Here is a 144,179-nt window from a genome sequence, read left to right on the forward strand (position 1 = left end):
AAATGTAGTTTCAGCGAGCCCTCATCACCTAATGCTATTCTTTCAGAGCGGCTATTGCTTGAGGGTGACTAGAAGCAACTGTGAGATTTTGGAAAAAAATTCTGTCCACACATTTTTTATACTCAATCCAGTGAGGATTCATTGTCAGAAACAGTAATTTCTTGTTGTCTATTCTGAATTCTTCAAATACCTAATTCATATTTGTGACTGCAGAGATAGGAGGTTGAGAGAGAATATGGAAAACTTCCAATCTGTTTGGGATAATGCTTACCATCTTTTCCTCTAATAATAATTCAAACTTAAAATGGATTACTAACTAAAGTTTGAAAAATTAAGCATTTATGCTTAGTAACCTAGCCTGTAATTAGAATCTTTTCAACATCAGAATCAATTCCATAATAACACACTGAGGTTTTAGTTGGTGTTAACTCACAAAAAGTCCCCATATACATGCCCCAAATAATGTGAGAACCAAGGGCTGATCGTGCTAAAAAACATTATTCATAAGCCAAATATGGATGATTTAAAATTTTAGCTTCTATATTAAATAGTTAAGGAAATTTCACCCTTCTACAAGTAATGTTCCAAGCCTTCCTACAAACGTAAAAAAATATATATTTTTAAAAAAGAAATAATGCTAGCAAATCTTAAGTTTTTATTTTATTCATGAGGTTTCATAACTTTCTACTCCCATAAATATCCTTTCCCAGGGATATAAAATTCTTACTTTCTTTTTGTCCAACATAAACTTTTTTTCCCTTTATCCTTATCTAAACCTGGTTAAGAAAGCACAATTTCTGAGGTGGGGATTTAAATAAAACCTAGGGTAAAATAAGATAAAATAAATAAAAAAATAGCATAATATTGGTCATTTAAAAAAATAAAACAAATTTCTTGAATTAATAAGCGAGTGAAAAAAATTTTCTAAAATATACAAAGTAAAGAATTGTTGGTTTTAAAACCACCCAAACATTCCCTTTCTGTAGCCTATCTTATTGATGGATATCTGGCTACAAATGCCTATTTTCTATATACTATCAGCTCTCTTAATCATTCTAAGATTCACTGTCCCTTTTTACATCCTTGATTGATATTTTCAAATAGGTCATATGTTTATGAAAATACCTTCCACAGAAGAACTCAACTGACATATCGCTACATATACTGTTGTGTTTTCCTGTCATTTCATATTCTATCTGTTCTTCTATATCTGACTTACAGTGAACACCACTGACCTCATTGTTGTTACGCTTTTAGACATAATTCTGACATTTGTTTTCATCCTTTGTATAATCTTCCAATTGTGTACAAGAGTTGCTTTGTTTTCTCAGCACCTGTAAGTCTGGGGCTGCCAGCCTCTGCTTCTTTACTCGGGCAGGAGAGTAGAAACCTATCCTCACAGTTTTATCAGATTATACTTTCATTGCCAAAAGTATTCCTGAATAAAATTCTCTTTAGAGTTTGTTGAACCACAATCTTCTTGGATTTGAATGATGTTAATGCCAATTTTCAATGTTCTGCTAATTTCTTATTTGAAATGTGTTATTTAATTGTTATCTCAGTTCAAATTTCTTTGATTAATAGTGAGGTTGAATTACTGAGTGGTTATTTGTCACTTATAGTTTTCATTTTCTATAAATATTTGCTTACTTGACAGTTGGGGCTGTAATGTTTTAATATCTTTAAAAATATATATTAAGAATATACCAGTATATATATTTTTAAATTTACAATGGTGCATTTATTAAATTCATGCTGTGAATATTCTTCATAAAAAAAAGCAAAAAGAAAAAATAAGAAATTCAGTAGTTGTTTATCGTTAAAATTTTAGAAGTTGAGACCAAAATTAAGAGATTAGGAAAACATTATGACACTCTTGCATATAGGCAGATATGCCATAGATTAAAAGTGTTTGCTGTTCATAGTCAAAGGTTAAAAAAATGCCAGACCATATTTGATTTGTCCTTTAATTAGCATTAAATATTTGTCAATTCTCTATTTTTTATTCTTTCTTTCTTTAAGGTTAATGCTGGCCTCATAGAATGAGCTGGAAAGTGTTCCCTGCTCTTCAATTTTTTGAGCAATTGCAAGAGGATTGCTGTTATTTCTTCCTTAAATGTTTGGTAAAATTCTCCAGTGATGCTATTTGGTTCTAGACTTTTCTTTATTGGAAAGTTTTATATTACTGATTTGAACCCCTAACTAGTTATTGGTTTGTTCAGATTTTCTATTTCTTCATCATTCAGTCTTGGTAGGTTTTATCTGTCTAGGAATTTACTTATTTCTTCTAGGTTATGCCAGTTTATTATATGCCAGTCTATTATATGACAGTTTGTTGGCATATAATTGTTCACAATATTTTCTTATAATCCTTTTTATTTCTGTGGCATTGGTTATAATGTCCCCTCTTTCATTTCTGATTTAGTTTATTTAGCTAAGGGCTTGTTAATTTTGTTGATCTTTTCAAATAAGCAACTCTTAGTTTCATTGATTTTTTCGATTGCTTTCCTATTTTCTATTTCATTTGTCTCTGCTTTAATCTTTATTATTCTGTTCTCTCTGTCGACTTTGGCTTCAGTTTGTTCTTTGTTCTTTTTCTAGTTTATTGAGTGGAAAGTTAGATTTTTTATTTGAGATCTTTGTTCTTTTTTTTTATGTACATGTTCAAAGCTATAAACCATCTTAGCAGTACTGTTGCTGTATCCCATAAGTTTTTGGTATGTTGTGTTTTCATTTTTATTTGTCCCAATGTATTTCCAATTTCCCTTGTGATTTCTTTGACTTCCATTGGTTGTTGAAGACTGTGTTGTTTATCTTTTACATACTTGTAGATTTTCCAGTTATTTTTCTACTATTGAGCTCTAGTTTCATTGTGATTGGAAAGAATACTCTGCATAATTTCAGTCTTCTTGAATTTTTTAAGACTTGTTTTTTGGCCTAAATGTGGTCCATCCTAGAGAATGTTCCATATGTATTTGAGAAGAATGCATATTCTGCTGTGGTTGGGTGGAATATTCTGTAAGGTCTAATTGGTCCATAGTGTTCTTCAAGTCACATTTCGTATTGATATTCTGTCTGGTCATCCTGTTCATTATTTAAAATGGGGTTTTGAATTATCTTACTATTACTGCATTGCTGCTCATTTCTCTTTTTAATTCCATTTGCTTCATTTATGTAGGATCTGTGAGATTTGGTGCATACATATTTGTAGCTGTTACATCTTGTGTTAAAATTGAGTCTTTTGTCATTATGTAATGGTTTATTTGTTTATTGTAACAGTTTTTGACTTAAAGTCTATTTTGTCTATTAGTATAAACACCCCTGTTCTCCTTTGGTACCATTTGTGTGAAATATTTTTTTCCATCCTTTCACTTTCAGCCTTTGTGTACTCTTAGATCCAAACTGAGTCTCTTTATATATATCTCTTAGCATATAATTGAATTCTGTATTTTTAAAAAATCTACTTAGCCATCTATGTCTTTTGATTGGGTAATTTGCATTTAAAGTAGTTACTGATGGTAAAAAATTTACCATTGACATTTTGTTAGTTGTTTTCTGTTTCTCTTGTAGACTTTTTGTTACTCCTCTCCCTTTTATTGCCTTTCTTCATGTTTCATTGATTTTTTGTAGTGATAGCTTTGATTTTAATTTCCTTTTGTGTATATGCTATAGTTTTTTTGTAATTACCATTGCAATTGCATAAAATACATTAAATTTATATTTATTTTAAACTTAAATTTATTCTATTTTAAGCTATGAAAACTTAACTTCAATCACATACAAAACCTCTGCTCTTTTACATCTCTACTCGCCCCATTTTATGTTATTGATGTCACAAACTGCATCTTTATGTATTGTACACCCATTAACATAGATTTATAGGTTTCTTAATGTTTTTAAATCTATGCACTAAAATTACAACAATGTGAGCTACTGTATTTGTCTCTGATTTACCTTTACTGGAGAACTACATATTTTCATTTGAGTTTTTGTTCCTGTCTAGCATCCTTTCATTTCAATTTAAAAGACTCCTTTTAGAATTTCTGGTAGAGCGGATCTAGTGTAAATGGACCCCTTCAGCTGTAGTTTATATGGGAAAAATCTTAATTTTGCCTTCGTTTTTGAAGAACTTTTTTTCTGGATGCAGTATTCTTGGTTTACATTTTTCTTTTATTTCAGCACTTTGAATATATAATCCTACTCTCTGCTGGACTATAAGTTTTCTGCTGAGAAATCTCATGATAATCTATGGGAGTTCCCTTTGATGTGATGAGTCACTTTGCTCTTCTTGCTTTTAAGATTCTCTCTTTGAATTTGAGTTCAGACAGTTTGGTTGTAATGTATCATGGTGTATTTCTCTTTGGATTTTTCATAGTTACAATCCTTTGAGCCTCTTGAATTTGTAAGCCCATTTCTTTCCTCAGATTTGGGAAATTTTTTGCCATTTCTCCAAACAAGCTGTCTGACCTTCTCACTCTCTGCTCCTTCTGAGATTCTTATAATACATATATTGGTCACCTTGATAGTGTCCCCTAATTCCTTTAGGCACTTTTCACTTGTTTCATTTTTTTGTTCTTTTTGTTCTGCTGACTCAATGATTTCAAACGATCTGTCTTCGAGTTTGCTGACTTTTTTCTCTGCCTAATGAAGTCTGCTGTTAAACCCCTGTAGAGAATGTTTCAGTTCATTTATTATATTTTTTAGCTCCAGATTTTCTTTTTGGTTCCTTTTTATAGTGTCCATTTCTTTGTTGATGTTTGCGTTTTGTTCATGAATTGTTTTCCTAATTTCACTTAATTCTTTGTACTTTCTTTTAGCTTATTGAGCATGTTTTTTGCAGTAATTTAAAATTATTTTTAGGCAACTTATTGTTCAAGATTTCATTAGGGTCAGTTTCTGGAGTTTTATTTTGTTCCTTTGTTTGGACTATGTTTTCTTATTTCTTTTTGTAATATTGTAAATTTGTAAAATTTGTAAAATTTGTAAAATTTCTGCTTTGTAATATTTTGCTTGTATTTTGGCATTTGAAAAAACAACCTTCTCTCCCAGTTTTTGCATTCTGTCTTTGTGCAGTGGAAGATCTTCATCAATGAGCTTGACTAAAGTTTTGTTGGACTTCTGAAACATTTTCTGGTCTCTTGCTTCACCTGGTGTCTCTCTATAGTGCTGTAGCGCTTACCTCTGTTTTCAGTGGTTTCCAAACTCTGATACCAGTCTGTCAACACTAAGTCAGATGAGAAAGAATCCAGTCTCTTGGCTGTCCCCCAGATGAATTAGAACATTAGATGCATGAGTGCATAGTCTGCTCTTTTGTTTCCATTTTGAGGGAGGGGATACAGTATAGGATGTTTTCTCCTGGCTTTACATAATATGCTTTTTGGGAGAGGGGCGTGAATAGTATGCAAAATGCCTTAAATTTTCTCACTTCTTTCACTGGAGTATTTCCATGGATTGAATGTCCCTCCAAAACTTACTGAAGCTTGACTCCCATTGTAATAGTGTTAAGAGGGTGGGAAATCCAAGTATGGTATTTGAAAGGTAGGGCCTTTGACAGGTGATTATATTTTGAAGACTCTGCTCTCATGAATGGATTGATCCATTTATAGAATCGCAGGTGTGGTTCTGATGGCTTTATAAGGAGGGCAAGTCAGAAGGTTAGCTCTCTCTTACTGAGCCCATTCTTACCACATGATACCCTGAATTACTGTAAAGAATCACCCACTGGGAAGGCCCTCACTAAATGTGTTCCCTGGATTTTGGACTTCCCAGCCTCCAAAACTATAAGAAATAAATTTCATTTTCTTTATCCATTACCCAGTTTCAGGTATTCTGGTATAAGCAACAAAAATAGACTAATTCAGAAAAGCAGTACTGACAGTGGGGCATTGCTGAAAACGAATGCTTGAAAATGTGGAAGTGGCTTTGGAACTGGGTACTAGGCAGAGGCTGGAAGAATTTGGTGGAGAACGCTAGAAAAATCTCTAGATCCTGATGAGAGATTAGAAAACAAAAAGACCAGGAAAAGTTTGAGAATTCTTAGAGACTGGTTAAGTGGTGGTGACCAGAATACTGATAGAAATATAAATGGCAATGGCCATTCTGAGGAGGTCTCAAATGGAGATGAGAAAGAGCTTATTGGAAACTAGAGCAAAAGTAACACTTGTTATGGAGTTGCAAAGAACTTGGCTACATTCTGTTCATGCCCAAAAGTTTTATGCAATGTAGTGAACTGGGAATTAGCTGGTTAGTTCAGTTGATTAGAGTGCAGTGGTAATAACACTAGGGTCCAGGGTTTCATCCCTGTACTGGTCAGCCACCAAAAAAGAAAAAGAAAAAAAAGTGATGAACCAGGGTATTTGTTGGAAGAAATTTCTAAGCAGCAAAGCACTCAAGCAGCTGTATGGCTACTTGTAACAGACTATGCTTAGTTATGGTGACAAAGTCATGACATAAAGCCAAAATTTATAATTAAAAAGGAAACAGAGGGTAAAAAAAATGGGAAACTCTCAGCCTGGTCATATAAAGAGTGAAAAAGCACTTTCAGTAGAGAAAACAAAGGTTGTAGCTCAGCAACTATTTGCTAAGGAATTCAGGACAGAAGAAAGGGATCATTAAGAGAATGGAAGACAGACCCTGACAGCATTTCAGAGATCTTTGAGGCATCCTCTCCCATCACAGGCACAGAGGCCTAGGGAGACAAAATGGTTTTGGGGAAGAGTCTTGGGGAGCCCTCCATGGGCTCAATAACCAGGGCCATCTCAGGAGGCCTCCCTACAGTCCAGCTGCTCTGGGTGCTCCAGCCCTTGGGAAATTGGTCTCAGGTGCTGCTGAACTCATTGCTTTGGCAGATACAAGTTGGAAACTTTGACAAAGTCCACATGATGTTAAGTCTGCAGGCTCACAGAATGTAACAGCTATGGAATCCCAATTTCAAATGATGTATGGAAAATCCTGTGGGCCCAGGAAGAAATTTGTCACAGGGGTAGAGTCACTGCAGAGAGCCTTCACTAGAGCAATGCCAAGCAAAAATGGAGTGCTGGAGTTGCACCAGAGAAACCCCACCAGGGTCATGCTTAGTGGAGTTGTGGAAGTGGGACCACCACTGGGATCCAAGAATTGTAGAGCTACCAGCATGAGTGTTACTGAAAAGCTTGTAATACTTAATTCATCTGTCTTAATCTTGTGTATTTTGCTTATTATACCTGGTTGATTGTTGATATGTTTGAATATCTAGTAAGCAAAAATTCTCTCTATAGTCTATTTTGAATATTTTCTTAGTCATTCTTAAATATAATCCTATATTAAAGAGGAACAATATCTCTGTCAGTTCAGGATCTCTGAGAAATAAGCTTCGAGATGGAATTAAACATGCAAAAGATTTACTTGAGGATATGCCTGTGAATGATAAAGAGAAAAGGAGCAGGAGTCGGCAGAGACAGTCTTCAGATTGCAATGTAGGTTTGATATTTATGAAAGAAGAGAGAAATTGGGGAAGGACTGGGTAGGAAGAATCTGTCTTCAATGCATTTCTGAGAAAGACTTGGCCATGCCACTGGGGACATTCAGAACAAAGATTGTCCATTAGAAGAGGCCTATATTGGGCTGAAATGGTCTGGCTCTAGTACCCTCTCTGTGTTCACCCTTTTCTATAAGCAGTCCAGGCAGCAGGTGACTTCAGAGTAAATGATGTAATGGATTCTGAAGGGGCTGTGGCTGGAGGCTGTCAGCGGACTACACTCCTCACAGAAGTTCCTTCTTGAAAAAAGACCCAAGTGGTGCATTCCCATAGCTACAACATCATCCTTTTGAAATTCCTCCAACTTTCTATCATTATCCATAAGTGACTGCACCTGCATACACATTTTTGTTTCTTTCTTCTTAAACTTAAAGAGATGTTTCTTTTACTGTATAATGCCAATCCACTTACCTTCTGCATAAGTTCTGTGTGTATCACCATAGATGTGGCTCTAAGATATTAGCTACCCCCCACCCAGATTTTAATACCTCTCCTTCTACCAGCCACTTTCCATATGTACATAAATGTTCCAAGGCTCAAAAATTACAACAAAATAAAATAAAAACATCATCCTCTTTCAAAACCCTACTCCAACCGAATGTTGTTTTTTATATTCTATCTTTCTTTCACTTTTTCCTTATAGCCAAACTTCCTTATAAGAGTAAACTACATTCACTCTTTCACCTACCTCTACTTTTTACTTTACTTTGTCTTATTGTAGTCTTTTTTCTTCTCTGGCTATTCCCTTAATTTTTTTTTTTTTTTGTCCAAATCACCTATGACACTGAATTGTATTATCACCTTTTTCTCTGTTTCTTGATTTGTTAAATTTGATTCTTTGTACTTTCTAAATATCTATTGAATATATTCTATATAAGTAATAGAGTTTGGATGTTCTTGTCCCCCCCAAACTCATGTGGAAATCTGATCCCCAACTTAGCAATGTTGGGAATGATCTGAGTCATGGGGTCAGATCCCTCATGAATGGAATAATGCTCTCCCTGGGGAGTTGGGGTAGTGAGTGAGTTCTCAGTCTGTTAGTTCCCGTGAGAGCTGATTGTTTAAAAAATTCTGGCACCTTTCCTCTCTCCCTCTCTCTTGCTTCCTCTCACCATGCAATCTGCTTGTACCCCGGCTACTTGCCACTTTCTGCCATGAGTAGAAGCAGCCTGAGGCCTGTGCCAGATGCAGCTGTCCCAGAATCGTAAGCCAAATAAACCTCTCTTCTTTATAAATTACCCAGTCTCAGGTATTCTGTTACAGAAACACACAAATGGAGTAATATAATACATAACACATATTCATGTACACGTTTATATATGTGTTTGTATACATGCATAAATGTTCATACACATACATACGCACTTCCCTCCACTTCACTGCTATTACCTTTCTCCAAACTATCCTCCCACCTCGATTACTACAAAACTACTAACAGAAGAACCTTGAACAGGTACTAAACTTATTGAAAGGTGTAGTTGAGGTAATTGCATAAAAAAATGATAGAGATTAATACATAGTAAAATGTTCCTGAAGTTGGTGAAATTCTGGACTTGAGATGCATTATTAGCTTCAGAGAAAGGGAAGCAAATTTTTTTAGAACACAAGGCAACGATGTAGTGTTTATTGTTAGGAAGATTAAAGTGTACTAATTTGATGGCTTTTATTTGCTCTTTAAATTTTGAGCAGTGTTTTAGGATTGTTGGTCAGGTTTCAGATTGATGCTGAGAAATATATAAGAGAGTCCACATGGGGTTAGTGACCTAAAGTGTATTTGCATGCACTTGATTGTTAGTGTGTGACTTTTTCTAAGAAAATTGAGCTTCTTAGTGCAGACAAGAAGAAAACAAAGGCTGAGTTTTTTAAGTTGATTTTTTAACCTCTTCCTTGGGACATATATATTTCTGACCCTACTTATAATACTGGAAGACACGTTTCATCTGTGGATTATGTAAATAATCCTTTTTCTACTCATCTTCTGGCTTTTCTACTCATCTTCTTCTAATGCATCTACACAGTGAACACAGATTGTGCTGGATCTTGTAAACTAAATCATAGAAGAGATCATGGTCCTCTTTTGATTAAAAATCTTCAAATGACTTTGTGTTTTATGTAAAATAATCAGACTCTATACAAGACCCTACATGAGCTGATATCTGACATATTTTCAATATCACATCCACTATCTTCCCATTTTTAGTCCTACTACAATAAAGCAATACTTTCCTTCCTTTTCTTTCTTTTCAAAGTCTTCAAGTGCCCAGTTTTTTTTTATATTATTCCCTTCGAATATCATCTACTCAGTAAGGCCACCCCTGACCATCTCATTCTACTCATTCTCTATGATCTTGTCCTGTTTTATTATTTTACAGAGTTTATTATAAATAATTTCATATCATGTTCATGTTTAATTACTTCCCTGCTTCACTGTAATGAAAATTTTAAAACACAAGATTATATTCACCACTGTATTTCCAAAACGTAAATCAGAGAAGATGTTCAGTAAATATTTGGCAACTGTTGAGTAATGATGACAATAATATCAGGATCTCAAGTAGCACACCTGCAAATAAGAAGAAATGATGACCTACAAATATAATTTTTATGGCAGGAACATTATATATATGCAAGAAAGGTACTATTGCCTTCAGTTTTTAAATGAGAAGAAATGACATTCAGAGAAACTGTAAGTTCCTATTTGTCACACAGCTAGCAATATGCAGAGCAAGGATAGAACACTAAGTCTTCTAATCACAAAGTGAGCACTTTTGGAATCATACTGACTTGAACCCTGTGCACCCAATTATTGAATATGAAAATAACATTGTTTCTGTTACTGGATGGCAGAGCAGAAAGGGGGAAGAAGAATAATCATTACATGTTAGTCCAATTTCTCCAAGGAATGTAGAACACAAATTTAGTTTCTATTATTTACTCAACTCCTTAGAGCATAATAGTTAAAATGGCAACCTGATGTAAGGCTTATATTTGGCTGATCACACTTTCTACAAGACACAAGAGTAAAAAAGTAGCTTACTTTAACCAATTATTTTGTTTAATATAAAATGCTTTTCATTTTGTTTTTTTAATAATGTTTAATCCATATATTCTTTAAAGCAAGACACACACACACACATAGACACACACACACACCCCTTCCATAATTCCTTTCCGCAAAGCAGAAGAGATTTATATTTTGTTTTGTTTTAATTTCTTTAGTAATGGAGCTTTATAATTCTCAAATGTGCAAATATGTAAAGAATGGATTATTTCTACTATAATTCTGGTCCTCTGACATGCACATAATTCTATAACCTTAAAGTTATGTTCATAGTTAGCATTATAGAGTCATTAAGATTACTTGTTAACTAAAAATTGGAGCTAAATTTTGAGTCACTATAAGGGATGCTTTTTATACATAGTAATGAAAAGCTTGTGAAGACAATTCAGGGATGTTTTTTCTCTATAGACATTTAGTGTCAGGACAAACTTTCATCACAATATAATGGTTTGCTGAAGTGTAAATCTACAATTAAGTTCATGTTATTGGTCAATGAAGACTAATAGTTATTGCATTAACTCTTGTTTATTCTATTTATATGCCTGTAATTTGTGTCATTTAAGTCTTCCTTTGATTTAGATCTGTATCTCTAATTAGTTATAAAAGTAATCCATTAGCAAAAATACTCTAATTTTATAAATCTAAATTCTTGATGTAAAAGTACCCATTATCCCATCATAAATGTCTTCCTTTGAAAAAATTTGCATTGCTTCTCTTTCACACTAACTCTCATGTATACATGTGCAAATATGAAATATGCATAATTCTGGATAAAATTGTGATGCATGTGAAGTTTGTCATTAAAAACAAGAAGAACAATTTTTTTTTTTTTTAAATAGTAGAAATGGTTGTGGAACCCAGGGCAGAAATGATATTGTGTTTTAACAAGGAACTAGAATTCTATACTGAAAAATCAACAGATATCTCTCCCTGAATTTCAATGTTTTCTCCTTTCTGCACATTTGCTCAAATTTTTCCCTCTTTAGACCTGCATTTTCTACTCTTTAGTCCAAAGGCACTGGAAACTGGCACACTAATGGCTTTCTGGTTTATATCACCTTTACTAAACATGGCAGGCCATGGCTGGCTTAGTATTTTTCAACTTAAGTTTCTAGAGAAGAAATCAAAATGTTCCAGTTAAGGTGATATTTTCACCTATATTCAGTCACCTAAAGCCAAGGGAATAGAATCATAGAGAAGAAACACTGATACTAGTAACTAAACCAAAAAAGTGGAGCTGCACTGACACTCACATTGGTGCCCATTGCACTTTCCTACTATTTGCTGTTATATTATTAACTAACAAGTTGAGATTAGCTAAAGAGAGCTTGATTACCATCTCCTTAAACTGCCATATGTGTAATTTCTGGAGTACAGAAGTGGTATTTCCATGAATACTCAAAGCTACAAGATAAGCCCAGTATATAATATGTGAATATCAAATTTCCTTCATGGCACTTTATTTAATATGGTTCTGTATAAATTAAAAATGTAGTGGAGACAAAAAGTACTAATTAAGTTTAATAAATATTTTACCTTAGTATACAATATGCAAAGAAATGCAAATGAATCCTGAGTGTAAACCTTAATAAATTATCATGAAGTGAAACATCTCTTTAACTTACATGAATCAATACTATTCTCCAGTCTCCCAATAATCTCTTCTCTAAGATAGACACTACCCTTCTTTTTAAATAGATTAAGTTTCCGTCTTTTTCATTTTATTTAAATGGAATCAAAAAGTGCATTTATTTTTTTTTCTTTTTGACTGACCTCTTTCACTTAACATCGTATTTGTGAGATGCATAAAAGTCATTGAATACAAATATAGTTCATTATTTGTTTTGTTTTATAATAGGCCATTGTGTAAATATACCACATTTTGCCTATTTATCCATTTTACTGTGAATGGATATTAGAGTAGTGTTAAGCTTTTTGGTTGTTATGAATAATGATATTATCCACATTTCTAGACACATCTCTTGTTCTGAATTTCTCTTGGATATATACTAGCAGTGGAGTTACTAGGTGGTAAAGCATGCATGGTTTCAGCTTTAGTATACCACCAGCTTCCCAAGTGTTAGTACTATCTTAGTCTCCCACTGGCAACATATAAGAGTTCTGGTTACTTTACACCCTTGCTAACATTTGACTTGCTTGTCTATTTTTGCATTGTTAGGTATTAATGTGCATTTCCCAGATGAGTTGGAGCATACTTTAATTTGTTATTCTTTAAAATTTTTTTTCTTCGAAGTGCCTCTTTACATTGTTTTCTCATTTTTGTCTATAAAGTTTTAGTTTTCTTTTTGACTTACAGGGTTCTCTCTATATTTTTAGTATTTAAATATATTGTTGGATATATGCATCCTTCAAAAAAACAAAAACATTTTATCAATTGTTCAAAGATAAAATGAAATCAATCAAAGAAGCCTGAATTCAAATGTCTGTTTTGCTGATTATCAGCTGTGCATCCTTGGGCATCTACTTTTCTTATGAGAATGGTAATAATAGTATCAACCTCCTGGAGCTTTTCATGTTATTCATATCAAATTATATCCCAGCTGACTGAATTTCACACACGGTCATCAGTGAGACAGGAAGAAAATAAAACACAAATGTTTGTAACTGTGAATGAAATTTAAGTTGGGAAATACTTGCCTGTAGAGGAAAAGCCAAGTACTCTCATTTTAGTACTTTTGCCAATGTCAGCTTGGAATTACCTATGGGCTATATGCATAAAGAGGGTTCTTTAAATAAATAGAAAGTTCCGTAAGTTTACAAAGTATAAACTTCAAGAACTTTCTATGTATTTAAAGATCCCTTTCTATGCACATAACTCATATGGGAGAGGTTAGGGAAAAAATTGGTAAAGGGCCACAAAAAAATGTTTACATTGTGTAATGATAAAATAAAAGACAAAAAGTTTAATTCTTAGTTATAATTTTTAAAAATGCTGCAAGGTATAAAAGTAACGAGGGTAAAATGACAGGTTATGCATCTGCATCTTGGGCTAATGGGTTGCATTAAATCTGAATACAAAAGCAGTCAACTCTTCATCTACTTCTAGATTACATTACAGAAAGTAATGTCAGCATTTTGGGCTATCTTTTTTGACTGTGTTTTGATCCTAAGCCTTTACCTTAGAGATGCTCTTTGATCTTCACCAAAAGTTTACAAAAATCTGTTAACCATTTCACAGAGAATGTATGTTATTCAAAATAACCCTGATAAAACTTAAAATTGCAGTGGTAAACTTTTTAACAGAGTAAAAACTGACAGAAAAACCTCATCTAATTAGCAATATTGAAAAGTACAAAGCAATTATCTGGCAAAATACATTTGGTAAGTATAATCAATACAAAATTAAACAGACAACTCTTAAAAGAGTAAAAATTGTTATTGGTGACTAAAAATGGAAGGAAAAAAATCTTCATATTTTAACCTATTCAGTTTAGCCAAAGAAAATCTGACTTCAAAGACATAATGATCTAAAAATTGTGGAAGTAAAACTTGTTAAAATAATGAAATGGGTATAGATTGTTTAATCATATCTCCATTGTAAAATTTACATAGAAAATATTTGATCTCTGATTAAAATAATGTCAACTCACTAAGAATGAGAGAAGAAAATATTGGAAATTTTCAACTATTAAATACTTATTATCTGCAGAATATTATTGGTTTGACATCATTATGAATGTTTTAATTTTTTACCATTTTACATATAGAGAACCCGAAGTCTGATTTGATCTCAATCCCAGAGATAAAAAACTTAATAGAACCTGCAACTCACTCATAGTCAATATTTTAAAAAGCACTTATTTTTGCATATCAAATGTGTAAAATCCATTTAAAATGACAGTATTCTGTTCTACAAAAATAGAAGAATGAGAGGATATTAATGAATTTTTATCTTCTTTCATATGTTAATGGTTGACTTTCTTTGGGCAACCAAGGAAGGTATAATGAATATAATTACAAAAAATATGGTTGTGTAGAAAAATACTTCAACATAATTAGAATTTTGTGACAATGTTAAAGTAAAATATATAATTGTATCGTAGATTTTAATGAACTCTGAAATTGTTATCTTGCCAGCAGTGAGTATTATTACCAATTAAATATATCTCTTAACTTAATGAATAATGACTAGGAATGGATAAGTTAAAATTAAATCCTGCTCCCATCTCTTATAATTAACCCAAAGTGTTGAACCGTCAGCAGTAACTAAGTTATTCAAGTGTACAAATATCAACCTGTAAAAGAAGGACATTAACAAGTTCCCCTTAGCCTGCTGCCATTTAGGAATACATAATGATAATAGACATTCTTCTAGGCAATAACAGCAGCAAAAAGAAAGAAAAGGCAATTAATCAAAATGTGAATTTATTGAAAGAACTGGAAGCAAAACAACTTTATAGGCACCCTAATTACTAATTATTTCCATCATCTGCCTAATGAGTAAAAAAGTTCCAACTTTCAAGTAGTACAAGTAATCATTAGGTTGTATGATGTTTAATGCCATTTCCACATTTAAAAATTTCACACTAAAAACAAATGCAACATTTTAGTGTTTAAAACTGTCGGTATCATATAAGGCTGTAATGTCTCTTTCAAATGCCTTTAAAATCTATTACAAGAATATTAACGTTTCATCTTTATGCTGGGGATGTAAGGAAAATAAGATTGTACTCTGAAATTGTTAAACAGTTTCAGTGATTTTTTTCTTTGCATTTTTTTCTAAATTAAAATCTTAGTAAGTTTATATCAGCCTGACCCATTGTTCTGCCTCTATCCGTCCTCTTACTTAACATTTGATCTAAATTTTATTGGTTTCATAATTCAGCATGTACTGTGAGAGGTGAGAAATATTATTTCCATTCTGAATTTAAACTAAAAAGTGACAAATGGGCTATGTTTACTAACATCACTACCACCAAGAATTATAAATCTAAATAGTCAAATATTGAGCCCTGCAATCTCTTTAGTTTTCAGCAACCTTTTTCTGCCTGAATGTACAAGGAATAAAAGATGGATGGTATTATTTGTTTGGTGCCCTTAGGAGGAAATTAAATATTTATTCAAAGTATGTCTTTTACCTTGATAACAAATCCAATAAACAAGTGCTTTGATTAATGAATATTAGCATTTCTTATTGTAAGACATATAGATTACTTATAGCTTGAAGGCAATTTTAGGCACAGCTTTGTGGAGGAAGAAGTGGTATTTATTCTGGTCTCAAAGATTTTAAGAAAAGGTTTACAGCACCGGAGTGCAAAAGCTAGATTCTTGATCCAGCACTGACATCTTTTGGCTAAGTGACCTTGGACAAGTCATTTAACTGCTTTAAAGTTGGTTTCTTCATCTTAAAATTGGGATAATGTAGAAACACATAACACATCCTGGCACTGTAGTTTGTAGAGAAAAATATTCATATACTACATATAACGTGTCATTATTGTGCTTAAGATGCAAAATAAACAATGTTGGCTAAATGGTTTTGCTTATGAATTCTTCCATGGCTTTAGTAGTGTATATTTTCTCTCTGATCTTGGACTTTGTATTCTACTTATGGACATATCACTTAATATCTTCAGCATATATCTTAGAAATGTTTTAAATGTTTCAAATGTTTCAAATATAACTGACTGTTATATATTCATCAACATGGTACCAGATTGGGAGAAGACAGGAACCTTTATTTAATTATTATTATTGTAGTATTTATTACTGTTTACTCCTCAGTTTTGTAACAACATCAGACATTGTAAAGGAAATGCAATTTAAGTCCTGGCTTTACCATGCACTGTCAATATGAACAAGTTACTTTACCAACATTTTACTTCACTTACTCATTTTATTAAACAGGGATAACGCCAAACTTTTAGGGTTGGGTGCAAGGGTGAAATGAAAAGATTTGACATGCAAAATTCCCTTCACTATACCCTGAAATAATATGAGGGCTCCTTCCACTATACATATTTCATAAGTTTCTCACAAGTTCAGATAATAACTTGGAAATTTATGAAAAAGTTTATGAAAAAGGACATTCCTTTCAGTAAATCAGCTAGAAAACAAAAACTATTTGATTTTTTGGCCTGCTTATTTGAAGGAATATGGAGATAAACTGTGAGAGATTGAAATAATAATAAATTAACTATACAAGAGTACTTCAAAAAGTTCATGGAGAGATTTGTATTATTTTTTAATTCTATTTTACCACAAACTATTTGAAATATGCTAGTATTCATCCCCAGCCTGGCAGAGTGCATGCTGACCAGAGAGGTGCCTCCCAGGAGAGGCCCAAGATCTGCAGACACCACGTGCCCCATGGCGCCAGCTCACAGCAGAGAAGGTAGGCCTTGCGGCTGCTGGCCGCAATCCCCAGCCTGGCCGAGTGCACGCCAGTCAGAGAGGTGCCTCCCTGGAGAGGCCTGAGACCCATGGCAACCACACACCTGAGGTGCCAACGAGCGACCAAGCAGACACTGAGGCAGCCATGCCAAATTGTCCTCCCGGCAGGATGCTGGCCAGACAATAGTGTTGAACCAGTGGACCATGAAATCCCTTGCCACAATGACTAAACATCAAAGGAAAGATACCATAAATATGAAAAATCAAGGAAGTACACCACCAAAGGGTAATAACTCTCAAGATCTAGATCCTATAGAACAAGAAGCCCTTGAAATATCAGACAAGGAATTTTGAGGTGATAATTCCAAGGAAACTAAATGAGATACAAGAAAACTCAGCTAGACAACATGATGAAACAAGGAAAAGTATATAGGACCTGAAAGAAGAAATGTACAAGGAAATCAATGCCCTGAAAAAGAATGTAGCAGAGCCTGGGGAGCTGAAGAATTCATTCAACAAAATAAAAAAACACAACAGAGAGTTTAACCAGCAGGTTTGCAGAAGCAGAAGAGAGAACTTCTGATCTTGAAGATGGGCTATTTGAAATAACACAGGAAGACAAAACAAACAAACAAACAAACAAAACCAAAAAACACAAAGAAAGAATCAAAAACATTGAAGAAAATCTAAGAGAGATATCACACAACCTTAAGCACTCAAATATCCAAGTCATGGGTATTCCAGAAGGGGAGGAGAAAGGAGATTGCATTGAAAACATATTCAACAAAATAATGGCAGATTACTTCCCAGGAACATTAAAAGACACAGATCTTCAGATTCAGGAAGCTTGAAGATCCTCAAATGTATTCAACCCAAAAAGGTCTACTCCAAGACATGTTATAGTCAAATAGGCAAAATTCAAAGACAAAGAGAGAATCTTAAAAGCTGCAAGAGAGAAGCATCAAATCACCTATAAGGGAGCCCCAATCAGATGAGCATCAGACTATTCATCACAAACCCTAAAAGCCAGAAAGAAATGGGGTGATATATTCAAAATACTAAAAGACAGAGATTGCCAGCCAAGAATACTCTACCCTGCAAGGCTATCCTTCTGAAATGAAGGGCAAATAATATATTTCTCAGACAGACAAAAAGTGTGGGAGTTCACATGACCACCCTTACAAGAAATTCTCAAGGGAGTACTGGGTTTGATACCTAAAAAATAACTACCACAGCCATAAGAACTCAAGAAAAATCAAAACCCACTAACAAAATAAAAACGCCAACATTGAAGAGAAAAAAAATTTATCTACAACACAAGAAACCTACAAATACAGAAGACAAACAGTAAATCAGAAAGAAAGGAACAAAAGACACTTAAGACATCCCCCCAAAAATCAATAAAATGCTAGGAGTAAATCAACACTTTTCAATAACAACTCTTAATGTAAAAGATTAAATTCCCCAATCAAAAGACAGATTGACTGACTGGATTAAAAAGGAGGACCCAACTATATGCTGCCCACAAGAGACCCACCTCACGTATAAAGACTCACATAGACTAAGATTGAAAGGATGGAAAAAGAATAACCATTTAAATAGAAATGAAAAGCCAGCTTGGAGTAGCTATTCTTATATCTGATAAAATAGACTTTAAACTAAAAACCTTAAAAAGAGGTAATGAGGGCCACTACATAATGATAAAAGGATTCATCCACCAAGAAGATATAACAATCATAAATATATATGCACCCAGTTTTGGAGCAGCCAGATTTATAAAGCAAACTCTGTTAGACCTAAAGAAGGAAATAGATACTAATACTATAATAGTGGGGGACTTGAACACCCACTATCAATATTGTACAGATCATCTAGGCAAAGAATCAGCAGAGAAACACAAGGTCTAAACAACACTGTAGATCAATTGGACTTGGCAGATATCTACAGAACATTCCATCCAACAACCTCAGAATATTCATTCTTCTCATCAGCCCATGGATCATTCTCCAGGATAGATCACATGCTAGGTTACAAATCAAGTCTCAACAAATTCAAAAATTGGAATTATCCCATGTATTCTTTCAGATCACAATGGATTAAAATTAGAAATCAATAACAAACAAAATACTGTAAACTGTACAAACATATGGAAATTAAACAGTATTCTACCTAATGACATTTGGGTCTAAGAAGAAATCAAACAGGAAATCAAAAAATTTATTGAAATTAATGAAAACAGTAATATATCATACCAAAACCTGTGGAATACTGCAAAAGTGGTACTAAGAGGGAAATTTATCACATTAAATGCTTACTTCAGAAGAATGGAAAGATGGCAAGTGAACAACCTAATACTTCACCTTAAAGAACAAGAAAAACAAGAACAATCCAAACCCAAAGTTAGCAGATGGGAAGAAATCCTTAAGATTAGAACAGAAATTAATGAAATTGAAACCAAAATAATGATACAAAAGATCAATGAATCAAAAAGTCAGTTTTTTGAAAAGATAAATAAAATTGACAAACCATTAGCATGGCTAACTAAAAAAAGAAGAGAGAATACCTAAATAACAAAAATTAGAACAGAAAAAGTTGATATTACAACTGATACCTGTGAAATACAAGGAATCATAGAGCCTACTATAAACAACTATATGCCAACAAATTTGAAAATCTGGAGGAAATGGATAAATTTCTAGACACATACAAACTACCAAAATTGAGCCAAGATGGTGTAGAAAATCTGAACAGACCAATAGCGATAAAAGAGATTAAAGCTGTTATCAGAAGGCTCCCAACAAAGAAAAACCCTGGACCAGATGTGTTCACTACAGAATTCTACCAAACATTCAAAGAGGAATTGACAAAGTATTCCAATAGATTGATACAGAGGCCATTCTCCCAAACTCATTCTATGAAGCAAATATCACCCTGATACCAAAACCAGGTAAAGATACAACAAAACCAGAAAACTACAGGCTGATATCCATGATGAATATAGATGCAAAAACTCTCAATAAAATACTAGCTAACACAGTACTGCAACTCATATGCAAAATTATACACCATGATCAAGTGGTATTCATCTCAGGGATGCAAGGTTGGTTCAACATATGCAATTCAATAAATGTGAAACACCATATCAGTAAAATCAAACCCAAGGACCATATGATCATCTCCACAGATGCTGAAAAAGCATTTGATAAAATTCAGCACTCGTTCATGATAGACTCTCTACAAGTTATGTATAGATGGAAAGTATCTCAACATAATTAAAGCCATACATGATAAACCCACTGCCAGTGTCAGTTTTTCCCTTAAGAACAGGAAGTAGACAAGGATGCCCACTCTCACCACTCCTATTCAAAATAGTGTTGGAAGTACTAGCCATAGCAATCAGAGAAGAGAAGGATATAAAGGGCATCTGGATTGGAAAAGATTAAGTCAAAATGACCATGTTTGCAGATAACATGATCCTATGTATCAAACAGCCAAAAGCTTCTACAAAAAAACTCTTGGAGTTGATAAATGATTTCAGCAAAGTTGCAGGATACAAAATCAACACAAAAATAAGTAGCATTTCTATTCTCCAATAGTGAACATGCAAAAAGAGAAATCAAGAAAGCTTGCCCATTTACAATAGCCACCAAAAAATAAAATACTTAGGAATTGAGTTAACCAGGGTGTGAATAATCCTATAATGAGAACTAAAAACCACTGCTGAGAGTAAAGAGAGGATACAAGAAGATGGAAAGATATCCCATGCTCTTGAATTGGAAGAATCAACATTGTGAAAATGTCCGTACTACCCAAAGTGATATACAAATTCAATGCAATCCCCATCAAAATTCCAATGACATTTTTCTCAGAAATGGAAAGAACTATCCAGACATTTATATGGAGTAACAAAAGACCACGCATAGCCAAAGCAATGCTGAGCAAAACAAAAAAATAATAAAATAAAGCTGGAGGCATAACACTACCTGGCTTTAAACTATACTACAAAGCTATAATAACTAAAACAGCATGGTACTGGGATAAAAAAGACACACTGATCAATGGAATAGAATAGAGAATCTAGAAATCAACCCACACACCTACAGCCATCTGATCTTTGACAAATGCACCAAGCCTATACACTGGGGAAGAGACTGCCTCTTCAGCATCTGGTACTGGGATAACTATATATCCATATGCAGGAGAATGAAACTAGGCCCATACTTCTCACCACATACCAAAATCAACTTAAAATTGATTAAAGAATTAAATACACACTCTGAAACAATAAATATTCTTATAGAAAACAGGAGAAACAGTTCAGGAAGTAGGACGGGGCACAGACTTCATGAATATGACCCCAAAAGCATGGGAAACCAAAGGAAAAATAAACAAATGGGATTATATCAAACTAAAAAGCTTCTGCACGGCAAAAGAAACAATTAGCAGAGTTAAAAGACAATGAATAGAGTGGGAAAAAAATTTGCAAAATATACATCTGACAAAAGATTAGTATCCAGAATATACAAGTAACTGAAACAATTTTACAACAAAAAGCAAGAAACCCAATTAAAAAACGGGCAAAAGAGCTAAATAGGTATTTCTCAAAGGAAGATGTTCAAATGGCAAACATACACATGAAAAAATGCTCAACATCACTCAGCATTTGGGAAATGTAGATCAAAACCACACTGAGATACCATTTCACCCCAGCTTGGATGGCTAATAGCCAAAAGACTGTGAATGATAAATGCTGGTGAGGTTGTGGAGAAAAAGGTACTCTCATACATTGTTTATGGGACTGCAAAATGTTGCAGCCTCTTTGGAAAATGGTATGGAGGTTCCTCAAACAAACGCAGATAGATTTACCATATGACCCAGTTATCCCACTTCTGGGAATATACCCAGAGGAATGGAAATTATCAAATCAAAGGTGTACCTGTTCTCCAATGTTCATTGCAGCACTATTTAAAATAGCCGAGAGTTGGAACCAGCCCAAATGTCCATCATCAGATGAGTGGATACGGAAAATGTGGTATATCTGCACAATGGAATACTACTCTGCTATAAAAAAGAATGAAATACTGCCATTTGCAACAACATGGATGGACCTAGAGAGAATTAGATTAAGTGAAACGAGTCAGGCACAGAAAGAGAAATATCACATGTTCTCACTTATATTTCGGAGCTACAAATAAATGAATAAATACACAAATAAACTGGGGGAAGGAGGGAAGAAGACACAACAATTACAATTCCTTGAAGTCGATACAACAAGTGAACAGATATGAGGTTGTTGGGGGTGGGGGGGAGACGGAGGAGGGAGAGAGGTTTTGGTAATGGGCCACAATAATCAACCACAATGTATATTGACAAAATAAAATTTAAAAAATAAATAAGTAAATAAATAAATTTTATAAATAAAAGGGAAGTATGAAGAAAATTGGAATTAAAAAAAAAATAGATAGATAGATAGATATAAAAAAGAAATACCCTAGCATTGTCTCATACCTGGGAAGAGGTATAGATTTAAAAAAGGAGGTTCCTTTTCTTTTCCTTTTGGAAGATTTTTTGGAAATTGCTTGAAGTCTTTTTGTTTCTTTATTTTAAAATTTGGAGTCTAAATCCTTATGTCAATAAAATATTAGGACAATTGAATCTCAGAGTAGCTTCATGAAAGAAACACCTCTTACATGTTGTTTTCACTGTGAGTTCCTTACAGGGGCTACAGCTATGCTTTTCACAGTTCAAAGCTTTGTTAAGTGGTATAATTTGGGTCTAAAAAATGTACTCTACTTGTCTAAAATGCGCTAAGTAGAACAAATTCTGTAATGAATGTATAAAACTGGAGGCAGCTCAACTCTATCTAGGATCCTTGGCAGCCAGTGTCATTTTTAATACACTCTATGTATTTGCATCTGCGTATCATTTAGCTAAGTCTCAAATGCCAAATGCAATTTTTTCTCATAATTTATTAATATTAATTTGGCTTTGGTAAACTAATTATACTCATTCAATGAGCAAGGTTATTTTAGTGTGGGATAATTCTTGAAGAATATTATATAGATTGTAAAACCTACCATATTATATAAAGCATAGTTAGGTTTTGTTTTAGTCAGCTCATGCTGCCATCACAAAATGTCACAGACTGGGTGCCTTAAACAACAGAAATGTATTTTCTCATAGTTCTTAATGCTGGGGTCTCAGGTGAAGTTGCCTGCTGATTTGGTTCCTGGTGAGGGCTCTCTCTCATCCTGGCTTGTGGACAGCTGCCTTCCCACTGTGTCTTCCCTTGGTGGAGAAAAAGAGGGCTCCAGTGTCTCTTCCTCTTACTATAAGGACACCAGCCCTATGGAATTAGGGCTCCATCCTTACTATCTCAAATAACATTTATCACCTCCTCTCAGGCTCTACCTCCAAATACAGTCACATTGGGGGTTGGGGCTTCAACATATGCTTTTTAAGAGGACACAAACTATCAATTCATAACAGATTTCAACAATTCTTTGTAATCCTACACATTAGGAAAGTGTGTCAAAAGATTTCTATTTATTCAAATTTGAATACTTCTAATTTTATTTTTGTTTGATCAATTATTTATTAGTGCTGATTATCCTGGCTCCATCCTAGATGTGAGAGTATAGAGATGAGGAAAAAACTCCTATTTCAAGGAAATCCTGGTAGACACTTGGATTCATTTGTTTTCTGTTGCTTATAACAGAATACTTGAAACTGGGTGATTTATTAAGAAACAGAATTTGTTTTTTACAGTTGTTGAGGCTGGGAAGTCTAATGTCCAGGGAATATATCTGGCAAGGGCCCTATTCTGAGTGGGAGCTCTCAACAGCATCCTGAGGTGACAAAGGGTATCACATGGCAAGAGAAATGACAAGACCTCCTTCATGTGCTCCTTCTAAAGCCACCAGTTCACACCCATGATAACTCATTACTCCATGAATAGATAAATCATTTACAAGGACACAATCCTCATGACCCAGTCATCTCTCACAGTCCCCAACTTTCAAATATCATAACTGGATTTCCCACCCTCTTAACACTGTTACAGTGGGGAGCAAGTTTCCAACATATGAAATTTTGGGGGACACATTTAACCCATAGAAATATTGTCCTGCAAAATAGAAAGGTGAATGGTTTTTTGGGAACAAAGATTGACATATGCAGAATACATTGAGCAAAGAGTGGTCTTTAATTAACTGAAGAGAGCTGAAGAGGGAGGGGCAGGAAGAGGAAATAACATCTACAGAGATACAGAGAGCAACGGCACGATTAGGAAAATCTAATTTGTTATGGGTGTGAAAGAATGATGAAAAATATTGCTGATAAAATCAGGCAGAATCATATGATAAGAAGAGTTATATGTCAAATTAAAGGTTTTACATTTTCTCTTTTTAGGAGCAACTGTGGAAAATCATTTATCTTGGAATCTAGCAATAAGTGCGTCCAACAAAAGAATTGTTCTAATGCTATTTTAAATGGTCATTCATTCAAAAAGTTACCATTATAATAATTGAAAAATGATAATATATATTGTGCCTGTGATCTATCAGCTAAGAGTAAAACTGTTAATTAACCATCCATCATGATTTTCTGATGTTAAGGACATAGTAAGGTGATGACTAAGGTGGATACAAGGACAATTTTATTAATACTTGAGAAAATCTGAAATTTTTTGAGGTAAGTTTCTAAACGTGAGACACTGTGTTTAACGAAGTACACACGTTCTTGCATTCCAGGTTTGTCATAACTCTATAAAGGAGATATTGTTATCTTCATTTTACAGATGAGGAATGTAAGCCTTAGTGAGATTTTAGATTGTAACCAATGTTTCCCAACTAATAAATGGTATTTCAGTCACATCTATCTGACTTTAAAGTTCACTCACTTTCCTTTGCTTAGGTTATCTTAACTTGCTTCATGCAATTAATTGATGATTTTAGCTCTCCTATCATTAGTGGAGAGACTTATGTGGCACTAGTCTGGAATATTAGAAGCATATCAGTGGGAAGAGAGTTGGTAAAAAGAATGTTGACTGCAATGTTTCCTTTTTCTCTTGTGAGGTAATGAACGGCAATGAACCACTAATGATCTTTCATATTCTTTCTTATGCAATCACATACAAAGTCCTTTCTATGTGCCATTGAGTGTGGTAATCTCATCCCTTTACATATATTAATCATGAATCCTTACAATTTTATGAGCTAACTATTTTTTTTTATTATTTTTTTTTTTTTTTGTCGTTTTTTCGTGACCGGCACTCAGCCAGTGAGTGCACCAGTCAGTCCTATATAGGATCCGAACCCGCGGCGGGAGCGTCGCCGCGCTGCCAGCGCAGCACTCTACCAAGTGCGCCACGGGCTCGGCCCATTTTTTTTTTTTTATTATTTTTAAAGATAAACATGCAAGCATTAATCTAGTAAATTTTTTAAAAAATTATTCTTGTTTGGGATAAAACAAAAATGGAAGAAATAGCCTATGACTTCAAAAATTTTAAAACTTCAGCTGAAAATATTGTAGAGACAAACACATGTCTGCATTCATCTTCTCACCACCCCAAATTATAATTTAATATTGAAGTCTATGTTTAAGTACAGACTTAAAAGAAAATGTTCATTTGGCATGGCATGCTTGGGTGAACATCTCTGTATTTTGGAGCAGAGCCAGCCAAGAAGCCTGTTAAGGCAACAAGTGACAAACCCAACTCAGGCATGGGAGAAGAAACTTGAGGCTGGCAAACAGGTTCCTGTTTAGTTTCTGGCATGAACTTCTCAATTTAACTTAGTTTCTTGGAGACTCTGGTTGCAAATTCCCTGTTTTATAACTCTTAGCGATTGCTAAGATAAAATTGGCTTCAATTACATCAATGTACTAAGTCCCATACCTCCAAGGCAACACCATATGGCAGGCAGCACACTCTCCGGCCTTTCTGAGATGGTTAGAAATGGGATATGGGAGAAACAGGGTAGATAGAGCAACAAGACTAGTGTAGACACTATAAGTAAAGGTGGATAAAGTATCAGTAACATGTTAAATGTTCTTAGAAAAATCTTTGTTGGAAACAGTGGGAGTTGGTATGGCTATAGTATCTTCATCATTTACTTCGGTGTGTATTAAAATTACCTGTTTTAAAACTTACTGGAATAAGAAATAGCACACTTAAAGATGAAGGTGCAGTTTTAGTATATTAAACAACTTTATTACAGTGATAATAATCTCCTAGTTCTTTTTTAAATATCCTCAAACTACATGTTAGCAATAAGAATAAGTTGCTATGGAAGTTCTTCAGCAAAATAAGTGTAGACATGTTCACATTGGAGTCTTATGGTTTCCTCAAATAAATAAATATTAAAGGCTTTTAAAATACGATTATATGTACAAAAAATCCTGTAAGTCTCTCCATTATATGTTGGCAAATATTAATATTGATAAAAAGAATAACTACATTAGGCTTTGTTTGATAAAATCTATGCCTGTAATCATATTACACACAAAAAAATCAAAAGCTAAATATTATAATCTTAATCATAAATTTACAAAAGCTAAAATTAATAAAAGTAATTAATTACTAATAAATTAATAAATTAACAAATTATAAAATCTATTTGATAAATTAACAAGTTAATAAGTTTTTAGCTATCAGTATTATCTCTTTCCCTTCCTATAGAATAATGATCATTTATAAAACTAAATTGTTAGTGCATGAATTAAAATAATCTAGTTTTGCAGTGTTCCTGTTTAGAAGTCTACAAAGCCAGAAACAATGACTAAAAGCAATATTGATATAAAGAAATCTGAGTGCTTCTATATTGACTTAAAAGTTAATATGAAAGTCCAGATTCCATAAAGACCATTATAGAATGAAGATAGGCTAGAGTTTTAACAGTGATCTTAAATACGTCCTAGTGTAGAAAATAATTACAATAAAGATATAACAAACAGATTGAGTAGTTGTATTGCTGGTATTTGAGTGCTATGTGTATAGATCCCACATATCTAAAGCAATAGCAATTACTAAAGGGGGAAAAAAGGCACTGATGTGATGTTATTAATTAGTAGTTCTAATTAGTCATATTCCAAACAATACATTTAGCTCAATTAAAATAACTATACAATGGCTGCTTTTTGATTTCTTAGTACTCACTGACTGTCATCTTTATCTTTAAGATGTATAGCTTAACATCACTTAAAAACAAAATAAATTCAAGTTAAAGAAAACTTTGAATTGTAAATCTGTGGTATATGTATTAAGACAGGATTATAGTTCACTCTGTTTATGAAAGTGTTTTACAGTTGAAAAATTCTCAACTAATGCTTAAGTAGATTTAATTGCTTAATCAATACATTTTACCATAGAAGATTATTACATTGCTTTGTTATAGTCCACAGTGAAATCATGTTTGTAAGAAAACAGATTTAATGTATTTATATATATATATACAATAGTTTTTAGATATTGCAAAAATTTGTTATGCCATTTAATTTTTTTTCACAAAAACATACTTAGAAAAATGGTTAAAAATTTTATGGCATACATATGCTACATAATATCATGTTGCTGCTAAAAAGAATTAATTAAACCCTTATGGTGACACAGACAGATACTTAAGATCTCTTTTCAATTTGAAAAAACAAGTTGTCAAACAATATGCACAGTATCATCCTATTAGGATAAAATAGAATCTGCACATATATACATAAATGTACTTTGTGCAGGTAAAAAAGACTGGATGGATGTGGCAACTTTTATCTCCAGGTATAGAGTATAAACGGTGACAGACGAGGGGGCAGGTGGAAGACGAAATTGCATGGTAATATATTCTTTATTTGATAATTTTAAAAGACAATGTATGTTAATTTTATATCACTGGTAAGACACAAAGTGAAAATATCCTGCCCTCAAAGATGTATTTTATGTTTGTTATTATTTTAATCATAGATTGTAATGTTTTCTTGGTAAATTGTTCCAATGTACTTTTTTTGTCTTCAATTACATAACATACTCTGTTAACATTTCTGAAAAACCTTTATTTATTTGTCCCTTTTGAATATAAATACCATGGTATCCAATTTCCTGAAAAAATAACTCAATTTATGTGAGTGACTCTGTGGAAGATCTAGGAGAATAAATTAAATAACTTTAATATTACATTTGATGAATTATTGCATCACTGTTTACAACCAGGTTGTAGAAAATGTGATGCTACTTTGGAATTGATTGGCTATGCAAATTTTAATTTGTTTAATGTTTCCCTTCAACAAATATCCTCAGTCATCAACATGAGGAAGAAATGATTCTCTATCAAACGTTTTTATTTTCTTCCAGTTTATTTGTTATAATGCTCTGTCATGAACATGTTACCTAGTTGGAGCAACAGGGTTGACATTTTCTTCCTAATAGGCCAATTTGCACCAGACGTTTGTGTGAATGGAATATCAGAAGGACCCACAAAATTATATCCAGTGATAGTTGATATGAAGGCTGCAAAAATACACTGAAGCTAAGAAAACCTATATTTGTGCTAAGTAAATATTTTCTGTTAGTAAATAGCGCCACCCAGTGTTACAGAATTCTCCATGGAACATATTGCACACTAGGCTATTGTGCCAGGGTAGAAAGAAAAGCAAATGACACTGTGAGCTCCATATTAACATGCTCCTTCGAAGTTTGTTTAGGGATATTGCTTATGCTAGCTTATTGGAAAACATTAAATTGAAATCAAACAGCTATAAAAACAAAGTGTAATGGTCACTCCAATCTCCATGTACTGGTAATTCTTCTCTTTTTGTATCTTAGTTGCTTTTTAAAAAATCCAGGAAAATTGTCACAGTTTTACTAATTTACTGTATACTGCAAGGTACTGTAAGACATTCCAAAGAGATAATTCCAGAAACTGTGGTAGATTCAGACATAATTTATGTTTCTGTATGTCTAAAATGAAAACTTTTCTTTTGAATTAAATTATAAAAAAGACATTGCTTCACTTTGTTGAAGCTATAAAGAAAATGTAAAATTCCCTCTTTCCAAGTCCTCAGAACTTATGTAAATTTAATAAAATTAACTAAATCTTCTAAGGTAATAAATCACACTGTACATTTCTCATTTTGATCTCTTTCTAAGGTGTTCTTCAAGACTTGCTGCTCCTCCTTATTCTACTGCCTTTAAAATTTTGACTCTGTTGATGCCTGAAAATTCAGTCTTCAACAGACTCAGGGCTTCTCCCTTTGTGTGGTATGCAGTCGTATCAAACTTGGAATTTCTATGACCCGATAGTAATTTTCCTTATTAAAGTGGCTCTCTTTTCAAAAGGTTCTGACACTGACACTAGCATTGTTTTGGTTCCCTGTGCTTAATATATTTTAGTCAGCATTTAGCAAATGTAACCTGTTGTTACTGTTCTTACTGCTATTGCCCTTTTTATTATTATGTTTAACTATTTGTTTTTTATTTCTCAGGTGCTGTCCCCCAGTAAATTGATTCCTTTTTCGTTCGTATTTTGGCTCGCTCCTTTCATTCCCATGCCATCGTTATCACTTAGGCACTTGCTATTTCAGATTGTCATTAGAATTTTTTTTTCCTATCTAATCTCCCTGCTGCTCACATTGTCTTTCAATCTAACCTGCAAAGAACAGAGTTAATACATTGAAAACTTTTCTTATTGTTTTTCCAAATAGACTGCAAGCTCCTTAAAAATAAGATTTATGCCTTTCAATGAGTACTGCTATCAGCACTTGGCACTGTGCATCCTTATTTGACCTGCGTGATGTTGATCAAGAGTAACTAAACAGTTGTGTGGGGCAAACTACTGATTGTAAGTAAAATTCAACGGTGTTGGATGGGAAGATTCATTATGTATACATCATTTGCCATTGGAGGTCACTCTTTAGATTGAAGTGGCATTTTTTTTTCTTTTCTTTTCTTTTCTTTTTTTTTTTTTAACCAAAGTTAATTTAAAAAGTTTCACCTATCGAGGGCAGAGCAGAACCACAGACTCCAACAGAGAGAAACACACTTCCAGGGATCTGGTCAGAGACAAAGGTGGAGAGTATTATACTCATATAGCCATTTCAAGGCTTAAAAAGAAAAAGAATAGTAACTATTTGTGATAAATGTTGAAAGACCCAATGTAAGACATATGGCAAGGCAGTCAGGGATACACAACAAGACCACAAATGTACAAAATGGAGACTAGTCGGATTCCAAAGCATACTCTTAGTTCAACTAGTTTAGATCTATTCCCTGTTACTTGGTAAGCAGGAAATAGAAGTCATTAGACCACACTTTATCATTATTATTCATTTTATAGTTTTTATACAATGAATATTACAACTTTCAACAACTGTGTGTAAACTCTTTCCTTTTTAATAAACATTTTTTATTGTCCTTATGCATTTCCTGGCTAAGGATCTTTTACAGCATACAGATATCTGGGAAAGGAGAACAAGGCCTGATGTTCACAGTCAAGACTTTCATGTCTAGACTGAAGGGTGGGGAAAGGTAAGCAAGAGTGAGCTCTTAGGGGATTTCTGGTCAAGACAGCTTTGTGAATTCAACTGCACTTCCCTTTTCTTTCAAACAAAACTAAAATTTTTGACCAAACTAAAATTGGAAAAAATAAAAAGTGTGTTTTCATAGATTAGTCCTAATACCGTTAAGTATGCTGGTTTGAAGGATTCTGAATAAACAGATGCATTATCACATTTCAACTTTTATGGGGTAAAGGTATTGAATGGAAAATCACTGGGGCCAAGAACAAGAACCAGCCACTCTGCTAGAGTAAGACTTTCTATCTGTGAAAAAAAAAAGGAGACTGAAAAAGCTTTGACCGTTTCTAGTAGGTATAACTTCGATAAAGCTGTTCACTTAGAGAGGAAGGGGAAATTTCAGAAATCATGTTAGACAAGGTCTGGGATGAACTTTTTGTTAGCTCAGGGACTAGATTTCATTACAGTATGAAAGCCAATAGAATTCCTGATTCTGGATGGGGTCTGGGAGGCCACTGGAGGCAAAAGCAAAACCACTGGACAAAAAAGGGATGGGAATTGGGTGGAGAGATTTCTCATATGAGATTTGATCTGCAAAATAAACTGTTGAGAAATAAGAAGTCAATAAAATTTAAATTTTAGAGTAATTTCAAAATGATTTTAAAGTATGTTAAAGATCCTGAAAGAGAATTGAAAAAAAAATAGCATTTCTAGAAGGAGTAAGAAATTATAAAACAAAGACAATGATGTAAGAACTGATGGATAGTAAAATCAAATTATGGATCTTGAATATTAAAATCCAGTAACTGGTGTAAAAATAAAACTTCCTGAAGTACTATAATCTTTAGAGTAAATATGTCAGGGCTCAAAACACAATACCCAAAATTGTGGCACCTTGGCATGCGGAGCAGTTTGAACTGGAGGAAACTGAAAAGGCCTTGGAACCAAGGTCTTTCTGACTTTCTCCCATCCTCCTGTCTCCTGCCCCTCTTTCTCCCCCTATGTGAGTCATAGAAACCAGAATTTCTCTTCCCCAAGGCAGGTCATATAAACTAACATGTCTCTTCCCCAAAGCAAGACATAAAACCCAGCAAGACCATTCTCTCCCTGCCCCCTCTCCCTTGACGACCCTCAATCCAGAGGGAGCATAGAAATGCTAAACAGAGAGGCTGAGAAGACTCCGTCTGAGCAGACAGGCCTTGCAGGGTTTCCTCCTCAGTCTGTTACCAATAGATTATACCCTTTGTCTAATCGCATTTCTACATGGCTGTCTATTCTTCACCTAACCTAAGCATAAACATAGTTTTCCCTGGATCTCTATGTCTATTTTCAAAGGCTTCTGTGTTATGTAAAACTTTGATTAAATAAATTGTTATGCTTTCTTCTTGCTCACCTCTCTTTCATTATAGGGGTATTGGCTATAATCCTTATGATGGGGAGGAAAAGGATCCCACCTTTCTGCCCCTAAAAACACAAAGACAGATATATTAAGTGAAAAAAATTGTATTGAGACGTTCACCTAGAAGGCAGCATAGAATGATAGCAAAATTCAAAATAAGAGAAATTGAGAGATGTAGAGAATATACTTATGACTTAACCATAGCTGATACGAGAGAACAATAGGTGGAAAATTTTACCTAAAGTGAAAATGCATAACAATTTTCCAGAATTGAAGAGTTATCTTAGTCTTCAGATTGAAAGTACACACAAAATGCTAGAAAGGACAAATACACTAAATCCACCCTTTGTCCACTGCAGTGATACTGCAAAACATAGTAAAGAAAAGAACCATGCGAAAGCTACCAGAGAAGGAAAAGACAAATTGACTACAAAAGGAGTGACAGATAGTTTGAAAAAAGCTTCTCAGCAACAAAAATTGATGCCAGATGGTAGTGGGATACTGTATTCAAAGGACTGACAGAAAACGTACACAAACATACATACAGGCGCACGTACGATCATTTTTTGATGTGTCACCTGTTAGATTTATTAATATTTTATTTGGCCTTCCTTAAATAAAAGAAAACATAAACAAAGAAAATAACATTTTAGCAAAAATTAATCCATATGTATAGATAATATAGTATTTAAAAAATATAAAAGAGTTATAAAAGCCCAATTATTCAGCTGTAAAATCTAAATGCTATTTATGGTTTGGAAATTTCTATAGCCTTAAACAGCACTTTTAGAACCAGTATAATAACTTATTTTCTGCAATTAAAAAAATGTATGGAGTGATCTCTTTAAATTACATAAGGAAAACGATCATTAGGTTCCAGTTATTTATCACTGCATTAAAAAAGAGTCCAAATGAAGTGGCTTAAAAAAAATTTATTTTGCTCACAATTTAAGCAGAGGAATTTGGATGGTGCTTGGATGGATGATTTGTATTTGAATGTGGTGTCAGCTGGGGATACTAAGCTGGAAGATGTACTTTCAAGATAGGCTTTTACTTATATGTCAGATGCCTTGGAGCTACTTGAGTTTGATCTCTCTCCACATAGTTTCACCCTCCAGGGCCTCTACAAATTCTTTTTTTTTTTTTTTTTAATATAGCTTAAAAAAACCAGTTGGCATCTTCAACTCCCTGTCTGGATACTTTCTTCAGGTCTATCAGTTCATTAAAAACTTACTATTTTCCACATTACCACAGGCACCAGTTTCATTTCACTGTCTGTAGTCTGAATAGAATTTTCTCACTGTCTTTCCAGTCTTCACTTAGAGTCTCCTTGAGTCCCTTTCAGGTTCCTTTTACTGCCTTATTATGGCAGCTTCCCCCTTCCACTGAACATGCTCCGTATGAACAACTAATAGCAAAACATCCTTAAACATAATCACTTAAAAATCATTTTATTCTGTTCAAACGTTTATGACTCAGAGATTCAGCTAGGTTCATCTAGGTGATTCATCTAGGCGGTTTATTTCTTATCCATGGGTACTGATAAAGATGACTGCAGACTGAGGTTTCACTTTCCAGGTGGCATTGTTTAGTCAGATGTCTGGCACCCCGATGATTCTGATATCTCTGTTCCCACTGTAACTCTCTGTCTGTCTCACTGTTTTTCTCTGTCTCTCCATATGACAGCCCACCCTCCACAAACCTCTCCATGAGCCTAAACTTTGATCTTTTCACAGCATGGTGGTGTCAGGGTAACTGTACTTCATGAAGTTGAATAGCTTTCTTATGGCAGGCACAGAAGCTTGCAGCCTAGTTAATGTTGACCCCTGGAACTGGCACAGCATCACTGTTGTTGTATTCTATTGGTCATTGCAGTCACAAGACCTACCAGGTTAAAAGGGATAGAGAAATAGACTCTAACTCTTAATAAGGGAGTGACAACGTCACATGACAAATAAGTCTCTCCGACAGGAGATATTATTTTGACCTTACTTAGATAATACAGTTGGTCACAATTATCATCATTTAATGTAACTCAAGTATGCAAATAATAAAATTTTCATGTAGACAACTAAAATTAACACTTTAACTTGCTAATATAAATGTCCTAGGAAAATTAGAATTTTCTAAGCAAACTTTGTGAAAATTGGCAGATATTTAACAGTCTTTCATCTAAGTATAAATCCATCTGGAATATTATTATAAAGTCATATTTTAATATATAAATTAAACCACCTAAAATATAGACAAATCTATACACTGTAAATTAAAGAATATATAAAAAGATGTATTTGTTACAAAAATGATGCTTTAGAAAACAAAAAAGAATTAAATTATACTACTCTTTCTAGTTTTTTACATTAACTAAAATACTATTTTTTTGAATTGAATGATTCCACTGAACTTTTAAAAAGAATTAAAGATAAGTCAATGTAAAAAGTTTAAAAGCAGAATCCATAACCCATTTTCCATCATTATTGAAATAATAATTCTGTCAATAACATTTTATATGGTTATCAGAATATCAATTCATTAGGCTTACCTAATTGAAAAGGAAAATTTACTGCTTTCATATTGGCTAAATGTTCATTATTGCTTAAGATGTGGTCATAATGATTGATACAGAAATCATTTTCCTGCATTCAGAGTTAAGTTTTCTACATGTTTAACCTCTTTCTTTCAGTTTTGTTATTTCAGCATTACTGTTTGGTTTCTCTCTGTCATTGATCTTAGTCATAGTATTAGTCATCATATGTCATCATACCGCGAAGTCACAGCAGCTGATGAATTCTACAGGACTACTTACTTTCTTAGGTGCCCATTAAAACTCTTTCATTTTCAGTGTTTTATCGATGCAGTTATTCAATTGTAGTCCCATTGAAGATTTATTTAGCTTAGAAAAATATGTTATATGCCATTATTGGAAAAATCCACTTACATGTACTACAATAGCAGAGTAAGCAAACAATCATTAAAAATCAGTCCTTTAAAATCACTCTCAAAATGGTTCTAAGAAAACAGTAAAAACAAGATAAATTCAATTTTATTTTCTAGGCACTGCTGTGTTCCAGGTAACTCACTAAGGGAGTTTGGAGATTTAATTGTCTGGATAGCACAGCAAGAGATCCTCTGAAGTTAGACTGAAGTTGGCTCTTAGTATCTTGTTTCTCTTTCACTCAAACACACACTCTTTGGATACTCAGCATGATATTCAGTCAGCATAGATATGAGAGACTAACAAAGAAGAAATGCCATTATTTATTATTCAATACTCTCCTGGGGTATCTTGCCATTTGAAGTTAACATACTTCCATATGAAATATTTAACTCTCAAAGGCTCATTCCAGGTAAAACCAAATCAGACAATGCACATAAGTCAGGGAAAACAAAATTAAAAGCTTGAGCTTTTATCAATTTAAATCCTTTTATTAAAACATGGCTAGACAAACGCTTGTAATGCCTATGTACCTTGAAAAGATGTTAAAATTAATCTGCATAAATCTTTACTGTTAATTCTCAAATTTCCATAGGCCCACTGACCACATTGTCAAAGTATCTTTAGTAAAACAAATGTTCTTGATTGCTATTTAATTGTTTGCTTTGTTAGTATTTCTTCATTCTTTACTTAAGAAATGCTTAGCACAGATTCAAAGCAAGCAGAAAAAGAGAAAAAATATTCACTAACCCTATGTTTCACAAAGACGTGAGGGAGACAGTATTCTGTAAGTATGTGCCTGAGAGCACTGTAGTCCTCACATACAAGTTCTTTACTCTATTTGGGGGTGGCAGGAGTAAGGAGGGGAGGAGGGAGAGTTTGTATTTACATGTAGAATCTTTTGTTTTTATTCTGTCAACAGAAAAAATTAACACAAATTTAGCTGAAAGATCTAATTGGCTTTTATTTAAAATCAGTCAATACCTCACTCTGTAAAATAGATGTAAAATGGATGCTCTGATGAGCTGAGCAGAAGGTTGGTTTTAGATAGAAGAGCTGAAGAAAGCAGAAACAGGCAACAAAAAGCAGACTGGATGTTTCAAATTTGTTTTCCTTACAGGGTTAAACAAAGGGGACTTTGTTATTACTGACTCAAGTAGACTGGAATTGCCTGGCTTTTTTTGTGGGGGAAACTGGCCCATTTCGAAGTTCAATTTGATTGAGTGACTCCTTTCTGGTTTGATCTGTACAACAAATTCTCATTACTAATTGGAATAAAATAGATATTTTTATGTTAGTTCCTGAATTAATTTTCTATGGTGATATAACAAATTACCACAAAGTTAGTGGTAACACATTAATTATTGTGGGTCTGTCAGAAGTGACTCCATTTTGTTAAACCTTTGAATTTAAAAACCTGTTCTCTCCTATAACCCAAACTGCATAGCCTGCAGCTAGTTGCCAGAACACAACTCTTGCTGTACACAAATAATTAGAGAAAAATTATTAACCCAGGTGGCCATTCTTTACTGGCTTACCAACCTGATCTTATTTGAGAATAAAAAGAACTAAACTCATGGAGAATGAAGCACAATGCTGGTCAGCTCCCACCCTTGAGGATTATTTGAAACACTCAAGCATGTCTGCACATCCCTGTTTGGTCACCATGAATCAACTTTCCATCACAGACCCCTATAAAACCCTTTGGCAAACCTGGGAGAGGCGGAGATATTCATTGAGACATAAGTCCACCATTTCCCCAGACTGCTGGCTTCCTAATTAAAAGCTACCTTTCCTTACACCATCTCTTGTCTCTTGATTATTGGCTTTTGAGTGGCAAGCAAATGGACCTTTGGGGTCTTGGTAACAAGTCTGGAGTCCAGACATAGCTTAGCTGGGTCCTCTGCTAATGATTTCATGAGGCTGCAATAAAGGTGTCAGCCAGGCTGAATTCTCATCAGAGGTACAACTGGGGAAAAATAACTCCCAAGCTACCTCAGTTGTTGGCATACTTTATTTTCTTGTGGCCATAGAATTCATGGTTTCTTGCTGCTTTGAGGCCAGCAGGAAAGTGAGTCTCTGAACAAAATCAAATAATTTGAGACCTTAATTATATCTGTAAAATCCTTTCACCTTTGCCCTATTCTGGTTGTACTTCCACTGAAGGAGAAAGGACTACGCAAGGTTGTGAGTCATTGTAGATCACTTCAGGGAATGTTCCCTACAGCTACCTTAGGAGAAACGATTTCCTTGACAGAACGAAGCTTGACAGCAATTGTTCGTGAGAGTCATTTTCTTCTCTTGAAAAACTTTGGGTTTTGTTTCTACCAAATATTGTATGTCTAAGGTAAAAAAAATAGTCATGATGGGCAGTATGACAAATTTACCTTTGCTTATAATTAAACATTTAACAAATGTATGTGGAATTAATGAATTAAGGGCATTAACTGTACTTTGACCTGATTTCCTAAGAAATGAGAATATTATGGTAATACTTTTTGCATCAAGTCGTGGAGTACAAAGTAATAGCAACAATAATAATAATGACAACAAAAGCCAAGATTTTTAGCTTTACTACCTTGCATACTATTATTGAATATGATAAACATGAAACAACCTAGTTTTCTTTTTTTTCCTCCTACTAATTCCCACCATCCATATTTGCTACATGCCAATAATTGAACTCCTTTTTTTTTTTTTAACCTTCATTTGGCCATCTCTGTATCTTTGCTTTGCTGACAGTATTGCATCTAAATAGAATGCTCTACTCTCCTGCTTTGTGCATTCAACTCCTACCTCTTCAAGCATTTTTGTTTGTTTGTTTATTTTGTTTTGACAGGTTATCATTGGACACCATGTAGGAGAACCTCCTGATATCTCTCTCCCCTGAACTCTCACGTTTCTCTTTTGGCGTATCACTTTTATGCACTTATAACTTTACCTTTATGGTAGGTGTTTTTATTTGCATGTGAGAATGTACATAACACGCTTTATAGCATTCCTGAGATTTATTAAGCACTCAATAAGTGTAAACTATACTAAAAGATAGTAAACTAAAAGATATATGCTTGATGTAACTCAGAAAATGGTGGCATTAACATGCGAAAGAGATGGAATTTTAGGCCTTCTGACATGTCATTAGGTCATGCATCCAAGCAGGCACAGTGGAGGGGTGTTTGGCTGCATCTAATGTGGTAGGACCTGCTTGTGGCTGATGTGACCTGCTTCTAAGTTCTGCAAAACATTTTAAGACAGCTTGTGACCTGTATGTCAGTGATGTTATCTTTAGGGCACAAAGGGACAAACAGCCTCCTGTCCTGTTATTCTTGGCTCCAGGGCTCCTATTTAATTATTAGCTGCAAGTCACCTGGCTGGCATTAACAACATAAAAATCTGTAACCTACATCTAATTTAATATCTAGACCTAGTAAATTTTAGAATCAAATCTATTTCTATTTAACTGTCAGTTTCCTATATATGTGTGTGTTTGTGTGTGTGAGTGTGTGTTTCTTCCATACTACTGTGTATAATGTCTGGAGGCAGGAATTTTTCTATTCCATGGCATCTATTACATTGTCTTACACGACCATAAGTAAGACATAAAAAAGAAGATTGATTTGTTTATTTTTAATAGCAATGCACGGTAGTGCACAGTATTTTGTATTAGGATATTTTATTAATATTTATTATAAAATACATTTTGTAGTAAGGTGAACATAGAAGAACTGTTCTTCAAAATAATAGAGTAGAAGATATAATGGAACTTCAGAAATTAATCATAGGATAAGTCGATAATTATTTTCTGCCATCTCTGTTTTACATTGATTTATCATTGCTCCTTTATAGCCTGCAATGGCATTCAAATTTAATGGCTTTAAATGTATATATATATTTTTAAATTCAACTTGGGATTTAAAAAAAAATTACTTTCCTTAAGGAACACTGTTTTGTTTTCTTACTTACAGTATATATGTATCAAGAGTATAATGGCTCCTATCAAGAAATTTTGTATCACTTAATTGTAGGTTTTGCCCAATATTTCTTACCTTTATTTTCTTTTTATTAGCTTTTTACTTTATGTGAGGGGTCTTCTACATGGAAAGATTTGTATCATCTTTTAATTCCATTTGTCCACAAGCTTTTTGAAGTACCTTCATACCATTAGTGAGAAGAGTGCTTTCCAGTATTTTAGCCTGTTATGATCTGATACTCTTTTCATCATTACCTCCTGAATATTTGCCATGATTCAAAGTCCAGAATTGTGTAGGTTAAAAAAAAAAAAGGTAACTTTGTTTGTATGTGTGTGTGTGTGTATAATCTATTTTGACCTTCTATCTTTCATATCAGCCAATAGCATTTCCAGTCACAACCATTTATACATTCACGTTCTAAGAGGCAAAGATTTTTTTCCCCTATCTTCTATTAAATCTTTCCCAAAGCACATGATGTTAACTTAGATAGCACTTAAAAATTGTCACTTTTTGGTCATTTCTCTCTGCTGATAAATTTTTTGCCTATTTGACTGTTATATCACTCTTTTCAAAAGCCTAGATTTTAGATTTTTCTCTCTAATCTGGTATCTAAAGGAATTTTCTATTATAGTTTTTATTGCTGTTATTCTCAGAAAGAGGAAAGTGACAAATGTTATTTTTTTCCTGCCCGGCCAATCTTTACTCTCTGATTCAACTAGTTTCTTTCTAACACTAATGTCTTGATCTAAACATACTTTTGAACAAAAATTTATTCACCCATTTTAATAGTCACAACTTCTGGTTCACAATTATTCCATTCCTCTTAACCTTCAATTCTACTTAACAGCATTTTCATATCTCCCAGACCTTTCTCCTAATTTCACTTATACTTTTGTAGATCCCCATACATTATTTCAACCTTTTTCTTCAATGTTTCTGTGACTGTCTTTGCCTCTCATTCCCTATTTCCTCATATTCCTGTATTTTCTTTTGCTCACTTTGATACCTGGAATAGTCAGCCAATTAAAATATATCAAGCTGTCAAAGTTAGTTTCTTTTATCAAGCAAAATGTGCCAAGTTTCCTTCTATTCACAAATACTCACAATTTTATTATTTTTTTTTTGGCATGTATGGCATTTGCTTTGTGTTCAAATACAGGCTTCTCTGGATGAAGAACAGTCTATTGGAATCTTTACTCTGATAAACCCTGAGATGCTGTACTTCTGTGGTGCAGTAAGATGATCACCCCATGGAAAATATTTTTTTCAAAGGACCAGGGGCTTATTCACAACGAAGGTTTGCTTTTTAATGCAAGTCTGAATTCAGAAATGCTAACGATTGAATCGACATCTCCAACAAATAACAGAAGATATTGATTAAAAATAATTCCTTGTAACAACACTGCTATTAAAAAAAATACCACCACACAAAATTTATAAGCACTTGAAAATAAATGCATGATATTCACTGAATTTATGTTTGCCGTAGGCAAAATCATTTGGCATCATGAGAAAGTTATGTATCGTAAGCATTCACCCAGTTACTCATTGGCTGATTCAATAGGATTTCCCTGCTCTCTTGTAGTTTCCAGTTTTACATAGTTGATGAAAACAAATGAACAAAGTAATGACTACATAAATAACTAAAATGTGTAGTGAGTCAGATGGTCATAAGAAATATGAAGAAATATAAAGCAAGGGAAGTGAAATATGAACCTTTATCAGTGGTGGTCAGGGGCAATACTAATTCACAGTTTTAAGTATGGTGTTCATTGACGAAGTGAAGCTTCAGCAAAGACTTAGAGGAAATGAGGAAGAAGCCATGAGAATGTCTTTGGAAGTAATGTTCCAGGCAGAGAACAAACAAGTAAAAAGCCCAGAAGTAAGAAGTACTTTGAGCTCAAGTCAAATGAGACTTGAAGGCATTACAGGCTTTCAGTAGAGAAGGGACACAATTTAACTTTGTTTCAAAAATTTTACTGTGAAGGCAACACTAAGTGATTACATAGTATAATGTTGAATATACTAATTATCCTGGCTTGAGCATCACACATTGCACACAAGTGTGGATATTCAAAACTGAAACCCAAAGATATGTACAATCAATTATACGTCAATAAATAAAAATAAATAAATAAACAAACAGAAAAATAAAATTCAAAATTTTTACTGGGGAAGGTAATACACATACAAAAATGCGCAAAAAGGAAAAAAAATATACATGAGATGTAAATGCTATATTGTAGGACTAACAACTATGGGAACACCATAGACTTCTTCCAAACTCCCACAGTCATTGCTTGCCTTTCGAATCAACATCTATTTCATACTCCTAGAATAGTCATTATCTTGACATTTTTGGTAATCACTGCCTTCTTTATAGTTACACCAAATAAGTGTGTGTCTCTAAGCAATATAATTAATTTTACTTGTTTTGAAATTTATAAATAGAAATTAAACTCTCTTTATTGTTTTATGCTAATTTCTTTAACTCAACATTTTCTTTTTAAGTTGCCTTGCACACCTGCTGCCGTGAGGTAGTACATAGATGCAATTTGTTCATTTTTGTTGCACTATAAAATACATTTTATACTTATCTTTTCTACTTTTGATGTAAATTTCGGTGTGTCTAGCTTGGATTATTATGAACAATGCTGCTATACATTCTTGTACATGGATTGTGGATTACATAGCACGTTTCTTCCGGTTAATACCTAGGTGTAAAATGAAGGTTGTTACACTTCTTGCTGTGTGAAGGAGATGCAAAAAAGTATTACTCAAAGCAAGATGAATGCAATGAAAAGACTGAAGGGACTGCATCTCAGCAACTCCTCTGTTAGAAGGAGAAACGGGGTACAGCCCCAATTCAAAGTTAGCTTCTGTTTTTTATAGTAAAGACAAGGAAGTTTCATAAGAAAAAAATCAGTTGATTCAATCATTTCAAAAGGACACAAAGACATGGGCAATGTGACAAAAGTTATCTACGGCTAAGTATAGCTTAAACAATGGAAAGTAGTAACATCATTTTTTTAAATCTAGGTATAATTGTCTCTAAAGTTTCCATCAACAAACAGCTTGCCCATAGCAAACATTTTTTTCACATTTTTTCCGACAGTGATTCTTTAAAATCTCTTAACAAGATTGGTATGTCAAACACCTGTTAGCTTCTCTAAAATCATTAAAGTATACAATCCCATACTTAAACAGTGATCAGAGTTGATTAGATGGGCTGTTGCCTGAGTAGCTGTGGGCTTTTGCCCTTGACTGAGGACTTTTGCCCCATATACATATTACCTAAAAAACCTATACTAAAAATCAGATGGGAATCAACATATACTTGATGAAAATTGATTAGATAGTCTTTTGCCCACAGGCTATGGACTTTTGTCCCTTAATCAAGGACTTTTGACCCATACATGCATTATCTAAAACCCTATTCTAAAAATCAAATGAGAATCAAAATTTCTAACCTTCTCTACAAGGGCTTGTAGGATATGCATAGTTTCATCTTTATCAGATATTGACAAATTCTGTCTCAAAGTGATTTTTAATTACATTCTATTCAACATTAAATAAGAGATATCATTGTTCCACATCCTCAACAACACTTGGTATTATTAGTCTTTCTTTGTCTCTTTTTTTGTCTCTTTCTTTCTCCTTCCTTCCTTCCTCCCCTCTTTCTGTCTTCCCTCTTTCTCCTTTCTTATTTTTTGGCCACTTTGGAGAGGGGTGTTTGGTTTAATTTGCATATATTCTGTTTACTGATATATTGACTACTATTCCATCTATTTGCTTGTAGGGACCTGTGCAGGCCTGACTAGCTTGCGGGGTGCTAAAGAGGGCCTTGAAAGGGGTCTCTCTTGCATATCCTACAAGCAAATAGGGAGATCTGAAACAATGGTGTCCTTACTAAGGGTCATGCACCGGTCAGGGTATGCGTGCTTCTTGCCTAGAAATACACCTTGAGATTAGATCTGGTATTTGCCATAAACGTCATGTTCCTCAGATGTTTATGAGCCATTGACGTGAGAGCAGGGAACAAAGAAATACCAAGGCCACCTGTATTGTTTTTGAAAAAGCTTGTTTGTTACATTCCTTCACGTAGACCTCAGCTAGAAGGATATAAATAAGATTGTGACCAGAATAAACTTGCTAGTGAGCAGCATCCCTGCTCTTAGCCCCCTCGATCCCCGCTTTTCTCTGTCTTTATTTCCCAGCGGTCTTCTACTTTCAGGTTACCTTTGTTCTCGTCGGAGCCGGCCTCCGACATTTGCTTGTAAATTGGATTTGTTCTTTAGTAAAGTTCAAATTTTTTACCATATTTTCTATTGGGTGGTCTGAATTTTCTTGGAAATTTATAGGACTTCTCTATATATTATGTAATACTGTAGGTTTCAAATATATTCTCCCACTCTGAACCTTGCCTTTTCACACTTTTAATGGTGTATTTTGATAAATATATCATCAAGATACTCTCTCATATTATCTTCTAGATTCTTTACTGTTTTGCTTTTTATATTTAGAAATCTAAGTAATATTATTTTTCAAATGGCTATCCATTTATCTCAGTATCATATAATGAAAAGATTATTATCTCCTCATTGATTTTCAGAGACATCTTTACACATGTTTATATATGCCTATATATAAAACTCTCCATTTTGTTTTCTTATCTATCTAATTTTCTCCAATGCCACAATGTCTGTATTACTTTTCTATTGCTGCCATTACAGACAAGCACAAACTTAGTGGTTTCAAACAACACTAATCTATTACTTTACAGTTCTATGGGTCAGAAGTCTGATATGTGTCTTGCTGGGCTAAAGTTAATGTGTTGGCAAGGCTGTCTTCCTTTCTGGGGTCTCTAGAAGATTATATATTTTTTACTTAAGTTGTTAGCTGAATTCAGTCTCTCGTTGCTGTTGGGCTTAGGGCTATTCTCAGTTCCAGAGGCTTCCTGCATTCCTTGGCTCCATCTTCAGTGTCAGTAATGTTGAGTTGAGTCTCTCTCAGGCTTTTGAGGCTCTCCTGCCTTCTCTTCCACAATCACATCTCCCTCATCAATTCTTCTGTCTTCGTCTTTCACTTTTGTGGATTTATGCTTAGAAGAGGTAATCTGGGATAATCTTCCTCTTTTTAGTTTTCTAACTTAATTACATCTGCAAAACTCATTTTATCAGAAAAAGTAATATCTTCACAGTACCTGGGCATTGGAACATGGAGATCTCTAGGAGGCCATTACTCCACCTACCACATCATCTACATTACTACATAACTTGGTGGTAGGCCTAGAATCTGATTTAGTTCTTCCACTTATTAGAATAGTCTTCCCTGTTCTTAAATTTTAGGATAAGCTTGTTTAGTTCCACAACAAATTATGTGGTTAATTTGATGGGTATTGCAATGAATCTATAGATCAATTTTGGGAGAACTGGTATGTTACACTATAGAGACCTAGTCATAAATATTTTTTTCTTCATGATTATTCATATCCTATTTACATTTTAAAAGGTTTTCTTTAATATCTCTGAATAAAGTTTTCTAGCTGCTTGTAGAGAGATCACATTTTGCTACATTTATTCCTAAGGATTTCTTTTCTTTTTTTATTTTATTGTACAAGATATGGCTTTTTGTTTGTTTATTTTAATAAATTCTGGTTTTAACTCTCAGACTTCACACTGGAGATCTGTAATTGTCATTAAGAATCCCTATGCTTCCAATTGAAAAACTCTCCCTTCACAGTCTATTCACATACAACTTTACCTAACCTAACTTTGGTCATTTTATTGTTTTTTTAGCACTAGGTTCATGACTTTATGCCATTGCTTGCATAAGTATTTAACCAAATTTTATATCTAGTTTCCTGAAATGAAAGATACTGTACCTTCAGGATGACCTCAGGTTTATATACTAAAAGAATATCATTCAATGATTAGAATTCAGTAATTAAATTATAATTAAGGATATAAATAACAAAAAATGTGCATAAGTACAAGTATCTAGTAATGTAATATATCATTCACCTAAATTTTAGTTGATACTCCAGCTTCTAATCATTACACTTCTATCTATAACAACTAACTTATCTTTCTAAGTAAGGACACTGTTCAAATAGATTTGCATCTGGAGAGGGAGGGCTTGCTCTCTACCTCATAAGATGGCACCTTCCAACTGTGTCGTCATGTGGCAGAAGGTGCAAGGGAGCTCCCTCAAGCCGCTTTTATAAGGACAATAATCCCAATCATGAGGGAGCCCTCATGACTTAATCATTTCCCAAAGGTCCCACTGTCACATTATTGGGGATTAGGCTCCAACATGAATTTTGTGAGGATACCAACATGCTGAGCATCACACAGGCTTAGTCTATGTTATTTACTTTTTATCTTTTTCACCAAAATTACAAAGTTCTTCAATGCTTCTTCAAGTGGAACCTCCTTTACAAAGCCTTTACTCATCTCTTTAGTCAGAATTAAATAGTCCCTATAAGCCTAATTTTTGCTTTGGTTTGGTTTATTAAAAATAGTAGGCTTCCCTGGGATGAATCCCACTTGATCGTGATGAATAATTTTTCGTATGTGTTGCTGTATTCTGTTTGCTAGTATTTTAGTGAGGATTTTTGCATCTATATTCATCAAGGATATTGGCCTGTAGTTTTCTTTTTTGGTTATATCTTTACCTGGTTTTGGTATCAGGATGATGTTTGCTTCATAGAATGAGTTTGGGAGATTTGCGTCCGTTTCAATCTTTTGGAATAGTTTGTAAAGAATCGGTGTCAATTCCTCTTTGAATGTTTGGTAAAATTCTGCTGTGAATCCATCTGGTCCTGGGATTTTCTTTGTTGGGAGCCTTCTGATAACAGCTTCAATCTCCTTTATTGTTATTGGTATGTTCAAATTTTCTACGTCTTCACGGTTCAGTTTTGGGAGCTTGTGTGTGTCCAGAAATTTATCCATTTCCTCCAGATTTTCAAATTTGTTGGCGTATAGTTGTTTATAGTAGTCTCGAATGATTCCTTGTATTTCAGATGAATCAGTTGTAATATCGCCTTTTTCATTTCTAATTTTGGTTATTTGAGTCTTCTCTCTTCTTTTTTTTTGTTAGCCATGCTAATGGTTCGTCAATTTTATTTATCTTTTCAAAAAACCAACTTTTTGATTCGTTGATCTTTTGAATTGTTTTTTGGTTTTCAATTTCATTCAGTTCTGCTCTGATCTTAATGATTTCTTTCCATCTGCTAACTTTAGGATTGGATTGTTCTTGTTTTTCTAGTTCTTTAAGGTGAAGTGTTAGGTTGTTCCCTTGCCATCTTTCCATTCTTCTGAAGTGAGCATTTAATGCAATAAATTTTCCCCTCAATACTGCTTTTGCAGTATCCCACAGGTTTTGGTATGATGTATCATTGTTTTCATTAGTTTCAATAAACTTTTTGATTTCCTGCTTGATTTCTTCTTGGACCCATATGTCATTAAGTAGAATGCTGTTTAATTTCCATGTGTTTGTATAGTTTCCAGAGTTTTGTTTGTTATTAATCTCTAGTTTTAATCCATTGTGGTCTGAGAAGATACATGGGATAATTCCAATTTTTTTGAATTTATTGAGACTTGATTTGTGACCTAATATGTGATCTATCCTGGAGAATGATCCATGGGCTGATGAGAAGAATGAATATTCTGAGGTTGTTGGGTGGAATGTTCTGTAGATATCTGCCAATTCCAATTGGTCTAGAGTCTTGTTTAGATCTTGTGTTTCTCTACTGATTCTTTGCCTAGATGATCTGTCTAATATTGACAGTGGAGTGTTCAGGTCCCCTGCTATTATGGTATTAGTGTCTATTTCCTTCTTTAGGTCTAATAGAGTTTGTTTTATAAATCTGGCTGCTCCAACATTGGGTGCGTACATATTTATGATTGTTATGTCTTCTTGATGGATCAGTCCTTTTATCATTAAGTAGTGTCCCTCATTGTCTCTTTTTATGGTTTTTAGTTTAAAGTCTATTTTGTCAGATATAAGAATAGCCACTCCAGCTCGTTTTTCTTTTCTGTTTGCATGGTAAAGCTTTTTCCATCCTTTCACTCTTAGTCTGTGTGAATCTTTATGGGTGAGGTGGGTCTCTTGTAGGCAGCATATAGTTGGGTCCTGCTTTTTGATCCAGTCAGCCAGTCTGTGTCTTTTAATTGGGGAATTTAAGCCTTTAACATTAAGAGTTGTTATTGAAAGGTGTTGATTTATTCCTAGCATTTTATTGGTTGTTTGGTTGTCTTAGGTGTCTTTTGTTCCTTGCGTTCTGATTTACTGTTTGGTTTCTTTGTTTGTTGGTTCCTTAGGTTGTAGATAGTGCTTTTGTTAGCTTGTTTTCTCTTCATGAATGCCATTTTTATTGTACTAGCGGGTTTAGATTTTTCTTAGGTTTTTATGGCAGTGGTAGTTATTTTTCAGGAACCAAACCCAGTACTCCCTTGAGGATTTCTTGTAAGGGTGGTCTTGTGGTAGTGAACTCCCGCAGATTTGTTTGTCTGAGTAATATACTATTTGCCCCTCATTTCGGAAGGATAGCCTCGCAGGGTAGAGTATTCTTGGCTGGCAATCTTTGTCTTTTAGTATTTTGAAAATATCATCCCATTCCTTTCTAGCTTTTAGGGTTTGTGATGAAAAGTCTGATGTTAACCTGATTGGGGCTCCCTTATAGGTGATTTGATGCTTCTCTCTGGCAGCTTTTAAGATTCTCTCTTTGTCTCTGAGTTTTGCCAATTTGACTATGACATGTCTTGGAGAAGGCCTTTTTGGGTTGAATACGTTTGGAGATCGTTGAGCTTCCTGGATCTGAAGATCTGTGATTTTTCCTATACCTGGGAAGTTTTCTGCCACTATTTTGTTGAATATGTTTTCAATGGAATCTCCATTTTCCTCCCCTTCTGGAATACCCATGACTCGTATATTTGAGCACTAGGTTGGTTCAACATACGCAAATCAATAAATGTGATACACCATATTAATAAACTCAAACACAAGGACCATATGATCATCTCTATAGATGCTGAAAAAGCATTTGATAAAGTTCAGCACTCATTCATGACAAAGACCCTCTATAAGTTAGGTATAGAGGGAAAGTATCTCAACATAATTAAAGCCATATATGCCAAACCCACTGCCAATATCATCCTGAATGGGGAAAAGCTGAAAGCTTTTCCTTTAAGAACAGTCACTAGACAAGGATGCCCACTCTCACCACTCCTATTCAACATAGTGTTGGAAGTACTAGCCAAAGCAATCAGAGAAGAGAAGGAAATAAAGGGCATCCAGATTGGAAAAGATGAAGTCAAACTGTCCCTGTTTGCAGATGACATGATCCTATATATCGAACAGCCTAAAACCTCTACAAAAAAACTGTTGGAATTGATAAATGATTCCAGCACAGTAGCAGGATACAAAATCAACACACAAAAATCAGTAGCATTTCTTTTCTCCAATAGTGAACATGCAGAAGGAGAAATCAAGAAAGCCTGCCCATTTACAATAGCCACCAAAAAAATAAAATACTTAGGAATTGAGTTAACCAAGGAGGTGAAAAATCTCTATAATGAGAACTACAAACCACTGCTGAGAGAAATTAGAGAGGATACAAGAAGATGGAAAGATATCCCATGCTCTTGGATTGGAAGAATCAACATAGTGAAAATGTCCATACTACCCAAAGTGATATACAAATTCAATGCAATCCCCATCAAAATTCCAAAGACATTTTTCTCAGAAATGGAAAAAACTATTCAGACATTTATATGGAGCAATAAAAGACCACGAATAGCCAAAGCAATGCTCAGCAAAAAAAATAAAGCTGGAGGCATAACACTACCTGACTTTAAGCTATACTACAAAGCTATAATAACCAAAACAGTATGGTACTGGCATAAAAACAGACACACTGACCAATGGAATAGAATAGAGAATCCAGAAATCAACCCACACACTTACTGCCATCTGATCTATGACAAAGGCACCAAGCCTATTCACTGGGGAAGGGACTGCCTCTTCAGCAAGTGGTGCTGTGATAACTGGATATCGATATGCAGGAGAATGAAACTAGATCCATACCTCTCACCATATACTAAAATCAACTCAAAATGGATTAAGGATTTAAATATACACCCTGAGACAATAAAACTTCTTAAAGAAAACATAGGGGAAACACTTCAGGAAATAGGACTGGGCACAGACTTCATGAATACGACCCCAAAAGCACGGGCAACCAAAGGAAAAATAAACAAATGGGATTATATCAAACTAAAAAGCTTCTGCACAGCAAAAGAAACAATTAAAAGAGTTAAAAGACAACCAACAGAGTGGGAGAAAATATTTGCAAAATATACATCTGACAAAGGATTAATATCCAGAATATATAAGGAACTCAAACAACTTTACAAGAAGAAAACAAGCAACCCAATTAAAAAATGGGCAAAAGAGCTAAGTAGGCATTTCTCTAAGGAAGATATCCAAATGGCCAACAGACATATGAAAAAATGCTCAACATCACTCAGCATCCGGGAAATGCAAATCAAAACCACATTGAGATACCATCTAACCCCAGTTAGGATGGCTAAAATCCAAAAGACTATGAACGATAAATGCTGGCGAGGCTGCGGAGAAATAGGAACTCTCATACATTGTTGGTGGGACTGCAAAATGGTGCAGCCTCTATGGAAAATGGTATGGAGGTTCCTTAAACAATTGCAAATAGATCTACCATATGACCCAGCCATCCCACTGTTGGGAATATACCCAGAGGAATGGAAATCATCAAGTCGAAGGTATACCTCTTCCCCAATGTTCATCGCAGCACTCTTTACAATAGCCAAGAGTTGGAACCAGCCCAAATGCGCATCATCAGATGAGTGGATACGGAAAATGTGGTACATCTACACAATGGAATACTACTCAGCTATAAAAACGAATGAAATACTGCCATTTGCAACAACATGGATGGACCTTGAGAGAATTATATTAAGTGAAACAAGTCAGGCACAGAAAGAGAAATACCACATGTTCTCACTTATTGGAGGGAGCTAAAAATTAATATATAAATTCACACACACACATACACACACACACACACAAACCGGGGGGGGGGAAGAAGATATAACAACCACAATTATTTGAAGTTGACATGACAAGCAAACAGAAAGGACATTGTTGGGGGGTAGGGGGGGAGGGAGAAGGGAGGGAGGTTTTGGTGATGGGGAGCAATAATCAGCTACAATGTATATCGACAAAATAAAATTTAAAAAAATATCTTAAATGTGTATTTTGTTGGTGTTAATAATTTTCATTTGATTCATAGTAAAACTATTATTTAAACCACTGAAATTCTGTAGTTTGTATTTTTTATAATAATTACAGTATCAGGAATTAATGGTTTTACACTGCAAGCATCTCATGTTTTAACATTTCTATTGTGATTGTATTCTCAAGTTCTCTGCATTGTGACTTTTATTTTAATAAAAATTCTTACAACAACAACAACAACAAAAAAAAATAGTAGGCTTCTTGAAAACCATAATTGTTTTTTATTCAACTTCTTATTTTCTGGGAACTGTGGGAGTGCCTTGAATATAATAGTCATTCACTGCTAATTTTTAAATAAACCATATTTTATTATGTGTCAAATAAACTTGTTTGGTATATTTAACTAAACTCAAGAAAGTGAAATGGCTAAATGTTTTTTTCAGATTTTATTGATCATAATTATTATGTATAAGCTAGACACAAATCAACTTCTACGTTATTCTCATTAAGACAAACTGTGCCTTATATTCTTATTTCTTTGATCTTAAATTCTGTCAAATTTTAGAGAATAAAGAGACTCAGAATCTGCCAGTTCTGGGGCTTCTATGAAACATTTGTTTCTCTAAGAAATATGTCTATGACTTAGCTGAAGATAATTTTCCAGCAGGCCAAAAAATATACTGAGTCAGTTTGGAAGAGTCAGGGATAAGGAGAAGTGTAGCTATCTTAAATGCAATATTTGATGAGAAGGACTAAAAATAAATGTTTCCAGCAACTTAAAGTGTTCCTCTTTCCATACATCATGTAAATATGCGTGGCATATCCCAGTGTGGTATCTTTTAAAATGAAGAGACTGCATATCTGAGATACAGATGTTAAAAAGAAAATGTTAAAAGAAAAAAATAAATAAATAAAAAGAAAAAAATGTTAAAAAGAGAAAAATAAATTCCACAAAATCTAAGGAGAGTACCGGCCTTACATCTCATAGATCAGTTAGAAAGAGAGATGAATATGAATCTCTGAGTTTGAATATCTAAAACCTTTTATGACTTTATATCTTTTGCTCTCAAACACACAGTTCTTGTCATGAAAATACTTCTAATATTTTATTTAACAAAAAAGTACTCTGAACATCTATATAGATAAAAAGATTGACATATTAAATCGTATCATATCTCCAAGTAAAAGACATAGAGAAAAATAACTTTCAAAAACCAACCAGTGAGTTAGAAAAAAATGCCTGAAAAACTTAGTGATGTTGTGTAAGTGACTATTGTTAATTCTCTTGGAGGATAAGTAACAATTCTAGGTTAGATTAGAATGTACTTTTTTTCCTTTATGAGATTTTATCAGTCTGGTGTTTGCTTGTTCATAAATGTTTGAATAAAATCAATTGTTTCTCCTTTTTTTTTACATATATTCTGTTCAATATTTACAGCAAATCGTATATTTAATTTCTAAAATTGAGAAGCAGGGACTATCTAATTAATTATGCTCATTCAAATGCAAATATTTTTTAATGCATAGCATACATCAGGCTCTATTTTAAATGTTTAGGATGCATCAGTGAACAAAACTAAACAAAAATAAATCTGATTATTTGGGACCTAGAGTCTAGGGAGAAGTTGTAGATAGAAATTTAAAATACAACTAATAGGCAAAATATATTGTATGTTAAAAGGAGACAATTAGTAGTTCTTTTTTTTTTTTTTTTTTTTGTTGATTGGTGGGTACAGGGATGGAACCCTGGACCTTGGTGTTACCAGCACTACGCTGTAACCAACTGAACTAACTGGTAGAACTGTGGTTACTAGAGGCAAGAAAGGAGAGGGGATAGTGAGATTTTGGTTAATGAACACAAAATTACAGCTACAAAGGAAAAATAAATTCTATTGGTGGACAGTAGTGCTAGGCATCTGTAATTAACAATAATTTATTTTATGTTGTCAAATAGCTAGGAGAGGAGCTTAACTGTTCTCATCTCAAAGAATCAAAACATTTTTGCAATGATGAATTTGTTAGCTACCCTGATTTGATCAATCAATACACATTATATACACAGTATTGGAACATAACTCTGTACTGCATAAATATGTACAATTAATGTTTCAATTAAATGAAACATAAAAGACAACTGCTGTGGAAAAAAAAAGAAAAAAATAGTAGACCAAGTTTAGAGGGATGATGGATACTAAGTGTGGGAGTGGGTAGGTAAACTTCAGAATTCAGGATAGGCATTGATAAAGTAAGTTTGAGCAAAGACTTGAAGGGTGTGATGGAGTTGATCATGTGAGTTAATGTGAGAAGAGACTTCTACAGATAGGGAATATTATAGTATCACAAAACTTGATATTTATTAATTATTTGAAGGAAAATATATTGAATATTTAGAGCAAGACTCTCTTGTGAATCTAACATTTTTAATGCATTTTTGAGAGTTTATTAAGTACCAGGAAATTTGCTTGTGATGGAGTTTGGATGTATCACCCTCCCAGAACTCATGGAAATTTGATCCCCAGTGTGGCAGTTTGAGTTATGGAAGTGGATCCCTCATGAATGGATTAATGCTCTCCCTGGGGGAGGGAGGCCTGAGTGAGATCTCACTCTATTAGTTCCCATGAAAGCTGGAAGTACCTGGAACTTTCTCAATCTCTCTCTTGCTTCCTCTCGTCATGTGATCTGCTTGAACCCATCAGCTGCCTGCCGCTTTCCTCCATGAGTAGAAGCAGCCTGAGGCATGTGCCAGAAGCAACTGTCCCAGAATCGTAATCCTAATAAAGTTCTGTTCTTTATAAATTACTCAGTCTCAGGTATTCTGTTATTTCAATACAAAACAGACTAATACAGCTTGGTTCTATACCTTTATAATATCCAATTTGATAACTACCCATCAAGCTAGTTAATGGGATTTTATTCATCCTCTTGGATAGTTAGAGTTCAGAGCCATGTTTCTTCATCTCCTCTTCATCTGTATGAATTAAAATATACCATAATTTTTATTTTTTAAATTATTTTTAAAATTTTATTTCATTAATATTATTCTCTTTTATATTCTATGATGTTGCAGAGCAGTTGGGAGAGGGAGAGGTGAAGGGGAAGGAAATGGGAGGGAAGAAGGAGGAAGGAGAAGGGGAGGGATTGAGGCCTGTGGCAGCCCCAACTTTCCCTCAGAGGAGACTGGGGGGCTTCCAGTGGTGGCTTGGTCACTGCCGGGCTGGGTGCAGATGTCAGAGGCATGTGACAAAATCCCTCACCTCCCACCTCCCCAGCTTGGGAACCTGGGGCCCTACTTGCTGTAGCTTGGTGGTCATTGCTGGGCTGGCTGTGGGTGTGGGGGGCGTGACTGAGGCTTGGTGGTCATCGCTGGGCTGGTTGCTCATGTAGGGGAGGGTATGACCAAGGCCCTCGGCCTCCCACCGCTGCAGTTGGAAGAGCCCAAGTTACTTCCTGCGGTGGGTCGGTGGTCATCAATGGGCTGGTTGCTTGTGTTGGGGGCGTGACTGTGGCCTTCAGCTCCCTGCCACCCTGGCTCAGGAGAACCCAGGGTGCTTCTTATGGTGGCTCGGTGGTTGTTGCTGGGCTGGTTGCTTGTGTTGGGGTGGGCATGGCTGAGGTCCAAGGTCCCCAACCACCCTGGCTTGGGAGAGCCCAGGGCACTTCCTGACATGGCTTGGCAGTCATTGCTTGGTGGGTTGCACTTGTTGGGAGGTTGTGGCCGAGGCCCTTGACCCCCACCCTCAGGACTGGTTTCAAGTGTTGGGGCATGGCTGAGGTCCCTGGCCCTCCCCTCTTATTGGTTTGGTAGCCTAGGAGACTTCCAGTCCTTCTAGGTGCTATAGTTGTTCTTTGGTGAAATGAGACCTTTACTAGTTAATATCAGACTTTATCTCTGGTTATGAGTACTTTGTTTTTTTCTTTCAGTTCTGTGTTGGATTATTAGCGGTTCCCACCACCAAACTCTGTACTGGAACTAATTTGTTGTCCTTTGCCTACTTCTAAAATGGAGGAACTTCCTGTGAGGACCAGAACTTGAGCTCTGTGGTTGAGCTAAATTGCTGCTTTGCTGCTGATTCCCTAGGGAAGACTTTTTGTGCAGCTCAGGTTTTAGTGCTTGACTTCATAGGCACTTCCATTTCTAGTGAAATCTGGTGCACTTGGGTTGTGTAGAAACACTGGTCTGGGCCTGAGTCTTTTCAGCAAACTGCACTCCATGCAATTCTGTATTTCTGTCTGTTCTCCTCTGAGTGGTCCTATGCTGATTTGGGGACAGATCAGCTGTCCTGGCTGTGCCCCAGTGTTCCCCTGGAGAGCCCATCTCCCCCCACTGCCCATGTTTCAAATGCTTCCCATGGTATAGGCCATGCTTCAGTCCCTTGTGATGACTCACCAGCATCTGAATGGCTCTTTTTTTTTCAGTTGTTGTGGCTCCTTAGTCCTATGTGGGTCCACGAGAACCCTATTAGTGGTATTGTTGGCCTGGGGGCCACCAAGTCCCTCTTCTCCCCTGCCACCTCCAAGCAGCTTCATCTGAAAGGCACAGTTGTGGCTTTTTGCCAGCTCCTGCTCCATGCACTCAGCAGCTCCAGCCTGAAAATGGCTGGGATTCAAAGTGGTTGGAGGGGTTTTTTCTTTCTCTCATCATGGCTTCTCTCACCTTTATGAACTCTGTAGGTCTCTCCTCCTCTTCCCCTGAGCTCTAGTGGCCCCAGATTGGCTGTCTTTGCTTTCTTATAATGTAAATTGGTTGATTTGTGGGAGAGAGTGACACTAGGGACTGTCTATTCTGCTATCTTGACTGGAAATGTACCATAATTTTTAAACAAAAGTCCACATTTAGGTCCCTGTGAATTTGAACTTAGAACAATAGGAAACATTATCAATGCTTTTGATCATATTAATCATTTTGGCAGTAGAATTGAAGCTGATTACCATGTCCCTTTTCCAATTGGCTATATTTACAGAAAAATCAAGGTCTTTCCCATTTGCACAATTAATCAGTCATCTTTACACTGGACTGTAGGTCCTTCTAATTTAGGCCCTAGGCAGGCCACTCTCCTCCTTTTAACTTTTTCTTTATACACTGTATAATAGCATGATTTATGTGGTTATGTTTGATTCTATTTTGTCTTTCTAGCTTATCCCTACTACAATAGATAGCTAATGGTATCTTTTAATTAAAATTGATGTTAACAGTGAGGATTGCATTTTAACTTCCAAAAAGCTAACTAATGTTTTGTACTTTATTTGTTTAATCAACACAAATATTTAATTTTTACAATTCTGTATACACATAGTTGAACACAGATCCATCTAAGATAAATTGGGTCTTTTGTCATTCTGGAGTAGGGGAATGAAAAGGAAATTTGACCTGTTTAATTGGTTTCATTAAGAATTCAAAGACTAATACTTTTTCAATTTTTTGCTGGGTTTCTTAGACAGTGACATTTGTAGATGGCTACTTTACCATACTGTTCTCTAAGTATCAAATGGTGCAAATTTAAATCCTTTTTTTATGGTAAAGGAAAAAATATCCACTGTTCCCCTATTTATCATCCATTAATCCCCACTAATTCTAATTCTATTAAGTAAATCAGTAAAATATTGATTTATATTTTCTATATGCCTAGTTATATCTTTTCTGACAAGTACATTTTCAAAAAAGTATCCTGAAATACTGATTCCTCTTTACTGTACTCTATTTGGTGTTTTAAATAATAGATTTAGATGAAAATATGGCTTACTAAAAACTTAAAAGTATCTTTGGCACTTGAGGATTGAAAATTATTTAACAAAATTGTTTAATAAACTTCTTTTCTTATCTTCTATTTTTTTTCCCTGAAAAAAACTAAAAACTGGTTACTTGATTTTCAAATTTGCAGTTACTCCTATTAAAGCCAATCTCAGTGATTTCCTTCTCTCTCTGGTTCAGTCTTTCACTGGGTGTTTGTGATTTATCATCCCAATGCCCTTTAAACTCATAGTGATCAGATGTCATGAAACACCATTCCTCCACACTCCCCACGAGACTTGTACTTTATCATACATTACCTATTTTGTTGAATGATACTATCATCCATCATTTTTCTATAAATGTTTTGGAAATATTTCTAATATTAATTGATTATACATTCTGTATATGTGATTCCCATTTTTCGTTCTTGTTATCTATGTAATCTTCCTTCCTCTAGATTTTTAAAATAAACTCTATACTGTCTCCTTTTCTCCCTCCAATCTATTCCTTATACTACTGCCAGTGCGAACTTTCAAAACGTAAGTCTAATTATGTTACTATTATGCTTACATTTCTTTATTGTAAGGGGGAAAAAAAATCAAATTCTTGGGTTGGAATTCAAAGTTTTCTAAGATCTAAGCCCTGACTATGCATCAATCCTTATTTCCTGCCACTATGAGACACATCTCATGTAGTTGTATTTTCTTGAATAGGTTGTATTGTAGTTATTCATTTAAATACAATTTATCTCCTATTTGACCTTGAAGCTATTGAAGACTTGAATTCTATTTCACCAATCTTCGCGTGCAGTTCTCTCATTCAGTGCCTGACACATTCTTGTTTTGTCATATTAAATTTTCTGATTCTTTTAAACATTGTATTATATTTTGACTTAACCATTTTTAAGGGTCACTGTAGCTTAGCTGGTCACTTGATAAAGCAAAACGAGCAGTGATATGGGAATCAGAATTTCTGGATTATCATTTTTGAACTACCACCTACTAGCTATAGGACTGTCTAAAAACCAAACTCATTATCTGTAGAGTAGGAGGAATATCCACGCCCTGCCTACCTCCAGGTTGTTGTGAGGATCACAAGTGATGTCCTTTATAAAGATGTTTTGTGCATGGTAAAATTCAATAGAAAGGATCTACATTAAAACAAGGTAAAGATACTCAAATCTATTTTATCTTCTCAGTAAACAAATCATATTAATAATAAATTTGTTTGAATAACAGTGTTATATATATACATTCCTTCTATGAAAAAAGTTTCTGCTTGTGACACTTTTGAAAACTTATTCTTTGTTCTTATGAAGAAGGGTGTGTGTGTGTGTGTGTGTGTGTGTGTGTGTACACATATGGTTATTACTTACTATGATAGGGAACAGTTACAAATTTCTCCTGTGTTTTATTGAAGATTTAATAAAACTATGTTTGTTTGTTTCATGATTTGCACACATATAAAAAACCCAAGTATTTTTATGATTCCTTTATTACATCCTCTATATAAAAGAATTAATATTAAATAGTAAATTAAAGTTATATGGAGTGAAAATTTCAGGATCACAACACTGATTCATTTAAAACAATTTCAATGACAACAAAATTAGGGAAAAAAAATTAAAATATTGTTCTTTGAATTGCATCAGTAAGTTTCTAAATACCAGAGATACAAAAAGTCCTCCTTGCCTCTCAGATATTCACATTTATTTTTTTTTAGTTTTATTTTAAAGGAAGGAGAGAAATGGGGAGGGGAGTTGAGACATTGATGGATGTTTTAATTCAGAAAGCAGCTTTCCGAGTCTTGAATGTATCTTCCCAATTATCAACAGTAGCTTTACTTTCACCCTCAGTTCATTGCTTCAGTGTGAGAAGAGAGCCAACAAGTGATACCGGTGTTGCTTGCAGACACTGACATGACCCAGGAAGTGTTGTCTGTGGAAAAGTGACAGTGCTACCACCTGGAACAGGAATGATTAGCTGCCGTGAGGTAGGAATATTTATTAGAATCTTAAACTTTTGACATCAATTTTGGAGACAGGTGAAGAAGGCGCTGAATTATAATAATCACTCCTATCCTGGCCTGCACTGCATTCCATAATTTGCTACTTTTACAATTAACTGTTCAGTCCCATGAATTCATTTTTTATTCACCAATATAAAGCAAGAATGCTTATTCTGAATCTAAATACTTTGCAAATACCAGGGCTACTTAATCTTTCTAATTTCCTAATGTTCTTAATGTTCATATACTGCACACTATATAGATTTTAAAGTAATTTATTATGATTTGATTTAATGCCTATTTTCATTGTAGTCACAAGTTCCTAGAAAAATTACAGTATTTTTAGAATGACTGGCCAATTTTAGAGTAGATTTTTAGAGTAGAACTAGCCAGTCTTTTCTTTCTTCTCATCTCCTTATGATTCCCCTTCTTGAGCCTCAGTTTATAATTTAAGCATAAAACAAAATACTGTATATAAAACAAAAAATTCCTTGGTAAATATTGATTATTGAAGTCAAACCCATGTCTAAAGGTGTTTTGTTGGTGCATTTGCAGGTTGCTTTTAGAAAAGAAATCAATATTGATATTTATATTCTCTTCACTTATCATTCTGACTCACCTTTCAGCAATAGCAGTAATATTAACCTGTTATTGAGCCCTCACTATTACCTGAGTCTGCTCTAGAGGCTTTATATGCAATTTCATATCTAACTCTCATAACTGTGCTACGGATGACAACACTGAGGCCCAGACAGACTAATTTCCTCATATGCACAAGTTCACCTGACTGACTCTAAGACCACTGCTCCTTCTTTAACTAAACAGAGCTTCTCAGATTTTATCTTCTAAAATTCATTTTCTATGTCAGTACTCTATGTTGCACTTCGTGAGATTTTCAAATGACTTTCCTCTTCCATTTTTCTCCCAAGATACATATAGTAGAGAATGTTAGAGCAGATTAGGCAACCATGCAGGAGGAAGGGGTCTGGGGTTTCAGACTTAGGTTCCAATCATGGTTCAACTAATTTTTAACTAGAAGCCCTAAGTCCTAATTTTCATATGTATACATTGAAGGTGGTAATAAACTGGATCTTTCATGAGGATTCAACATGATAATAATAAAATATTGCTACAATGTATAACATGGTTCTTCACACACTGTCATACTTAATATAAATCTATTATTATGTGGCATTTGATTTAATGTTGGCTTTTTCATTTAAAAATATAATTTTGTATGTGACTTTCAAATCACTGATTTTTTTGTTCATTGATGTCACTTTTTTATGTGGAGATTTCTGGAAGTAATTTTGATATTACTACAATAAAAGATTCTCTGAGAAAAATAAAAACTTACTTCCAGTGTTGAGACTTAAATAACAGAGCTGTGGTGAGTACAGGTCCTTAGATAGAAAAGCATGACTGTAAATAACTTCAATAAATTCTGTTTGTGTTGGATGCAGTAATTTCTCTAAAGTCATTGGTTTACAGATCATGCGTTCAAGCCCTTTAAACTTCTAATTCGTGTATATTTTAGTTTAGCTAAGTGGCACATGCTTTTTATTGATTTCAACACATGAATTAATTTGGTATTGCATGTGCACCATTGTATGAGGCATTGGAAATATGTACTTTTTTTTTTTTGCTGGTATCATACTATCTTATCTACTTTCATTTTTGAAGATTTATTGAGATAGTGTATAGTCTTTGAATGATCAATACTGGATTATAGCTGGTGATGTGCCAGTAAATATTCAACAACCATTCTTCAGGATGAATGAAAAATACACAAACACAGAAAACTGTTTTATGTTGTTTGCTAATTTCCTTGGTGTAAACACTCCTACCACAACTCATTTCAAACTATCAATGTGATGTCACTAGACATGGAGCTGGGAAGAATTCTATCCCATCACTAGATACAGCTGTAGGCAAATATGCTTCACAAGCCAATCAATGCATTTGGTGTATGGCCTTTGTTGCTGAACCTATGCTCAGTATAATGGCAGAAAATTTGGAAGTAGAAACAAGTTGCTATAAGACAAATAGAAATTGCAATATCCTTTAGTTACCAGATTACCCATGTTATAGTATTTCTTATGGAAGAAGTAATAACTTGGACTCATATGTGCTAACTTGCTCTATGGTAATCTTTCCATGTTAGAAATGTAATACTCTGAGTTAGAATAATTTAGTCCAAAGGCACTGCTTTATCAAACAGGACCATTTTGAAATTTACCAACCTATTCTGCTTTATTTTCTATTAAGTTTAGGTGAACCATACAAAGAGAGGATTGTGGATTATAAGAAAAAATAATCAACTATAGAAAACAAACCATTAATGTTAACTTACTAGATGTAAGGGATTTCTAAAACTCTACAATGAAACAATTCATCAATGAAAGTGGCCCTAAAGTTAAAAACACACATAATTGAGAAAATTTTATTTTTATTCTGACTTGAATTTTTCCCCTTTTATTTCCCAAATGAGATAGCTATATGCCTTCTTTCTGAAGTATAAGCAAGTCCTGGTAATATATCTTTGACTTAATTGGTTCAAATATCCTTGCAACAGTTATTGTTTACATAATTAAAAATAAAAATAAAGTCAAACATTGTAGAGTAAGATGATATGGTTAGAATTGGTAAATAATTTTTATGTTGCTTACTATACGTGTGCCAAGGTTGAATACAACGTCTGGCCCTTTAAAGGATTTTCTCTTTACGTATTTTTTATGTCGATGGCAAGAATTCCAACAATTTTCACTTAAATGGACAACTTGGTCATTAACATTTACTTCTCTCTCTCTCACCAAATCTTGCCAAGTTTACCTCTACATATTTTAAAAATTAGCTTCTTCTAATCTTTCCTTACAAATATGTTATTGAGGTTTCTTCAAATCTTTGCTATATTTATAAATGGGAACAATAGTTATAACAATGTTATCACATTGTGATGATTGAGATCACATATATCAAGGACTTAATTAAACCAGAATCTGATACATAGTAAGTACTTAACAAATGTTAACAGTGATTGTTATTTTTGTCATCATCATCATTGTTATCATTAGTAATTGTTATTGAGTGTCTTTTATATGTCATGTACCATTTCAGGTTCTGGAAATAAAGTAGCAAATCAAACAAGATTCCTATTCTTTTGAAAAGTAAATTCTAGTGGGTGAACAAAGAAAATACAATAATGTAGATTATGGTAGTTAGCAATTAGTGCTATGTAGAAAAGAGAGTAAAGGGATAGAAAATGATGCACTATGGGGTGGTAGAGAGGGAGCTGCTACTTATATAGGCTGTCTAATAAGGTGGAATTTGTACAGTGCCCCTAATGATGTGCAGGATAATGCCTTGTGGTTGACTGAGGAAAGAGCATTCTAGGATGAAGAAATACAAAGTGCAAAAGCCTTGAGTACATATTGTGTTCATGAATGACCATTGAGGCCAGGGTGACTGGAACAGAATAAACTAGGAGGAGGAGGTGAAGAGGACATCACAAAAAGAAGGCAGGAGAAGTTCATATAAGGCCTTATTTTAATTTTTCTGTTTAAGTAGTTTTTCTGCTTTCTTTTTGCCCCATTCAAATTCACAGTTTGCAAAGCCACCAGGTGTCTTTCTATAAGGCAATTTAACCACACTACTCCTTTGCTTAAAAGCTTTTCCCATCACTTACAGGGCGCATTTCATAACATGCAAGGATGGCCCTGATCTGCTTCCTAGGCACATCTAGTCATGTGGTGCCTTGCATTTTGTGCTTCCAAGTCCTCAAATTGTTTTGGTTTCCTCCAGGCACACCATACTTGTTTTGTTAGCATTTACTGTCTCTTATTACTGGAATATCTTTTTCTCTTTTCTGTGTCTAATAATCTTTATTTACCTACCGAAATTCAGTCCAACTCTCCTTTTCTTTGGTTATCCATTTCTAATCAACTCAGTTTTGGAATAGCTGTCCCTTCCTCCTTTTCACAGAATCTGCACACATTTGTAATCACTGTGTCTATCTCTTCCATTAGGCTTGGTTCTTCTTAAAATTAGGTAATGGGTCTTCAGGACTAAGTCATATAATAGAAACTCAATATTTATTTAATAGTTAAATAAATGAATACGTAAAATATGACTAAGAGAGTTTTCTGTTTTCCACTATAAAAGAATGTCTACATACCTTTCCAAATGTTTCAAAAATTTTACAGGGAAATGGGAATGGTGTGTTCACCTTTGTCATATTAGACACTTTAATATTCTCTTCAGAATTGAAACTAACGGAAGCACTTGCCTGAGACTCTAAATTACTTTCAGTAACTTCACCACACATGTACCAAAAGTAGCTTTACAAAACCTTCTTACACACTTACTAATATTTCTAGAGCTATTCTTTTTCAGACGGGCGCATTCAGTATTGAGGGGTGAAGAATTTGTTTTTGCTAGAACCATCATTTTAGAACTCAGATCTTTTATTCTGAGCAGTGAATCTCCTAAACGTGTTCTAAATGCTCTCCAGTGATTCAAGAAACCACAAGACAACTGCTCATATTGAAAAAGATCACTCCTTCATGTTCAGATAAACATTTTGATAACCCTGACTAGAACTCAATTTTATAGTTGAGACAAAATAACCCATTTCTATTCATATGTTTTTACTTTTCAAAATGGTAGTTGCTGACCTCAGGAAGAAGAAGTCAGCAGGAAATGATACAGTCAATTAAAAAAGCACCATTTACTAAAGAATTACACTTGAGGACAGAAGAATTTTTTTTTTAAATATTACTTTTTTGATGTGTTCCTCTAGCAGTTCTCTGGGTTCAGTACTCACCTCAGTGAAGCATTTTGTAACAACTCAATTTAAAATCTACAGCAGAACTTTCCATGTCCACCCATAATCCAATGCACTTTCAATTAACAGATAACACAAGATTTTAATAAAAAAAATTTATTATAATCATAAAATTGTATATCAGAAAAATGCCCTCAAGCTCATCTTTACTTCTTTGTGCTATCTGGAATTGTATGCCATAACTCTGAAATATGGGGTTATCACATCAAATAAAAGCATAAACCATTTTCACTTCTCCAGTTTAATTGGAACAAGCTTTTTTCAAAAAAGAAATGTGGCCGAATGCTTATTAACTGGCTTTAAAAAATACATCATTATCTTCCAGAATTTGTAAGGTCTCTGGAATGTCAAGTTCAGAGTTTATTTATTTTTTGTGCTTGAATAACTAGAAAAATTGTGCACTGAACTTATCAATGATTAGTGGTTATTTATGGTGCAGCATGTTTCTCTCATTGTGTGTGTAAATGCAAGAGCATTTCTTTCTGCAATTAAGGGGTCTTATACATTTTTTCCTTTATGGTCTTAAATTATTACAAAAGTATTTGTAGTTTCTTAAGGGTAACTCATCAAGGAAAATAATAACAATCAAAATTTTAAATTATTTTGGCATATTAACATTTTATGAAAATAATTATTGAAATAAATAAAGAAACAATTTATAAAAGAGTCAACAAACGGGGAAAGACAAAATATTGTTCCTGAAGCTGGACTGGCAGAAAGCTTAGAAACTGACAAGTTATTATACTCATTTCTGATCTAGGGATACTAGGAAACTCTTTTTAACATATTTTTCTGGTATTACTAAGTGAAATTTCACATTAAAGAGCAAAATTTAAATTTAACAAATCTATCAAGCCCATAATATATTCATGCATGTGTGTTTAAAATAATATGCACGTGGGCAAGTCATGAGACTTCTCTATAATATAGTGTAGTGGTAGAGAAAGGGCATATTCCCATATTCATACAAAATGGAAGATAATACACACACTTGGTGAAATATGCACACACACACACACACACAATAGTCCCAATTCAGGGGAAGGGAAATGAAAAAAAGAGTCATGGATGAGGGGAATTTAAAAGAAGAAGGAGTTGTAGAGACAGCCATGTTGGTAAGAGAGGAGCAGGAGTTCATGAAATAGTAAAAGACCTGAGATAGGAAAACATAGGCCATACCCACTGGAAAGCAAGCTCTCAATATGATTGATGCATATAATTCACTTTTCTGGGGAAGATCATGTGGAAACGCCAATTTAGATATGGAAATAGTGAACTATGGTTGCCATGGTGAGTCATCTGCACATTATCTGTAGCCAAGGATGAGAAATAAAACTTTTTGAGTACGGGATTAATGAGATTTTCTTTGCTAATGCTATATAGACTGGATTATAACAGAGATCGAATAGTTATATACTGTTGGCAGACTATAGATATAGGTTGCCTACAGAGCAGCAGGCATAAATCTCACGGAGTTTATTAAGTGTTCTATAGAATACAGGGAGAAACATTAGAATGTATGTAAACTTTTATCTAAATCATGAGAGCATTTAGTTTTTACAACTTAATATATAGCTTGTCATTGGAACTCTTGCTCGTTTTATAGAGCATATGTTCTCAGGGAGGCTTGATTTCCACAGGATAGACATTGTGGTCCTCACTGTTGCATAAGCTTTCAGCTTATTTTGATGTACTATAATTGTGTACCACCATATCCTAAATACGGCCAGTGTTAAAATGTGTTTGAATTGTAAAATTATAGTTTTTATTGGGATAAGTCATTATTATGAAAATCTGGTAATATTTTACTGGCTATTTCCACGTAGCCCTTAAAAGAAGTGTCAAACTTAAAGCTCAGTTATGTATTTTTATTTTATAAATAATTGTGCTGTGAATGTGTTGACATTTTGTTGAATGACAAGTGACTGTCAGTAATAACCTATTGATGAGATATCATAAAATTGAAAAAAATAAATTTAAAATTCTGTCAACAGAAAGGTGATCTTTCTACAATGAGTAAGTTAATGCTTTGTAAAGTAAACTTGTGCTATCGGCAGTGTCATTTTAAAACAGGTGTTAGGAATTGTGGAAGTTATGTAATTTTATTGGCATAATAAGGTTAGTAAGTTACCTTTAAAGTCTCTTTTAACACACAAAAATAAAAAAAAGACTGTTGGAAATGATAGCATTTTCTTATCTCTTTAAAAGTCTTCTAAATGAAGAGGTTCAAGAGAGGTTTAAACAAATTTACTTTTAAAAAATTATTATTGAAACATAATTCGTTATATATATATCTGTGGGGTACAGATTTGAATATTAATACATGTGTATAAGTGTGGTGATCAAATCAGGATAATTAGTATTTTCATGTTTACAAAACATAATCAATCTTTGTGACCCTTACCTAATTTCTCTCTAACCTCCTCCTCCTTCTTTCTTCCCACCTCTAATAACCACAGTTCTGTTCTCTTTTTTTGTTTTGAAAGTTCAATGTATTATTGTGCTTTCTTTCTTTCTTTCTTTTAGCTCCCACTTATGAGTGAGGACATGTAGTATTTCTCTTTCTGTGCCTGGCTTATTTCACTTAAGGTAATTTTCTCTAAGTTCATCTGTGTTGCTGTGAATGACAGAATTTCATTCTTTTTTATGGCAGAGTAGTATTCCATTGAGTATATATATCATATTTTCCTTATCCAGTTGTCTATTGATGGACATTTATGTTGATTCCAACTCTTGCCTCCTGTAAATAGAGCTGCAATAAACATGGGAGTGCAGGTGTCCCTTTGATATGATGATTTCCATTCTTACGAGTATGCACCCAGTACTGAGATTGCTGGATTGTATGGTAATTCTATCTGTAGTTGTTTGAGAAACCTCCATACTATTTTCCGTAATGGCTGCACTAATTTACAGTCTCACAAACAGTGTAGGAGAGTTCCCCTTTCTCTGTATCCTTTATGGCATCTGTTATCTCTGTCTTTTTGATAATAGCCAGTCTAACCAGGGTGACGTGGTGATATCTCAAAGTGTTCTTCATTTGCATTTCCCTGATGATTAGTGATGTTGAGCATTTTTTCATGTACCTGTTGGCCATTTGTATGTCCTCCTTTGAGAAGTGTCCATTCAGCTCCTTTGCCCATTTTTTAAATAGGATTATTTGGGTTTCTTTGTTTCTTTTTGGTTTCTGTTTTGTTTTGTTTTTTACTGTAAAGTTGTTTGAGTTCCTTTTATATTCTGGATATTAATCCCTTGTCAGATGCATAGTTTTCAAATATTTTCTCCCATTCTGTAGGTTGTCTTTTCAATCTGTTGACTGTTTCCTTTACTGTGTAGAAGGTTTTAAGTTTGATATAATCACATTTGCTTATTTTTTTCTTTTGTTTTCTGTGCTTTGGGGTCTTATTCATAAAGTCTTTGCCCAGTCCTACATCTTAGAGTGCTTCCCCTATGTTTTCTTAAAGGAATTTTAAAGTTTCAGATCTTATATTTAACTTTTTAATACATTTTGAATTTATTTTGTTATACGGTGAGAGGTACAGATCTAGTTTCATTCTTCTACATATGGATATCCAGTTTTCCCAGCACCATCTGTTGAAGAGATTCTCCTTTCCCCACTGTATGTTCTTGGTGCCATGTTGAAGATCAGTTGGCTGTATATACATGGGTTGATTTCTGGGTTCTCTATTCTGTTTCATTGATCCATGTGTCTGTTTTTATGCCAGTATCATGCTATCTTGATTACTATAGCTTTGTAATATAGTTTGAAGTCCAGAAGTGCAATGCCTTCAGCTTTATTTTTTTATTTTTTTATTTTTTTGCTCAGAATTGTTTTGGCTATTTGGGGTCTTTTGTTGTTCTATATGAATGTTAGATTGTTTATTCTATTTCTGTGAAGAATGTCACTGGTATTTTGATGGGGATCATATTGAATCTCTAGATGGCTTTGAGTAGTATGGACATTGTTACTGTGTTGATTCTTCCAATCCATAAACAAGGAATGTGTTTCAATCTTTTGATGTCCTGTTTGATATCTTTCAGTAGTGATTTGTAATTGTCTTTCACCTCTGGTTAAGGGTATTCCTAGGTATTTTATTTATTTATTTATTTATTGGTGACTCCTTTAAATGGGTTTGCTTTCTTGATTCCTTTTTCTGCTAGTTTGTTGTTGGAATATTAAAACACTAGGATTTTCTAGTTTCAAGATGGCGGCGGCTGCGGCGGCTGGTGCGGAGTAGCTGAGGTGGAAAAGGTGGCCACTGGGCCTCAGGCAGCCGGGAAGCTTGTGGACCTTCCTCTGGCCATCTCTTAAGGGAGGACTGCTGCTGCTGGCCGGTCGTGGGGGCTCAATGCTACTTTGCCCCCGGCAGGAGAGGCTGCCTCATTTACAGGCAACAGCTTTGAAGTGTGGAGCAGGAAAAGAACTGATTCTTAGCTGCAAAAGCGAGTCTTGAAACAGGGAACACGGCGCCAGGGCTGCTGTGGATGCAGCCAGGATCCCGGAGGCTGGGGCCGCACTGAAGGCGGCCAGCTGCCCTATTCAGGATTCGAGGTTTCAGGCCGGCATTAAAGAAGATTCCTGGGAGCGCCCGAGCGGCGCCGCGACTGAACAGCCCGAGGCGGCAGCGCCGAGAACACGGAAGGCAACAAACCAGAGACAGAGCGAGCGCCCGACCTGGCACAGCACTGTGAGTGATCCCTGGCACAGCTCTGTTCGGGGGGTGGATGCCCACGCGGCTCCCGCCTGCACCACCAGGCCACTCACTGCCCCGGTGCTGCCTCCATTTTCCCAGGTGCGGGCAGCTCCGCCCTGCTCGGCCATCACTGAGCCCATTTGCTTGGCCTGGCGCGGGGCTTTCCGGACCCTGCGGGCCGGCCTCCTCTCCCACTCCCTCCGCGGTTCTCTGGCGGGGCTGGGGGTGTGGGGCGTCCCGACCAGTGTTGGGAGGGCTAGGAAGTACGGGCGGGCCGACTGTCACTCCACCACACCCTGGACTCCGGCCCCGGTAAACTTCCTGTTACTGGGAGGCAGATACCATCTCTGCGACCACCAGTTTGGAAAAAAGCCTAACGAATTTCTGGTTGGGAATAGTGTGGTAGGAGAGTTCCCAGGTCCGCTTGAACCTGCCGGAGAGCAGGCTGTAGGCGGGCACTAGTCTTGGTTTATACCGGGGGGATACAAAGGTGAACAAGACCCGAGAAAGATCTACACAGTGCTACAAAGGCACCCAGAGAGACCGGTCGTCTGTGCCTAGCAGAAACCTGGTAGACTTCCTAGGCGAGGCGGTGCTGAGCAGGGTCTTGAAGGCCCAGCTGATAGACGAGGGGTGCAGAAGACACACCCCAGCCCAGCACAGTGTGCACAGAGGGGGGAGACGTGCGGCCAGGGAGGCGGAGACTCGACAGAAACCACACACCCAGTGGGGTCGCCACTGCACGATCTAACAGCCTGGGCCAGAGCACATGGAACGGGGAGTAGTCCTGTACAGAAAGTGAAAGCTCAACAGAGATCACACACCCTGTGGTACGTGATCCACCAGCCCAGCAGAGTACAAGCTGACCAGAAAGGTGGATCCCCGGAGAAGCCCAAGACCGGAGGCAACCACACACACAAGACACTAGAGGCCAACTGAGCAGTCACGGCGGGAGCCATACCAAATTGGCAACCACAGCAACATCCTAGTTAGTCATTAGTCTCAAACCGGTGGACTATGAAACCCCCTGCCACAATGAATAAACACCAAAAAAAAGACACCAGAAATACAAAAAATCAAGAAAGTACACCACCAAAAGTTAATAAATCTCATACTCTAGATCCTATAGAACAAGAAGCCCTTGAAATAACTGACAAGGAATTTCGAGTGATAATTCTAAGGAAACTGAATGAGATACAAGAAAACTCAGCTAGACATCATGATGAAATGAGGAAAAGTATACAGGATCTGAAAGAGGAAATATACAAGGAAATCAATGTCCTGAAAAAAAATGTAGCAGAACTTGCTGAACTGAAGAAGTTATTCAGCGAAATAAAAAACACAACGGAGAGTTTAACCAGCAGGCTTGTCGAAGTTGAAGAGAGAACCTCTGAACTTGAAGATGGGCTGTTTGAAATAACACAAGCAGACAAAAAGAAAGAAAAAAGAATCAAGGGCATGGAAGAAAATCTGAGAGAGATATCAGACAACCTCAAGCGCTCAAATATCCGAGTCATGGGTATTCCAGAAGGGGAGGAAAATGGAGATTCCATTGAAAACATATTCAACAAAATAGTGGCAGAAAACTTCCCAGGTATAGGAAAAATCACAGATCTTCAGATCCAGGAAGCTCAATGATCTCCAAACGTATTCAACCCAAAAAGGCCTTCTCCAAGACATGTCATAGTCAAATTGGCAAAACTCAGAGACAAAGAGAGAATCTTAAAAGCTGCAAGAGAGAAGCGTCAAATCACCTATAAGGGAGCCCCAATCAGGTTAACATCAGACTTTTCATCACAAACCCTAAAAGCTAGAAAGGAATGGGATGATATTTTCAAAATACTAAAAGACAAAGATTGCCAGCCAAGAATACTCTACCCTGCAAGGCTATCCTTCCGAAATGAGGGGCAAATAGTATATTTCTCAGACAAACAAAAACTGCGGGAGTTCACTACCACAAGACCACCCTTACAAGAAATCCTCAAGGGAGTACTGGGTTTGGTTCCTGAAAAATAACTACCACTGCCATAAAAACCTAAGAAAAATCTAAACCCGCTAGTACAATAAAAATGGCATTCATGAAGAGAAAACAAGCTAACAAAAACACTATCTACAACCTAAGGAACCAACAAACAAAGAAACCAAACAGTAAATCAGAAAGCAAGGAACAAAAGACACCTAAGACAACCAAACAACCAATAAAATGCTAGGAATAAATCAACACGTTTCAATAACAACTCTTAATGTTAAAGGCTTAAATTCCCCAATTAAAAGACACAGACTGGCTGACTGGATCAAAAAGCAGGACCCAACTATATGCTGCCTACAAGAGACCCACCTCACCCATAAAGATTCACACAGACTAAGAGTGAAAGGATGGAAAAAGATTTACCATGCAAACAGAAAAGAAAAACGAGCTGGAGTGGCTATTCTTATATCTGACAAAATAGACTTTAAACTAAAAACCATAAAAAGAGACAATGAGGGACACTACTTAATGATAAAAGGACTGATCCATCAAGAAGACATAACAATCATAAATATGTACGCACCCAATGTTGGAGCAGCCAGATTTATAAAACAAACTCTATTAGACCTAAAGAAGGAAATAGACACTAATACCATAATAGCAGGGGACCTGAACACTCCACTGTCAATATTAGACAGATCATCTAGGCAAAGAATCAGTAGAGAAACACAAGATCTAAACAAGACTCTAGACCAATTGGAATTGGCAGATATCTACAGAACATTCCACCCAACAACCTCAGAATATTCATTCTTCTCATCAGCACATGGATCATTCTCCAGGATAGATCACATATTAGGTCACAAATCAAGTCTCAATAAATTCAAAAAAATTGGAATTATCCCATGTATCTTCTCAGACCACAATGGATTAAAAGTAGAAATTAATAACAAACAAAACTCTGGAAACTATACAAACACATGGAAATTAAACAGCATTCTACTTAATCACATATGGGTCCAAGAAGAAATCAAGCAGGAAATCAAAAAGTTTATTGAAACTAATGAAAACAATGATACATCATACCAAAACCTGTGGGATACTGCAAAAGCAGTATTGAGGGGAAAATTTATTGCATTAAATGCTCACTTCAGAAGAATGGAAAGATGGCAAGTGAACAACCTAACACTTCACCTTAAAGAACTAGAAAAACAAGAACAATCCAATCCTAAAGTTAGCAGACGGAAAGAAATCATTAAGATCAGAGCAGAACTGAATGAAATTGAAAACCAAAAAACAATTCAAAAGATCAACGAATCAAAAAGTTGGTTTTTTGAAAAGATAAATAAAATTGACAAACAATTAGCATGGCTAACAAAAAAAAGAAGAGAGAAGACTCAAATAACAAAAATTAGAAATGAAAAAGGCGATATTACAACTGATTCATCTGAAATACAAGGAATCATTCGAGACTACTATAAACAACTATACGCCAACAAATTTGAAAATCTGGAGGAAATGGATAAATTTCTGGACACGCACAAGCTCCCAAAACTGAACCATGAAGATGTAGAAAATTTGAACAGACCAATAACAATAAAGGAGATTGAAGCTGTTATCAGAAGGCTCCCAACAAAGAAAAGCCCAGGACCAGATGGATTCACAGCAGAATTTTACCAAACATTCAAACAGGAATTGACACCGATTCTTTACAAACTATTCCAAAAGATTGAAACGGACGCAAATCTCCCAAACTCATTCTATGAAGCAAACATCTTCCTGATACCAAAACCAGGTAAAGATATAACCAAAAAAGAAAACTACAGGCCAATATCCTTGATGAATATAGATGCAAAAATCCTCACAAAAATACTAGCAAACAGAATACAGCAACACATACGAAAAATGATTCATCACGATCAAGTGGGATTCATCCCAGGGATGCAAGGTTGGTTCAACATACGCAAATCAATAAATGTGATACACCATATTAATAAACTCAAACACAAGGACCATATGATCATCTCTATAGATGCTGAAAAAGCATTTGATAAAGTTCAGCACTCATTCATGACAAAGACCCTCTATAAGTTAGGTATAGAGGGAAAGTATCTCAACATAATTAAAGCCATATATGCCAAACCCACAGCCAATATCATCCTGAATGGGGAAAAGCTGAAAGCTTTTCCTTTAAGAACAGGCACTAGACAAGGATGCCCACTCTCACCACTCCTATTCAACATAGTGTTGGAAGTACTAGCCAGAGCAATCAGAGAAGAGAAGGAAATAAAGGGCATCCAGATTGGAAAAGATGAAGTCAAACTGTCCCTGTTTGCAGATGACATGATCCTATATATCGAACAGCCTAAAACCTCTACAAAAAAACTCTTGGAATTGATAGATGATTTCAGCACAGTAGCAGGATACAAAATCAACACACAAAAATCAGTAGCATTTCTTTTCTCCAATAGTGAACATGCAGAAGGAGAAATCAAGAAAGCCTGCCCATTTACAATAGCCACCAAAAAAATAAAATACTTAGGAATTGAGTTAACCAAGGAGGTGAAAAATCTCTATAATGAGAACTACAAACCACTGCTGAGAGAAATTAGAGAGGATACAAGAAGATGGAAAGATATTCCATGCTCTTGGATCGGAAGAATCAACATAGTGAAAATGTCCATACTACCCAAAGTGATATACAAATTCAATGCAATCCCCATCAAAATTCCAAAGACATTTTTCTCAGAAATGGAAAAAACTATTCAGACATTTATATGGAACAATAAAAGACCACGAATAGCCAAAGCAATGCTCAGCAAAAAAAATAAAGCTGGAGGCATAACACTACCTGACTTTAAGCTATACTACAAAGCTATAATAACCAAAACAGTATGGTACTGGCATAAAAACAGACACACTGACCAATGGAATAGAATAGAGAATCCAGAAATCAACCCACACACTTACTGCCATCTGATCTTTGACAAAGGCACCAAGCCTATTCACTGGGGAAGGGACTGCCTCTTCAGCAAGTGGTGCTGGGATAACTGGATATCGATATGCAGGAGAATGAAACTAGATCCATACCTCTCACCGTATACTAAAATCAACTCAAAATGGATTAAGGATTTAAATATACACCCTGAGACAATAAAACTTCTTCAAGAAAACATAGGAGAAACACTTCAGGAAATAGGACTGGGCACAGACTTCATGAATACGACCCCAAAAGCACGGGCAACCAAAGGAAAAATAAACAAATGGGATTATATCAAACTAAAAAGCTTCTGCACAGCAAAAGAAACAATTAAAAGAGTTAAAAGACAACCAACAGAGTGGGAGAAAATATTTGCAAAATATACATCTGACAAAGGATTAATATCCAGAATATATAAGGAACTCAAACAACTGTACAAGAAGAAAACAAGCAACCCAATTAAAAAATGGGCAAAAGAGCTAAGTAGGCATTTCTCTAAGGAAGATATCCAAATGGCCAACAGACATATGAAAAAATGCTCAACATCACTCAGCATCCGGGAAATGCAAATCAAAACCACATTGAGATACCATCTAACCCCAGTTAGGATGGCTAAAATCGAAAAGACTATGAACGATAAATGCTGGCGAGGCTGCGGAGAAAAAGGAACTCTCATACATTGTTGGTGGGACTGCAAAATGGTGCAGCCTCTATGGAAAATGGTATGGAGGTTCCTTAAACAATTGCAAATAGATCTACCATACGACCCAGCCATCCCACTGTTGGGAATATACCCAGAGGAATGGAAATCATCAAGTCGAAGGTATACCTGTTCCCCAATGTTCATCGCAGCACTCTTTACAATAGCCAAGAGTTGGAACCAGCCCAAATGCCCATCATCAGATGAGTGGATACGGAAAATGTGGTACATCTACACAATGGAATACTACTCAGCTATAAAAACGAATGAAATACTGCCATTTGCAACAACATGGATGGACCTTGAGAGAATTATATTAAGTGAAACAAGTCAGGCACAGAAAGAGAAATACCACATGTTCTCACTTATTGGAGGGAGCTAAAAATTAATATATAAATTCACACACACACATACACACACACACACACAAACCGGGGGGGGGGGGAGAAGATATAACAACCACAATTATTTGAAGTTGATACAACAAGCAAACAGAAAGGACATTGTTGGGGGGGAGGGGGGGAGGGAGAAGGGAGGGAGGTTTTGGTGATGGGGAGCAATAATCAGCTACAATGTATATCGACAAAATAAAATTAAAAAAAAATAAAAATAAATAAATAAATAAATTTAAAAAAAAATAAAATAAAATAAAACACTAGTGATTTTTGTATACTGATTTTGTATCCTGGAACCTTACTGAATTTGTGTATCAGCTCTAATAGTTTTTAGGTAGTGTCTCTTGGGTTTCCTATATATAAAATCATATCATCTGCAAATAGGGACAATTTAATTTCATCTTTTCCAGTCTTGATGCCCTTTATTTATTTCTCTTGACCAGCTAAGGTTTAGAGCACAGCTTTATAACAACACCAAGGTCATGGATTCATCTCCCCATACTGGCCAGCTGCAAAAAAAAAAAAAAAAAAAAAAGTTCTTGGAAAAGTGGAATTAAAGGATAAACTTACTTTTTCAAAAATTTTCTGTTTGTTTCCAAATACTTATTAGCAACATTTCAATAAAAACTTGTGAATAGCTGGTTGTTTGGGTTAGATATGCTAACTAACACAGTCATCACCAATAATAATGGCTTTCTTCCTTCTACATCTATACATTTCTCATGGTATATTTTTCAGGTGTGACAGTCCTTAAAACACAGTTGTAAAATCAACTTATATTAGAACAAAGTTTATAAATTGGTAATCCACAAATTTCTAGATAAAGATGATCAAAAATAGAGAAGCGTAATCAATCGCTTTTCTTTCAATAAATTATTATCAATATTATATTTTAGTTGCACTAAGAACTTTTTAAATAATTTAGAATTAAAACATACTATATGTGTATTTCTTTTAAATTCTCCATCTGCACACACACATCATAATGCATATAATATTTACAATGACATGACATTTATAACTAAACCCATATACATATTTGAAAAGGCCCATGGCCTAGCTTAGTAATTTCTATACTTTATAGCTATGTATGCTTTTTCTCAAATAAAATTTTCTTGAAGATCCAACCACATATGTTAATAAACACAAAATTATTTTATTGAAGATGGATTTGCTCTGGGCTTTGGGGCATATGTGAAAAATACCAATCATTCAGCACCCTTTTCTCCTGACTTCTTTCAACAGCTAAAAAGCCCTGGACCCTGGTAGCACAGTTTGAAAAGCATTAATCTAAATGACAATTAAATATTGCTTTTTTTTCAATTTAATTTAATTTTACTTCTCAAAATATGGTGCACTTGATTTTCATGCCCCTTTACCCATTCTCCCCACTACCCACATCGTATCTGTGCACTTGGCTTAAATAGTTCAAGAAATTTTTGTGGTTATTCTGTCTTCTTTCCCCTACCCCTTATTTGTTTGTGTGTTTATTTATTAATTTTTAGCTCCCACATAGAAGTGAGAACATGTGACATTTCTCTTTCTGTGCCTGACTTGTTTCACTTAATATAATTTTCTCTAAGTCCATCCATGTTGTTGCAAATGGTAGTATTTCATTCTTTTTTATAGCAGAGTAGTATTCCATTGTGTAGATGTACCACAGTTTCTTATCCCCTCATCAGATGATGGACATTTGGGCTGGTTCCAGCTCTTGGCTATTGTATATAGAGCTGCTTTCAATTGGGTGATGGCGTATATGAAATATTCCAACTTTTGTATTTTTTTACCTTTCATTTCTAGATCTGTTTTTTCACTCCTTTCTATTGTAGCAATCCAGTTTTTTCTTCCCAGAAACATCCTAGCAGCACAGAGCCCCATTTATGGGTTACCAACCACCAACAAAAACCTAATTTTTAACACTTACTATTATTTCTAAATTTAAGATCAATCAAAACTATCAAATTCTTAAAACAGAAACCCATGTATAGGGATTAAGAGAACAAATTCAGGCATTCCACATTTCATGTCCTGACCTCCCTTCATTTGGAAGATATTTCTGGAAATCCTCTAGTGTACAGATCCCCTTGATGTAGAAAGCAGTGAATGCAACATGAGGGATGATTGGACTGGACTCAAGAGCTTGATCCACCCTTGAACTCTATGGTTATCCATCTAGGGGAGGTATTGAGAATAATTCATACCTCAGGAAGTGTTTTTCTAACACTCATTTCAATGATCATTTCTCCTGAGCTTGATGTTGGTGCTGATAGATAATGGCTAACAGGGAATGATTTTCCAGTGACAGACTATTACAAGTGTGAGATAAAGAAACGTCAGTAGCTGGTACAGTCCTCCTAGACTCATGCTCAGGTGGACAAATGCACACCTTATACTCTGCCTTTGTGATTTAATTATTTGCACATATTTAACAATTTAATGGCATTTAAAAAAACATTACATAGAATCAGGAGATATATTTTCCTGGCATATATTCACAGCACAACAATTACGAGTTATTTAAAGTACAATAAGTACTTCTAAATTTTCTTATACTTAAACTATAATTCTACTTAATAGCAAGTATTAATTCAGAACACAAATAATTCAAACAGGAATACATGCACATAGTGAAAATTTCCTTAACTTATTGATAATTGTAATGCAATACCTTTATGCATATTCCTTTTAAAGTCAGTGGACATAAAATTGTATAGTAACTAATGTCTAATGCCCCCTTTTGAGAAATATCCCTCTTACACTTAATGGAGCTGTCAACCAAATTACATAGCACCATCTACCAGCCACAGGGTTGGTTCTGTGGCTCAGGTTGGCTAATCAGACACCTCTTTTCCCAAGGTACAATGTTAGTATAGATATTGTCTTATGACCAAGTGTGTTCATTCAAGGTATTCCATGTACATTGAAGCAAGTGAAAGCAAGAGGGATAGCTAGAAAGAGAGAGAGGTGGTGATATGGTTTGAACCTTATGCCTCTAGACTTTTATGTGTGCATATGCATATATGTTTTCAGAAGAAAAATATTAATGTTCACGTGTGTGTAGTGACTGTAACAAACCAATGGAGAGAGAGAGAGAGTTTAAATAGAAAGAATCCACAACTACATGATATTGCTAGCTTGCTATTGGGTCTCATCTGGGTAAAATCATTTCATTCACATCATGTACCAGTGATAAATTGTTAATAATTTATAACTGTTGTTATTCATATTACTCATTAAATGAAATATTGCATGCAACATACTTAACACAAAACTGCTGAGAAATGAATTGAAGGTTGAAATTTAGTTTATTAAGCAGCTGATGTGTGAATTAAATTTGATCATATATCCATATTTTAATAAGTAATAGTTAACATTATTTAGACCCTTTTTCACCTTCTTTCAACTCCAAAATAGCGAAAAGTTTAATTTATAAATTTTTAGTAGAATTACTTATTCAAATATTTTTTGTTTGCTTCTTAACTCATGTAAAATTGTCTGCACCTCATTTCATAGAGATTTGGAGCTGACATAGCTCTAATGCTAAAATATGAGACCAATGTATTTCTGAATTAACACTGCTTACAGCTAAAAAGCTATTTTTTCATCTATAGACATGTTTTTTTTGTAATTTTTTTCCTTTCCCCTCTTACCAAGAGATATCTCTAGTAGCCCAGACAGTTGGGAAATAATAATCATCAGTTGATATTAATATTATTTGTATATCTGGAAGAAGAAGGAAATTAGCAATATACCTAATAAATAGAATTAATGTTTTACAAACAATAGGAATAAAAATAGAAGAAATACTTTACTAATTTGCATGGAATAAAAAAAAATCATGTTTTCCCACATAACTCCGTTATGCTACTAAATTCACATTAACAACGTTAATCTCCACCTACCAGCCATGTTTAAAAAGAGACTTAGGTCTGAGACTTTGGTATCCATGGTATACACAGCTTTTTAATCTACAATTCTGGCTATTGTAACATTTTTAGAGGCTTTAAATATATATTCCTGAAAATTAATTTTAACTATTTAGACTTTTAAATAATATTTGAGTTCTCTGCTACAATAAACAATTAGTAGGTAGAGTGACTTAAGACTGTAGACTTTTGCCCTAAGCTGTATGGGTTCAAAACTCTGCTTTATGATTTACTAATTGGTGAGCATAAACAAGTTTCTCAATCTGTAGTTCAGTTTTCTCACCTGTAAAATGGCAGTAATAATAGTACTTTCTTCATAGAAAAATGTGAAATCTATGTTAGTTGATATTTATAATGTACTTAGTACTGTCTAAAGCATATTAATCATGATTTGGTGGTTGTCGTTACCATTACCATCATTGTCTTTCTCCTGTATACTCAATTTTCTTCTGATTTACCTTTTCTGTTAGTGTTATCAGTGGTTATCAGTAAAAAGACTAAAATATAAAACCATTTCTTATTTTATTTCTTTTTTTACTTCAAACCCAGTAACTGCCAAACTATTATGATTTTCCTCTTTGATGTGAACATCATTTGCATATTATTTATTGTTTATTCCCATCATAACCAATATAGTTCAGAACCTTATTGTTCTTACTAACACAATTATGTGAACCTTTTACTTGAACTTCTGTCAGCCTTTCTTCAGTATTTTTAAAGTGCCTTCTCTAGACTTTTTGATCTAAAATGCATACTACTGACAAAGCAATTATTCCAAAGTATGGCTGTAATCATAAGGAAATCCTGTTTAAAATAATGTTTTCTTACTAGACGCAAAATAAAATATAAATAACAGAAATCATGACAGGCCCTCAAGGAGCTTACCGCAATGTAATCTCCCAGATTCATTTCTTACTATTCCCCTTCACAGAGTACATGTTCCCAGCCAAGCAGAATTAATTAGTATTTCCAGGATACAGGAGCAGAATTATAACTTAATATTAAATTGTTGAAATCAGTTTTGGAGACTCCATTTATAAGAATTGAAATACAAACTGGAAAGTAAATAGAACAAAGGGTAAATTAAAATACAATAATGTGAATAATGAATAATAATAAAAAAACTAATGAGACTGTCTCAAAGAAAAAGAAATAAGAGATGTCTTCAAGTATTTAAAAGGATATACCACAAAAGGAAAATTTGACATATCCCTTTAAAACCTCACTAAATGGACGTACAGATGAATGAGGGACAGATTTCAGTACAAGTGAAGGAAAAACTTTTCAATAGTGAGAGTATCCTGCAGATAGACTACACCCCATTTTTTTTTTTTTTACTGGAAGTGTTTAAAAATATGTTTTATGTTCAAATAGTCTAGAAAAGAGGTTTGCGTCAAATTGCCTGGATGGTTTGCTTTAAAAAAGTGTGCTTAAAATAGTTGGCCCATTTTAAGAACTTTTAGGCAATATTTTATGTCTATATATGTGCCTTCCTTGTAGGCAGAAGGACAGTGGTTTTCATTATTCTCAAATGTCTCAGCATATTTTCATTCTAAAAAAAAAAAAAGAATACTAACAATCATTATACTAATATTAATTGTATAATTATCTTAATTGTTTTCTTCTAAAAATTCCATAACAAAAATGGAAGAAAATGGGGAGGAAATGGACAAAATGAAGTTTTAAATAGACATTATTACATTTCAAAGTATATGTTTATTTTCTATTTAGGATTTTATATAGGAGAAAAATAATAACTTCACTCTTATAAATACTTTGCCATGAAAATAAACAAAATTGAATCTGTTCTTGGCCATGAGGGACTAACCAGTACATGATATTCGCTTTTGATGTTGCTATATCACTAGACAAAATATATGAGAAAACTTTTTTAGAAACTTAGTCAATAGGCAGTAAAAAATGATGATTATGGAGACAATCACATGCTTACCTCTGCTGTCTTCCTGTAGGGGATTCCAGATCAAAGCACAAAAAGATAAAATCTACGCAGAGCAGGGCAGTACTTTGAGGAGAGAAGGCAGACATGAATGTCAGGAGCTGCTGCAACAGTTGGAATTTATGGGACAACATATGCAGAGCAGGGAACAGTGACACATGATACTTCAAGGTGCTGTGTGAGGTACACTCTTTTTTGTTTTGTTTTGTTTTGTTTTGTGTATGGAATATGCATACACAGAATCCTGAAGGCCTGCCACAGAACTATCACTACAAGAATGAGAGGTAAGTGGAGACAGCCAAGTTTGCACAGTGCTGTGAAATGCTGGACTTTTCACCAAGCCAGAGCAGAGAGATCTTACAGTGTACCCCAGGCATTTAGTTGAATTTGAGAAAGGCCACATTTTAGGAAAAAAAAAAAATGTTCCCTAGCACTAAGGACAATCTGTAATATACCTGGCCTAAACAAGAAAAAGTAGAACAAACCTGAAAAGACTGAAATAATCCATCAGTAATTTAACTGCTCTGTTTTAGGAACATTATTCTGTATCCTTTAATGATAAGTTAAATCCAGACTGTACCCAATATATCACATGATGTCGAGTAAACACAAATTGTTATACATGTGAGGAAGCAGGAAAATAGGACTTCTATTCGAGGGGAAAAGATAATAGAAACAGATCCTACTATGATGCACCTGTCAGACTTAGCACCCAATGACATTAAAACATCCATTATAAATATATTTTAGGATTAAAAGGAATAGTATGACAAAAAAGAGTAACGGATATTAAGGGTCTGCAGAAAAATGAAACAGTTAAAAAGAACGAAATAGAAATTCTAGAACAGAAGGTAACATTATCTGCAATTTATTTGAGGGCTAAGCCAAGGATTTGAGACTACAGAGGATAAAAATGTTTTGTGAACTTGGATATAGATCAATAGAAATTATCCCACTGGACAATTTTTAAAATGTTGAAACAAATAAACAGAACTGCCATCTCAGATTCTGTATTTAGTAAAAACTATCCTTCAAATTTAAGGATAAAATAAAATATATTCAGATACATTAAATGGTAGAAAATGTGTTACCAGTAGACCTGTACCATAAAAAGACTAAGGAAGTTAGCTCTCCAGCGAAGAGAAATGATACCAGAAAAAAACTCAGATTTCCAGGAAGAATCAAAAACACCAAAAAGGTATGTGTGAATTAATATCTTTTTATTATATGTGAATCTTTTTATCTTCTGAAAGTTTGACAGATTCAGCTTTCATGCTTACCTTTATTACACATGTAATATTCATTAAAATATTTTTATTCATTGAAATAAAAAACATAAAACAACCTTTACTTTTTGTTTTTTTATTTTTGTAAGGGACAAATGACTATTTACACCCAAAATTATAAATTGTATTACTGTGTTCATAAGGTATGTAGAAATAAAATATATGACTGCGTTAGAAGAAAGTAAAGACTGGAAATGGTATTATATGGTTGTATAGGATCACTTGAAGTGGTAAAATATTCAGTATAAGTGTACAGAATAAAACTAGTAAAATAAAATAAACAGATAGGAAAAGCTAAAAGCTAATACAGGAGAAAGAATTAAAAACTAAAATAATAAAAAGTGAATTATAATAAGACACCGATAAGTTGGAAACAAAAGTATGGATGAAAAAGATATCATGCAGAGGACTATAAGAAAGCCGGCATATACATAGTCTTGTTAGTTGAAGTATCTTTTAACATAAGGAGTGTTATCAGAGGTAGACATTGACATTTCATCATTATAAATGGGCAACTTCTGATAGTCTTAATGGTGTTCACACCCTAAGACTAGAATGCTAAAGTACGTGAAAGGTAAATTAAGAAACCTAAAGGGAGAAAAGACAAATCCATGGTAACAGATGATTTAAACACAGGTCTCTCAGAAATTGGTAGAAGAAGGAGATAAAAGCTCAGTTAGAAATTTCTGTTTCCTTTCTCTTTCCATACACTTTGTTTAAAAAGATATTTATTTGCTCTCTTCTCTTCCGTTCTCTTCCTATCTCTTTTCTTGCCTGGAAAATGCCACAGCTGACAGCATCCGTGGAAAACTACAATGCAGGCTGCTGGAAATGGTGGTCTGAAAAGTTCCTGGCTGAAGACATAGTCAGGGATGAGAAAGCTAGCAAAGTCAGCCCTGCCAGAGTGGAGCTATCATGGTATTTGTATATATATGTGATTATTCAATTGATGTTCAACATAGGCACCAAAGTGATTTTACAGTAAAATGACATCTTTTTCAAGAAAAAATTGCTGAAACAACTGGATATTTCCTCGGAAAAATAAATAAATAAATAAACCTTGACCTCTACCGCACAGCTTTTACTAAAATTAATTTGAGATGTGTATTACATGTGTAATATATCTAAGCATGAAAGCTGAATCTGTCAAACTTCCAGGAGAGAACAAATGAGAACATCTTTATGACTTTGAGGTAAGCAATGATTTCTTAGAAAGGACAAACAAAGCACTTACTGTAAAAGAAAAATGACAAAAATAAATTCATTAAAATAAAAAAAAATTCTACCTTTCAAGACATGTCATTAAGAAAATTATAAATCAAGTTAAGGCCTGAATGAAAATATTCACAATACAAATATCCGACAGACAGCTTATATCCAAACTATAAAAACAATTCTTATCAATCAATAAAAAAATTAACACCAATTAAAATACGAGCAAAAAGACTTGAATACGATTTCATCACAAGAGATACACCAGTGGCTCATAAGTATATGATATAATCCTCAATATCATCAGTTGTCAGGGAAATGCCAAAAAAAACCCCAAAACCAGCAAAAGCACTATTTCACAGCCAATAAAATGACTACGTTATAAAAACTCACCACGCTGTATATTAGTGTGAATGAAGAACAACAACTGGACTACTTACATGAGGGTACTTCAAAAACGTTCACGAAGAAATGGAATTAAAAAATAATACAAATCTTTCCATGAACTTTTTGAAATTACCCTTGGGCATTGATGATGGCAGGGTAAAATGGTACAACCACTTTGGAAAACTGGCAATTCCTTGGCAGTGTCAAAACTAGCTCTTTACCCAAGAGAAACTAATGTATAGTTTCACAGAAAGACTGGTACGAGAATGTTCATGTCAAATTTATTAATAATAGCCTAAAACAAACTTGAAAAAACCCCAACGTTCACTGAAAAAACACAGTGTGGTAAGTGCATGCAATGGACTACCAATTAGCACTAAAAACTAGCAAAATAATGACATATGCTACAACATGGACAAAACTCAAAAAATGCTATGTAGAACAAAAAAGCCAGCCACAGAAAGTGTGAATCCTGTTTGGTTCCTTATACATTGCAGTTAGAAGAGGCAACAAAACTGTGGTAATATAAATCAGATTTATGGTTGTCTGGTGTGTGTTTGAGTGGGTGGGGGTGGAAAGTAAATGTAAGCAGGAATAAGGGAAGTTCCTAGAAAAACGAAAATGGGTTAAATCTTGATTATTGCAGTGGCTGTGATATCGGAGGAGAGCATCCGGGAAGGCCTGGTAGCTGACCTCAACCCTCTCCTTCCTCTAGCAGGTTCTTTACTCTGCCACAGGAAAGAATTCAAGGACAGAGTCACAGTACAAAGTGAAAACAGGTTTAAGGTAACGGTTAAGAAGTGTAGGCTTCACAGAGACAGTGTGGCCTGGCTCCAGAGACTGGTCAGGGCCTGCACCAAGTTTAATAGAAAACTAACAAATGTACACTAAATGTGTAGTACAAAGTGTAGGCTGGCTCAAAAGAGTGAGAAACATTCCCTTAGAAATAAGTTTAACACAAAAGTAAAGTATACACACCTCTCCTGGCAAAGTGGGGTGGGCTCCCTGAAAGTAAGAAATCAATCCTGACTTCTACCGGGATTCAACTTCTATAGTTCAGCTATCTAATACATATCCATGATATCTAATGAATATGTAACTAAGGGGGTGGTCCTCGTTTATGTTACATAGTCTTGCATGTGCTCAGTTGATCTCTTTTTAGAGCCCCTTCAATGATTGAATTGCAACAAACCCACTGGAAAACATCTAAAATATTCAGTGCCCTCCAGTGCCTCTAGTGGGAGGCCATTCAAAGGATAAACTCCCCTCTACTGAGCAAGATCAGTCATTGGGATTATATAACTACTTTTTACTGAGCATGCTTAGTTATTGCAGTGATAGAAATCTGCCCCTTGTGGTCTCAATTTCCCCATGTTGATGCTGGAAATAGATGCAATCACCAAGAGTAACTCTCCTCTAGGGGAGAGCCTAAAGGAGAGGCCTGAGACCTTGGGGAATGGCTTGAAACTCAGAGGAGTGTCCTGAAACCCGAACGCAGAGAAAGCGAGCACCTCCTATCTCAGTACGAAATTTTGTCAAATCTCTTTGAACTTAAAATATGTGTATCTATACCTAACATAAGGATATGTTATTGTACTAGTATACTTCTAAAAGTTCATGGAAAAATGGAATGAAGAGGTAATACAAATCTTTCAAGAACTTTTTGATAAAATTACAGAAAAAAAATGGAAAATATGGTGGCAAATAGAAAACCATTTCTGATAAAAATAAGAATATTTTGAATCTTTAAATTCTAATTTGATTATTGTCATAAAAGAAGTTGTTTGTAATTGAACAAGTGCATTTGAATGAATCAGCTACTACTGTGACTAGCGGCTAATTTCTCTTAAGGGAGACAATTCACTGTTTTGAAAAATATTATTTGCCACTTTTTCTCATAGCTGAATGTAGACTTTTGTTCCTTTAGTTATTAATTCAATAAATATTAACAGAGTACAAAACATTGTTGAGCATTTTGCTAGGAGCTATAGATAAAATAACAAAGTTAAACATATTCACTGCCTTTATGCAACTCACGCTCTAGTGAATAAAGACAGACAATAACTAAGTAATAACAAAAATATATGCAGCATTTCAACTATGATAAGTCACTGTTACAGAGTGGTACATGGTTCCAGTAGAAGCAGAAAATTTGACCCAGCTAGATTGGCAGGGAAAAGGTTATGAGGATCTCACATCTGAGTTGAAACCTTAAAGATGTAAGAATTAACCAAGCATTAAAGAGAGAAGAGAACATCCCATGTACATGAACTGCCAAGTGTAAAATCCCTATAGTGGGAGTGACTATGGTTTATATGAGGGAGTTTTAGAAAAAGATTGTGTAGAGAAAAAACATAAAAAGAACATGGTGCAAGATAAATTTGGAGAGGTTGATAGGAGCTGACTAGTGCAGGTCTGTGGAGGTCATATTAAGGTATTTCTCTTTATATTAAGAGATACAGAGAAGAAGTGGGAGGAAATAGCTGAGCATCTTAAGCAAAGACCAAAAGGGTGTGTTTTACAGGAAAATAACCGCATTTTAGCAAATCATAAGCACTGTCTTGAGAACTGTGTTGAAGAGAATAAGTGTGGATGCAAATAGAATGTTCAGTAATCTACTTTAGTAGTATAATAGAGCTGATGTGAGAAGGCTACGGTAGTGGTGGTAGAACTTGAAGGAATCACACATGTTTTCAGCAGGCATATTGACCATACTTGGTGATGAATTAGATATTTGGATCTATGAGTGTGTGTAGAAGAGTGTTGGGCTCAGATGAGAGAGACTGAAGTGTCAGAAATGACTCTCTGACTCCAGTTGCTTCATCACATGGATGAGAAATGAATTTATTGGCTTGGAGATCACCGAGAGCCAGTCAGTAAGATTTTGCTAGTCTATTTTGGGATAGGAAAATTTCACGAGTCTTATATTGATTGTCAGCGAAACAGTTGACTACTGAGATTTGGAACTCAGTGGAGCATCCTGGGCTGGAGGCAGAAATATATGACCCATCTGAGTATGGATGATAACTGAAGCCATATGAAAGACGATTTATCCTAGGAAAAGTGTGACTAATAAAATATAAAAAAAGAGAAATGAATGTAATTTAACTTTTGATATCTACATTGAGGAAATGAGCTTACCCTATGGCTTAGAAAAGAAGCCGGGAGAGTAAAGATGAACAACAGGAGAATACTGGCTCAAAGAAGCCAAGCAAATTCTGCCAGACCTGCTTCCTCCTTTTGGTCTGAAATATGATTACTGCTGGCTTCTGAGCTTTACTCCTTTGGGGATTAAATTTCTTCTTTTAGTTCTAGTTAAAAACAAACGTAGTGGCTTTCTACACCCAAGCTAGACGTTGCTTTACTTGTGGATATTTGTTAATCCAGTATTCTTTCCATATATTCCCTCAACTGCCCAAGATGCTTTGACTTGAATTTCTGTCATTTCAATAATGTAATCCTGGTATATGTGTGATTTTGATTGGTACTGCTGGCTGCTCTAATTATGTTCAAATCTCAAAGAGCATATACTACTTTTAGGCAAAATACCTAAAATAAAAATTGCTTTTATTAGACTTGAGTTTACCAACCAAAAAAAACAATAGTGACAGAAATGTTATATAAGGTATAGTGAATATGAAATTAAAGATTCCTTACCTGTATTTTTTGAGGATACTAGTTCATCATTTCAACAGTAATATCACATATATAAAACATTTATTAACATCTATGAAGAGAAAAATAGGTGTAAACTGAGATTCCACACTTTTTAAATCATAATTGTAGAACAAAATAACACATATTCCAACAAACCCGGCACACATTCAATAGAAATGCATAAAAATTCATAAAAACAAGCCTCATATGTAATGACAAATATAATTCTTATGGTTTTGTAATTAAATGTGGATATTTTGAGAAAAGCCATATTGTAAGTCCAATGTCTTTTAAAAATGTGTAAGTAGAATTAATCAAGGAAGCAAAAACAATGAAGGGCTTGAGTAACTAAAATAGTATGTGTCTAAATGAGAAAATGACAAAGATAATAGGTTATAAACCTTAGATAATAAATTTATCTTTCTATCTATATATCTATTTGGCCACTGGCTGGTAAGGGATAGAACCCCAGACCTTGGTTTAAATTTAACCAAGCTCTACCTTCATTTTGTGTAAGTATGAAAACATATGCATAAAAATAATCCTTTTGTGCACCTCTTTTTTTTTCCTTCTCATTGTCTGGCAAAATTGGAATATGGAAGCCACAGAAAAAATACTGAAGCTATATATCTCTCTCTAAAATAATTACTTAAAGTTATTTCTGTTGATGTGTTCAGTAGTGTTCTGTTTTCCTTGCCACAGTGCTATTTTGTCTATTTGATTACTTCACAAAAAGGAAAACATGATAAATTTTGTAGCTCCCCACGTTTACTTTATTTTTAAAAATCTCTCTAAACCATCGATACTGAAACTTGACAACATAATTCCTAATATGATTAGAGGATCAAGTGGAATTAATACAGAATATAGATGCCTTGGGTATTGCAAAAACTTGATGATAATGCATCATCTATTTAATCAGTTATTTTTCTTATCTTGACATGCTAAAAGTTTGATAAAGCAAGTAGATTTTCCACATAATTACATTATAAAATTGGGGTTAGTATTTGAGTAGACAAAGGTACATTTCAAGAAATGCCATCTTGTACTTTTGATAAAACATTTCAGCTAAAAGAAAAGACTTGTAGAGTTCAAGAGTTTGTAGGATGTGTCATTTACTTCTACTCGTTAAATTGATTGACACAAAATTAAATAACATGCTCGTCATGGTGTAGAGCTAAGTTTTTTCTAAGAATATTTTAATAAGCACTTGACCATATGCATTATACCAAACAGACAATAACAAGCCACACCAAAATCATTTCATATTACTTTTGAAATAGTCAGAGGCTATGTCATTACACTCTCTTCCTCATTTTTTTCTAGGTGTCATTTTCAAACTTGTATTTTTTTTTTTCTTCTCGCACATGCAACCATACACTCATCAATGAACAAACAAACATATATTTATTCTAATTTGCCTAGCCTGGTGATGTCTACGAATTGGAAGCATCAGTACACAAAGTAGAAAAGTGAATTCAGAATTCTAGACTATAGTGTTTATTAAACATTTTCTAACCTATGAAGCTCTTTTGAGGTGAAATTGAAGCTCCCCGGTGAAGTATGGCTGGAGAACTGAGACTTTTGTCTACTTAGCTTGCCCAACTCTCTTTAACTACTTTCACCACCATTAACATCTCAGTAAACAAAAGATCCATCCAAGGAAGGTACAGGGAAAGCTGAGCTCTGGTTGCATGTTGTCACAGCACAGTATGCTGACGTTGTGTTGCAGATGAAGGTTTGAAGGCTATCAAAATATGAGCATACTCAAATTTATTACAAGCCTATCATGCTTTTGGGCTTCATATCAGCCTCACTGGCCCACTGAACTACCATGGTTTGAAGTAAAATCATCCTATTGATATAGGAGGTGATATTTCCCTGGGCTCAGTTTACAGGACATGCCTGTGGCTAACAAGGCACTCCCCGAGGTTTCAGGCCCCTCTTTTTGGCTCTCCCCTACAGGAAAGTTACTGTTGCCAGTTAGACCTATTTTCACACCAACTCTGAGAAAATAAGACCACAAGGGCCTGGCTTATGCAAATCCAGTTGCTGGCCATCCTCAGTAGAGAATGCTTATGTAAGGGGTAGTATATGACCTTCCACTAGAGGTGGTAGAGAGCATGGGATATTCTTGAATATGCCTGGTGCATGTGATAGGGTCTGACCAACCAGCATGCTCCAGGAAGAGACTGACTGAGCATGTGAAAGACTAATCTTACAAAATGGAGAACAACCCCCTTAATTAAAAATTTAATAGATGGCAAAACTATAAAAACTGAATCCCAGCAGAAGAAGGTGGGTCTGTTTTTAACTTTCCTGGAGGCAAGGAGCACTTGCCTAGCTGAGATACATATACTTTATTTTGTATCAAACTCTTGTGAGCCAGCCTACTTTCCATACTGAATGTGTTTAAGTATGTGTTTCTTGCTTTTGTGTTAAACTCGGTGTGGGTCCTTCTCAGCCCCTGGAGCTATGCCGCACTTGCTCTGTGGAACTCGTATTTCTTATCGGTTATTTTAAACTCATTCTCACTTTCTACTGTGACTCTGCTCTTGAATTCTTTCCTATGGAGAATCAAGAACCTGGTAAGAGGACTGGGTAGGTTGAGGCCGACTATCTGGCCCCTTGCATCCTACTTCCTACATCATTACTTTCTTTGGAATAGTGCTGTTTAATAGAAATATATTTTATTTTGTGTGAAAATATTGCATTTTAGTCTGTGTGTAGAGGTATAGGATGTCTTAGGAATGTGACCAGTCTCTTACTGGTCACATGTAACATGACTAGTCTCTTACACTATCATGTTCATTCAGATATTCCGAATGGGAGTCTTCTACTATGTGATGAGAAAGAAATTCCTGCAGAAATGAGTCAGACATTTTTAAGAGAGAGAAAGTGTCGGGCCTTAAAAACTAACGCCACCTTAAGTGACATTATAAGCAGTGACATTACAAGCAGTGCCATTATGGGCCCGCAAGGGCATGTTAATGTGGCAGCCTAAGACGGAGCCAGGAGGAAGTAGGGTGGGGGTGACTGCGGGAACCTTGCCTTAGACCTTATTTGCCAAATACGTGCTTCTGTACTCGCGAACACTGTGTGGTTGCAATAGCTAGGCATTGAGACAGGATGCATGCCCTTGACCTTTAAGCTGATAGGATTATGTAAAAAACCTCCCTTCCCCATTTGCCTTTAAAAGCAAGTGCTTGTGTGATAATAAATGGAACTGCTCAACAGAACCCCCGCAGCGACTGAGTGTCCTTTAACCGGGCTGGTTGGGGCCAGCGGCTGTGCTCACCTCTCTTCACGGCTCTCTTCCCCTATCTCCTTCCAAAGGGGACTGGAGGGAAAGAGGAATCTGGGCCATTCGCTCACCCATCAAAAGGAACGAGGCTAGGGCTGTTCGGATTGTCCGGCGGCGGACCCGACAAGAAAGAAAAAAAGCCACTTTTTATAGTACTAATTCCATAGAAATGTAAATTTATTTAGTCACCTCTTCTGTATCAAAAACTTTTAAAGCAAATTGAGAAGTTCATCTCACTTTAAGAACATTTGATATTAAAAACTTCAAACAGAAAAGATGAAAAAGTGGATTTTTGTATTGAAAAATGTGTTTTTTTAAACATAATAATTATTTTAAGTTTCCCTAAATAGCAAATTTACTTATCACTTTTTTAATGTGTTTGACATATGAGAAATTTTGGTACAAATTTTATATTAGAAAGGTAAAAATTTGGTTTTAAGAGTTTGTTCTTAAAATGAGCTCCTTAATACTACTTTTCATAATAACATTAAATGGCTTTGATATCATATATCTTATTTAATCACTTTAAAAATAAAAATCTCATCTTGATTTTTTCATACTCAAATAATTATGATTTTCTTCATAAAAATTAAAATATGAAAAATATAAAGGAAAATTTTAAAGAGGAGTAAAATAAGAATAGCAAGTCTGAAGCTTTCCTTTGCAGGTTACATGTATCAATATCCTGATCCATAAATTCGATGTATGTGTTTCTTTGTTTATAGGCATATTTCCTTAAAGACTCTAACGAGTTAACTCTTTTCAAAGAATTTCTGCTGACTGTAAAATGATACCTGATATAGAATATAATTTACTTTTTACTGGTTTCATCTGTGTCAAAGTCAGAGATGAGATTAATTACCAGTACATTTCATTTATTCATTCACCACCTACTAATTGTAAGGCATTGCTCTTACTACTGTGGTGCAAAAAATCAACATATAAATAAATAATCTGCCCTAAAAAACCTTACATTTTAGTAGGAACAGAAAGAAATGGTAGACATAATTAATAGGTAAATAACTCATTATGTCTGAAAATGAAAAGTGCTATGTAGAAAAATAAAACAACAATTAGGATAAAAAGTGAGGACTAAGACTAGAGCTTACAGTGTCAGATAGGATGGCCATTGTAGACCATTCTGAGAAGGTGATATTGAAACCAAGACTTGAAAGAGGAGAAAAAGTAGATTAAGTGGATATCTAGAGGGGAAGAGCTTAAGACAATGTGCATCTGTTTGGTTCTAGAAACAAGGTATGTGTGGCCTGATCAGCTTGGGCAATGGTCAAGGTAGTAGGGAATTATGTCACAAAGGTAGTGGGGTCCAGCTGGATAGTTTTACTTCAAGAAAAAATGAGTTGCTAAGGAGTGTTTTGATTCAAAGAATGCCTTACTTTGATTGAATTTTGAAAGGACTTTTCTGACTGTTCTCTTGAGATAGATCAGTGATCCCAGTTAGAAGGCTATTGCAATAATCCAGAAGGGAGATATTGGGGCCTGCACAAAGGTTGTATAATGGTAATAGTGAGAAATGGTTGGAAGGTAGATGCATGTTAACAGTAGAGCCAGTAAGATTTGGTCATAAGTTGAATATAGAGAGTAAGAAAAAGAGAGGAGGAAAGGAAGACTCTATTCTTTGAGCTTGGGAAACCAGAAGAATGGAGCTACCTTTAACCGGGATGGGGAAGGCCTAGGCAGAGCAGAAAAGGCCTAATGTTACCAAGAATCCAAAGGCCCATTTGCTCACCTCTCAATAGCCAATAATTGAGAGACAAACATTGCTGTAAGGAAGGTTGGCCTTTAATCAGATATCTGGCAGTCTGGGGAAATGATGGGCTTATGTCTCAAGACCATCTCCATCTCTCCCAGGTTTGCCAAAGGATTTTGTAGGCGTCTGTGGTGGAGAGTTGCTTTCCAAGCAGGGACGTGTAGACATGCTTGAGTGTTTCGGATAATCCTCAAGGAACTTCCCAGGTGGGAGTAGACCAGCATCATACCTCATTCTCCATGGGTTCAGTTCCTGCTATTCTCAAATAAGATCAGGTTAGTAAGCTAGTAGAGAAAGGCCATCTGGGTTAATAATTATTCTTTAATTATTTGTGTACAATGTGAGAGCAAGAGTCATTGTGTTCTGGCAATTAGCTGCAGGCTATGTGGTTTGCATTACAGGAAATAACAGGTTTTTAAATTCAAAGGTTTAATGAAATGGAACCACTTCTGCTTAGGCTGTTATTCTAGTAGGTTTCCATGTGGATTAGTTAGTATTTTCATATGCTGGTGGGTTGAAGGTGTGGTCATACCAGACAAGATATATTTGGAAGTGAACAGAGTAAGGTTGGAATTCATAGTTATAATATTCATATTTTACTATTTTGATGTTGAGAGAAAATTTTATAAAATTGTGACAAAGATTCTTTGATGTATAGATTTAAATTTGAAGGATAAAATGCACAAATCACAAGTCAGAAAGCATATCAATAAATATTGATATTATTTATAAATTTTCATTTCTAAAATTTATTCTCTTAATAATAACCCATTTTTGCAATACAAGTTTTATATATGAACTAATATGATCATACCATATTATCGAAATTGAGAATTTGTTTCCTTGAAAAAGTATGCTTTTAGAAGTAAAAGGAAAAGATTAATTTATCTTAGCCTAAGTTAGCACAAAAACTAAAATTTCAGAATGGTATCAGTGTTTGAAAACACTTTAGTAATATTTTAAAATCAGTTTTATGTTTTTTTTTCTGAACAGCATATGCAAAGTTTGAAAATTAGTGGAGTATATTTGTTTCCATTAAAATTAAAATATTGATTTATATTAAAAATCTTATTCTTCATCTACTACAGATTATAGAACACTGCTTGGAACCATATATGCTCAATAAATGGTAGTTTCTATTATTATTGATTTTATTAGGGATGTTGGTGTTAGTGTTTAATATTAACATTATTCTCTCCTTGATGTTTTTCAAACTATTCAATACTAAGTATATTTAATACTAACAACATTAACAATGCCACCAAAATTTTAGCACGTATCATGTATTTAGTATTTTGTCAGATGTTTTATATACAGCAACTGATGTACTCTACAACATAATTATTTGACCTTGGTAATTTATCACCACTTTCTAAGTAGATATGGAGGCCCAGACATGTTAGGTAATTGGTGCGAAGCTGAGTAAGAGAAAAAGAAAAAGAAAAAGAAAGAACATAAATTGAAGTCCAAAGTTTATGTTCCTTCTACTGTCTTTTTATTTTTAAACTTACTATTTTTAGCACACCTTTTGACATATCACATACAAATAAAGGACTTATTATTTAATGCTTTTGAAATATCACATACAACTCGTATGTAACACACACACACACACAAATGCAAACAAGGGTACTTCAAAAATATTATGGAAAGATTCATTCTACCTTTTAACACTATTTTTCCATGAATTTTTTGAAGTGCTCTCTTATATGTATAGATTTACACATTTTAAAGTATTTTGGAGACCATGTGGACTGGAAGATTTACGTTACTACTTGAAACACATGGAGGGTATAACTGTTTAACAAATTTGAATCACACATTTTTAAACACATTTCAATCAAAAATAAACTTGGGAAATTATAGTCTGCATATTATATATTTTCCTGGCTTTGCAAATAAGATACTATAAATTAAAATGGATACAAAATGTTTATTCCTATCTCTTTTTTTTCTGGTTAATTTATCTCATATTAAGCAAAATAAGAGTTGTTCCTAAGGTGATGAAGAAGCAACAAAAAGAAAAAGTCATTTTTTTCTGATCACCAACATTTTTATAGAGGTAAAATAAGACACCTGGAATGGGTTGTAAGGGCGAGTCACACAGAATGGCATATAGAACATGAGTTCTGTGTGTCTGCATAGTAGTCGGAGAGTTTTACCATTTCTATCTTCTCTGCTTCTGGATATTGTCAAGAGCCAGGGAACCTGCCTATCATTGTGTGAAATTAGCAACACCATTATGATGATGGTCAATGTACTGAGAATTGGTTTTACAGAGGATTAATATGATCTAGTTAATCTTTGTTACCAGAAGTCACACACGAGGGAAGGCTATAAGCCAAAATTGAAAATTTAGGGAATATGTAATCTCACAAAAAATTATTTATCATTTGAAGAATAAAGAAAGGAGGAAAAGAGAGACTCTTACTTATATTTAGACATTCTTTTCTATTGTTTACTTTCCGTTTTAGTAATTTAATTACTAGTGATCATCAGATTTGGGTGTCAGTTTCCTGATATGGGATAGAGTAGAGATTATTCTGTGTATAATTTATATGCAATTTCAACATTGGTTCATTAAAAAATTGCTAGATATTGTTTCAACACATACATTATTGCAGAATGATGCACTTAGCATAGATAGCATAGTTTCATATCCACTAGTATAACACTTCCCCTCCTCCTTATGTTAAAATATTTTGAATAAAAAACTAATAATACATAAATAAAAATTGTAGATGCATTTTTACTACAAAGGAATAACACATCTTACCTGTAATCTTAATGTGGTATTTTGATATTTATTTAGAATAATATGATATATTTGGGCAATTCACTCATAAAATTAATATACATAGAAATTAAATATTTGCATTCTGATAATCGTAAGCTCTCTTTTCTATGTGAATGTTTTTTGAAGTATAATATTTTCATATTAGGAATCTCCAAAAGCAAATAGAATACTTTGATACCCCACCATCTCTCTGCACTAGATCTAATTTTTATGCAGGGAATAGAGCAGCGAATACTAGGAAGAAATTAGCAATCATCTACAGGTGTTCATGGTTAGTCCTGAAGTGGGTTTGGAGATTACAACTACCTAGAGAAAACAAAAGAATTACTGGATGTTTCCAGTTTTGTTTCTTTTTGTTGTTGTTGTTGTTATCACTGGAGGTACAGATAAAAAGATAGCCTAAATATTTATTAACAAAATTAATATAATTTTATTTGACATATTCTTTTTCAAATTTTAAAGATCCTTACTTTAACCTTTTTGGTAAGAATTAGAGACTCCCTAATGAATTATTTTATTCCCATTTTAAATGAATATTTCAGAGAACAAGGACTCCACAACACTTACTAGAAAATAAGAAGTAAAAAGAAAAGTTTAACTGAATTATCATGGCAAAGATCATGAGAAAATTTTACTCAAATAGGGAAAGAAACTATGTTAATTAAATACTTGTAGTTTCCTCTATTTCAAAGGCTTCCATCAGATTACCGACTCTCTAATACTTTTATTCTTTGCTTAGGTAGGCAAGACTGTAGGTTCACATGGAAAGTAGAACAGGTACTAGCATAATAAAGTTGAGATTTTTATAAATCTTTTTGATAGAATTTAATGGTCAGTGTGTAGAGAACATGCTTTCTTCCCAAGTTGCTGTATTTAGAGATAGTCATAATTTGAACCATATTTGACTGTTTAATCTTGTAGTGCAAATAAATTTGGAAAGGTTAGACTGTAAATTATATATCAGATGCCTCTTTATGTGCTTGATGGTATGTAATGTGTTCTCATCTGAAGTTATTCTGTGTGATTGCAGGTTTATAGCTGCCAACATTTTGGAAATAATTTTATATAAATACATTAATGAAATTATTTTTAATAGCTTTTCACTTATAAAATAGGCTTCGGAAGTACTGATTCTCTACCATTACAGGTGTTCAAACAAACTGGTTGAATCTTTGGTAGGATTTTTTTTTTAGGAGAGAAACAAAAGTACAAATATCAAATGAGTAATTAAAATAGATTTTCTTTTAAATCAGTCCCAATGTTTAGATGTTTTCATTGACTTTTTAAACAAAATTTCTTTTCAGAAGGAAGTTTATTTTTCTCTAGTAGCAATGACAATTACATTTCACAAATGTTTATTTTTTATTATTTCTTATTTTTTAAAATTTTTGCCATGATATATTATTTACATATTTTGTCCAGCTAATTGGTTTGTTTGGTGAAAAACAATAACCTTAATTATTTATTTATATGATATTAAGTTCATCTTTTCATACTTAATATCTGTAATGGCATTGTTTGTTCAATATGAAAGTGCAATTTTGTTTTTGAATTTTCTTTACTTTCATCTTTTAAATATAATATGAAGACCAAGTGTTTTGTGTTTAATCTAGTCCTCAGGCATACTTGTGTGGTCCTGATTTAATTTAGTCATTTTCCTCAATGACCATGAAGAGCCATGTTAATCTGCAATGCTATTAAAGTAAAGTGCTCTGGTATTTAGAATACACCATGGGGGTGTGGGGAGTTTTAGTTGCCATCTAGCAAAGACATGGACTATAACATCTAAATGCAATGCTTTTTTATTGTAAAGTAATGATAAAAGTCTAGAGACATAATCCTCCAAATTGGTCTAAAATTCAACTCATAGGCTAAGTAGGAATTTATTTTGATTGCACTTGCAGGGAGCATATGAATTTTAAAGTGAGCATCATTTTCCAAGTCAGTATTAATGAATTGTTCCTTTTTGCCCAATATGATAGATGCATTGTAATACTCAGCTAAATAGCAAAGGAATAAGGAAACAAAAGCACTACAATCATTTTGTTATAAGACTCAGTTTAATATGCATAGGATACTATTTCACAATAAAAATGTATACTGATGATATAATTAATATTATCAGTAAAAATAATTTAAACATATTTCATATATTTGAATATGCATTTTGCAGGTGGGCAATGCTATAAAATTCAGGCTATGTTGTGTATTCAGGGGATTTGAGTTCTCTGAGAAGTAATTCTAAATGTTACTATGTTGATCTTAGTCAAAGTTGTGGAAACCAGGACTATCTGTCCAGTATCAGGAAATAATATGCTTTGTTAGATGACTTAGCAGTGATATAATGTGTTGATCTATTGTTATCTTTAACAAGTTCAACAATGTTCTATACTATCTTCAAATATTGTCATTTAGGATTAGGTGTAGATAGGATTTTTCTAAACTTTGTATAGCAATTATATAGTCTTTCAGAGCTAAGTATATTAGCAACTGCATATTTGTTATTTATAATGAGAGTAAGAAATAATCTTGAATTACTAAGGATGAGAAGGGAAAAGAGAAAATAGAGCTGATGTGTGAATCTCCTGTTAAGGAAGAAGAGACAGACAGGCAGAGAATGAATAGAAGAATTCAGTAAATGCAAAAATGTAAAACGGGACAGACCTGAGCATGTTTATGTATTTAGGGAAAATAATAAGTATCAAGAAAAACTCTATGATTCTTATAATAACTGTATTTAGAAGTAAATATTGAAAAAGATGACTAATCATTTGGGGACTTTTTCTAAGTAATGCAGCTACTTATCACAGTTCATTTTAGTATATCCTCCTCAAATAAACTGATCATCTGAAAATACAGGAACCAAGGCCAAATTGCAATGGAACATGGCAGAAATTCACAGAAACAACATCTGACTGAGTTTATGCAATAGTGAGGATTTTATTCTATAAATGAAACAAACTTGGACTTAAAAAAATCAGACTTATATGTGATGTATGTAATGCTCTAAATCATTCAGACATATTAGATTTCAATTAGATTTACACAAATCCGGAAAATATTTGCAACACTATTATGTCTCTTTTTCCACTGTATTCTTCATTATGACACATTTTCTTATTTAAACTTCCTTGGACAAAGCCAAATTATATTAAGGAGGCTCTTTTTGATGCGTTTCCAAGAGATGCACAACATATTTATTTCTTTAATATTAAACAGGAAAATAAATAAATGAGTGATAAAAGGAGATGAGCAAGCATCTGTCCCAGTCCCTATTGACAATGTCTTCAAAGAAAGTCATGTGTGAAAATGTGCTGTGCAAGAAAGTGTTCCCGCACTTATGACTTCAGCACTTAGCAATAAATCTCCATTGGCAAAATAACCTAGAATGTGAAAGAAAATAAAGTTAACTTCTAGGGAAAATAATAGGATTAAAAACGAAGAAGTAAAAGCTTTTTTAAGAAGTAGTTTATAAAGTACTCACCATTTTTAAAGTGTTACTTCACAGTGGTTTTGAGTTTTATAGGGATTTTATAGATGGAAAATAATACCACTAAGGTGTTCAACCTTTGTTGAACAAGGAGCTATCTAGAATCAGGCATACAACTTCTGAAGATTTATATGACCCTGGAATCCAACCTGTAGAAAATAGGGTGATAGATTCTTGTTAGATCTTACTGTCAGCTATGAGCAAGACTACAAAATTCACTACGTTTGTCTTTGGTGCACCATTACTCCTTCTTGTTGAAACATCTTTCTTGTCTGTGGTGACATTTCTCCTTATTCCTCTGACACAGGTACTTGACATTTTCACATTTGTCAAACACATTTTACAGAAAAGGAAACCTGTGCTATCACCATTTTCGAAACATTGATAAGATGCCATACACACAGAATAAACTGGAAATGGTAAGAAGAAGATGATGATGATGATGATGACGATGATGATGATGACATTTGAAGTCCTCTCAGACCTGATCACATTTTATATCCTAATTTCTTCTACAACCCATTCAGCCACTCTGCCCATTTTTTTGAACACTAAATGAACATTATTCTTTGGAGTGAGATTCTTTTCGCTTGACTTGTCAATGGGTTTTCTAGTCTTTAATACTAAAAAACAAAAGTGAAAAAAATAAAAACCAGTATCAAATAAATGTTGTTTCTCTCTCTTGCTTGCTCTTGTGCAGTCTCTCTCCCTCTTTCCCTTTAGTGCCAAGTCTTTTATTAACAACTTTGTTTTATAATATTTGTTTTTAGTCTGCCTAGTATTTTTCTAATGGTTTATTAATTAGCTAGACAACAGTTTGAAGGCAAAGCCTATTATTTTTTGTAACTTCCACGTAATATTAGATACACTAGTTGTATTAGTTACTGATTGCGGCAAAACAAATTACCACTGATTTTGCAGCTTAAGAACACACGTTTATTATCTCTGAGGTTTTGTGGGGCAGGAGTCCAGGCACTGCTTAGCTGGGTCCTCTGCTACTCGGCCTCCCATGAGTCTGCAATCAAGGTGTCTATCAAGGCCGTCTCATCATCTGAAAGCTCAACTGGGAAAGGATTAACTTCCAAGCTCACTTGGTTGTTGGCAGGATTTAGTTTTTTACTGTTGTTGAACTGAGGGCCTCCATTTCTTGCTGTTTGTTGGGAGGAGGTACTCAGAGAGAGGGAGAGAATTTGCTAGCAAAATAAAAGCAATCTTTCGTAATCTAATCACTGAAGTGGTATCCCCTCAAATTTGAGATGTTCTATTTGAAGAAACAAGTTATTCGATGGGGAAGAGCTTACACAAGTTGGTAAATGGGGTTGGGGGGCATTGGGAACCACCTTAGAAGTTATCTACCACAGTATTTGCTAAATTGAATATCAATCATTTACAATTCATTTTGGCCTAAAATTCTTATGTTTTGCTTTAATGGATATTTGTGATTTGGACATTTCTCTAGTTTAGTTCTTGTTTGAGAAATTCAAAGCATGTAAAAAAAAAGGATAGTGGAACTTTAGCAGTAGGAGTACTTTCTTAATTTTTGCTTTGTCTCATTACTTTTTTTTTTACTTTAAAAATAATTTCAAGTTAATTTATATGTGAAACACTTGATTTTCAATAAATGATTTTACTTTAATCAAAAAATTATGATTTGCAAATATTTTCTCATTATACTGTTTTTGCACATTTTTCTTCAGTTCTTAGTTCACTGAGAGACACATTTAAAACCTTTTCAGTTTTTAAGACTCATATGAGGTATTCCTCCTTGTCAGTTATCCAATTTCAGCTTAAGGAAAAACAAAAACAACACAATACAACACAAAACAACAACCAACCCATTTCCAATTCTTGATCCCAATCATATTTCCCAGAAGCAGAGATCAGGGTTCTTGTGTAATTAATTTATTAAGAAAGTGTTCCCAGGAGAAACAGGTGAAGAATTAAAAGAAGCATAATAAGGAAGGAGAAGAATCTAAGCAAAGGTGCAATTATAGGCCAAGCCCGAGCCTTAGCTTGACCCCGTGGGTTAGCTTTGGGTAAATTATGCTTCCGAAATTGGTCCAGTTGGAAGCAAATGGGCTGGGGCTTCAGTACCTCTGCATGATCAGACATGGGTTAAGGGCTATACCAGAGTACTGTAACAAACACAGATTATGAAGATGACGAAGATATTGTCTGTGTCTTTATACGTAACTTTTTCTGTTGTATTTATAAATATATAAATATGCTATATATATATAAATATAAAAAATGATATAAAATAGATCATATATAAATATTACTATTTATAGCTATTACAGTATTGCAATATGGCAGGTCTTAAAAATGTATTAAATACATAAATGGTCACAATAATTGGGGTACTACATTTCTCTCACATAGAAATTTTAATTGGAAGTAGTTGAAGTTGAGGGGCAGTGAATACAAGTTTATATGAGTATGATTCAAATTAATTACATTTGGAGTGATTGTTCAAAAAAATTTCATTTTAATGATTGTTTTGTTTTTGGTTTGAAGAGTCAAGGCTAAACTTCATCCAATTGTAGAAGACTTGACTTAAATTTACTTTTATTTCTTATCTTTTTTTTTGTAGAGAAAATAATATGATATTATGTATTCCATTCATAGATTCTGTATATGGGATGAACTTCCCTGCACAGCTGGACATTTTTGAATGCCTGCTTTTTCTTGAGATCTTGATAGCTATATTAATTTGCGTGATTCAAATATTCAAAATAATTCTAAAATATGTCTTAGTATAGATATATTTTAAACAAAATAGGGCTCAATATCACGATGATTTTAAGTATTTAAGTATTGTGTTTTAGTATAACTTTTTTACGTATTTATTCATGCAGCTGGCAAATACAAGGATTGAACCCTGAATGTTGGCGTTATCAGCATCAAACTCTAACCAGCTAAGCTAAGTGGCCAGCCCCAGTATAACTATTTTTAAATATTTACGTACAATTCATTTATTACATGTTGCCAGTATTACCAACTTATAATAAAACATTTGTTCTTTAATTTCAGGGTAAGATGTCACTTTCTCATATACTTTCTGTCAATCTCTCAAGCATCAATTTCATTCTCTAAACACCCATTGCACATTTTATGACTCCATGAAACTTGTATTGTTTGTTTATTTCTTCCACTAATGTTTTATTTTTTATTTTTTATTTTTTTTCATGAAGCTGGCCAGTATGGGGATCCATGAGAACGTGTGACCTTGATGTTACAAGGCTGTGCTCTAACCAGCCTAGCTAACTGGCCAGCCCTTCTCCCACTAAATTTTGTAATCAGTATTTAATCAAAGATAATTGCTGACTACTGAACTTCAAAAAAACTAGTTAGTACCTGCTCTTGGAATTAAAGCTTATTTTTCAAAGCCATAAAAACATATGCACGTGTGTTTCCTGAAAGAGTTGAAAGCCAAAACCTCACAGAAAGTATTGTGATGAGGTTCAATCTAAATGGGAAGCCGAGACTCTCCCCAAATCACGTAATTTTCTCCACCAATTTTACACTCTTTGATTTCTCTCAGTTCGTATTTTCCATGGCAACAATCTATGTTTTGAACACTCAATTTTCATGTTTTTCTGTCTTTTAAGATTTATTTTGAATCGTCATGAAGCAATGCTCTAAAATACTGCTCTAACGATATCATATTATCTGCATGCTTTTATGATGTTTCATAATTTCCAAACATTTAAACTGCATTGGAGCTTCCCATCCTGGTTTTAAAAAATGACTCACTCTTCTCTTAGCTCACACTAACCAGATGGTAAGGCAATTTTTAAACATAAAGGTATTATCTTCTTTATATTATCTAATTCAACCTAAATTAGTAATTAAGAAAGTTTGATCTCTCCTATAAAAAGCACTTGTGTATGATGTTCTTACTTCTGAAATAGAGGACTTTACAATATTTTGCATTTGCATACATAATTACAATTAATATGTATCCAGTAGGATAGCATTTTTTATTTTTTTGTCATTTGCAGGATGACCAATAAACCTCATCTATTTAATTTCCAGAAAAGAATATATTTGAATCTGAAAAATTGACATTGTCATGAATTTGACAGAAAAAAAAAGCATATTTAAAACAAGACTTATAAATGCCCCATATATACTTGACAGATGTGTTTTAGGAAAAAAGACATAGTATGCCTATATACACACATACCCACACACACGCACATATAATATCTATGTAAAGATTATCTATACGTAATCTTATTTTCTTCTAAAAGCATTTGTCAGGTATCTGTAGACTTCCTTTCTCCTTTAAAAATAAGTATGAATTCTCTACAACACAGGAGCAGGTGAAGATGTAATCATAATTCTGAATTTCTAATATACATGTGATTTTCCCTTTTATATCACATATAATATCTTCAAATTAATATCTCTGATCCTATAATGTGATTGTTTTGTCTCAATTCAGTGTGTAATCCAACTTTTTGTGATTTTTTCAGAACCAAATTTATGCAAATTCCTAACAATTCTTTTAGTAGATTGATTGAGTATGATTTATTTTCTAAAGGAATTCCAAATTATTTGGAGAAAGAAAAATATTTGTGTACCAATTATGTTGAAGTTTGTGGCTAAATAAATTTTACTTATTTTTATTTTATTGTTTTTTTTAAAGAATCTGAGTTACCTCCCATTTACTTAAATTATACCTCTCTATTGGTTTGGAGAAAGATCTCTGGAGAATAACTGAATATGTTTATAATAGACACAGCTAATGTTATATTTCTCATAAATGGAAAGCCCCAATGTAGTGATTCTAAAACCAAGATGTTGTACCCCAATCATTGATGTTCCAAAGGTGGCTTATGACAGCCAATGGTTACATTTTAGAAATTTTGTAATTTGGTTGTTAAACACAAGTATTATTAAAAATTAAATTGTATGAACATGCAATTTAAAATTATATTACAAGCAAAGTCAATAAGTATTCAACACTTTCATTATTCTCTAATTATTTTCTTGAATTCTACTTTTGCCGATGCTCTTGTGGTCATATCTATTGTATGTATATAATGGAAATATTGTATAATGGTGCAGTTCTCCATATCTCCTTCAAATCTATGTTCAATAACAACTCTCTTGGTGAATTGAAATTGGCCATTGCTGGAATATTTACACCATGGAAATGAGAAAACATCACAAATAAGGGCTTGATTTACTCTTTCGTTGATTGACTAAACTTAAAATGAAGAGCATGTTAATGCAGATTCAAGTTAAATTCATTTACATGTGCAGCCATTATATTGTGAATAGCTCCAAAAATTGAGGAAATATTTTCAATTTGAAAATTAGCAAAGAATTTACTCATGTGATTGCTAAACAGTTGGAGTTCTAACATAGGTCTTTATTGTTTAGTGTTGTCTTTCCCATTGATATAAAGAAAAATATCAAATAACATTCATGTTGGAACTGCACTCATTAACTACCGACTTGAGTGATTTTTTTTCTTGATTCATTAATAATCAAGCATTATTCATAATCTGTTTTTTTAACATATCGTTGGTGCCAGAATGATCAAAACTGAGTAGATTTTGTCAATAGTCAAATACACTAAAGTTATAGGAGTAAATTCAAAATATGGTGTAAATATTTTTTAAAATTTGTTATCTTTAAAATTATGTAAAGAAAGAAATAAACAAGGTAGTAACCTCAAGTGGTATCATGAATTTTACTAATATAGATAGGTATATGTACACATGTGCATGAATACAAACCTGCATGCACATACACACACACATAAAACTCAAACTCCATCCCATATATATATTTTTTTTGAAGAGCCATTATTCAACACTTACTAGCACATGACTGACTAACATCATAGTTTAGGTACTCATTACTTCTCACTGGAGCATTGAAATAATCTTCTTTATCTGCTATGGTTTAAATATGGTTTGTCTCCACCAAAACTCGTTTTATACTTACTCCCTGATGTAGCAATATTGAGAGATGGGGCCTTTAACAGGTGATTGGATTATGAAGTCTCTGTCCTCATGAACAGATCTATCAATTTATAGATAAGTGAATTAATGGGCATCATTGATAGGCATCACAGGAGTGAGACTGGTGGCTTTATGGGAAGAGGAAGAGAGAGCTCCCTCACCATGTGATGTCCCCACCAGTAAGAAGGCTCTCACCAGATGTGCCCTCTTATCTTGAACTTCCTAGCCTCCAGAACTGTAAGAAATATATTTCTTTTCTTTATAAATTACCCATTTTATGTATTTTATTATAATCCACAGAAAACTGACTACTAACAATATGCTTTTCCAGTTTTCTACCTTATCACTATTTCTCTCACTTCATGCACTTTACTCCAGTAATAGGGACCTGTTTGTATTTCCCCTGTACACAGACTGTGGTGTTCAATGACTCCATGACTTTGTTCTCTATATTTTTTAAGGACAAAATGCCTTTTCTTCCCTTCTTTTTAATTAGCAAAATTCATTCACCATGATCTATCTTAGGTGTCTCAAGTACATAGTAAATATTCCATTTCGTACTCTTTCATCTCATATAATTTTTACTTTGTTTTAATATGTATATATAAACCTCAGTTTATTCAGTTATTAAGTGTTTATTATTCACTTCTCCACATATTTATTCAGGTCTTAATATGTGCCAGGCATTGTTTTATGTGGGAGGGTCGAATCAGTAAACAAAAAGACCGAAATCCCTGACCTCGCAGAGACTTAAGGTGAGGCGTCGCCTAGACTATTGATGGGGCATGTAAGGCATTTAATTATGCATTATGGGCACTTGGTTCTGTCAGCTCAGGCTGCTGTAACAAAATACTATAGACTGGATGGCTTAAACACACTTACTTCTGACAGTTCTGACTGTCTTTTAGCTGTATTCTTATGATGGAGAGAGGAAGCCCTGGTGTCTCTTCCTCTCCTTATAGGGGCACTAATTCCATCATAAGGTTCTGCCCTCATAACTTCATCTAAAACTAATTACTTCCCAAAGTCTCCACTTCCTGTATCAGAGCTTTGGGGGTTGGGGTTTTAACATATATATATTGGGAAAATGAAAGTATTCAATTCATAACAGCATTTAAACTTTAAAGAGGAAGAGGAGGATGATAAAAATTCAAAATAAAATAATTTTCCTCAGAATTTAGGTTTTCTATGCCTTTAAGCATTTATGTCCCTAAAGATAGGATTTCTCTATAGAATCTGCAGTGCCCTTCCTTGCTGAGCTTTACTTGTATGTGATCTATTACCTAGGGATGAACTGAGTATTACAAGAGGAAAAAAATATGTACTATATGTATTTTTTTACATTTTTTAAGATTGTAGTCAATAAAATTTTTATTGGTTTACATTTTTAAAAACTCAGTTTATGGATCTAATGTGGGAATTTTGATCAAAAATAAATAACAGTTTGGATAAATTTTGGAAATATAAATTATCAATTTAAAAAGTGTAAACTGAAAATCTGTATTACCCATTCAGATAACTGGAGTTCAAAAATAAATTCAATCGTTTGTTCTAAGACATGACAGAATGGTGACAGGTATCATTTTCTTAGATTAGTGCTCAAGGCAACTTTTGCTGAAAAAGAAAAAGTTCTGTTTCTATGTGACAACATCTTTCTGAAAGCTTTTAATCTTGAAGATAAATATTTATATAAGACTTAATATGTTTCTATTTATATTAAATAGGATATGTAATCATTGTTTAAAGCTGCTTAATAGAGGTGAGATGATAATCAATATTTCAAAAATAGCTGCATTTTTGACAAGTTGTAGGTTCACTATTATATAATTCGAGTTTATGTGTATGTATATATATCTGCATACATATACACGTTTATATTTACTTTCATTTTCTTCACACACTTTTATTATGCAGAGGCTTTCATCACATTCTAGACGAAGAAAAATCAAGATAAATGAAATTTTGAAAGTCTGTTTCTGCAGAGTACAAATCTTTTTCTTCATCCCAAAACAGACTATATACAAAATTGTAACTTGGTAATGAGCTTTGTTAAAGAGGATGGAGGGTTTCCATGAGTGATGAGATCACAATTGTTTTTTCATAATTGACTCTAGCCAGAGTTTATATAAATTGACACAAATTATATTGCAGCTCAGATTTAATTTGGTAGGAGACAAATAGAGTAGAACAAAAACTATTACACAACTAAAAAAATTTTTATTTATTAGATCTTGGGATTTAAAATTATTGATTATAGACAAAATAGTTATATATATATATATATATATTTACAGCATTTGATGGAAGCCTTGATTCTGACAAGTAATTCAAAAATATCTAATTTTAAATATTTACCTTACTAGACCATTTACCAGAATTCTTCACTAATTTTATGTGCATATACACATGCTATGTAAGGTCTTTAAATATTTTGAAATTTAAAATCTAATGTGTTTTCAAGAACACTGATAGTTCAAATTAGGATAGGAGTGCAGGAGCCAGATCCAGCTTACTACCTAGGAATCTTGGCTCCAGACCTCATATGTGAACCTAGGACAAGTAGCTTATCTTCTCTAAACCTCAAATGGGGATTTAGAAGTGGAAGACAGCGAAGCAGTTACAGGCTTCATGTGCAATATTTTCTTTCCCTTAGCCTTCATGAAAAGAGAGCAGTTTTGTTTAGATGTACAGTATGTTATATGAATGAGAGCATTCCTGATGAAACTGATCTTCATTTATGTACTAAATAAGTACTTATTGAACTCCTTTTATGTTCCAGGCCCTGTTAAAGTTGTGAATGAAAGAGAAAAGACCCTTGCTCTGAAGGAGTATACATATAAAGTGGGTTAGAGAAGATATAAACAAACCAATAATGAAGAAGTTATTTTCATAGAGAGAGGTATCTAATGAAGAAGATAAAACAGGCAAACTGAAGAGTGAAAAAACAAACAAACAACAACAACAACAAAAAAAAAACACTTAGGATAGAATGATCAGGAAAAAAATCTCTCAGATACAAGGACTTTCCTACAGAGATTATTGATTAGAAATAGCCATACATTTAAGGATTTGGAAAGAGAATCCTAATTAGAGGAAAATTCAAGCCAATACCTTTAGGGAGTTCTAAATTTCAATTATGTAAGAAAGAGGGATGCAGCTAATGTAGCTGGGATTTAGTAAATGGAGAAGAGATCCATGATGATATAGTCCAGCCAGGAGATTACAGAGGCTTGGATCAAGGTAGTAGAAGGAGAATTAGTGAGAAGGACTCAGGGGTGGGTACAGAGACTGAGCAACGTGAGGTCGATAGTGGTGTCACCAAAGCTGTGAAAAGTAGGGAAAGAGAAGGTTTGGGGAGAATAATCTAGATTTCCATTTTGCACAGAGTTGTGGTCTGAATGCTTATGTTGAAGTCCTAACCCCAGCATCTTAGAATATGACTGTATTTGGAAATAGGGCCTTTCAAAATGCAATTAAGGTATACTGAGGCTATTAGGGTAAAGACTCAATCAAATATGACCAGTTTCCTTTATGAAGAGGGAGAGACACCAGGGATGCAGGTGCATGGAGAAAGGGCCATGTGAAGACACAGTGAGAAGGCAGCCAATTGCAAGCCAAGGAGAGGGGCCTCAGGAGAAACCAACCCAGATGGGACCTTGATTTTAGACTCCTAGCTTCCAGAACTATGAGAAAACAAATTGATGTTGTTAAAGCCACCATTTCTGGTATTTTGTTATGGTAGCCCTAGCAGACTAATAGTTTATATTTTGAGATGCATAGCAGGCAACCAGTTGAAATGTCATGTTAACTACTGAAATGGTGAGATGCTAGGAGGAGAAATTCAAATTTAAAGACATCAGATTTCAATATATGACCAAAATTATCTAGAGACTGACTATTGATCTTAGCATAGTTTCGATGTATGGGCAATCAAATTGTATTACTCAAATTGCAGCTAAGGTAATCTATGAAAAATTTTGGTTCTGTTTATTGTTTCCACAATGCCATTAATAGGACACTGCTATAGAGTTCCAGAAATGATAAAAGGAGACACAGTCAAGTTTCAGAACTTGGCTCCAATAATACTTAGGCAAAAAGCTGATGATTTTCAAGGGTCAGTGTAGGAGTGCTAATTGCTTATAAAGCTTTAGCTTTATAAGGGTATAACAGGGTATAAAAATTAGATATTATGCTTTGCAGAGATGGTAGACAAAAATGGCTCTTCACTTCAGAATTCAGGCAGTAGACTAGAAGCAAAACTAGAAGTGTATTTTCAATGGGCTTCTCAGATGCCCTGCTTAGTCTTTGGAACACTGATGAGAAGAGACTGAGCACATGAAAGAGATTGAAATGGGAAGCAGAGACCTTCAAACCCTCATAGCACTTAGAAAATATTATTGTAGTATAAGAAGTTTTAAATAAGCCAGTGGCTTTCATGCTATGAGAGAAAACTGGTTTTATTGGGTGACTATATGGTTGAGAAGATGTTATCATTCTCAAATAAGAAAGGAAGATATTTGTCTAGTATTTCTTTTAACTTCTGAGAGGCATGTGGACCTGTGAGATGGGCTCCTAATATACAGAAGACATCAGTTTGGGCCTGATTTCTTTCACCAATTGTCCTAACTTTGTTGGAAATTACTGAGATGAAAAATTTGAAAGAAGGTGGAACCTTATCCTTGCATTGAATTTAGAAAGGACTATCATTTCTAAGAAAAAAAAAAAAATCTTCACAGCAGTGACACAAGTCTAATTAGGACCTACTCCTCTCATGTTTTTTCCCCCAACAGAGCTTCAATTTTGCTCAGCTAATGTCCCAGGGGAAGCTGCTTCCCCAACATACCCCAGACTGGGTGAGATTGATTTCAGGGGAAGCTCATTCCCCTTGTTTGTGTTTGGTTAAATAAACGGGCATGTGACCCATATCTAGCCAATAACTTATGAGTGAGGTCTGCTACGGGTCTTCTGGAAATGATTTTGCTGCATGAAGAGAAGGCATCTGTATTTTTCAGGATGCATTTTTATCTAGATATAATGCCTGGAATTACTCCAAACACAGAGTATAAAATAATATTGAGAATGATACTGTGAGGGAATGAAAAGAATCTGTGTCTTTGATGGCAATATGAAGTCACTGAATCAACTAAAACTGAAACTTGCCTACTATATTAGTCTGTTTCTGTTTCTTATAACAAAATACATGGAACTGGGTAATTTATTGCTTACAGTTTCAGAGGCTAAGAAGTCCAAAGTCCAGGAAACACATCTGGTGAAGGCTTTCTTTGGTGGTGACTTCAGTAATGACAGGGTATCACATTGCAAAAAATGGTGGAGCAGAGAGAGCAAGAGAGAGAAAGACAGACTCTCCTTTCTCTTTTTTTAAAGCCCTCAGAACCACACCCCTGACCACCATTTTTAATCCATTCATTACTGCACGGTCCTACAATCCAGTCACCTCTTCAAGGCTCCAACCTTTCAATTACCATAATGATTTTCCACCCTTTTAACAGTCACAGTGTGGGGGCTAAGTTTCTAATACATAAAACTTGGGGGACACAATTCAAGCTTCCGTGAATTTGGGGGGCACATAATTCAATCCACTACACCTGCCTTGGAACTTTCTCCTATATAAGAGTGTACTTATTCTATAAACCATGTTGAGTCAAGGTTTCTGTTATTTATGGCAAAACCATCTTATCTTATGGGTTGATGACTAAAAGAACTTGAAAGCATGTTGCTTTACTGGTGGAAATATTCATTACAAAGGAAACTTGGATGTCTCATTCACCTTTGCTCATGGGGCCGGAGTCATCTCTTTCATGTGAGTAAAACAGCTGCAGCAACTACTGTTTTGGCTAAAACCCTGGACATTACATAATTCCACAAGACACAAGATTGAGTTAGAAAACAAACTCTATTCCCAAGAGAAGGGATAATCTTCTTCTAGGGAAAGCAAATTGTTTAGAGGCTCATAAACAAATTGGAATGAAGTTTGCCTATTGGGATGAAGCAGAGAATCTGAAATTGAGGGCAGGTGAAAAGGTTAAGAGCAGAGGGAACCTTGTGCTGGAGATTCCCGGTGGATGCAAGCATGCCTTGAGGATTCTCTCCTTAAAAATATTCAATGAAAAAGTTCAAGTTAGTTCGAAATTTAACCTTAGCTCCTGTAGCAATGTAAAATCATTCTGAGTTGACAATGGTTTTTTGTTTTGTTTTGTTTTGTTTTAAAAATGCTTATAGTTTGAGTATGCAATCTGGTGTGTTATTTTCTGAAGGCTGAAAGGGCAAGAAGGCAAGGGGAAAGGGCAAGAAGGCAAGGGGAAAGGGCACGAAGGCAAGGGGAAAGGGCACGAAGGCAAGGGGAAAGGGCACCTCCTAGACCTTAAACTCTGAGAGTCCTACAGAGATGGAACTTTGTCTCACAAAGAGAACTACGGCTCACATCACCAGTTTGATTAGTGATAACAAAAAAAGGGGACTCAAAATCTTAGAAAAACTTCCAAGAGGGATATATACTCAAAACAAAACAAAAACAAAAAGACTCAGTAAAATTTTTATCTATATAATAATCAAGAAGTAATTCTGAGCAGACAGTAATACTTGCCAGAATATTTAGAAAAATGACAAAGTGCTAATCTCAGTGTTCACAGAAGTTTTAATTCTACTTTTTAACTCGAGAGAAATAAGTGTAAGAAGCAGCAATATGTGGTATTCAGTGAAAGTTTTTTGACTCTATTTTTCCCATTCCCTAATCTTGGTGTTAAACTGTGACACAATACTTCTTTCAAATGCAGATTATTCTTCTTGAAGGAACTATGTTATCTTAGAGAGTGGTACCTAATGTGTATATTGAGTCAGCTTGTTTTGTGAAACTGGAGAATATTAGGTAATAAGACCTATTTTTCAGGAACAGAATCAAGAGTATAAAAGGAAATTCTATGTCACATAGACCCAAAATAGACTCTTAGAAAAGCAGTCTGAGGAAAAGACTAGAATTCTTTTGTCCCTTAAAACTGGAAGATAACTCCAATAGAGGAAAGTGATGAAAAGTGAAATTATAGCACCTAAGAAACAATAATAAAAGTGATGATGTCACAATAAAAAAGATCTGAAGATAAAAATAGAAAGTAGGGTTTAAAGGAGAGAGATGTGATTTGGTGATTGATAAAATTAAAGTCTTAAGGAAGTTTCAATAAGCATTCTCATATTGTACATTGTTTAAAGTAAGCTGTAAGTAGCTATCTTTCCAGTGTTAAACAAGTCATAATAAATTTTTTCCTGTCTTTCTGACTAGAAAAAAAAAGTTCAAGAAGACGATATATCAGAAGCAGGTTGGTTACTGCCAGTGATTTAGGCAGGAACTAGGTACTCAATGTGTCTTGGCAAACTTTTCATTTTATTTTATTTTATTTTATTTTAAAATTTTAAATATTTTAATCTATCTATTTATGTTTAATACACTTTAAAGAAATTTTTATTGAAGTATCATACACATAAAGCCACACTAATCGTAAATGAGAACTTGATGAATTATCACAAAGTGAACACACTTCTGTAACCAGCACCCAAGTCAAGAAAGAGAACATTTCTAGCTCCCCAAGACCTCCCCACCTCCTTGTTCCCCTTCCCAAGCACTGCTCCATCCCTTCTCCCCAAAGCCAACCACACCAGGGATTAGAAACTTTCCATTTTAGAGATGCGGAATCCTAGGCTCCGAAAACTAAACAGATTTGCAGATATTTTTAGGTGATGAAGAAACTAAGACTAAATATGAGATTTCTAACTCCTGGTCACTTACATCTGCTACTTTTTCCAATAACAGCTCATCTTTGAACTGCCCAAATCAAGAACTGACTTCCCCTTTAAATGTGAATACTTTTTCTTTAAAATCATTTTAATCAAGATTGTTCATATAAAAGTAGTAGGAGAGGTGCTAGACTGGCATGAGCTTGTATTGCCACGCAGAGAGACAGCATGGGAATCAAAATAATAATTTATAACACCGTAAATTGGAATATATACCCTCCATTTCTCTCAAGACCTTTTAATTTGTGAATATTCCCATTTATTAACTTAAAAGGTCAGCAGTTTCTTGAACATATGTCTTTACTGTCTTCCCAGAAGGCCTCCATGAAGCAGAAGCATATATCAAATAATTACCTTTGGAGGATATCAAACAGGGACACTGTATTAGTTTTCGGGGTTGCTGTAACAAATTACTAGAACTGTGTGGCTTAAAATAACAGATCTTTTTCTCTCACAGTTCTGGAGGCTAGAGGTCTGAAGTCAAGATGGCAACAGGGTTGATTCCTTTATTGGGTTCAGAGGAAAATCTGTTCCACGACTCTCTCTTAGCCTCTGGTTGCCTGAAATCCTCGTCCTACAGATGCATCACTCCAATCTCTGGCGTTCCTTGACTTACAGATTCATTATTCCGATCTCTTTCTCTGTCTTCCATGGCATTCTCTTCTCTCTGTTTGTGTCTCTTCACTTCTTATAGGGACACCAGTCATATTGAATTATGACCCACACTAGTCAAGAATGACCTAATCTTAACTTGATTATATCTGCAAATATCTTATTTCCAAATAAGGTCACATTCACAAATACTAGGGGTTAGTACTTCAGTATATCTTTTGGGGGAGCACAATTCACTTCATAATAAACACCAATATACATACTCTGGTTCCTGATAAAGCTTTCAAAATTAAATATTTCTTTTTTATATCTTTCTAAATTTTACACAATATTGATGAAAAGTACACATTAAGGTTTTATTAGCTACTGTCTATATTCATTCACCTGAATGATGATCACCAGTAAATCTATTGATTGATTAACTAAAATCCACAGGTATCCTGTTGAGTAAAATATAGCAAAGTGGAAAAGTGGAGTCAGGTGTTCCCTGAAGGAGTCGGGAGATACTGAAATGGAGCTGAAGCATCTGAGAAAACTCTCAGTCTTATGATTTGAGTATTGTGGCTTACTCAAAATCTTCAAAGTCCTTCTTGTCTTCTCCACAGGATAAGAGTAAATAGGTTCATGTATCCAATCAGCTTTTTGATACAATGTACAACCCCAAGGTATCCCTGGTGGATTGATTCCAGGACCTCCTCCCACGCCTGCATACCAAAATCCCAGTATGCTCAAGTCTCTTTGTAAAATGGCATAGTGTTTGTATATAAGCTATGAACATATTTCGGTATACATTAAACCATCTCTAGATTACTTATAATACCCAGTACAATGTAAATGCTATATAGACCGTTGTTATACTGCATTGTTTCAGGAATAATAGCAAGAGAAAAGGCTGCACATGTTCAATACACACACAAATTTTATTTTTCAAGTATTTTTCATCTGGGGTTGGTTAAATCCATGGATACAGAACCCATGGATATGGAGGACCAACTGTGTAAGCAATACATTACACTGGCATCTAGTTTTTAAAAAAATCTAATGTCAAGTATTATCTTGAGGAATTATGGGAAAAGAAAAAGTCTATCAAATGGAAAGCTACCAAACACAGCTGCAAAAGAAATTATAATATTTTTGTGTTACTTTGATTATTTAACCTACCCAGAAAAATATATTTTTTACTTATTTTTTTTAAGAGTTAGAAGCAAGACTTAATGTTGAAATAGTGCTTAAAGAATATGTTAAAATTATATTAAAATTTTAATTTCTGGGACTATAATTTGAAAGCTATAAGTCTGTTTTAAAAATCAATAGGACCATATAATTCACCTTTTATAAAACTTTTTTGTAGCATAAATAATGAAATTCATAGAATTCAATCACAATAAACTGAAATACATTATACATGATATAAAAGGTGTATATTACATATAATAAAATTGATGTGATGTAATTAACATAAAGAACTAAACATTGTTGTCTAATGTCTCTGTGACATTAATTTAAAGTGAAAACTAGATTGTTGTTACAAAACTTTACAGAATTCAGTAAATTTCATTGTAATATGCACAGCTAGATCATTTGAAAAGATGCCTTAACACCTTCCCTGATAATGAATAGAATAATAATGAGAATCTATGTTTCAAAAATATTTTTAAATGAAGAACACTAATAAATCTTCAAATCTGAATTTTAAAGTTCAGCTTTGAGATGTTTATTTCCGGAACTATTTTCAAAGTCATAGTAAAGAGACTGTTCCATTCATAGGAGTCAAAATCCTAAAAGGACTACAGAATGTAAGGTGATATTTAAATAGAGAAAATTAGCATTGCTGGGATATTTTAAATCTGACATCTAAAAATCTGCATTCAAATAGAGGATTAAAGTGTCCCTGCTGAGCCTAACTACAGTGAACTAGATGAGCATACTGATAAATAAAGTGTATTTTGAGGCAAGGTAATTTTTTTGTCCTTTCTGTTTGCTAGAGATTAATGACTACAGGCATTTGGTTGGAATCTTTTATTCTAATGTCTTTTATTGTAAATTCTTGACTAGTATTGCTTATTTTTTTATGTTAATGAGTCCAGATTTCATACTTTACAATATAAAAACACAGTGGTGGCTCAAGAAAAATATATGGTTTTATCCATTAATTTTTATAATTATGGCAATGAAAGTATGTATGCCACTACATATGTCTAAAAGACATTATTAACTTGTATTTCATGAAGTATCAATTTATACTTTAAGTAATAATAATATAAATATACTGTATTATATCAGATATTTTATGGTAGAAAAATTTTCTGCAGGCTGTTTTTCACAACCACAGATTTAATTCTGCTATACAATATTTATTTGGAAATATTGATTGGGACATTTTCTTCTTAATAACTAGGCGTCTCTGTGTTTAAAACTATTCTTTTTAAAAAGCTTTCTAATCCCCATTGGTTTTCATAATTTATCATTTTTAATGTGATTGTATCAAACTTTCCCATTTGTACATTTTCCTACTAACACTTATTTTTAAGTCATTTTGATGTTTTCTTATTTATTCATTCTTCTATACTTCCAGGTTTGAATTTTATTATTTTTTTCTGTTTATTCTAAAATATCAAATCCCTGTTTTGTTTTTTTTATTTATTTGTCTTATTAATATTGGATCTCAGTAAGTGGATAGTAATACCAAATTTTCAAAAGAATTTAGGTAAAAGCTTACTGTTGTAGAGAAACAATTTCATTTTTTTCCTACTTGCAATTATTCTACTGCTTTGCTGGGTTTTATTTATTTATATCTAACCATTTAGCATAACTCCTTTTTAATTCTATATGGAAGCTTTGTTTTCTCTCAAAGTATTCTTTAATTTACTTAAACTAACAATGAAAAATTACAGTTCATATTGCACTACATAAGTGCTGACAGTATTAGCATTTTCATTGGTAGCCACCCATATATCAAATATTTTTGAATGTCTGAATAGAAAATAACACATTAGCAAATTTTCTAATAAACATTATATCAAGAAGTTGTCTAGAAGAAATAAAGAACACTGGAAAACATGCTTAATATTTCCAAGAAAAATAGTTGTATTTCACATTTTAAACTAAGAAATGTTCTTTTCTAAAGTGATTTTAGATCAGATAAGATAGTTCATTCTGATGGATAGAACTGTTTCACTGTACAAGTACAAACGTATACCTTGAAAAGCTCATGTGCCCATGCAAGACCCCCTCCTCTCCAACATCACTTTGTATGTGTGTGCATATATATATATATATAACGCCATATGTATGTGTGCGTATGTGTGTGTGCACATATGTATAACACCAGTCTTGGGTTGGTTGAGCTTTTGAATAGCTAAGTGTAAATCCAACAGCAGTGTGTTTAGTTCATCAGTCTTAGGTGAGAGAAATGTAAAGTGGAAGTCACAAGTGAGACTTGTCAAGGAATAAGCACGTAGGAGACCACAGTATTATTCTGAGGGGCGTGGGTAGTTTCTGAGCTTCAGTGAAGACTTCTAGATTGATCCTTGGTGATGTCAGTGCTGGGCTTCAGTTGTTTCTGACAATGTCAGGTGACCTGACAGAGAAGATCTGCCAGAGCTAATTAAGATGAGACTCAAGAGCTTCCTGGGGAAAATTCCTCCTAAGGAATTCACTTGTGGCCAAGTAAAAAAGTTTTATTTCCTGGTAGGGAGGTTTGGGTCATTGGGAATGCAGAGTTTTGAATGTCTCACTAGGATTTTTCTTCCCATCCAGCATCCTATGGTTTTCCTATCCATCATATCTGGGATTTATGGAGGGATAAAGAAAAGGTATATATGAATCCACAATAGCATTTTTTTTTTTTTACCCCAAAGCTTTGTATTTTGATACCAATGTAGTAAATTACAACACAAAATGATAGAACAATATGAATGGTTGACATCTGCAGCAAGCGTATTATACCTTCATCGCATTCTACATATTAAGTGCTTCATGGTCTATACCACTTTGCTGCATAAAGTCTTCAATGTATGAGAGTGCCAGTGATCCCCAGTGAATGTGCCAGTGCTTGGTCAAAAGCAAAAGCAAAACAAAACAAACACCAGTACCAGTACCAGTGTAAGAAGTTTGCCTAAGGGGAGCAGGAATATCACACAGACATCTTATCTGTAATACACTACAGTGCCCAATGGAACAGTCTGTTAATAAATGAAGAAACAGAATTGTAGATGCTTCATGGTAAATCTGAAGGTTCTCTTTAATGGGCTCATTTAAGACACCTTCAAGAAACACACGAGGGGCTTTTATGGAAGCTAGTATCCACAGTAGGTAGCGGCAAGACTCAGAGAAAAGTGGGAGAGATATAGATAGATAAATGATAGATGATTGACAGACGACAGATGGTAGATGGGTAATTAGATAGATAAAGATAAGCTTAGTTTGGATATTTTGGTAAGGCTAATGGAGGTGAAAAGAAAAACATCTATGTTGCCTAATTTTTATGCTATTATATAATGCCCAGAAATTTTAACTGTAAGTCTGCTTTTGAGCTAAGTAAATAGTTGTTTGATACTTATGGAATATATGGTTGGTGCTGATATTTTTGTTTTCCATTTAGATGGCATATGTATGGAAATGTAGTTTTAAAACTCACAATAATTTAACAAACTATTTTCTGTGTCCATTTCCACTTCGTGAAATTAACACAAGCATTATAAGCTCCACGGAGCCAAAAGAGTCTTTGAAGGTTGAGAATTTTAAAAAGATGGGAACATATTAACTCCAGGGTCAGCCACGCTCTGGTTTGCAGGTACCATGCTTTGCCAGAGGATGCTGGCATGTACTCAGTATGCATGTGCTGAATGACGGGGTGGGATGAGGAAGAACCTGGGGTCGGTCTAGGAAGAGGCAAGTATCCAGGACGTGAGTTGCTACAAAATTTCAAATTGAGAACATCTTGAAATAGTTTTGCCCAATTTCTTGGGTTAAGGAAAGAGTGAGATTTCTGCTACCATCCAAGACAGACTGAAGAAGTTTGACCCAAACTACTCAGCTAGAAAGTTTCAGATCATAGATTTATATCTAGGGCCTTTCTGTACTTTCATATAGTCGATGTTGACTTTCATTTGAATGCGTCCTTCCAAGCTATGTATTTGCTAATTTTTATTTTTTTAATGTAAAAACCCACTTCTACTTTCCAGCAAATTCCTTGTCTCTTGATAAAAACAAGTTCTATAGAGCAGTTTACATTCTAGACCTTTCTATGCTAACTTTCTACTAGTATTTGTAAATTTCTCATGCAGTTTTCTGTGTGCTATTGATCACCTCCAGGTGTTTGAATGCCCTATGTCATTTAAATGGAATTACTTCCCAATCTTTAAATTCCTTGAAAAGTATTATAGTATCAGAACTCTGCTCAAAATATGTGCTTATTGAAGGATTTATATTCACTCCTAGTAAATGCTTCCTTTTATGCCTTCCTGAGGCACCATACTTATTCTAACTTTTTCACAATTTTCATCAGTTTTGATGGTAGTTTGGCATTTTTTTTCTTAATTTGAAAGAAACAATTATCAAAAAATGGTAGATGACACATGAGGAATATAGTATATGAAATACAATCAACACAAACTCGAGTCAGTAGACCTAAGCCAAAGAAAATAACTTGTATCTGTACAAAAAATTGGTGAATGCACTTAGTAAATCTAAAATATTTAAGTTTATAAGATTTTATTTTTTTTAAATTTTCAACTTCAACTATTTTTTTTTTCTTTTATTAACCAGCCCTATTGCTTTGGATAAGAATTCATCTGTTGTGCTTAACAAATTATTATTCAATAAAAAATAATCTGTTAAAGTGCTTGGAGTCAGTGCATTGAAGGGAAGAAGTTTAAATATCTAATAGACATTCACTCTAATACACTGGAAATATGGTCAGTGTCTTAGTTTGGGGAACTCTAACATAGTACCATAGATTGGGAGACTTAAAAAGAATAGAAAACAGAAATTTATTCTCACAGTTCTGGAGGCCAGAAGTCAAAGATCAGGGTGTCATCATGGTTAAGTTCCGATGAGGATCCTTGCAGTGGATTGAATTATGTCTCTCCAAAACTCACTGAAGCTTGAATTGTGTCCCCCAAGTTTTATGTATTAAAACTTAGCCCCTACTGTTTTTGTTAAGAGAGTGGGAAATCCTATTATGGTAATTGAAAGGTGGGGCATTGAAGAGGTGATTAGATTGTAGGACCATGTGGTAGTGAATGGATTAAAAATGATGATCAGGGGCTTGGTTCTGGGGGCTTTGAAAGAAGAGAGTCTCTTTTTTGCTCTCTGTTCTGTCTGCTTCCACCATCTAGCAATGTGAGACCTCTGGGTCACTGTCACCACTACCAGATGGACTTTGGATTTCCCAGCCTCAGAAGCTGTAAGCAATAATTTTTTTTTTCTTTATAAATCACCCAGTTTCAGGTTTTTTGTAATAAGCAACAAAAACGGACTAAAACAATCTTCTTCCAGTTCACAGACTGCAGACTTTTTCTTGTATCCTACATGGCACACAGCAGAGAGAGGGATTCCATGTTTTTGATACTTTAAAAAAGGACATAAATCCCATGCATGAGGGTTCTATCATCATGATCAAATTACCTACCTTCTCTACCTCCAAATACGGTCACATTTGGGATTAGTCTTCAACATGTGAATTTTGTGGGGGGACACATTCAGTCTAGAGCAGTAAGAATATATCCCTCCTTGACAATGCAATTAAAAGTGTAAAAATAGTTATCTTGAGACAGTCTACATACAAGTAGTGTTAATTCCCTTGGAGCTGAGCTGTACTACAAACTCGTCATCTACCATCCTTCTGGTAAAATGATAGTAAAACAATGCTGTTGCTGATTGAATTCGTCCAATACTTCAAAATTAGGAAAAATATCTGGCTTACTAACTTTATTATTCCACTGTGCTTTTTATTGCAAGTAAATAAATTGATATGGTGATTAAGGTATAACTTTTTATAAATTTGTTTCAAATTTATATAAAATATAAATTAAATATTTATATAAAGTATAAATTAAATATTTATATATAAGTTAAATATTAAATATAAATATTTCATTCATATAAAATGTGTTTCTAGACTCTGGTCATTTATAAATAAACTGATAAGTTAGACTGTTTCACAATAAAACCATAGTATCTCTCATAAAGGAAAAACATCTTTTAATGACCAGAATGTAGATCAGGATAGTCACTCTCTCTTTTCTTTTGAGTTTATAATCACAAACATACTAATCACATATTAGACATAAAAGGGATGAATGTAATTACATACCAAATATGCACGTATATAGCTATAAAATATATTAAGCATATGACTTTGATATATGCACACTTCTGTATTGCTAAAATTTCTTGTGCTGGGAAACAGGCACTATGTATTCTAACATATCTAAGTTTTACTTTATCAAAAGCATTTTATAGATAGTGGCAAATTTAATGCATGAAATAAAACTGAACCGAGAAGACCTCATTTCAAGGGCAAAACTATGTTAGATATTTTATTTGATTATTATGGCTGACATTGGCAAATCACCTAGGGCTTGAAATCTGATAGAGAATGATTCTAGGTTGTATCAGAAAGTCTAATTTACTGTATGCATTCATTGATTCTTCTCACTGTGTTCAAAACTCCATGGACTAAAGTTAATCCTGATAATATTCTAAAAAGTTGGCTGTCACATAATTTTCTGATGACTTATACATCTGGCACCAAAGTAGACGAGAGAGAACACAACAAATAACAGATTTTGCATGTATACATGTGTGCATACATATATTATAACATGCAGTTGTAAAAATTTTATATGTGTGTAATATTTACAACTGGTAAAAAGTTATACATATGTATTTTAATGTTAGATGTTAGATTTGGCTTGAAGGTGATTTTTTATCTTTTTACTTTCCTTCTAAATAGAGTATATGTTTCATTCACTAAGAAACAATTGCTGTGTATACTGAACTAAAAATTTTGGATTTTACTGTTTTATGAAAGGAAAGCACATTTTAGAATCTTAGAATAAAATACGTAACTTCTGTTCTTTATCTAACACCACCTTCACTGCAGACCTCAGGTTAAACCAAAATTTCTAAAAGCAATAAACTATATTTTGCATAATAAAACAAAGTTATTTTGTATTTAACGTAGAAAGAAAGTAAAAAACTTTCAAGTTTAATTTTCTTCGATTATCTAATTTTAGGTTAGACGTCTAATTTTTACTGTCATCAGGGTTAACTAATTACTCTGATTTTTTTGAATATAATAAATGTTTTTCTAAAATCAGTCTGTTTAACAATCTGATTGTTATTAGATTTTTGAAAAATAATCACAATGATAATAATAGTTACTATATAATTATGCAATTATTATTATTATGCAATTACTAAGTATAAGACAATCTTCTCAGCCATTTATACTAAGGTTCTTCAAAAAATTCATGGAAATATTTGTATTATCTTTTAATTCTATTTTTTTCACAGACCCTCATATGTATTAACACATTTAATTCTTACTACAACAATATGATCTAGGTTAATACAATTATTCCCACTTCATAGGGAATAATTGACAAATAAAGTAGTATCTTGCCCAAAGGTATACAGCTAGTATGTGGAAAAATCAGTATTAAAATGAAAGCACTCCAATTCCAGGGCTGACTATGGCTTCTCTGAAGGTCAGCAAGGAAAAATTTCAATACAGACAAACACAAAAATGATCTTCTTAAAGATACCTCTATATTCTCTATAATGCGCTATTGTTATATATTTGCCAAAGGCAATTTTCTCTTTATTCCCAAGGAACATGCATAAAGAATTTCAAATTTTATTTTAATTGTGAATGCATCCTCAATTATGTTTGAAGTGGATAGGTAACAAATTATAAATTATAAATAATGTTTTAGTGTCTTTTATCTCTGGTTCCAAGAATTCTTGCCTTCTCTTTAGCTTTTCCGTTACAGATTCAAATCTTGAGTTTTTAGATCATCTATAGGTTGCTAAATAAAAGTTTGTATGACTGGCACTTAGCATTGAACAAAGTACTGCTAGACAGAGCAGAAAATAAAAGTTTAAGATAAGGTTAAAGTAGAATTTTGAAGTTTTCTGTGGAAGAGAAAGAAAAAAGGGAAAGAATAGAATAATGAGAAACAAACAATAAAAACATAAGAAATAAAAAAGATAATGAAAGAAATGTGTATTCTGAACACTCATCTTGGCCAACGATCACAGGTCACAACATAAGAGAATCAGGATATTTTCTGTCCATAACTATAAAAATGTGGAGGTACATGTTTAAAATTTAGAGACAGGTGGGTAAAACAAAGCAAAATGTTTCTGATTAGTTGACATATATAAATAGATAGGTAGATAGATAGGTAGATCAATTCGGGTGCTTGGAAAGTATACAATTTAAGTGAAATTGATATACAGAATACTGTTTTAATAGATTGTATTAAGGTTTCTTTTAGAAATCACAAACAATCTTCTGAAATTCTGTACTTTTTTATTGATGCGTAATTGATTACACATATTTTTGTGGTACAGTGTTGACTATCATTACTTCTGTGCAATATGCGATCAAATCAATATTATTAGTATATTTGTTCTTACAAATCATATTTATTCTTTTTGCCCCTCACCCAATTTCTCCCTAACCCCCCTCTAATTCCCTCTTTCTCACCAATAGTAACCATAGATTTGTTCCCTCCTTCTCCAAGTTCAACGTTTTATTGTGGTCTTTATTTTCTTTTTTCCTTCCTTCCTTCCTTCCTTCCTTCCTTCCTTCCTTCCTTCCTTCCTTCCTTCCTTCCTTCCTTCCTTCCTTCCTTCCTTCCTTCCTTCCTTCCTTCCTTCCTTCCTTCCTTCCTTCCTTCCTTCCTTCCTTCCTTCCTTTCTTCTTTCCTTCTTAGCACCCACTTAGGAGTGAAGACATGTGGTATTTCTCTTTCTGTGTCTGACTTATTTCACTTAACATAATTTTATCCAGTCTCATTCATATTGCTGTGAATGGCAGAATTTCATTCTGTTTTTATGGCTGAGTAGTATTCCATTGTGTATACATACTGTACGTACCTTATCCAGTCATTTGTTGATGGACATTTAGGTTGGTTCCATATCTTGGTTATTGTAAATAGAGCTGTGATGAACATGGAAGTGAAGGTATCCCTTTGACATGATTTCCATTTTGGGGGGTATATACCCAGAAGTGGCATTTCTAGTAGTTCTTTCTGTAGTTGTTTGAGCAACCTCATACCATTTTCTGCAATGGCTTTACTATTTTACAGTCCTACCAAGTGTTCCACTTTCTCCACATCCTCACCAGCATTTTTTATTCTCAGTCTTTTTAATAACAGCTAGTCTAACTGAGATGACATGATATTTCAGTGTGGTTCTGATTTGCATTTCCCCGATGATTAGTGATGTTGAGCATTTTTTCATGTACCTGTTGGACATTTGTACATCTTTTGAAAAGTGTCCATTCAGCTCCTTTGCCTATTTTTTAATCGGATTATTTAGTGTTTTCCTGTGAAGTTGTTTGAGTTCCTTGTGCATTCTGGATATTAAACCCTTGTTGAATGTATAGTTTGTAAATATTTTCTCACATTTTGTAGGCTGTCTTTTTATTCTCTTGTTTCCTTTGCTGTTCAAAAGCTTTTTAGTTTGATATAATCCCATTTATTTCTATTTTCTTTTGTTGCTTGTGCTTTGGGGGTCTTATTAATAAAGTCTTTGGCCAGTCCTACTTTCTCAAGTGTTTCCCCTGTGTTTTCTTTTAGTAGTTTTATTGTTTCAGGTCTTAAGTCTTTAATCCATTTAGAGTTGATTTTGGTATATGGTGAAAGGTACACATTAAGTTTCATTCTTCTCCATATGGATGTCCAATTTCCCCAGCACCATTTATTGAAGAGGCAGTCTTTTCCCCAATGTATGTTATTGGTGCCCTTGTCGAAGATCAGTTGACTGTAAGTATGTGAATTGATTTCTGGGTTCTCTATTTTATTCCATTGATCTAAGTATCTGTTTTTTTGCCAATACCATGCTATATTGGTTACTATAGCTTTGTAGTACAATTTGAAGTTGGGTAGTATTATGCCTCTGGCTATCTTTTTTTTCACTCAGGATTGGTAAAGCTATTTGTTGTCTTTTGTGGTTCCATATGAATATTAGGATTGTTTTTTCTATTTCTATGAAGAATGCCATTGGTATTTTGATGGAGATTGCACTGAATCTGTAGATCACTTTGGGTAGTATAGACATTTTCACAATGTTAATTCTTCCAATCCAAGAGTATAGAATGTCTTCCCACCTTTTGGTGTCCTCTTTAATTTCTTTCAGCAGTGTTTTGTAGTTCTTGATGTAAAGATCTTTCATCTCTTTAGTTATATTGATTCCTATGTATGTTATTTATTTTTGGTGACTATTGTAAATGAGCTTGCTTTCTTCATTTCTTTTATGCTAATTTATTATTGGAATATAATAATGCAACTGATTTGGGGGTGTTAATTTTTTATCTTGCAACATTGCTGAAATTGTTAATCAGCTGTAAGAGTTTTTTGTAGAGTCTATAGTTTTTCTATTTATAGGGTCATGTAATCTGCAAACAGAGACAGTTTGATTTTGTCTTTTCCAATCTGGTTGCCTTTTATTTCTTTCTCTTTCCTGATTTCTCTGGCTAGTATTTCCAATACTATGTTAAATGGGAGTAATGAGTGGGCATCTTTTCAGCTTTTTCCCATTCAAGATGAAATTGACAATTGGTTTCTAATATATGGCTTTTATTGTGTTGAGATACTTTCCTTCTATGCCTAATTTGCTGAGAGCCTTTATCATGAAGGAATATTGAATCTTATCAAGTGTTTTTTCTGCATGTATTGCGATAATCATATAGTTTTGTCCTTGATTTTGTTGATGTGATGTAGACATTTATTGACATGCATGCATTGAACCATCCTTGCATCCCTGGGATGAATCCCAATGATCATGGTGTATACTATTTTTGATGTGTTACTGTATTCTTTTTGCTCATATTTTGTTAAGGATTTTTGCATCTGTGTTCATTAGAGATATTGGTCTATAGCTTTCTTTTTTTGTTGTATCTTTGTCTGGTTTTGGTGCAGGGTGATGCTGGTCTCATAGAATGAGGTTGGGAGATTGTTCTCTGTTTCAATGTTTTGGATAGTTTGAAGAGAATTGGTGTTAGTTCCCCTTTAAAGCTTTGGTGGAATCGAGCAGTAAAACCATCTAGTCCTTGGCCTTTCTTTGTTGGGAGACTGCTCCTTACTGCTTTAAACTTGTTACTGTTATTTTCAGTCTTGGTAGTTTCTACATGTCCAGAAATTTATCCATTTCTTCTAGATTTTCATATTTGTTGGCTTGTAGTTGTTTATAATAGTCTCTAATGAATTGCTGCATTTCTGTGGAATCAGTTGTAATGTCTCTGTTTTCATTTCTGATTTTTGTAGTTTTGGCTTTTCTCTACTTTTTATTTTTTAGTTAAACTAGCAAATGGTTTGTTTATTTTGTTTATTTTATTTATCTTCTCAAAAAACTAACATTTTGTTTCACTGATCTTTTGTATCATTCTGTGGGTCTCTATTTCAATTAGTCCTGCTCAGGTCTTAATTATTTCTTTTCACCTACTACTTTTAGAATTGGCTTGTACTTGTTTTTCTAGTTCTTTGAGGTACAGTGTTAGGTCATTTATTTGAAGTCTTTCTAATCTTTTGATGTAAATGTTTATTGCAATAAACTTCCCTCTTAGTACTGCTTTTACAGTACCCACAGGTTTAATTTCCTGTTTAATTTCTTCTTAGACACATAGGTCATTCCAGAGCCTGTTGTTTAATTTCCATTTATTTGTATATTTTCCAGAGTTTTGCTTGTTATTGATTTCCAGTTTTCATATGTTAAGGTCTGAAAAGATACTTGAAATGATATCAAATTTGTATTGATTTATTTATTTTTTAGTTTGCTGAGACTTGATTTGTAACACAACTTTTGGTCTATCTTGGATAATGTTCCAGTGTTGATGAGAAGAATGTATATTCTGTAGTTGTTGGATGAAAGGTTCTGTAGATATTTGCCAGGTCCAATTAGTCTAAGATGCAGTTTAAATCCTGTGTTTCTTTGTTGATTTATTGCCTGAATGATCTTTCCAATGCTAAAAGAGGGGTGTTCAGGTCTGACACTATTTTGTTTTTGTGTCTATCTCCTTCTTTAGGTCTAATGGTGTTTGCTCTGGTGCTCTGGTGTTCCAATGCTCTGGTGTTGGGTGCATCTGTATTTAGAATTGTTACATCCTCTTGCTGGATAGATTTTTCTATCATTGTATAGTGACCTTGTTTGTCTCTTTTTATAGTTTTTGGTTTAAAATCTATTTTATCCAGTATGAGAATAGCTATGCCTGCTCATTTTTGGTTTCCATTCGTGTGGAATACCTTTCTCCATCCTTTCACTTGTAGTGTGTGTGTCTTTACAGGTGACAGCATATAGTTGGGTCTAACTTTTTAATCCCATAAGTCAGTCTGTGTCTTTTGAATGGGGAGTTTAATCCATTGACATTTAGGTTTGTAATTGACAAGTATTGTTTTACTCCTGGAATTTTATTGCTTTTTTTTTTTATAGATATTTTAAATATCTCTTGTTCCTTTCTTCCCCTTTCATTATTCACCTTCAATGTTTATTGTTTTCTTGAGGTGGTAAGATTTAGTTTTTTTCTCTTGCTCATTTGCATTGTTGTTTTACCAGTGGATTTTGTTCTTTCTTATGTATTCATAATTGTGATTATTGTTTTTCAGATTCCAGATGTGGGACTCCCTTAAGGATTTTTTGCAGGACTGGTTGTGTGGTTGGGAATTACACTATTCCTTCTTTATTTCTGAAAGATAGCTTTGCTGGGTATTGTATTGTTGGTTGGCAATTTTTTCTTTAGGTATTTTGAATATATCTCCCAATTTTCTTCTGTACTGTAGAGTTTCAGTTGAAAAATCTGCTGTTAGTCTGATGGGGACTCCCTTATATGTAACTTCTCACATTTCTCATGTTGCCTTTAGAATTCTCTCTTTGTCTTTGAGCTTTGCCGGTTTGACTCTAATGTGTCCTAGAGAGGATATTTTTCATTTAAATCTGTTTGGGCATCTTTGAGCTTCCTGGATCTGAAGGCTACATGTCTCTCCATATGCCTGGGAAGTGTTCCTTTATTATTTTCTTGAATATGTTTTCCATGCCTTTACCTTTCTCCTCCCCTTCTGGAATAAACCATGATTTTTCAGATGTCAGTGCACTTAAGGTTGTCTGCTAGCTCTCTTAGATTTTCTTCATTTTTAAATTTTTTTTTCATATTTTTCTTCCTGGGTTATTTCAAAAAGATGATCTTCATGATCTGAAATTCTTTCTTTTGCTTGCTTTAACCTGCTGCTTAAGCTCTCAGTTGTGTTTTTTCTATAATTGAATGAATCCTACAGTTCCAGTAGTTCTGCTACCTTCTTTTTTAAAGTATTAATCTCTTTGTAAATTTCCTCCTTCATATCCTGGATACTTTTTCTTGTTTCATTATGTTGTCTAACTGAGTCTTCTCTTATCTTTTTGAGTTTTCTTAAGACTATTGCTCAGAATTCTTTTTCAGTCATATCAAGGGTTTCCTGCCCTATGGGGTCTGGTACTTGAGAATTACTGTATTCCTTTGGTAGTGTCATATTTTCTTGTGTATTCATATTTCTAGTATCTCTATGTTGACTTCTGGTCATCTGGTAGAGCAGTTGTTTCTTCTATTACTCTGGAGTAGGTTTTTTTTTTTTTCTTTTTTTTCCCTCCCCCCCCCGATTTGTGTGTGTGTGTGTGTATGTGTGTGTGTGAATTTATATATTAATGTTTAGCTCCCTCCAATAAGTGAGAACATGTGGTATTTCTCTTTCTGTGCCTGACTTGTTTCACTTAATATAATTCTCTCAAGGTCCATCCATGTTGTTGCAAATGGCAGTATTTCATTCGTTTTTATAGCTGAGTAGTATTCCATTGTGTAGATGTACCACATTTTCCGTATCCACTCATCTGATGATGGGCATTTGGGCTGGTTCCAACTCTTGGCTATTGTAAAGAGTGCTGCGATGAACATTGGGGAACAGGTATACCTTCGACTTGATGATTTCCATTCCTCTGGGTATATTCCCAACAGTGGGATGGCTGGGTCGTATGGTAGATCTGTTTGCAATTGTTTAAGGAACCTCCATACCATTTTCCATAGAGGCTGCACCATTTTGCAGTCCCACCAACAATGTATGAGAGTTCCTTTTTCTCCGCAGCCTCGCCAGCATTTATCGTTCATAGTCTTTTGGATTTTAGCCATCCTCACTGGGGTTAGATGGTATCTCAATGTGGTTTTGATTTGCATTTCCCGGATGCTGAGTGATGTTGAGCATTTTTTCATATGTCTGTTGGCCATTTGGATATCTTCCTTAGAGAAATGCCTACTTAGCTCTTTTGCCCATTTTTTAATTGGGTTGCTTGTTTTCTTCTTGTAAAGTTGTTTGAGTTCCTTATATATTCTGGATATTAATCCTTTGTCAGATGTATATTTTGCAAATATTTTCTCCCACTCTGTTGGTTGTCTTTTAACTCTTTTAATTGTTTCTTTTGCTGTGCAGAAGCTTTTTAGTTTGATATAATCCCATTTGTTTATTTTTCCTTTGGTTGCCCGTGCTTTTGGGGTCGTATTCATGAAGTCTGTGCCCAGTCCTATTTCCTGAAGTGTTTCCCCTATGTTTTCTTTAAGAAGTTTTATTGTCTCAGGGTGTATATTTAAATCCTTAATCCATTTTGAGTTGATTTTAGTATACGGTGAGAGGTATGGATCTAGTTTCATTCTCCTGCATATCGATATCCAGTTATCCCAACACCACTTGCTGAAGAGGCAGTCCCTTCCCCAGTGAATAGGCTTGGTGCCTTTGTCAAAGATCAGATGGCAGTAAGTGTGTGGGTTGATTTCTGAATTCTCTATTCTATTCCATTGGTCAGTGTGTCTGTTTTTATGCCAGTACCATACTGTTTTGGTTATTATAGCTTTGTAGTATAGCTTAAAGTCAGGTAGTGTTATGCCTCCAGCTTTATTTTTTTTGCTGAGCATTGCTTTGGCTATTCGTGGTCTTTTATTGTTCCATATAAATGTCTGAATAGTTTTTTCCATTTCTGAGAAAAATGTCTTTGGAATTTTGATGGGGATTGCATTGAATTTGTATATCACTTTGGGTAGTATGGACATTTTCACTATGTTGATTCTTCCAATCCAAGAGCATGGAATATCTTTCCATCTTCTTGTATCCTCTCTAATTTCTCTCAGCAGTGGTTTGTAGTTCTCATTATAGAGATTTTTCACCTCCTTGGTTAACTCAATTCCTAAGTATTTTATTTTTTTGGTGGCTATTGTAAATGGGCAGGCTTTCTTGATTTCTCCTTCTGCATGTTCACTATTGGAGAAAAGAAATGCTACTGATTTTTGTGTGTTGATTTTGTATCCTGCTACTGTGCTGAAATCATTTATCAATTCCAACAGTTTTTTTGTAGAGGTTTTAGGCTGTTCGATATATAGGATCATGTCATCTGCAAACAGGGACAGTTTGACTTCATCTTTTCCAATCTGGATGCCCTTTATTTCCTTCTCTGGAGTAGGTTTTGAGGAGAAAGACTTCCTCCTCCATTTGCAGGCTCTGTTGGTAACTCTCCTGCATCAGTGAAGTCAAGTGTGCTGGGGGCTTGTCCCAACTCGTGGGATATTCAGCGCAGACCCTGGAGGGGGGAGTGGGAATTGGATGGGACAAGAGATGAGAGAAATGGAGACAAGACAGTATTCTGATCAAGTCTCGTTTATTAGTCAGAAGGTCACAGCTTATATAGACCGCAAAAGGGAACAGCAGATAAGGAAGTGAGCAGCAGATGGTTTACTGAGAAAACTGCAGGGCGGATTGTTCCAGTAAACAGAAAATTCCCATTATCTATGGCAAGTTGCAAAGTTACCCACACCCATAGTGCACAGGAGGGGGAGGGACGGAAGATAAAAGCAAACAAGGCTCTGAGGCCTCGAGGCAATAGCCGGACTCTATGGCCCCGGACAGGCAGGCTCTTAGGCAAGAGCTGGGCTCTAGGGCTCTGGACAGGTCCCCCTTTTTTATTTTTCAAGCCAAGTGGACCCCTAGGGAACTGTGCCTGTCTTAGGTTGGGGAAATCTATCCTGCACACGGTGCCCGTCATAGGATTAGGCTGCAGCAGAGGTGGCCCTCCTGTCTTAGGTAGTGTGAGGATGTTACCCTCTTACCCATTGTTGGCTATCCAGTTCAGCTCACAGGGGAGGCATCCCACTAATTTGAATTCAGTGGGACATGTGAACCACTTTGTTCTTGCATCTCTAGGTGTTGGTAATGGACCTGTATAGGCCTTGCCTGAATAGCCTCAATTTGCTGTTTAATGAATGCCATAAGTTTGTTGAACAGGAAAGGACCCAATGAGAGCAAGAGGAGCAAGCATACAAGCAGTCCAAAAAAGGGGGAGGAGGTAAGGCAAAAATCCATTCAGCCCGGTCCAAAGGGGGTTATCTGCTAGTTGTTTTCTTCTCTTTTCCAGGTCTTCTTGCAGCTGTTTGATTCGGTTTCTGACTATGCTGGACTTGTTGGTGTAGAAGCAGCATTTTTCCTGTAGGGCTAAACAGATACCTCTCTGTTCTGTAGTTAGTAAATCTAAGCCTCTTCTGTTTTGTAATGTTACTCCTGCCAAGGAGTCTAATTGATCTTGAAGATCATGTATAGTTTGGGAAATAGTTTGCATATCTGAGATTAATTGGGTAGACAATTTGGTGTATTGAGATATAGAATGGTTAAGGCCAGCAGTTCCAGTGGCAACTGCGGCAGAAATCCCCAGTCCAGAAAGTAAGGGAATTAACTACATGGCTCTCTTGGCCTTCCCAGCTATGTGATCAATGGAAGGGACAGGGACAGGCTCGTCTCCGGGTATAATGTCTACATTGGGTAGGAGAGAAGCTAAAACACACAATCCCGTCCAATTAGTGGGTAATTGGGTATAAGCTTCATTGTTCCCACAAACAAAGACCAAGCCATTCTGAGCACACAGGGGAGTGGAGATGTTAACAATTGTCAAACACTGAGTGAATGTGGCAGAGCCAACATTAATTTCATAACTATTGTTAACTGAGGGAGAGTGGTAGCAAGAGGAATTAGTAAACTGTAAAGGCTGTACCTGTAAAGGAAGGGTTAAGGAGCACTGTCCCTCAGAGGAGTAATTGGAAAGCGGAGTGGGGAAGGCAAGGGGGAAAGGCTGTCTTACTCTTAAGCAAAGCCAGCAGTTCTGAGCAAGTTTAAAATTGGAGGCATTAAGCAAGCTATGGGTGGTTTGAAGGATGTTGGAGGTCTGGGGGTCGAGTTTAAACTCATCCCTGGCCTTAGGCAAGGCTATAGGGTGATATTGTAATGGGGGGAACAAAGTTTCGATCATTTTTTCTATTTTTCTTTGTACCTAAAATGTCCTAGCCTGATCTTGAGGGCCTCCTCCATCAGATACATGAATAGGAGCAGTAAGGGACCAACACACAGGTTGGCCCACTGTGCCTGTGCAAGGGGCTAGGCTATATCTAGACGAGGGTGATCCGACAGTGGGGGGGGGCGGGGGGAGATGCAAATTCCCCTCCGAAAGACGCTGAATAAATTTTATCTAAGGTGGCTGTATAATATGTACTGTTTCCATGGGTGCATAGCTGAAAAGCAGAGTAACAAGAACTACGCATAGAATCAGCAAAAGTCTGACAGGGGCATGGGCCGGGGCGCCCATCAGCAGTACGTATAGCCCTAGGCTTATTGACACACTGCCACACGAGGGATGATGTCTCTGACCAGCTAGCCTGGAAAGCCGTGCGATCACCACACTCTACGGATGACCGAGTATTCGTTGGAGGACTGGAAATGATTCCTCCTTAATTTTAATAGTGGATACTTTTTAGATCTCTTAGGTATGGCACCGGCTGCCTTGACCTCCTCACTCTCATCTTCTAGGGAGATTAGATCTACGTCCTCACTAGGCAGTGGAGAGGGATTTTGGAGGTCAGTCTTGGAACTGGCTTTTAATATTTTTTCAGTTTGGGCCACAGTTTCTGAAACTTCTGGGGATTTTTCCCTATCCTGAATCATCCCTGATTAAATTCAGGAGAAGGCAGTAATGGAGACCTATTCCGGCCCGAAAGTCTCATAGAAATCTTGTAAAGTGTCTCCAACTTGAGACCACATTTTATAATTAATAGTCCCTTCTGGGAACCAAGGACAAAGATTCCGCACAAAATCAAAAAATCTTAATAGATCAATTGTTTTAACCTTTACTCCTTACATCTTTAAAGCCTTTGTAACTGTCTTATGTAGACGTCATGACAAATTAATTCTTGTCCATTATCGGGCGCGCTTACTCACCTTATCCTGACGCAGCAGGTTCCCACAGCGGATGAAGGTTTTATTCTTTTGTTTTCAGCGGTCGACCCTCCGATGCGCCGTCTTCCTCACGGTATCCCCCGTATTCAGTGCCCCATGTTTGGGTGCCAGAAATGTCCCGACCCGCGGGATATTCAATGCAGACCCTGGAGGAGAGAGTGAGAATTGGATGGGATAAGAGATGCAAGAAATGGAAACAAGACAGTATTCTGATCGTCTCGTTTATTAGCCAGAAGGTCACAGCTTATATAGACAGCAAAAGGGAACAGCAGATAAGGAAGTGAGCAGCAGATGGTTTACTGAGAAAACCGCAGGACGGATTATTCCAGTAAATGGAAAATTCCCGTTATCTATGGCAAGTTGCAAAGTTACCCACACCCATAGTGCACAGGAGGGGGAGGGACGGAAGATAACAGCAAACAAGGCTCTGAGGTTTCGAGGCAATAGCCGAGCTCTATGGCTCCGGACAGGCAGGCTCTTAGGCATGAGCTGGGCTCTATGGCTCCAGACAGTGGCTGACTGCAGGGGTGGTCCTGGATGCTACTAGGATGTTGAGCCATCCTTGTGACAGCAGTTGTGGCAGTTGCTGTGGTGGACCACCCACATGGAAGTGGTGCTTATGTTGTTCTCTTATCTTCTCTGTTCGGGTGGTGGGAGGCTACCCAAGGCTTCTGCCTGGGTCCCTGGTTGAGGGAGGCTTTGTTGCTTTCTACACAGATTATTTTTCCAAGACTAAAAGAGGGTGCATGGCCTGTAAACTCTTTGACATGTTAGTTCCCTGGCTCTTCTACTCATTCCATAGTGCATCTATCCAAAATGAATTTCTGAAATACTGTACTTCAAGGGTCACTTCCTTTAAGAACTCAATTGTCTTGACATGAGTTCTAAATATTATTGCAAATTTTTAAATGATTCATAACTCTTTTCCTGATAATTCTCCTAATTTCACTAAAAACAGAGTATCACTTACTGTAAGTAACTTATATTCTTGTGACTTATAATGCTGTTTTCCTTCTCATCTATGTACCTTAACCCTACCTACTTTAAAGAATAATTCAAGTTTAAATTCACTTATATCAGTGATTTGCTGACAAACTCTTATTAGGTTATTGTTCCCTTAAATCAAGTGAAAGACTCTTGATGTCAGTGCATATGTCCTTTTTGCATGATTTCTGGCACCCAGATACATGATAGAAACTAAACAAATATGTGTTAATTATTTGATTTGTATCTTTTTGAGTGTAACTATTAAAAACTACCAAAAAAGCTTACCAATTAACTTGATATAAACCTGTTTTCTTACCTGAGAAGTGTAAAAATAAATAAAAGACATAGATTCCATTCTCAAAGAGGTTATTTTGAAAAAAGAAAGAAGATACTTTCACATGTTAAATTAGTAATGTCTGATGAACTCTCTTCTAGTTTCTAATTAATACACCAAAACAGTTTTGTTGAAAGACTTAAAAATTCAGCAGAGAATGATGAGGTTGCCATCAAAAGGAACTGCCTAACAAGCATATTTTTGGAGTTTTCTTCAAGAAAACTGACAAACAAATGCTAAAAGTAACTACAAATAAGATAGCAAAATAACCTCTGCTGATTATTAAATCCTTTTAGGCATGCCCCACTCCCTACCCCAGTAAATCAACTGTTATTACATCTATGCATGAGAAAATTTTCCTGCATTTTACAAAGCTGGGGTGAGAAAAGGTTAGTATAATTTTGGTAGGAAAATCTAGCATTTGGACTCTTTCCTGAGCTTATAAATAGATGAAAATCCAAAATTTTTACCATTGCTTACGAGAACTCAACTCTCCAAATTCCACATAGCAAGGTCATTCTTGTCTACTGATGTCTTCAAAGTCTATTCCATGGGGTGGTGCAGACTGATGGATACCGTAAATCTAACAGGGGGGAAGAAGATATAACAACCATAATTATTTGAAGTTGATATGACAAGCAAACAGAAAGGACATTGTTGGGGGGGGGAGGGAGAAGGGAGGGAGGTTTTGGTGATGGGGAGCAATAATCAGCTACAATGTATATCGACAAAATAAAATTTAAAAAAAAAAAAAAAAAAAAAGGAAATTATATGTCCATATCTCTACCCTTCAGTGGGTGGTCACTGTGCATCTCTCATTCTACCACTTATCTTCAAGTTGGCTTCTTGTTTTTTTCTCTTCACTACCACTGGATAATATCTCTAGAGTATTCCAGAGCTTTTACAATCAAATTTAGAGTGTAAGAGCAGTATCTCATTTGGTATTAAAAAATCCAGTCCAATCTAAATCTTAACTTCTGTTGCACATCTAATATAAAGGTTTTTGCTTTATCCCTGGCTCAGGATTGGAATTTTACAAAGAGGAATGGGGTGAGAACATATCCATATCTTGTCTTTCCTGAAGGGAGATTGCAGTCTAGCATTGTTGCCCTCTGTGTGACAGATAACCAAATGTTGAATATTTCTCATATAGTGCAACATTTAAATGCCGAATACAGAATGTCTCAAAGTAAAGAAAATCATTGGAAAAATACTGACATTAAAAAAAGTCAAAATAACTCTCCTCCTACAGTGAAACACCCGAGATAGAAGTTCTTTCTTTATGTAGAAATTTACTGGTCCAATCTGATAAAACAGTTAATTAAAACTATTTCCTGGAGGGCATGATTCTGAGTCACATTTATTTTGGGTTCCAACCCTGTTAGTGGAGAACAAACTTCTGAGCCTGGTGGAGGAGTAAGAGACCAGGGCATAGGTCGAATGACTTAGAATAGTAATGATATCTGACCCAGACAGCTATACTGGCAGAACAGATGTTGTTAGGTCAGCAAGACAAAGTGATCAAAGGACTCTGAGCCAAACGCTTACCAAGTGAGGGAGTTTATTTCTAGCAAACCTGGAGGGGAAGACTGAAAGATCCGTTCCCGCCCCTGTATAGACTAATAGAAATTTTATAGGGCTTGAATTAGGGGTAGGGTTTGGAGCATTCAGCACTTCACAACAGCTCTGCAGTTTTCCTGTTTTGCACAAGATTCTATTTTGCACAAAATCTGCTTTTTCTCAGAAAGCACTTTGCTTAAGAGAAAGGGAGGGGGTAGGGGGCAGGGTGAGGAAGCAGTTAACATGGCTGTGCTTATGCTGAGCTGATTGTGAAGCCTAATATAAGCGACCTCCATGAAGTAGAGATGATTCAGTGACTAGTTAGGCATTATGGAAATGGAAAGGCACAGCTGAAAGAGGTGAAGGTGTGACATAGCAGCAAGAGGGCATTATTATGTCCCCTCAGCTGGAAACACTCTAAGAGTAGAAACTGCAGGTAAAAGGACATCCTGTGTCATATATTGCTTCCTAAAAACGTGCTTTTAAACTTTAAAAACCTGCAGATTTGCAAGGCCTGAGGAAAATCAGTTTTTAGGAATAATTTCTCTGTGCTACCTCTCCCTCTCCTTTTTTATCTTTCTTCAAAGTTTCCTATTATTTTAAATTTAAAAATAATAACTGCTCCGTGTTTTAAAAAATTATAGTTCAGAAAAGCATAAAAACAGAAAAAGTCACCTATAATCTATTTACCCAGATGCAAAATTTGCAAATAATTTCAAGAATTTACTTTTCATTGTATTTTAAATATATTGTAATCATAACCTATATGAAATTGTGTATGCTTTTCTAATAACTTTTATGTTATTAGAAATGATATACATTACTAAATACATTTTCTGATATTCATAGCCATAAAATATTTTTGGAGTATGTTGTAAAAGGTTTTACTTTCCCTTCTGCTGATTATTTGGTTCATTTTCAATATCTGTATAATAAATAACATTATGAAGAATAATTTGGTTAAAATTCAGCATATTTCTCAGACTATCTCCTGAAGATAATTTCTTAGAAGTAAATAGAATTTCCGAGTCCAGAAAATAAACACTTTTAGGGTTTGGAAAAATTGGGGCATTTAAAAAAAAAACAACAACTTTATCAATCTATTCTTCCACCTGAAGGGCAAAAGAGTAGCTTTTTGTTTTCTTTTTCTTTCTGTATTTTTTAAAGTTTATATAAACTAGCCTTCCTGCATAAGTTCTTATTATTTTAAACAACTTTATTAGTTTGCTGTGAAGACATGTGTTATTTTATATTTGTTCATGTTTATCAGGCATTTGAATTTTTTCCTTATTGAATTATCTATGTATATTTTTTCCCATTTGTATGATTGGGCTATTTTATATTTCATGACTGATTGCATATACTCTTCAAATATTATGAATATTCCTTTATTATATAATTAACAATCATTTTCTTTTTAAAAATAAAATTTTATTTGAATTCTACAGCCTTTATAAAGGCCTGTACAAGTAACAGATCTATATATAATATAAAAAATTATAAAGGTTAGTACAAAATCATTGCAACTTTTTGTGTTATGTGTTTTTAACATAAATACTCTATAATTTGGATAATGCTGCAATTCCTTCTATCATTCACAAATATGTTTTGAAGATCTACCTATATTGACTGAAATAGTTTTCATTTTTAACTTCCTACTGCTGTATATATTATACAAGTGTGACACATTTTATCTATACTTTCCTCAATTTTGCCATTTAAAAACAACACTAAAATAAATTTTAGCATATATGTCCACATTTAGATTTCTATCAGCATATATAAAAACACCTTCTATAATGCAACTTTATCAATAATTAATTTTGTAAAATTTTTGTAAAACTTTTGGATGGAAATAATTCATTTAGGTACACAGCGGGGAGCAATTCAGACTTTTCCATTGCCTGTTATTGGAATCTCTCCTGTTAGAAAGTAAATACAAGAAGTCAAATTATTTTTCTGCAGGGAGCTGATATGATAAGGATAAATGAGTATATAATAACTTTATGCTGTGATGTTCTAATTTATCCATCCTAAAAATAGATATTTACAGTTGTCTCCCTTTATCCACGGTTTCCTTTTTCATGGTTTCAGTTACTTGCAGTAAATTACAGTCTGAAAATATTAAATGGGAAATTCCAGAAATAAACAATCCATAAGTTCTAAACTGTGTGCCGTTCTGAGTAGCATGAAAGACTTTTGCATTGTTCTATTCCATCCCACTCAGGATGTGAATCACCCCTTTGTCTAGAATGTACACACCGTTGCTGTACATAGTATCCACCTTTTAGTCACTTAGTAACCCTCTCAGTTGTCAGATCTAAAAAACATAGTATATATAGAGTTTGGTACTATCTCTGGTTTCAGGCATCCACTTCGGGTCCTGGCATGTATTCTCTGCAAGTAAGCCGGGACTAATGTATGCTAATTTGTGTGGGCAACCTCTCAAAAAGCTAGTGATTGGATAGATCTTATGAATATTTGCCACTCTGACTCTTAAATTTCTGTTTTATTTTTACCATCTCTCTCTTTTTACTGACATATGCTTTTTAAAAGTATATTTATTCTGTTAATCTACAAAGCCAGGTCCTGATTTTGTCTATGACTTATTTTGTCTTTTTAATAAATGAGAAGCAAATTGGTGGACTAAGGAATTTGGCCACAGACTCACATTTTGTTATTGGTCTTCCTTTGTCTGTCTGTTTTGAACTTCATCAGCATTTTCCTTTAAATTTCAATGCCTTTAGTCTCCACTTGTATTCTTTTATTCCTCATAGTTCCTGTGATTCCATATTAATGTATACTATCTGTTTGTTTCCTATGTATAGGTGAATATTTTGCCCGTTTCAGTTGAATTTTCTTGTCTTTGAATTACTCTATTACCAGTTCATCTTCTATTTCCCCTTCGGACAGTAATCAAGAGTAAGATTTTGCTTCTCTTCCTCAGCCTCTTGAGGCTGCCAGGACAGGCAGGGAACTTTGAGGCAATATCCTAATTAACTATTGCCCAATGAACTCAGATAGAAAAGCTATTGTAGGGGAGCTAGCTCCCCTTTAGGGTTTCTTTAGGCTGAGCCTGAGAATTAAATTGATATAAGGCAGATCAGTAGGAGAAAAACACACAAATTTATTTAGTGGATGTTTTACATGGCATAAGAGAATTTAAGAAATGAGGGCCCAAAGAAGCAGTTAGAGTCAGTTACTTATAAATAGAATTGAACAAAAATAGTAAGTTTTGATAAAGCAACTAAATTATGTGGGAATCCTTAAAAAATAAGAGGTATTCTAACAAGGTCTATATGGTATTTTCTGGGTGTCAACTTCTCTTTGAAGATAATGATGTTGCCTTTCCTTCTCCTATAGGGAGAATGTTTTTCATGTGGGAATTTCATCTTCTGCTTTTAGGAAACAGAAAAGAGGTCAGAGTGATCTTTTTGCACCTGCTGTTTTTCAAGTGCCTTTAATTCATAATAGTCAATATGCCAGAGTGGCATGCTTTTAACTCCTTCACTGTCATATCCCAGTTTTCTGCAAAATTTTGGCCACAATTCATTCCAAAACTGTTTCTTTCCCTTAGATATCAATGTTGATTATAATTTTATATTAATCATGAGTTTTGAGTTATCTTTGATTTCACCTCTGACCTCATTCCATTATTTCATTTCACTGGATTTAACTGTATTTTCTTCTACTTTAATGTTTGGTCCATCAGAAAATGTACTTCATGTTTTTTTTCTTTGCTTTTATTAATAATTTCAGGATATTAACATTTTTTAAAAAATTCAATAATAGTGTTTTGTACATAAAAACTCACTCAGAATATCCTTCTTCAACGTGTCTCAATCCCACTAATATCAACAGTTCTAGTGGTGGAATGCTGTACAATTTCTACTTTATAAACATCCACATCATTGCTCTGTAACCCTACAACTCACAAAAGTCTGAAGGTTGCTACCTTCTTTTTCACAAATGAAAATAAGGTTATTATACTTAATGCCACTTTAAAAATTTTACAACTGAAAAATTTAAAAAAGCCTGACAGGCTTAATAACTTATCAAATTGCTGAGACCATAAATGGCATTTCTGAAATTTTGTCCTATGTGCTGTTATCTAAGTACTAATGCACTAGGAACAGGGAATTCTGAATTGTTTTTTTCTCTTCTAACTAAGGCACATCCAAAGATGGATAAGGATAGATAAAGTAGTACTAGAGAAGAATCTTAAAATTTTTCTGAGTGTTTGAGACCTTCCTTTGAGATCAAAATAAAGAGAATCCAAATAATTTAACTCTACAGAACAAGGAAATCAAAGTTGGAGTCTTCTGATCAATACTTAAGATATGAACTATAATCCAATGGGCATTAAACAATGGGGTTTGAAAAACTGATGGTCTTTTTACTCTGTTCACCTTATGTGAATGACAAAGTCTCTTAATTATGAATCAATTATTAATTTATATGATTTAATGTTTTTGAACTGTTAAGTCTTACAAATGACATAATCAGGCTGCTTAATTTTTCTCCAGGAAATATGTGTGCTTATTTTTTTCCTTCTATCCTTACACCATATTACCTATCTTTCTTGTCCCCCACTCCCTCTTACTCAGAAAATCATACCAAGAAACTATAATACATATTATTCCTGCTTAAAATCAGTTTTCTCAAAATCTTCTCAGACTCTGATATTCCTGTAATTAATTATTATTTTATTCTTACGTCATCCTTTTAAATATTTTTTCTTTTGTGCTGATAGTATAAAATGCAAAGCCTTTGAAACAACCATTTTTTAAAGAAAACTAGCTATAGTAAAATGATAAAATCTCAACATACAGCCCATAAGACTCAATGAATTTCACATGAAGCATATCCCTCTGTGATAACACAGCATTCCTCTCTCTTCTTGAAGCTCCTGAGATTTGTTACAAGGGACTTTGTTGTCTATTATATCAATGTAATTGCCATATTGTAGCATCTCAGATTTATTTCTGTGGAACATTTGTCAGTGAGGGCTGCCTTTATTTTATATGTTTCTCCACTGTTCAAAATTCAACACTAGACCCAGAACAGAACAGGCATCTTCTTCTGCTGATAATAGATGATATATAAAAAAAGAACATTACAATTCCTGTTCTTTTTTATTTTTATTTATTTATTTGTTTTTTTCTGATTTGAATCCTATCCATAGAGAATAAACTCCAGTTGGACAGTAAATATCTACAATAGACACAAAAGAAAAAATAGTTAGGGGTTTATGTATTTCATAGGATGAACAATATCTGCTTCCCTGCTTTTGGAGAGCAAGAGCTCACCTAACCTTGGTAGGTGTACCAATACAGCCTGCTGTACCAATACGTTGTTTAAGACTTATTTTAGAGCACTTTTAGGTTCACAGCAAAATTGAGAGGAAGATCTAGAGCTATCCCTTATCCCCCATGCTCCTAACATATGCAGATCTTCCCCCATGATAATGAACATCCTCCACCAGAGTTCTATATTCGTTACAATTGATGAACTAATTTGACACATCATTATTGTAGTTTATATTATCCACTTTTGATGTTGTGCATTCTATGCTTTTGGACAAATGTATAATTCCATGTATCCATCATTATGGATACATGGAATCCTCCGTGCTCTGCCTGTTCATCCCTCTCCACTTCTACCCACCAGTCCCTGCCCACCTCTGATTTTTTTGCTATTTCCATACTTTGGTCTTTTCTAGAGTATAACATAGTTTGAATGAAACCATATATAACCTTTCAAGTCTGCTTCTTTCACTTAGTAATATGCATTTAATTTTCCTGCATGTCTTCTCATGGTTTGATAGCTCATTGCTTCTAAGCCCTGAATAATATTCCGTTATCTGGATGTGCCACAGTTTAGTTGTTCATTCACCTACTGATAGACATTTTGGTTGCTTCCAAATTTTGCCAATTATGAATAAAGCTTCTATAAACACCCATGTACAATAATAGTTTTCGTTACTTCATGTGTGTGTCTGTTTGATTCTTTCTTCCTCCTGATTTCCTTCAGAATTGTTTATGCTGTGCCCCATGGTGATATACACTGCTGCTTGTCAGTGCTCAAAGTTTCTCTACTAGCCAGCTGAGCAGCACGTATGGGTGTGGGGAGCCGCCCACACTATGCTGTAACCGCCATTACAACATGGCGCTGACTTCCGACAAGTCACTAGACTAGAGCGCCCGCTGGGAATTCCCCTACCTCCGATCTCTTCCTCTCCCGTGGCGTCATCTGGGCTGATGGCGCCACGCCAATCAGGGAAGGACACGTCCTAAGCGAGGGACTGAATGCTATATAAGGGGATGGGTTTTCGTTGTTCGGGGTCTCCGCCCTAGTAGCTTGTGCACTGCCTCTCAAGTTGCATTAAAGCTTTACTGCAGAAGGATCCTGTGTGTACCGCGTCTTTCTTGCTGGCGAGAGAGCTGCGCGGGACATCTGGTGCCGAAACCCGGGAACTTGTGTCATCTTCAGCACCCTCGGAGACCCCTTGGCAACGAGGAGGATTCAGAACTGCAGGGAGGTAAGCTCAGAAAGGTATGCTTGTCCCCAGCTTGGGATTGGACCCGTCACTTCTGTGAAAGAAGCGGTTTGTGTTATGATAAGCCGCGGTGCCTCTCCAGTAAATTAAGTTCCCCCTGTAGATAAAGGGGCATTATGGGATCCACACAGTCCACTATTTCTGCTTTGGATGCAGTACTGAGTCAACGTGGAATTAAGGTGGGGAATTGCGTCCTTAAGAATTTTGTGAAAGAGGTCGACCGGGTAGCTCCATGGTATGCTTGTTCTGGCTCCCTAACCCTGACCTCCTGGAACAAACTGGGCAGAGACCTCGATCGCAAATATCTCGAAGGGGACCTGAGACAGGGCACCAAGACAATATGGAAGTTTGTTAAGAACTGCTTAGAAGATGAGGGCTGTAGGCTGGTGGTGACGGAGGGACAAAATACTTTAGAGGAAGTTCAGGACAGCATGTCAGAATCTGAGCGAAGTGAGAGGATGGGTACCCGCAAGAGGAGAGACGTCTCCTACAAGGAAAAGGACCCTCCCGGTGAGTCTACCGACAAGGAAGTGAAAACGGAAAAAGGACCTCCCGGTAAGTCCGCAGACGAGGGAGTGATTTATAACCCGAGTGAGGTTCAAAAGAAAAGGGGGGGCCCTTACCCTGTGGAGGATTTAGAGGCCTTGAACATAGGGGAATCAGACTCTGACTCCCTCGACTCTAGTGAGGAATCAGATCTAGAGGAGGAAGCCGCTAGATATGAGGAGGAAAGGTATCACCCCGATGGGTGGAGGAGGCCCTTTAGGAAGCAGGAGAAGCGGCCGCCCCCAATGGCTCCCGCACGAGCTGCGCCTTCAGCACCTCCACCTCCTCCCTATGAGGGGCGCTCCAATCCTCTTTCTTTTCTTCCTGATAAAGTGAGGAGAAAGGTGCAAGCCGCCTTCCCAGTTTTTGAGGTGGAAGGCGGAGGGCGAATCCATGCCCCTGTTGAGTACAGCCAAATCAAAGATCTTGCCGAGGCAGTTAGAAAGTATGGGGTAAATGCCAATTTCACTGTAGTAATGTTAGAAAGATTTGCCGGCGCCGCCATGACACCTGCGGATTGGCAAATGCTGGCTAAAGCTGCCCTTCCTACAATGGGCCAATACATGGAATGGAAGGCGCTATGGCATGAGGCGGCACAGGCTCAAGCCAGGGCAAACGCTGTCGCGTTGACCCCTGAGCAGCGGACTTGGACTTTTGATATGTTAACAGGCCAGGGCCAATTTGCCGCTGATCAGACAGCCTTCCCATGGGGTGCTTATGTTCAAATTTCTAGCACTGCCATCAAGGCTTGGAAGACGCTCCCCAAGAAAGGGGAAGCCTCTGGGCAGCTCACAAAAATTATCCAGGGACCTCAAGAACCATTTTCAGATTTTGTAGCTCGCATGACAGAGGCAGCAGGGCGTATTTTTGGAGACCCTGACCAAGCTGCACCTCTTGTTGAACAACTTATTTTTGAACAGGCTACACAAGAATGTCGAGCAGCTATAGCCCCGAGAAAAAATAAAGGGTTACAGGATTGGCTCAGAGCATGCCGAGAACTTGGAGGTCCCCTTACCAATGCAGGGCTGGCTGCCGCCATCCTACAGTCACAGAGACCATTGAGGCAGGGGATGAACAGGAGAACCTGCTTCAAGTGCGGCCAGGTGGGACATTTAAAGAAAGATTGTCCCGCCCCAGATAAGGACAGGGTGTCCCTTTGCTCCCGTTGTAGCAAGGGGTATCATAAAGCTAGTCAGTGCCGCTCCGTCAGGGACATCAAGGGGCGACTCCTCCCGCCACCTGAGGACCAACACAAGATGGATTCAAAAAACGTGAGGGTGGGCCCACGTTCTCAGGGCCCTCAAAAGTATGGGAACAAGGTGGACAGAGGCCAGGGGAAAGGGGAGAAAGTCCAGTCAGAAGACACACAAGAATGGACCTGCACGCCTCCTCCGACTTCTTATTAATGTCCCATATGGGCATTCAGCCGGTCCCCGTTCAACCTATTGATCCTTTGCCAACTGGGACAATGGGCCTCATACTTGGCAGAGGCTCACTTACCTTAAAAGGTTTAGCTGTTCATCCAGGTGTGGTCGACAATGACCACTCTGAGGTTCAAGTCTTGTGCTCATGTCCAGAGGGGGTTTTTTCCATAAGTGAGGGAGACAGAATTGCACAGCTTGTCCTTCTCCCTGATGATACTCCCCCCGGGATTGATAGGGGGAAGATGGGCTCCTCTGGAACAGACTCTGCTTATCTGGTTCTCTCCCTCAAAGATAGGCCTAAATTAAAGCTAAAAGTAAACGGGAAAGAATTTGAGGGCATCCTAGATACGGGGGCTGACAAGAGTATCGTGTCCTCTTTCTGGTGGCCACGGTCCTGGCCCACCACAGCATCTTCACATACTTTACAAGGCCTCGGGTATCGATCCAGCCCCATAATCAGTTCTACCGCCTTGTCTTGGGAGACGCCAGAAGGACAAAAGGGACGGTTTACCCCCTATGTATTGCCTCTCCCAGTTAATCTCTGGGGAAGAGATGTTTTGCAAAACATGGGCTTTGTATTGTCAAATGAATATTCCCCACAGGCCCAACAGATGATGCAAAACATGGGTTATAAGCAGGGAGGAGGCTTGGGACGCAGAGAACAAGGCAGGATCGAGCCGATTTCCCCCTCCGGTAATCCCGGCAGACAGGGCTTGGGTTTTTCCTAGGGGCCATTGAGGGCTCGATGCCCATACCGTGGCTTACAGAGGAGGCGGTGTGGGTTCCTCAATGGCCTCTGTCCTCTGAAAAACTGGAAGCTGCCACGAGATTGGTGGAGGAACAATTACAGCTCGGTCATCTAGAGCCTTCTGTCTCCCCCTGGAATACCCCTGTTTTTGTCATCAAGAAAAAATCAGGGAAGTGGAGACTCCTCCATGACTTGCGAGCCATTAATTCGCAAATGCGCCTGTTTGGTTCAGTACAACGAGGTTTGCCCTTACTCTCCGCCTTGCCAAAGTCATGGAGAACAATAATTATAGATATTAAGGATTGTTTCTTTTCCATTCCCTTGTGTCCAAAAGATAGACAGAGGTTCGCATTTACTCTGCCAGCCACTAATCATTTGGAACCTGATAGAAGATTTCAATGGAGAGTTTTGCCACAAGGCATGGCCAACAGCCCCACTATGTGTCAATTATATGTTCAGTTGGCACTTGAACCCATTAGGAAACAATTCCCAACTTTGATTCTAATCCACTATATGGATGATCTTTTAATGTGTCATAAGGATTTAGAAGTTTTACAGGCCGCATATCCCCTTCTTTTTAAGACTTTAGGATGCTGGGGGCTTCAAGTTGCCACAGAAAAGGTTCAGTTTGCGGAGATTGGCTCGTTTCTAGGAACGGTCATCTACCCTGATAAAATAGTTCCTCAGAAGCTGGAAATCCGTAGGGATAATTTGCATACCTTAAATGATTTTCAAAAATTATTGGGAGATATAAATTGGCTGCGGCCATTTTTAAAGATCCCTTCTGCTGAGTTAAAACCTTTATTTGATGTCCTGGAGGGGGATCCACATATTTCCTCTCCGAGGAGTTTGACTCCAGCAGCTATTCAAGCCTTACAAATTGTTGAGAGTGCCTTACAAAATGCTCAATTACAGCGCATAGATGATGCCAAGCCCTTTGATTTATGCATTTTTAAAACATTTCAATTGCCCACTGCAGTTTTGTGGCAAGATGG

This window comes from Cynocephalus volans, chromosome 9 (assembly GCF_027409185.1).
Source record: "Cynocephalus volans isolate mCynVol1 chromosome 9, mCynVol1.pri, whole genome shotgun sequence".
NCBI lineage: Eukaryota > Metazoa > Chordata > Mammalia > Dermoptera > Cynocephalidae > Cynocephalus > Cynocephalus volans.